This window comes from Salvelinus alpinus, chromosome 12 (genome assembly GCF_045679555.1).
Source record: "Salvelinus alpinus chromosome 12, SLU_Salpinus.1, whole genome shotgun sequence".
Lineage (NCBI taxonomy): Eukaryota > Metazoa > Chordata > Actinopteri > Salmoniformes > Salmonidae > Salvelinus > Salvelinus alpinus.
Genome location: NC_092097.1, coordinates 59,570,458 through 59,682,378, shown reverse-complemented (window position 1 = coordinate 59,682,378; position 111,921 = coordinate 59,570,458). Strand labels below are relative to the sequence as shown.

Here is a 111,921-nt window from a genome sequence, read left to right as displayed (position 1 = left end):
TTTGGTTTTACTTGTATTTAAGAGCAGTTGGAGGCCACGGAAGGAGAGTTGTATGGCATTGAAGCTCGCCTGGAGGGTTGTTAACACAGTGTCAAAAGAAGGGCCAGAAGTATACAGAATAGTGTCGTCTGCGTAGAGGTGGATCAGAGAATCACCAGCAGCAAGAGCGACATCATTGATGTAAACAGAGAAGAGAGTCGGTCCAAGAATTGAACCCTGTGGCACCCCCATAGAGACTGCCAGAGGCCCGGACAACAGACCCTCCGATTTGACACACTGAACTCGATCAGAGAAGTAGTTGGTGAACCAGGCGAGGCAATCATTAGAGAAACCAAGGCTGTCGAGTCTGCCAATGAGGATGTGGTGATTGACAGAGTCAAAAGCCTTGGCCAGGTCAATGAATACGGCTGCACAGTATTGTTTCCTATCGATGGCGGTTACGATATCGTTTATGACCTTGAGCGTGGCTGAGGTGCACCCATGACCAGCTCTGAAACCAGATTGCATAGCGGAGAAGGTGTGGTGGGATTCGAAATGGTCGGTAATCTGTTTGTTGACTTGGCTTTCGAAGACCTTAGAAAGGCAGGGTAGGATAGATATAGGTCTGTAGCAGTTAGGGTCAAGGGTGTCCCCCCCTTTGAAGAGGGGGATAACCGCAGCTGCTTTCCAATCTTTGGGGATCTCAGACGACACGAAAGAGAGGTTGAAGAGGCTAGTAATAGGGGTGGCAACAATTTCAGCAGATAGTTTTAGAAAGAAAGGGTCCAGATTATCTAGCCCGGCTGATTTGTAAGGGTCCAGATTTTGCAGCTCATTTAGAACATCAGCTGACTGTATTTGGGAGAAAGAGAAATGGGGAAGGCTTGGGCGAGTAGCAGAGGGGAGGGCAGTGCTGTTGTCCGGGGTAGGGGTAGCCAGGTGGAAAGCATGGCCAGCCGTAGAAAAATGCTTATTGAAATTCTCAATTATAGTGGATTTGTCGGTGGTGACAGTGTTTCCTATCTTCAGAGCGGTTGGAAGCTGGGAGGAGGTGTTCTTATTCTCCATGGACTTTACGGTGTCCCAGAACTTTTTTGAATTTGTGTTGCAGGAAGCAAATTTCTGCTTGAAAAAGCTAGCCTTGGCTGTTCTAACTGCCTGTGTATATTGGTTTCTGGCTTCCCTGAAAAGTTGCATATCACGGGGGCTGTTCGATGCTAATGCAGAACGCCATAGGATGTTTTTCTGTTGGTTAAGGGCAGTCAGGTCAGGAGAGAACCAAGGGCTATATCTGTTCCTGGTTCTAAATTTCTTGAATGGGGCATGCTTATTCAAGATGGTGAGGAAGGCATTTTTAAAAAATGACCAGGCATCCTCTACTGACGGGATGAGATCAATATCCTTCCAGGATACCCCGGCCAGGTCGATTAGAAAGGCCTGCTCGCTGAAGTGTTTCAGGGAGCGTTTGACAGTGATGAGTGGAGGTCGTTTGACCGCTGACCCATTACGGATGCAGGCAATGAGGCAGTGATCGCTGAGATCTTGGTTGAAAACAGCAGAGGTGTATTTGGAGGGCAAGTTTGTTAGGATGATATCTATGAGGGTACCCGTGTTTACGGAATTGGGGTGGTACCTGGTAGGTTCATTGATAATTTGTGTGAGATTGAGGGCATCAAGCTTAGATTGTAGGGTGGCTGGGGTGTTGAGCATGTTCAAATTTAGGTCGCCTAGCAGCATGAGCTCTGAAGATAGATGGGGGGCAATCAGTTCACATATAGTGTCCAGAGCACAGCTGGGGGCAGAGGGTGGTCTATAGCAGGCGGCAACGGTGAGAGACTTGTTTTTAGAGAGGTGGATTTTTAAAAGTAGAAGTTCAAATTGTTTGGGAACAGACCTGGATAGTATAACAGAACTCTGCAGGCAGTCTTTGCAGTAGATTGCAACACCGCCCCCTTTGGCCGTTCTATCTTGTCTGAAAATCTTGTAATTGGGGATGAAAATGTCTGAATTTTTGGTGGTCTTTCTAAGCCAGGATTCAGACACGGCTAAAACATCCGGGTTGGCAGAGTGTGCTAAAGCAGTGAACAAAACAAACTTAGGGAGGAGGCTTCTAATGTTAACATGCATGAAGCCAAGGCTATTACGGTTACAGAAGTCATCAAAAGAGAGCGCCTGGGGAATAGGAGTGGAGCCAGGTACTGCAGGGCCTGGATTCACCTCTACATCACCAGAGGAACAGAGGAGGAGTAGGATAAGGGTACGGCTAAAAGCTATGAGAATTGGTCGCCTAGAGCTACTAGAGCAGAGAGTAAAAGGAAGTTTCTGGGGGCGATAAAATAGTTTAAAGGAATAATGTACAGACAAAGGTATGGTAGGATGTGAATACAGTGGAGGTAAACCTAGGTATTGAGTGATGATGAGAGAGATATTGTCTCTAGAAACATCATTGAAACCAGGTGATGTCATCGCATATGTGGGTGGTGGAACTGAGAGGTTGGATATGGTATAGAGAGCAGGGCTAGAATCTCTACAGTGAAATAAGCCAATAAACACTAACCAGAACAGCAATGGACAAGGCATATTTACATTAAGGAGAGGCATGCTTAATCGAGTGATCAATAAGGGTCCAGTGAGTAGAGGTTGGTTTGGGGTCGTGGCGATCCAGACAGCTGGCCGGGTATATGGCTATCGGTAGCAGCATAGGATGGAGGTCTGTTTGTAGATACCTCGTGCGTTTCCGTCGGTAGGTTAGTGGGGTTCCGTGTAGTGGGGTTCCGTGTGGTAGAGGGGATCAATCCAAATTGGCAAAATAGATATAGTGACCCAAGGAAAAAAATAAAATAAATAAATAATAATAATAATAATAGTTGTCCGATATACTTGTTCAGATAGCAGCCGATAAGACAGCTAACGATTAGCGGGCCTCAGATGAGCGTTCAGGTAACGTCGGGACGGAGGTGCCGGTTGGATAAATCCCTCGGGCAGATAACGTCGGCAGTCAGTCGCGGCAGTCAGTCGTGAAGGCCCGGTGGGGTTCCGTATCTGCAGCAGCAACAAAAGAAACGGGTCCGGATGGTGATGGAACTCCTCAGCTGGCTAGCTCCAGCATGATTTGAGTTTGCTCCGGGGTCGACGTAAGCCAAAAGTTCACACGGTTTGCAGCTAGCTAGCTGCGAAATCAAGGTGCAAGTGTCCAGAGCCTGCGGCTGGAATCCGGGGAAACTGAGAGAAAAAAAGTCCCGGAATGCTCCGGTCCGAGTCGCGTTGCACAAAAGTGCCGGTAGATTATCGAGCTAAAGGAATAGCTGATGACCACAAAACGTGGGCAGCTGAAACACCAACGCTAGCCAGCAAACCGGCTAATTTCGGGGCAGCTACAGATTAGCTTCTGGCTAGCTATCGGAGTAGCTTCTGGTTAGCTTTCAGGCTAGCTTCTGAATTAGCCCCTGGCTAGCTTCCACGATGGATTTTCAGATTGAGGTAAATAATACTTTTTGTAATTGGTGAAGCGGGTTGCAGGAAAGCTTTTGCAGGAAAGCTTTTGTAGTTGAGTTCTTGGATAATAAAATAAATAAAAGATATGTGAAGAAAGGTGTAAATATATATATATACAGGACACGACAATACGGAACAGAAAAAGACGTCTGAACTGCTAAGCCACCTTGGACTGTATACTAATACTGTATAGATGAAAGGTTTAGACACTCTACAGCCCCACAGGTACACTACACCTGTCACTAATACTGTATAGATGAAAGGCTCAGACACTCTACAGCCCCACAGGTACACTACACCTGTCACTAATACTGTATAGATGAAAGGTTTAGACACTCTACAGCCCCACAGGTACACTACACCTGTCACTAATACTGTATAGATGAAAGGTTCAGACACTCTACAGCCCCACAGGTACACTACACCTGTCACTAATACTGTATAGATGAAAGGTTTAGACACTCTACAGCCCCACAGGTACACTACACCTGTCACTAATACTGTATAGATGAAAGGTTTAGACACTCTACAGCCCCACAGGTACACTACACCTGTCACTAATACTGTATAGATGAAAGGTTTAGACACTCTACAGCCCCACAGGTACACTACACCTGTCACTAATACTGTATAGATGAAAGGTTTAGACACTCTACAGCCCCACAGGTACACTACACCTGTCACTAATACTGTATAGATGAAAGGTTTAGACACTCTACAGCCCCACAGGTACACTACACCTGTCACTAATACTGTATAGATGAAAGGTTTAGACACTCTACAGCCCCACAGGTACACTACACCTGTCACTAATACTGTATAGATGAAAGGTTCAGACACTCTACAGCCGCACAGGTACACTACACCTGTCACTAATACTGTATAGATGAAAGGCTCAGACACTCTACAGCCCCACAGGTACACTACACCTGTCACTAATACTGTATAGATGAAAGGTTCAGACACTCTACAGCCGCACAGGTACACTACACCTGTCACTAATACTGTATAGATGAAAGGTTTAGACACTCTACAGCCCCACAGGTACACTACACCTGTCACTAATACTGTATAGATGAAAGGCTCAGACACTCTACAGCCCCACAGGTACACTACACCTGTCACTAATACTGTATAGATGAAAGGTTTAGACACTCTACAGCCCAACAGGTACACTACACCTGTCACTAATACTGTATAGATGAAAGGCTCAGACACTCTACAGCCCCACAGGTACACTACACCTGTCACTAATACTGTATAGATGAAAGGTTTAGACACTCTACAGCCCCACAGGTACACTACACCTGTCACTAATACTGTATAGATGAAAGGTTTAGACACTCTACAGCCCCACAGGTACACTACACCTGTCACTAATACTGTATAGATGAAAGGCTCAGACACTCTACAGCCCCACAGGTACACTACACCTGTCACTAATACTGTATAGATGAAAGGTTTAGACACTCTACAGCCCCACAGGTACACTACACCTGTCACTAATACTGTATAGATGAAAGGTTTAGACACTCTACAGCCCCACAGGTACACTACACCTGTCACTAATACTGTATAGATGAAAGGTTTAGACACTCTACAGCCCCACAGGTACACTACACCTGTCACTAATACTGTATAGATGAAAGGCTCAGACACTCTACAGCCCCACAGGTACACTACACCTGTCACTAATACTGTATAGATGAAAGGTTTAGACACTCTACAGCCCCACAGGTACACTACACCTGTCACTAATACTGTATAGATGAAAGGTTTAGACACTCTACAGCCCCACAGGTACACTACACCTGTCACTAATACTGTATAGATGAAAGGTTTAGACACTCTACAGCCCCACAGGTACACTACACCTGTCACTAATACTGTATAGATGAAAGGTTTAGACACTCTACAGCCCCACAGGTACACTACACCTGTCACTAATACTGTATAGATGAAAGGTTCAGACACTCTACAGCCCCACAGGTACACTACACCTGTCACTAATACTGTATAGATGAAAGGTTTAGACACTCTACAGCCCCACAGGTACACTACACCTGTCACTAATACTGTATAGATGAAAGGTTTAGACACTCTACAGCCCCACAGGTACACTACACCTGTCACTAATACTGTATAGATGAAAGGTTTAGACACTCTACAGCCCCACAGGTACACTACACCTGTCACTAATACTGTATAGATGAAAGGTTCAGACACTCTACAGCCCCACAGGTACACTACACCTGTCACTAATACTGTATAGATGAAAGGTTCAGACACTCTACAGCCCCACAGGTACACTACACCTGTCACTAATACTGTATAGATGAAAGGCTCAGACACTCTACAGCCCCACAGGTACACTACACCTGTCACTAATACTGTATAGATGAAAGGTTCAGACACTCTACAGCCCCACAGGTACACTACACCTGTCACTAATACTGTATAGATGAAAGGTTTAGACACTCTACAGCCCCACAGGTACACTACACCTGTCACTAATACTGTATAGATGAAAGGTTCAGACACTCTACAGCCCCACAGGTACACTACACCTGTCACTAATACTGTATAGATGAAAGGTTTAGACACTCTACAGCCCCACAGGTACACTACACCTGTCACTAATACTGTATAGAGGAAAGGCTCAGACACTCTACAGCCCCACAGGTACACTACACCTGTCACTAATACTGTATAGATGAAAGGTTTAGACACTCTACAGCCCCACAGGTACACTACACCTGTCACTAATACTGTATAGAGGAAAGGTTTAGACACTCTACAGCCCCACAGGTACACTACACCTGTCACTAATACTGTATAGATGAAAGGTTTAGACACTCCACAGCCCCACAGGTACACTACACCTGTCACTAATACTGTATAGATGAAAGGTTCAGACACTCTACAGCCCCACAGGTACACTACACCTGTCACTAATACTGTATAGATGAAAGGTTTAGACACTCTACAGCCCCACAGGTACACTACACCTGTCACTAATACTGTATAGATGAAAGGTTCAGACACTCTACAGCCCCACAGGTACACTACACCTGTCACTAATACTGTATAGATGAAAGGTTCAGACACTCTACAGCCCCACAGGTACACTACACCTGTCACTAATACTGTATAGATGAAAGGCTCAGACACCCTACAGCCCCACAGGTACACTACACCTGTCACTAATACTGTATAGAGGAAAGGCTCAGACACTCTACAGCCCCACAGGTACACTACACCTGTCACTAATACTGTATAGATGAAAGGTTTAGACACTCTACAGCCCCACAGGTACACTACACCTGTCACTAATACTGTATAGATGAAAGGTTCAGACACTCTACAGCCCCACAGGTACACTACACCTGTCACTAATACTGTATAGATGAAAGGTTTAGACACTCTACAGCCCCACAGGTACACTACACCTGTCACTAATACTGTATAGATGAAAGGCTCAGACACTCTACAGCCCCACAGGTACACTACACCTGTCACTAATACTGTATAGATGAAAGGTTCAGACACTCTACAGCCCCACAGGTACACTACACCTGTCACTAATACTGTATAGATGAAAGGCTCAGACACTCTACAGCCCCACAGGTACACTACACCTGTCACTAATACTGTATAGATGAAAGGTTCAGACACTCTACAGCCCCACAGGTACACTACACCTGTCACTAATACTGTATAGATGAAAGGTTTAGACACTCTACAGCCCCACAGGTACACTACACCTGTCACTAATACTGTATAGATGAAAGGTTTAGACACTCTACAGCCCCACAGGTACACTACACCTGTCACTAATACTGTATAGATGAAAGGTTTAGACACTCTACAGCCCCACAGGTACACTACACCTGTCACTAATACTGTATAGATGAAAGGTTCAGACACTCTACAGCCCCACAGGTACACTACACCTGTCACTAATACTGTATAGATGAAAGGTTTAGACACTCTACAGCCCCACAGGTACACTACACCTGTCACTAATACTGTATAGAGGAAAGGCTCAGACACTCTACAGCCCCACAGGTACACTACACTAGCAGTGATACTAGACAGAGCAGTGATACTATCCAGTAGTGATACTATCCAGAGCAGTGATACTATCCAGAGCAGTGATACTATCCAGAGCAGTGATACTATCAGAGCAGTGACACTATCCAGATCAGTGATACTATCCAGAGCAGTGATACTATCCAGAGCAGTGATACTATCCAGAGCAGTGTAACTATCCAGAGCAGTGATACTATCCAGAGCAGTGATACTATCCAGAGCAGTGATACTATGCAGAGCAGTGATACTATCCAGATCAGTGATACTATCCAGATCAGTGATACTATCCAGATCAGTGATACTATCCAGAGCAGTGATACTATCCAGAGCAGTGATACTATCCAGAGCAGTGATACTATCAGAGCAGTGACACTATCCAGATCAGTGATACTATCCAGAGCAGTGATACTATCCAGAGCAGTGATACTATCCAGAGCAGTGATACTATCCAGAGCAGTGATACTATCCAGAGCAGTGATACTATCCAGAGCAGTGTAACTATCCAGAGCAGTGATACTATCCAGAGCAGTGATACTATCCAGAGCAGTGATACTATCCAGAGCAGTGATACTATCCAGAGCAGTGATACTATCCAGAGCAGTGTAACTATCCAGAGCAGTGATACTATCCAGAGCAGTGTAACTATCCAGAGCAGTGATACTATCAAGAGCAGTGATACTATCAAGAGCAGTGATACTATCCAGATCAGTGATACTATCAAGAGCAGTGATACTATCAGAGTAGTGATATTATCAGAGTAGTGATATTATCAGAGTAGTGATTTTATCCAGAGCAGTGATACTATCAAGAGCAGTGATACTATCCAGATCAGTGATACTATCCAGATCAGTGATACTATCAAGAGCAGTGATACTATCAGAGTAGTGATATTATCAGAGTAGTGATATTATCAGAGTAGTGATTTTATCCAGAGCAGTGATACTATCAAGAGCAGTGATACTATCCAGAGCAGTGATACTATCCAGAGCAGTGATACTATCCAGAGCAGTGATACTATCCAGAGTAGTGATACCTTCCAGAGCAGTGATACTATCCAGAGCAGTGATACTATCCAGAGCAGTGATACTATCCAGAGCAGTGATACTATCCAGAGCAGTGATACTATCCAGAGTAGTGTAACTATCCAGAGCAGTGATACCAGACAGAGCAGTGATACTATCCAGAGCAGTGATACTATCCAGAGCAGTGATGCTATCCAGAGCAGTGATGCTATCCAGAGCAGTGATACTATCCAGAGCAGTGTAACTATCCAGAGCAGTGATACTATCCAGAGCAGTGTAACTATCAGAGCAGTGATGCTATCAAGAGCAGTGATGCTATCAAGAGCAGTGATGCTATCAAGAGCAGTGATACTATCCAGAGCAGTGATACTATCCAGAGCAGTGATACTATCCAGAGTAGTGATACCTTCCAGAGCAGTGATACTAACCAGAGCAGTGATACTATCCAGAGCAGTGATACTATCCAGAGCAGTGTAACTATCCAGAGTAGTGATACTATCCAGAGCAGTGATACTATCCAGAGCAGTGTAACTATCCAGAGTAGTGATACTATCCAGAGCAGTGATACCAGACAGAGCAGTGATACCATGCAGAGCAGTGATGCTATCCAGAGCAGTGATACTATCCAGAGCAGTGATACTATCCAGAGCAGTGATACTATCCAGAGCAGTGATACTATCAGAGCAGTGATACTATCCAGAGTAGTGATACTATCCAGAGTAGTGATACTATCAGAGCAGTGATACTATCAGAGCAGTGATACTATCAGAGCAGTGATACCAGACAGAGCAGTGATACTATCCAGAGCAGTGATGCTATCAGAGCAGTGATACTATCCAGAGCAGTGATACTATCCAGAGCAGTGATACAATCCAGAGCAGTGATACTATCCAGAGTAGTGATACTATCAGAGCAGTGATACTATCAGAGCAGTGATACTATCAGAGCAGTGATACTATCCAGAGCAGTGATACTATCAGAGCAGTGATTTTATCCAGAGCAGTGATACTATCAAGAGCAGTGCTACTATCCAGATCAGTGATACTATCCAGAGCAGTGCTACTATCCAGAGCAGTGATGCTATCCAGAGCAGTGATGCTATCAAGAGCAGTGATGCTATCAAGAGCAGTGATACTATCCAGAGCAGTGATACAATCCAGAGCAGTGATACTATCCAGAGCAGTGATACTATCCAGAGCAGTGATACTATCCAGAGCAGTGATACTATCCAGAGCAGTGATACTATCCAGAGCAGTGTAACTATCCAGAGCAGTGATACTATCCAGAGCAGTGATACTGTCCAGAGCAGTGATTTTATCCAGAGCAGTGATTTTATCCAGAGCAGTGCTACTATCCAGATCAGTGATACTATCAAGAGCAGTGCTGCTTTCCAGAGCAGTGATACAATCCAGAGCAGTGATACTATCCAGAGCAGTGATACTATCCAGAGCAGTGATACTATCCAGAGCAGTGATACTATCCAGCGCAGTGATACTATCCAGAGCAGTGATACTATCCAGAGCAGTGATACTGTCCAGAGCAGTGATTTTATCCAGAGCAGTGATTTTATCCAGAGCAGTGCTACTATCCAGATCAGTGATACTATCAAGAGCAGTGCTGCTATCCAGAGCAGTGATGCTATCCAGAGCAGTGATGATATCAAGAGCAGTGATGCTATCAAGAGCAGTGATACTATCCAGAGCAGTGATACAATCCAGAGCAGTGATACTATCCAGAGCAGTGATGCTATCCAGAGCAGAGATACTATCAGAGCAGAGATACCATCAGAGCAGTGATACTATCCAGAGCAGTGATACTATCCAGAGCAGTGATACTATCCAGAGCAGTGATACTATCAAGAGCAGTGCTACTATCCAGAGAAGTGATACTATCCAGAGCAGTGATGCTATCCAGAGCAGTGATGATATCAAGAGCAGTGATACAATCCAGAGCAGTGATACTATACAGAGCAGTGATACTATACAGAGCAGTGATACTATCCAGAGCAGTGATGCTATCCAGAGCAGAGATACTATCAGAGCAGTGATACTATCCAGAGCAGTGATACTATCCAGAGCAGTGATACTATCAGAGCAGTGATACTATCAGAGCAGTGATACTATCCAGAGCAGTGATACTATCCAGAGCAGTGATACTATCCAGAGCAGTGTAACTATCCAGAGCAGTGATACTATCCAGAGCAGTGATACTATCTAGAGCAGTGATACTATCCAGAGCAGTGATACTATCCAGAGTAGTGATACTATCAAAGCAGTGATACTATCCAGAGCAGTGATACTATCCAGAGCAGTGATACTATCCAGAGCAGTGATACTATCAGAGCAGTGATACTAACCAGAGCAGTGATACTAGTAATACCAGTGATACTATCAGAGCAGTGTGCCAGTTTCTTATTTTTTCTCATGTTATTTAACTGTTGCCATGCACCTGCAACAAAGGTAGCTCAGATGTGTGAGTGCCTTTTGAATTTTTAAGGTATTTGTTACCAACAGATGCATATCTGTATTCCCAATCCATAGATTAGGGCCAAATATTTTTTTCCAAATGACTGAATTCCTTATAAGAACTGTAGCTCAGTAAAGTCTTTGAAATTGTTTTATGTTTTTGTTCTGTATAGATGCATGTATTGTCTGAACTGTGAAGTGAGTGTTTTTGTGTCTCTGTGGTTGCAGCGCGTGTCGGTCCCTCTGTGCTTCGTCAGGCGAGGCCGGCCAGAGAAGGAGCGCGAGTGGCGTCCATAGAGACCGGACTGGCGGCTGCCGCAGCCAAACTCTCACACCAGGTTAGTTGGGAAGAGTGTTGAAGGGGGGATCTCACCAGGTTAGCTGGGAAGAGTGCTGACGAGGGGAACTCACCAGGTTAGCTGGGAAGAGTGTTGACGGGGGGAACTCACCAGGTTAGCTGGTAAGAGTGTTGACGGGGGGAACTCACCAGGTTAGCTGGGAAGAGTGCTGACGAGGGGAACTCACCAGGTTAGCTGGGAAGAGTGTTGTTGAGGGGGGAACTCACCAGGTTAGCTGGGAAGAGTGTTGTTGAGGGGGAACTCACCAGGTTAGCTGGGAAGAGTGTTGTTGAGGGGGGACTCACCAGGTTAGCTGGGAAGAGTGTTGTTGAGGGGGGACTCACCAGGTTAGCTGGGAAGAGTGTTGTTGAGGGGGGACTCACCAGGTTAGCTGGGAAGAGTGTTGTTGAGGGGGGAACTCACCAGGTTAGCTGGGAAGAGTGTTGTTGAGGGGGGAACTCACCAGGTTAGCTGGGAAGAGTGCTGACGAGGGGAACTCACCAGGTTAGCTGGGAAGAGTGTTGTTGAGGGGGGAACTCACCAGGTTAGCTGGGAAGAGTGTTGTTGAGGGGGGACTCACCAGGTTAGCTGGGAAGAGTGTTGTTGAGGGGGGACTCACCAGGTTAGCTGGGAAGAGTGTTGTTGAGGGGGGAACTCACCAGGTTAGCTGGGAAGAGTGTTGTTGAGGGGGGAACTCACCAGGTTAGCTGGGAAGAGTGCTGACGAGGGGAACTCACCAGGTTAGCTGGGAAGAGTGTTGTTGAGGGGGGAACTCACCAGGTTAGCTGGGAAGAGTGTTGTTGAGGGGGGAACTCACCAGGTTAGCTGGGAAGAGTGTTGTTGAGGGGGGACTCACCAGGTTAGCTGGGAAGAGTGTTGTTGAGGGGGGACTCACCAGGTTAGCTGGGAAGAGTGTTGTTGAGGGGGGACTCACCAGGTTAGCTGGGAAGAGTGTTGTTGAGGGGGGACTCACCAGGTTAGCTGGGAAGAGTGTTGTTGATGGGGGACACACCAGGTTAGCTGGGAAGAGTGTTGTTGAGGGGGGACTCACCAGGTTAGCTGGGAAGAGTGTTGTTGAGGGGGGACTCACCAGGTTATCTCTCCTCTGGGTTATGTCCCTCTAGTTGTCTCTCCTCAGGGTCAGGGTTATGGCTCTCTAGTTGTCTCTCCTCAGGGTCAGGGTTATGTCCCTCTAGTTGTCTCTCCTCAGGGTTATGTCCATCTAGTTGTCTCTCCTCAGGGTTATGTCCCTCTAGTTGTCTCTCCTCAGGGTTATGTCCCTCTAGTTGTTTCTCCTCAGGGTTATGTCCCTCTAGGTGTCTCTCCTCAGGGTTATGTCCCTCTAGTTGTCTCTCCTCAGGGTTATGTCCCTCTAGTTGTCTCTCCTCGGGGTTATGTCCCTCTAGTTGTCTCTCCTCAGGGCTATGTCCCTCTAGTTGTCTCTCCTCAGGGTTATGTCCCTCTAGTTGTCTCTCCTCAGGGTTATGTCCCTCTAGTTGTCTCTCCTCAGGGTTATGTCCCTCTAGTTGTCTCTCCTCAGGGTTATGTCCCTCTAGTTGTCTCTCCTCAGGGTTATGTCCCTCTAGTTGTCTCTCCTCAGGGTTATGTCCCTCTAGTTGTCTCTCCTCAGGGTTATGTTCCTCTAGTTGTCTCTCCTCGGGGTTATGTCCCTCTAGTTGTCTCTCCTCAGGGTCAGGGTTATGTCCCTCTAGTTGTCTCTCCTCAGGGTTATGTCCCTCTAGTTGTCTCTCCTCAGGGTTATGTCCCTCTAGTTGTCTCTCCTCAGGGTTATGTTCCTCTAGTTGTCTCTCCTCGGGGTTATGTCCCTCTAGTTGTCTCTCCTCAGGGTCAGGGTTATGTCCCTCTAGTTGTCTCTCCTCAGGGTTATGTCCCTCTAGTTGTCTGTCCTCAGGGTTATGTCCCTCTAGTTGTCTCTCCTCAGGGTTATGTCCATCTAGTTGTCTCTCCTCAGGGTTATGTCCCTCTAGTTGTCTCTCCTCGGGGTTATGTCCCTCTAGTTGTCTCTCCTCAGGGTTATGTCCCTCTAGTTGTCTCTCCTCAGGGTTATGTCCCTCTAGTTGTCTCTCCTCAGGGTTATGTCCCTCCAGTTGTCTCTCCTCAGGGTTATGTCCCTCTAGTTGTCTCTCCTCAGGGTTATGTCCCTCTAGTTGTCTCTCCTAGGGTTATGTCCCTCTAGTTGTCTCTCCTCGGGGTTATGTCCCTCTAGTTGTCTCTCCTCAGGGTTTTGTGTCTCTAGTTGTTTCTCCTGAGGGTTATGTCCCTCTAGTTGTCTCTCCTCGGGGTTATGTCCCTCTAGTTGTCTCTCCTCAGGGTTATGTCCCTCTAGTTGTCTCTCCTCAGGGTTATGTTCCTCTAGTTGTCACTCCTCAGGGTCAGGGTTATGTTCCTCTAGTTGTCTCTCCTCAGGGTCAGGGTTATGTCCCTCTAGTTGTCTCTCCTCAGGGTTATGTCCCTCTAGTTGTCTCTCCTCAGGGTTATATCCCTCTAGTTGTTTCTCCTCAGGGTTATATCCCTCTAGTTGTCTCTCCTCAGGGTTATGTCCATCTAGTTGTCTCTCCTCAGGGTTATGTCCCTCTAGTTGTCTCTCCTCGGGGTTATGTCCCTCTAGTTGTCTCTCCTCAGGGTTATGTCCCTCTAGTTGTCTCTCCTCAGGGTTATGTCCCTCTAGTTGTCTCTCCTCAGGGTTATGTCCCTCCAGTTGTCTCTCCTCAGGGTTATGTCCCTCTAGTTGTCTCTCCTCAGGGTTATGTCCCTCTAGTTGTCTCTCCTAGGGTTATGTCCCTCTAGTTGTCTCTCCTCGGGGTTATGTCCCTCTAGTTGTCTCTCCTCAGGGTTTTGTGTCTCTAGTTGTTTCTCCTGAGGGTTATGTCCCTCTAGTTGTCTCTCCTCGGGGTTATGTCCCTCTAGTTGTCTCTCCTCAGGGTTATGTCCCTCTAGTTGTCTCTCCTCAGGGTTATGTTCCTCTAGTTGTCACTCCTCAGGGTCAGGGTTATGTTCCTCTAGTTGTCTCTCCTCAGGGTCAGGGTTATGTCCCTCTAGTTGTCTCTCCTCAGGGTTATGTCCCTCTAGTTGTCTCTCCTCAGGGTTATATCCCTCTAGTTGTTTCTCCTCAGGGTTATATCCCTCTAGTTGTCTCTCCTCAGGGTTATGTCCCTCTAGGTGTCTCTCCTCAGGGTTATGTCCCTCTAGTTGTCTCTCCTCAGGGTTATGTCCCTCTAGTTGTTTCTCCTCAGGGTTATGTCCCTCTAGTTGTCTCTCCTCAGGGCTATGTCCCTCTAGTTGTCTCTCCTCAGGGTTATGTCCCTCTAGTTGTCTCTCCTCAGGGTTATGTCCCTCTAGTTGTCTCTCCTCAGGGTTATGTCCCTCTAGTTGTCTCTCCTCAGGGTTATGTTCCTCTAGTTGTCTCTCCTCGGGGTTATGTCCCTCTAGTTGTCTCTCCTCAGGGTTATGTCCCTCTAGTTGTCTCTCCTCAGGGTTATGTCCCTCTAGTTGTCTCTCCTCAGGGTTATGTCCCTCTAGTTGTCTCTCCTCAGGGTTATGTCCCTCTAGTTGTCTCTCCTAGGGTTATGTCCCTCTAGTTGTCTCTCCTCGGGGTTATGTCCCTCTAGTTGTCTCTCCTCAGGGTTTTGTGTCTCTAGTTGTTTCTCCTGAGGGTTATGTCCCTCTAGTTGTCTCTCCTCGGGGTTATGTCCCTCTAGTTGTCTCTCCTCAGGGTTATGTCCCTCTAGTTGTCTCTCCTCAGGGTTATGTCCCTCTAGTTGTCTCTCCTCAGGGTTATGTTCCTCTAGTTGTCACTCCTCAGGGTCAGGGTTATGTTCCTCTAGTTGTCTCTCCTCAGGGTCAGGGTTATGTCCCTCTAGTTGTCTCTCCTCAGGGTTATGTCCCTCTAGTTGTCTCTCCTCAGGGTTATGTCCCTCTAGTTGTCTCTCCTAGGGTTATGTCCCTCTAGTTGTCTCTCCTAGGGTTATGTCCCTCTAGTTGTCTCTCCTCAGGGTTATGTCCCTCTAGTTGTCTCTCCTAAGGGTTATGTCCCTCTAGTTGTCTCTCCTCAGGGTTATGTCCCTCTAGTTGTTTCTCCTCAGGGTTATGTCCCTCTAGTTGTCTCTCCTCAGGGTCAGGGTTATGTCTCTCTAGTTGTCTCTCCTCAGGGTCAGGGTTATGTCCCTCTAGTCTCTCCTCAGGGTTATGTCCCTCTAGTTGTCTCTCCTCAGGGTTATGTCTCTCTAGTTGTCTCTCCTCAGGGTTATGTCCCTTTAGTTGTCTCTCCTCAGGGTTATGTCCCTCTAGTTGTCTCTCCTCAGGGTTATGTCCCTCTAGTTGTCTCTCCTCAGGGTTATGTCCCTCTAGTTGTCTCTCCTCAGGGTTATGTCCCTCTAGTTGTCTCTCCTCAGGGCTATGTCCCTCTAGTTGTCTCTCCTCAGGGTTATGTCCCTCTAGTTGTCTCTCCTCAGGGTTATGTCCCTCTAGTTGTCTCTCCTCAGGGTTATGTCCCTCTAGTTGTCTCTCCTCAGGGTTATGTCCCTCTAGTTGTCTCTCCTCGGGGTTATGTCCCTCTAGTTGTCTCTCCTCAGGGTCAGGGTTATGGCTCTCTAGTTGTCTCTCCTCAGGGTCAGGGTTATGTCCCTCTAGTTGTCTCTCCTCAGGGTTATGTCCCTCTAGTTGTCTCTCCTCAGGGTTATGTCCCTCTAGTTGTTTCTCCTCAGGGTTATGTCCCTCTAGTTGTCTCTCCTCAGGGTCAGGGTTATGTCTCTCTAGTTGTCTCTCCTCAGGGTCAGGGTTATGTCCCTCTAGTCTCTCCTCAGGGTTATGTCCCTCTAGTTGTCTCTCCTCAGGGTTATGTCTCTCTAGTTGTTTCTCCTCAGGGTTATGTCCCTCTAGTTGTCTCTCCTCAGGGTTATGTCCCTCTAGTTGTCTCTCCTCAGGGTTATGTCCCTCTAGTTGTCTCTCCTCAGGGTTATGTCCCTCTAGTTGTCTCTCCTCAGGGTTATGTCCCTCTAGTTGTCTCTCCTCAGGGTTATGTCCCTCTAGTTGTCTCTCCTCAGGGTTATGTCCCTCTAGTTGTCTCTCCTCGGGGTTATGTCCCTCTAGTTGTCTCTCCTCGGGGTTATGTCCCTCTAGTTGTCTCTCCTCAGGGTCAGGGTTATGTCTCTATAGTTGTCTCTCCTCAGGGTCAGGGTTATGTCCCTCTAGTTGTCTCTCCTCAGGGTTATGTCCCTCTAGTTGTCTCTCCTCAGGGTTATGTCCCTCTAGTTGTCTCTCCTCAGGGTTATGTCTCTCTAGTTGTCTCTCCTCAGGGTTATGTCCCTCTAGTTGTCTCTCCTCAGGGTTATGTCCCTCTAGTTGTTTCTCCTCAGGGTTATGTCCCTCTAGTTGTCTCTCCTCAGGGTTATGTCCCTCTAGTTGTCTCTCCTCAGGGTTATGTCCCTCTAGTTGTCTCTCCTCAGGGTCAGGGTTATGTTCCTCTAGTTGTCTCTCCTCAGGGTTATGTCCCTCTAGTTGTTTCTCCTCAGGGTTATGTCCCTCTAGTTGTTTCTCCTCAGGGTTATGTCCCTCTAGTTGTCTCTCCTCAGGGTTATGTCCCTCTAGTTGTCTCTCCTCAGGGTTATGTCCCTCTAGTTGTCTCTCCTCAGGGCTATGTCCCTCTAGGTGTCTCTCCTCAGGGTTATGTCCCTCTAGTTGTCTCTCCTCAGGGTCAGGGTTATGTCCCTCTAGTTGTTTCTCCTCAGGGTTATGTCCCTCTAGTTGTTTCTCCTCAGGGTTATGTCCCTCTAGTTGTCTCTCCTCAGGGTTATGTCCCTCTAGTTGTCTCTCCTCAGGGTTATGTCCCTCTAGTTGTCTCTCCTCAGGGTTATGTCCCTCTAGTTGTCTCTCCTCAGGGTTATGTCCCTCTAGTTGTCTCTCCTCAGGGTTATGGCCCTCTAGTTGTCTCCTCAGGGTTATGTCCCTCTAGTTGTCTCTCCTAAGGGTTATGTCCCTCTAGTTGTCTCTCCTCAGGGTTATGTCCCTCTAGTTGTCTCTCCTCAGGGTTATGTCCCTTTAGTTGTCTCTCCTCAGGGTTATGTCCCTCTAGTTGTCTCTCCTCAGGGTTATGTCCCTCTAGTTGTCTCTCCTCAGGGTTATGTCCCTCTAGTTGTCTCTCCTCAGGGTTATGTCCCTCTAGTTGTCTCTCCTCAGGGTTATGTCCCTCTAGTTGTCTCTCCTCAGGGTTATGTCCCTCTAGTTGTCTCTCCTCAGGGTTATGTCCCTCTAGTCGTCTCTCCTCAGGGTCAGGGTTATGTCCCTCTAGTTGTTTCTCCTCAGGGCTATGTCCCTCTAGTTGTCTCTCCTCAGGGTTATGTCCCTCTAGTTGTCTCTCCTCAGGGTTTTGTCCCTCTAGTTGTCTCTCCTCAGGGTTATGTCCCTCTAGTTGTCTCTCCTCAGGGTCAGGGTTATGTTCCTCTAGTTGTCTCTCCTCAGGGTTATGGTCCTCTAGTTGTCTCTCCTCAGGGTTATGTCCCTCTAGTTGTCTCTCCTCAGGGTTATGTCCCTCTAGTTGTCTCTCCTAAGGGTTATGTCCCTCTAGTTGTCTCTCCTCAGGGTTATGTCCCTCTAGTTGTCTCTCCTCAGGGTTATGTCCCTTTAGTTGTCTCTCCTCAGGGTTATGTCCCTCTAGTTGTCTCTCCTCAGGGTTATGTCCCTCTAGTTGTCTCTCCTCAGGGTTATGTCCCTCTAGTTGTCTCTCCTCAGGGTTATGTCCCTCTAGTTGTCTCTCCTCAGGGTTATGTCCCTCTAGTTGTCTCTCCTCAGGGTTATGTCCCTCTAGTTGTCTCTCCTCAGGGTTATGTCCCTCTAGTCGTCTCTCCTCAGGGTCAGGGTTATGTCCCTCTAGTTGTTTCTCCTCAGGGCTATGTCCCTCTAGTTGTCTCTCCTCAGGGTTATGTCCCTCTAGTTGTCTCTCCTCAGGGTTATGTCCCTCTAGTTGTCTCTCCTCAGGGTTATGTCCCTCTAGTTGTCTCTCCTCAGGGTCAGGGTTATGTTCCTCTAGTTGTCTCTCCTCAGGGTTATGGTCCTCTAGTTGTCTCTCCTCAGGGTTATGTCCCTCTAGTTGTCTCTCCTCAGGGTTATGTCCCTCTAGTTGTCTCTCCTCAGGGTTATGTCCCTCTAGTTGTCTCTCCTCAGGGTTATGTCCCTCTAGTTGTCTCTCCTCAGGGTTATGTCCCTCTAGTTGTCTCTCCTCAGGGTTATGTCCCTCTAGTTGTCTCTCCTCAGGGTTATGTCCCTCTAGTTGTCTCTCCTCAGGGTTATGTCCCTCTAGTTGTCTCTCCTCAGGGTTATGTCCCTCTAGTTGTCTCTCCTCAGGGTTATGTCCCTCTAGTTGTCTCTCCTCAGGGTTATGTCCCTCTAGTTGTCTCTCCTCAGGGTTATGTCCCTCTAGTTGTCTCTCCTCAGGGTCAGGGTTATGTCCCTCTAGTTGTCTCTCCTCAGGGTTATGTCCCTCTAGTTGTCTCTCCTCAGGGTTATGTCTCTCTAGTTGTCTCTCCTCGGGGTTATGTCCCTCTAGTTGTCTCTCCTCGGGGTTATGTCCCTCTAGTTGTCTCTCCTCAGGGTCAGGGTTATGTCTCTCTAGTTGTCTCTCCTCAGGGTCAGGGTTATGTCCCTCTAGTTGTCTCTCCTCAGGGTTATGTCCCTCTAGTTGTCTCTCCTCAGGGTTATGTCCCTCTAGTTGTCTCTCCTCAGGGTTATGTCTCTCTAGTTGTTTCTCCTCAGGGTTATGTCCCTCTAGTTGTCTCTCCTCAGGGTTATGTCCCTCTAGTTGTCTCTCCTCAGGGTTATGTCCCTCTAGTTGTCTCTCCTCAGGGCTATGTCCCTCTAGGTGTCTCTCCTCAGGGTTATGTCCCTCTAGTTGTCTCTCCTCAGGGTTATGTCCCTCTAGTTGTCTCTCCTCAGGGTTATGTCCCTCTAGTTGTCTCTCCTCAGGGTTATGTCCCTCTAGTTGTCTCTCCTCAGGGTTATGTCCCTCTAGTTGTCTCTCCTAGGGTTATGTCCCTCTAGTTGTCTCTCCTCAGGGTTATGTCCCTCTAGTTGTCTCTCCTCAGGGTTATGTCCCTCTAGTTGTCTCTCCTCAGGGTTATGTCCCTCTAGTTGTCTCTCCTCAGGGTTATGTCCCTCTAGTTGTCTCTCCTCGGGGTTATGTCCCTCTAGTTGTCTCTCCTCAGGGTCAGGGTTATGGCTCTCTAGTTGTCTCTCCTCAGGGTCAGGGTTATGTCCCTCTAGTTGTCTCTCCTCAGGGTTATGTCCCTCTAGTTGTCTCTCCTCAGGGTTATGTCCCTCTAGTTGTTTCTCCTCAGGGTTATGTCCCTCTAGTTGTCTCTCCTCAGGGTCAGGGTTATGTCTCTCTAGTTGTCTCTCCTCAGGGTCAGGGTTATGTCCCTCTAGTTGTCTCTCCTCAGGGTTATGTCCCTCTAGTTGTCTCTCCTCAGGGTTATGTCTCTCTAGTTGTTTCTCCTCAGGGTTATGTCCCTCTAGTTGTCTCTCCTCAGGGTTATGTCCCTCTAGTTGTTTCTCCTCAGGGTTATGTCCCTCTAGTTGTCTCTCCTCAGGGTTATGTCCCTCTAGTTGTCTCTCCTCAGGGTTATGTCCCTCTAGTTGTCTCTCCTCAGGGTTATGTCCCTCTAGTTGTCTCTCCTCAGGGTTATGTCCCTCTAGTTGTCTCTCCTCGGGGTTATGTCCCTCTAGTTGTCTCTCCTCGGGGTTATGTCCCTCTAGTTGTCTCTCCTCAGGGTCAGGGTTATGTCTCTCTAGTTGTCTCTCCTCAGGGTCAGGGTTATGTCCCTCTAGTTGTCTCTCCTCAGGGTTATGTCCCTCTAGTTGTCTCTCCTCAGGGTTATGTCCCTCTAGTTGTCTCTCCTCAGGGTTATGTCTCTCTAGTTGTCTCTCCTCAGGGTTATGTCCCTCTAGTTGTCTCTCCTCAGGGTTATGTCCCTCTAGTTGTTTCTCCTCAGGGTTATGTCCCTCTAGTTGTCTCTCCTCAGGGTTATGTCCCTCTAGTTGTCTCTCCTCAGGGTTATGTCCCTCTAGTTGTCTCTCCTCAGGGTTATGTCCCTCTAGTTGTTTCTCCTCAGGGCTATGTCCCTCTAGTTGTCTCTCCTCAGGGTTATGTCCCTCTAGTTGTCTCTCCTCAGGGTTATGTCCCTCTAGTTGTCTCTCCTCAGGGTTATGTCCCTCTAGTTGTCTCTCCTCAGGGTCAGGGTTATGTTCCTCTAGTTGTCTCTCCTCAGGGTTATGGTCCTCTAGTTGTCTCTCCTCAGGGTTATGTCCCTCTAGTTGTCTCTCCTCAGGGTTATGTCCCTCTAGTTGTCTCTCCTCAGGGTTATGTCCCTCTAGTTGTCTCTCCTCAGGGTTATGTCCCTCTAGTTGTCTCTCCTCAGGGTTATGTCCCTCTAGTTGTCTCTCCTCAGGGTTATGTCCCTCTAGTTGTCTCTCCTCAGGGTTATGTCCCTCTAGTTGTCTCTCCTCAGGGTTATGTCCCTCTAGTTGTCTCTCCTCAGGGTTATGTCCCTCTAGTTGTCTCTCCTCAGGGTTATGTCCCTCTAGTTGTCTCTCCTCAGGGTTATGTCCCTCTAGTTGTCTCTCCTCAGGGTTATGTCCCTCTAGTTGTCTCTCCTCAGGGTCAGGGTTATGTCCCTCTAGTTGTCTCTCCTCAGGGTTATGTCCCTCTAGTTGTCTCTCCTCAGGGTTATGTCTCTCTAGTTGTCTCTCCTCGGGGTTATGTCCCTCTAGTTGTCTCTCCTCGGGGTTATGTCCCTCTAGTTGTCTCTCCTCAGGGTCAGGGTTATGTCTCTCTAGTTGTCTCTCCTCAGGGTCAGGGTTATGTCCCTCTAGTTGTCTCTCCTCAGGGTTATGTCCCTCTAGTTGTCTCTCCTCAGGGTTATGTCCCTCTAGTTGTCTCTCCTCAGGGTTATGTCTCTCTAGTTGTTTCTCCTCAGGGTTATGTCCCTCTAGTTGTCTCTCCTCAGGGTTATGTCCCTCTAGTTGTCTCTCCTCAGGGTTATGTCCCTCTAGTTGTCTCTCCTCAGGGCTATGTCCCTCTAGGTGTCTCTCCTCAGGGTTATGTCCCTCTAGTTGTCTCTCCTCAGGGTTATGTCCCTCTAGTTGTCTCTCCTCAGGGTTATGTCCCTCTAGTTGTCTCTCCTCAGGGTTATGTCCCTCTAGTTGTCTCTCCTCAGGGTTATGTCCCTCTAGTTGTCTCTCCTAGGGTTATGTCCCTCTAGTTGTCTCTCCTCAGGGTTATGTCCCTCTAGTTGTCTCTCCTCAGGGTTATGTCCCTCTAGTTGTCTCTCCTCAGGGTTATGTCCCTCTAGTTGTCTCTCCTCAGGGTTATGTCCCTCTAGTTGTCTCTCCTCGGGGTTATGTCCCTCTAGTTGTCTCTCCTCAGGGTCAGGGTTATGGCTCTCTAGTTGTCTCTCCTCAGGGTCAGGGTTATGTCCCTCTAGTTGTCTCTCCTCAGGGTTATGTCCCTCTAGTTGTCTCTCCTCAGGGTTATGTCCCTCTAGTTGTTTCTCCTCAGGGTTATGTCCCTCTAGTTGTCTCTCCTCAGGGTCAGGGTTATGTCTCTCTAGTTGTCTCTCCTCAGGGTCAGGGTTATGTCCCTCTAGTTGTCTCTCCTCAGGGTTATGTCCCTCTAGTTGTCTCTCCTCAGGGTTATGTCTCTCTAGTTGTTTCTCCTCAGGGTTATGTCCCTCTAGTTGTCTCTCCTCAGGGTTATGTCCCTCTAGTTGTTTCTCCTCAGGGTTATGTCCCTCTAGTTGTCTCTCCTCAGGGTTATGTCCCTCTAGTTGTCTCTCCTCAGGGTTATGTCCCTCTAGTTGTCTCTCCTCAGGGTTATGTCCCTCTAGTTGTCTCTCCTCAGGGTTATGTCCCTCTAGTTGTCTCTCCTCGGGGTTATGTCCCTCTAGTTGTCTCTCCTCGGGGTTATGTCCCTCTAGTTGTCTCTCCTCAGGGTCAGGGTTATGTCTCTCTAGTTGTCTCTCCTCAGGGTCAGGGTTATGTCCCTCTAGTTGTCTCTCCTCAGGGTTATGTCCCTCTAGTTGTCTCTCCTCAGGGTTATGTCCCTCTAGTTGTCTCTCCTCAGGGTTATGTCTCTCTAGTTGTCTCTCCTCAGGGTTATGTCCCTCTAGTTGTCTCTCCTCAGAGTTATGTCCCTCTAGTTGTTTCTCCTCAGGGTTATGTCCCTCTAGTTGTCTCTCCTCAGGGTTATGTCCCTCTAGTTGTCTCTCCTCAGGGTTATGTCCCTCTAGTTGTCTCTCCTCAGGGTTATGTCCCTCTAGTTGTCTCTCCTCAGGGTTATGTCCCTCTAGTTGTCTCTCCTCAGGGTTATGTCCCTCTAGTTGTCTCTCCTCAGGGTTATGTCCCTCTAGTTGTCTCTCCTCAGGGTTATGTCCCTCTAGTTGTCTCTCCTCAGGGTTATGTCCCTCTAGTTGTCTCTCCTCAGGGTTATGTCCCTCTAGTTGTCTCTCCTCAGGGTTATGTCCCTCTAGTTGTCTCTCCTCAGGGTCAGGGTTATGTCCCTCTAGTTGTCTCTCCTCAGGGTTATGTCCCTCTAGTTGTCTCTCCTCAGGGTTATGTCTCTCTAGTTGTCTCTCCTCGGGGTTATGTCCCTCTAGTTGTCTCTCCTCGGGGTTATGTCCCTCTAGTTGTCTCTCCTCAGGGTCAGGGTTATGTCTCTCTAGTTGTCTCTCCTCAGGGTCAGGGTTATGTCCCTCTAGTTGTCTCTCCTCAGGGTTATGTCCCTCTAGTTGTCTCTCCTCAGGGTTATGTCCCTCTAGTTGTCTCTCCTCAGGGTTATGTCTCTCTAGTTGTTTCTCCTCAGGGTTATGTCCCTCTAGTTGTCTCTCCTCAGGGTTATGTCCCTCTAGTTGTCTCTCCTCAGGGTTATGTCCCTCTAGTTGTCTCTCCTCAGGGCTATGTCCCTCTAGGTGTCTCTCCTCAGGGTTATGTCCCTCTAGTTGTCTCTCCTCAGGGTTATGTCCCTCTAGTTGTCTCTCCTCAGGGTTATGTCCCTCTAGTTGTCTCTCCTCAGGGTTATGTCCCTCTAGTTGTCTCTCCTCAGGGTTATGTCCCTCTAGTTGTCTCTCCTAGGGTTATGTCCCTCTAGTTGTCTCTCCTCAGGGTTATGTCCCTCTAGTTGTCTCTCCTCAGGGTTATGTCCCTCTAGTTGTCTCTCCTCAGGGTTATGTCCCTCTAGTTGTCTCTCCTCAGGGTTATGTCCCTCTAGTTGTCTCTCCTCGGGGTTATGTCCCTCTAGTTGTCTCTCCTCAGGGTCAGGGTTATGGCTCTCTAGTTGTCTCTCCTCAGGGTCAGGGTTATGTCCCTCTAGTTGTCTCTCCTCAGGGTTATGTCCCTCTAGTTGTCTCTCCTCAGGGTTATGTCCCTCTAGTTGTTTCTCCTCAGGGTTATGTCCCTCTAGTTGTCTCTCCTCAGGGTCAGGGTTATGTCTCTCTAGTTGTCTCTCCTCAGGGTCAGGGTTATGTCCCTCTAGTTGTCTCTCCTCAGGGTTATGTCCCTCTAGTTGTCTCTCCTCAGGGTTATGTCTCTCTAGTTGTTTCTCCTCAGGGTTATGTCCCTCTAGTTGTCTCTCCTCAGGGTTATGTCCCTCTAGTTGTTTCTCCTCAGGGTTATGTCCCTCTAGTTGTCTCTCCTCAGGGTTATGTCCCTCTAGTTGTCTCTCCTCAGGGTTATGTCCCTCTAGTTGTCTCTCCTCAGGGTTATGTCCCTCTAGTTGTCTCTCCTCAGGGTTATGTCCCTCTAGTTGTCTCTCCTCGGGGTTATGTCCCTCTAGTTGTCTCTCCTCGGGGTTATGTCCCTCTAGTTGTCTCTCCTCAGGGTCAGGGTTATGTCTCTCTAGTTGTCTCTCCTCAGGGTCAGGGTTATGTCCCTCTAGTTGTCTCTCCTCAGGGTTATGTCCCTCTAGTTGTCTCTCCTCAGGGTTATGTCCCTCTAGTTGTCTCTCCTCAGGGTTATGTCTCTCTAGTTGTCTCTCCTCAGGGTTATGTCCCTCTAGTTGTCTCTCCTCAGGGTTATGTCCCTCTAGTTGTTTCTCCTCAGGGTTATGTCCCTCTAGTTGTCTCTCCTCAGGGTTATGTCCCTCTAGTTGTCTCTCCTCAGGGTTATGTCCCTCTAGTTGTCTCTCCTCAGGGTTATGTCCCTCTAGTTGTTTCTCCTCAGGGCTATGTCCCTCTAGTTGTCTCTCCTCAGGGTTATGTCCCTCTAGTTGTCTCTCCTCAGGGTTATGTCCCTCTAGTTGTCTCTCCTCAGGGTTATGTCCCTCTAGTTGTCTCTCCTCAGGGTCAGGGTTATGTTCCTCTAGTTGTCTCTCCTCAGGGTTATGGTCCTCTAGTTGTCTCTCCTCAGGGTTATGTCCCTCTAGTTGTCTCTCCTCAGGGTTATGTCCCTCTAGTTGTCTCTCCTCAGGGTTATGTCCCTCTAGTTGTCTCTCCTCAGGGTTATGTCCCTCTAGTTGTCTCTCCTCAGGGTTATGTCCCTCTAGTTGTCTCTCCTCAGGGTTATGTCCCTCTAGTTGTCTCTCCTCAGGGTTATGTCCCTCTAGTTGTCTCTCCTCAGGGTTATGTCCCTCTAGTTGTCTCTCCTCAGGGTTATGTCCCTCTAGTTGTCTCTCCTCAGGGTTATGTCCCTCTAGTTGTCTCTCCTCAGGGTTATGTCCCTCTAGTTGTCTCTCCTCAGGGTTATGTCCCTCTAGTTGTCTCTCCTCAGGGTCAGGGTTATGTCCCTCTAGTTGTCTCTCCTCAGGGTTATGTCCCTCTAGTTGTCTCTCCTCAGGGTTATGTCTCTCTAGTTGTCTCTCCTCGGGGTTATGTCCCTCTAGTTGTCTCTCCTCGGGGTTATGTCCCTCTAGTTGTCTCTCCTCAGGGTCAGGGTTATGTCTCTCTAGTTGTCTCTCCTCAGGGTCAGGGTTATGTCCCTCTAGTTGTCTCTCCTCAGGGTTATGTCCCTCTAGTTGTCTCTCCTCAGGGTTATGTCCCTCTAGTTGTCTCTCCTCAGGGTTATGTCTCTCTAGTTGTTTCTCCTCAGGGTTATGTCCCTCTAGTTGTCTCTCCTCAGGGTTATGTCCCTCTAGTTGTCTCTCCTCAGGGTTATGTCCCTCTAGTTGTCTCTCCTCAGGGCTATGTCCCTCTAGGTGTCTCTCCTCAGGGTTATGTCCCTCTAGTTGTCTCTCCTCAGGGTTATGTCCCTCTAGTTGTCTCTCCTCAGGGTTATGTCCCTCTAGTTGTCTCTCCTCAGGGTTATGTCCCTCTAGTTGTCTCTCCTCAGGGTTATGTCCCTCTAGTTGTCTCTCCTAGGGTTATGTCCCTCTAGTTGTCTCTCCTCAGGGTTATGTCCCTCTAGTTGTCTCTCCTCAGGGTTATGTCCCTCTAGTTGTCTCTCCTCAGGGTTATGTCCCTCTAGTTGTCTCTCCTCAGGGTTATGTCCCTCTAGTTGTCTCTCCTCGGGGTTATGTCCCTCTAGTTGTCTCTCCTCAGGGTCAGGGTTATGGCTCTCTAGTTGTCTCTCCTCAGGGTCAGGGTTATGTCCCTCTAGTTGTCTCTCCTCAGGGTTATGTCCCTCTAGTTGTCTCTCCTCAGGGTTATGTCCCTCTAGTTGTTTCTCCTCAGGGTTATGTCCCTCTAGTTGTCTCTCCTCAGGGTCAGGGTTATGTCTCTCTAGTTGTCTCTCCTCAGGGTCAGGGTTATGTCCCTCTAGTTGTCTCTCCTCAGGGTTATGTCCCTCTAGTTGTCTCTCCTCAGGGTTATGTCTCTCTAGTTGTTTCTCCTCAGGGTTATGTCCCTCTAGTTGTCTCTCCTCAGGGTTATGTCCCTCTAGTTGTTTCTCCTCAGGGTTATGTCCCTCTAGTTGTCTCTCCTCAGGGTTATGTCCCTCTAGTTGTCTCTCCTCAGGGTTATGTCCCTCTAGTTGTCTCTCCTCAGGGTTATGTCCCTCTAGTTGTCTCTCCTCAGGGTTATGTCCCTCTAGTTGTCTCTCCTCGGGGTTATGTCCCTCTAGTTGTCTCTCCTCGGGGTTATGTCCCTCTAGTTGTCTCTCCTCAGGGTCAGGGTTATGTCTCTCTAGTTGTCTCTCCTCAGGGTCAGGGTTATGTCCCTCTAGTTGTCTCTCCTCAGGGTTATGTCCCTCTAGTTGTCTCTCCTCAGGGTTATGTCCCTCTAGTTGTCTCTCCTCAGGGTTATGTCTCTCTAGTTGTCTCTCCTCAGGGTTATGTCCCTCTAGTTGTCTCTCCTCAGAGTTATGTCCCTCTAGTTGTTTCTCCTCAGGGTTATGTCCCTCTAGTTGTCTCTCCTCAGGGTTATGTCCCTCTAGTTGTCTCTCCTCAGGGTTATGTCCCTCTAGTTGTCTCTCCTCAGGGTCAGGGTTATGTTCCTCTAGTTGTCTCTCCTCAGGGTTATGTCCCTCTAGTTGTTTCTCCTCAGGGTTATGTCCCTCTAGTTGTTTCTCCTCAGGGTTATGTCCCTCTAGTTGTTTCTCCTCAGGGTTATGTCCCTCTAGTTGTCTCTCCTCAGGGTTATGTCCCTCTAGTTGTCTCTCCTCAGGGTTATGTCCCTCTAGTTGTCTCTCCTCAGGGCTATGTCCCTCTAGGTGTCTCTCCTCAGGGTTATGTCCCTCTAGTTGTCTCTCCTCAGGGTCAGGGTTATGTCCCTCTAATCAAATCAAATCAAATTTTATTAGTCACATACACATGGTTAGCAGATGTTAATGCGAGTGTAGCGAAATGCTTGTGCTTCTAGTTCCGACAATGCAGTAATAACCAACAGTAATCTAACCTAACAATTCCACAACTACTACCTTACACACACACAAGTGTAAAGGGATAAAGAATATGTACATAAAGATATATGAATGAGTGGTGGTACAGAACGGCATGGCAGATGCAGTAGATGGTATAGAGTACGGTATATACATATGAGATGAGTACTGTAGGGTATGTAAACATAAAGTGGCATAGTTTAAAGTGGCTAGTGGTACATGTATTACATAAAGATGGCAAGATGCAGTAGATGATATAGAGTACAGTATATACATATGAGATGGGTAATGTAGGGTATGTAAACATTATATTAAGTGGCATTGTTTAAAGTGGCTAGTGGTACATTTTTACATAATTTCCATCAATTCCCATTTTTAAAGTGGCTGGAGTTGAGTCAGTATGTTGGCAGCGGCCGCTAAATGTTAGTGGTGGCTGTTTAACAGTCTGATGGCCTTGAGATAGAAGCTGTTTTTCAGTCTCTCGGTCCCTGCTTTGATGCACCTGTACTGACCTCGCCTTCTGGATGATAGCGGGGTGAACAGGCAGTGGCTTGGGTGGTTGTTGTCCTTGATGATCTTTATGGCCTTCCTGTGACATCGGGTGGTGTAGGTGTCCTGGAGGGCAGGTAGTTTGCCCCTGGTGATGCGTTCTGCAGACCTCACTACCCTCTGGAGAGCCTTACGGTTGTGGGCGGAGCAGTTGCCGTACCAGGCGGTGATACAGCCCGACAGGATGCTCTCGATTGTGCATCTGTAGAAGTTTGTGAGTGCTTTTGGTGACAAGCCGAATTTCTTCAGCCTCCTGAGGTTGAAGAGGCGCTGCTGCGCCTTCTTCACAACGCTGTCTGTGTGGGTGGACCAATTCAGTTTGTCCGTGATGTGTACACCGAGGAACTTAAAACTTTCCACCTTCTCCACTACTGACCCGTCGATGTGGATAGGGGGGTGCTCCCTCTGCTGTTTCCTGAAGTCCACAATCATCTCCTTTGTTTTGTTGACGTTGAGTGTGAGGTTATTTTCCTGACACCACACTCCGAGGGCCCTCACCTCCTCCCTGTAGGCCGTCTCGTCGTTGTTGGTAATCAAGCCTACCACTGTAGTGTCATCCGCAAACTTGATGATTGAGTTGGAGGCGTGCATGGCCACGCAGTCGTGGGTGAACAGGGAGTACAGGAGAGGGCTCAGAACGCACCCTTGTGGGGCCCCAGTGTTGAGGATCAGCGGGGTGGAGATGTTGTTACCTACCCTCACCACCTGGGGGCGGCCCGTCAGGAAGTCCAGGACCCAGTTGCACAGGGCGGGGTCGAGACCCAGGGTCTCGAGCTTGATGACGAGTTTGGAGGGTACTATGGTGTTAGTTGTTTCTCTCTAGTTGTTTCTCCTCAGGGTTATGTCCCTCTAGTTGTCTCTCCTCAGGGTTATGTCCCTCTAGTTGTCTCTCCTCAGGGTTATGTCCCTCTAGTTGTCTCTCCTCAGGGTTATGTCCCTCTAGTTGTCTCTCCTCAGGGTTATGTCCCTCTAGTTGTCTCTCCTCAGGGTTATGTCCCTCTAGTTGTCTCTCCTCAGGGTTATGTCCCTCTAGTTGTCTCTCCTCAGGGTTATGTCCCTCTAGTTGTCTCTCCTCCGGGTTATGTCCCTCTAGTTGTCTCTCCTCAGGGTTATGTCCCTCTAGTTGTCTCTCCTCAGGGTTATGTCCCTCTAGTTGTTTCTCCTCAGGGTTATGTCCCTCTAGTTGTCTCTCCTCAGGGTTATGTCCCTCTAGTTGTCTCTCCTCAGGGTTATGTCCCTCTAGTTGTCTCTCCTCAGGGTCAGGGTTATGTTCCTCTAGGTGTCTCTCCTCAGGGTTATGTCCCTCTAGTTGTCTCTCCTCAGGGTCAGGGTTATGTCCCTCTAATCAAATCAAATCAAATTTTATTAGTCACATACACATGGTTAGCAGATGTTAATGCGAGTGTAGCGAAATGCTTGTGCTTCTAGTTCCGACAATGCAGTAATAACCAACAGTAATCTAACCTAACAATTCCACAACTACTACCTTACACACACACAAGTGTAAAGGGATAAAGAATATGTACATAAAGATATATGAATGAGTGGTGGTACAGAACGGCATGGCAGATGCAGTAGATGGTATAGAGTACGGTATATACATATGAGATGAGTACTGTAGGGTATGTAAACATAAAGTGGCATAGTTTAAAGTGGCTAGTGGTACATGTATTACATAAAGATGGCAAGATGCAGTAGATGATATAGAGTACAGTATATACATATGAGATGGGTAATGTAGGGTATGTAAACATTATATTAAGTGGCATTGTTTAAAGTGGCTAGTGGTACATTTTTACATAATTTCCATCAATTCCCATTTTTAAAGTGGCTGGAGTTGAGTCAGTATGTTGGCAGCGGCCGCTAAATGTTAGTGGTGGCTGTTTAACAGTCTGATGGCCTTGAGATAGAAGCTGTTTTTCAGTCTCTCGGTCCCTGCTTTGATGCACCTGTACTGACCTCGCCTTCTGGATGATAGCGGGGTGAACAGGCAGTGGCTTGGGTGGTTGTTGTCCTTGATGATCTTTATGGCCTTCCTGTGACATCGGGTGGTGTAGGTGTCCTGGAGGGCAGGTAGTTTGCCCCTGGTGATGCGTTCTGCAGACCTCACTACCCTCTGGAGAGCCTTACGGTTGTGGGCGGAGCAGTTGCCGTACCAGGCGGTGATACAGCCCGACAGGATGCTCTCGATTGTGCATCTGTAGAAGTTTGTGAGTGCTTTTGGTGACAAGCCGAATTTCTTCAGCCTCCTGAGGTTGAAGAGGCGCTGCTGCGCCTTCTTCACAACGCTGTCTGTGTGGGTGGACCAATTCAGTTTGTCCGTGATGTGTACACCGAGGAACTTAAAACTTTCCACCTTCTCCACTACTGACCCGTCGATGTGGATAGGGGGGTGCTCCCTCTGCTGTTTCCTGAAGTCCACAATCATCTCCTTTGTTTTGTTGACGTTGAGTGTGAGGTTATTTTCCTGACACCACACTCCGAGGGCCCTCACCTCCTCCCTGTAGGCCGTCTCGTCGTTGTTGGTAATCAAGCCTACCACTGTAGTGTCATCCGCAAACTTGATGATTGAGTTGGAGGCGTGCATGGCCACGCAGTCGTGGGTGAACAGGGAGTACAGGAGAGGGCTCAGAACGCACCCTTGTGGGGCCCCAGTGTTGAGGATCAGCGGGGTGGAGATGTTGTTACCTACCCTCACCACCTGGGGGCGGCCCGTCAGGAAGTCCAGGACCCAGTTGCACAGGGCGGGGTCGAGACCCAGGGTCTCGAGCTTGATGACGAGTTTGGAGGGTACTATGGTGTTAGTTGTTTCTCTCTAGTTGTTTCTCCTCAGGGTTATGTCCCTCTAGTTGTCTCTCCTCAGGGTTATGTCCCTCTAGTTGTCTCTCCTCAGGGTTATGTCCCTCTAGTTGTCTCTCCTCAGGGTTATGTCCCTCTAGTTGTCTCTCCTCAGGGTTATGTCCCTCTAGTTGTCTCTCCTCAGGGTTATGGCCCTCTAGTTGTCTCCTCAGGGTTATGTCCCTCTAGTTGTCTCTCCTAAGGGTTATGTCCCTCTAGTTGTCTCTCCTCAGGGTTATGTCCCTCTAGTTGTCTCTCCTCAGGGTTATGTCCCTCTAGTTGTCTCTCCTCAGGGTTATGTCCCTCTAGTTGTCTCTCCTCAGGGTTATGTCCCTCTAGTTGTCTCTCCTCAGGGTTATGTCCCTCTAGTTGTCTCTCCTCAGGGTTATGTCCCTCTAGTTGTCTCTCCTCCGGGTTATGTCCCTCTAGTTGTCTCTCCTCAGGGTTATGTCCCTCTAGTTGTCTCTCCTCAGGGTTATGTCCCTCTAGTTGTCTCTCCTCAGGGTTATGTCCCTCTAGTTGTCTCTCCTCAGGGTTATGTCTCTCTAGTTGTCTCTCCTCGGGGTTATGTCCCTCTAGTTGTCTCTCCTCAGGGTTATGTCCCTCTAGTTGTCTCTCCTCAGGGTCAGGGTTATGTTCCTCTAGTTGTCTCTCCTCAGGGTTATGGTCCTCTAGTTGTCTCTCCTCAGGGTTATGTCCCTCTAGTTGTCTCTCCTCAGGGTTATGTCCCTCTAGTTGTCTCTCCTAAGGGTTATGTCCCTCTAGTTGTCTCTCCTCAGGGTTATGTCCCTCTAGTTGTCTCTCCTCAGGGTTATGTCCCTTTAGTTGTCTCTCCTCAGGGTTATGTCCCTCTAGTTGTCTCTCCTCAGGGTTATGTCCCTCTAGTTGTCTCTCCTCAGGGTTATGTCCCTCTAGTTGTCTCTCCTCAGGGTTATGTCCCTCTAGTTGTCTCTCCTCAGGGTTATGTCCCTCTAGTTGTCTCTCCTCAGGGTTATGTCCCTCTAGTTGTCTCTCCTCAGGGTTATGTCCCTCTAGTCGTCTCTCCTCAGGGTCAGGGTTATGTCCCTCTAGTTGTTTCTCCTCAGGGCTATGTCCCTCTAGTTGTCTCTCCTCAGGGTTATGTCCCTCTAGTTGTCTCTCCTCAGGGTTATGTCCCTCTAGTTGTCTCTCCTCAGGGTTATGTCCCTCTAGTTGTCTCTCCTCAGGGTCAGGGTTATGTTCCTCTAGTTGTCTCTCCTCAGGGTTATGGTCCTCTAGTTGTCTCTCCTCAGGGTTATGTCCCTCTAGTTGTCTCTCCTCAGGGTTATGTCCCTCTAGTTGTCTCTCCTCAGGGTTATGTCCCTCTAGTTGTCTCTCCTCAGGGTTATGTCCCTCTAGTTGTCTCTCCTCAGGGTTATGTCCCTCTAGTTGTCTCTCCTCAGGGTTATGTCCCTCTAGTTGTCTCTCCTCAGGGTTATGTCCCTCTAGTTGTCTCTCCTCAGGGTTATGTCCCTCTAGTTGTCTCTCCTCAGGGTTATGTCCCTCTAGTTGTCTCTCCTCAGGGTTATGTCCCTCTAGTTGTCTCTCCTCAGGGTTATGTCCCTCTAGTTGTCTCTCCTCAGGGTTATGTCCCTCTAGTTGTCTCTCCTCAGGGTTATGTCCCTCTAGTTGTCTCTCCTCAGGGTTATGTCTCTCTAGTTGTCTCTCCTCGGGGTTATGTCCCTCTAGTTGTCTCTCCTCGGGGTTATGTCCCTCTAGTTGTCTCTCCTCAGGGTCAGGGTTATGTCTCTCTAGTTGTCTCTCCTCAGGGTCAGGGTTATGTCCCTCTAGTTGTCTCTCCTCAGGGTTATGTCCCTCTAGTTGTCTCTCCTCAGGGTTATGTCCCTCTAGTTGTCTCTCCTCAGGGTTATGTCTCTCTAGTTGTTTCTCCTCAGGGTTATGTCCCTCTAGTTGTCTCTCCTCAGGGTTATGTCCCTCTAGTTGTCTCTCCTCAGGGTTATGTCCCTCTAGTTGTCTCTCCTCAGGGCTATGTCCCTCTAGGTGTCTCTCCTCAGGGTTATGTCCCTCTAGTTGTCTCTCCTCAGGGTTATGTCCCTCTAGTTGTCTCTCCTCAGGGTTATGTCCCTCTAGTTGTCTCTCCTCAGGGTTATGTCCCTCTAGTTGTCTCTCCTCAGGGTTATGTCCCTCTAGTTGTCTCTCCTAGGGTTATGTCCCTCTAGTTGTCTCTCCTCAGGGTTATGTCTCTCTAGTTGTCTCTCCTCGGGGTTATGTCCCTCTAGTTGTCTCTCCTCGGGGTTATGTCCCTCTAGTTGTCTCTCCTCAGGGTCAGGGTTATGTCTCTCTAGTTGTCTCTCCTCAGGGTCAGGGTTATGTCCCTCTAGTTGTCTCTCCTCAGGGTTATGTCCCTCTAGTTGTCTCTCCTCAGGGTTATGTCCCTCTAGTTGTCTCTCCTCAGGGTTATGTCTCTCTAGTTGTTTCTCCTCAGGGTTATGTCCCTCTAGTTGTCTCTCCTCAGGGTTATGTCCCTCTAGTTGTCTCTCCTCAGGGTTATGTCCCTCTAGTTGTCTCTCCTCAGGGCTATGTCCCTCTAGGTGTCTCTCCTCAGGGTTATGTCCCTCTAGTTGTCTCTCCTCAGGGTTATGTCCCTCTAGTTGTCTCTCCTCAGGGTTATGTCCCTCTAGTTGTCTCTCCTCAGGGTTATGTCCCTCTAGTTGTCTCTCCTCAGGGTTATGTCCCTCTAGTTGTCTCTCCTAGGGTTATGTCCCTCTAGTTGTCTCTCCTCAGGGTTATGTCCCTCTAGTTGTCTCTCCTCAGGGTTATGTCCCTCTAGTTGTCTCTCCTCAGGGTTATGTCCCTCTAGTTGTCTCTCCTCAGGGTTATGTCCCTCTAGTTGTCTCTCCTCAGGGTTATGTCCCTTTAGTTGTCTCTCCTCAGGGTTATGTCCCTCTAGTTGTCTCTCCTCAGGGTTATGTCCCTCTAGTTGTCTCTCCTCAGGGTTATGTCCCTCTAGTTGTCTCTCCTCAGGGTTATGTCCCTCTAGTTGTCTCTCCTCAGGGCTATGTCCCTCTAGTTGTCTCTCCTCAGGGTTATGTCCCTCTAGTTGTCTCTCCTCAGGGTTATGTCCCTCTAGTTGTCTCTCCTCAGGGTTATGTCCCTCTAGTTGTCTCTCCTCAGGGTTATGTCCCTCTAGTTGTCTCTCCTCGGGGTTATGTCCCTCTAGTTGTCTCTCCTCAGGGTCAGGGTTATGGCTCTCTAGTTGTCTCTCCTCAGGGTCAGGGTTATGTCCCTCTAGTTGTCTCTCCTCAGGGTTATGTCCCTCTAGTTGTCTCTCCTCAGGGTTATGTCCCTCTAGTTGTTTCTCCTCAGGGTTATGTCCCTCTAGTTGTCTCTCCTCAGGGTTATGTCTCTCTAGTTGTTTCTCCTCAGGGTTATGTCCCTCTAGTTGTCTCTCCTCAGGGTTATGTCCCTCTAGTTGTTTCTCCTCAGGGTTATGTCCCTCTAGTTGTCTCTCCTCAGGGTTATGTCCCTCTAGTTGTTTCTCCTCAGGGTTATGTCCCTCTAGTTGTCTCTCCTCAGGGTTATGTCCCTCTAGTTGTCTCTCCTCAGGGTTATGTCCCTCTAGTTGTCTCTCCTCGGGGTTATGTCCCTCTAGTTGTCTCTCCTCAGGGTTATGTCCCTCTAGTTGTCTCTCCTCAGGGTCAGGGTTATGTCTCTCTAGTTGTCTCTCCTCAGGGTCAGGGTTATGTCCCTCTAGTTGTCTCTCCTCAGGGTTATGTCCCTCTAGTTGTCTCTCCTCAGGGTTATGTCCCTCTAGTTGTCTCTCCTCAGGGTTATGTCTCTCTAGTTGTCTCTCCTCAGGGTTATGTCCCTCTAGTTGTCTCTCCTCAGGGTTATGTCCCTCTAGTTGTTTCTCCTCAGGGTTATGTCCCTCTAGTTGTTTCTCCTCAGGGTTATGTCCCTCTAGTTGTCTCTCCTCAGGGTTATGTCCCTCTAGTTGTCTCTCCTCAGGGTTATGTCCCTCTAGTTGTCTCTCCTCAGGGTCAGGGTTATGTTCCTCTAGTTGTCTCTCCTCAGGGTTATGTCCCTCTAGTTGTTTCTCCTCAGGGTTATGTCCCTCTAGTTGTTTCTCCTCAGGGTTATGTCCCTCTAGTTGTTTCTCCTCAGGGTTATGTCCCTCTAGTTGTCTCTCCTCGGGGTTATGTCCCTTTAGTTGTCTCTCCTCAGGGTTATGTCCCTCTAGTTGTCTCTCCTCAGGGTTATGTCCCTCTAGTTGTCTCTCCTCAGGGTTATGTCCCTCTAGTTGTCTCTCCTCAGGGTTATGTCCCTCTAGTTGTCTCTCCTAGGGTTATGTCCCTCTAGTTGTCTCTCCTCAGGGTTATGTCCCTCTAGTTGTCTCTCCTCAGGGTTATGTCCCTCTAGTTGTCTCTCCTCGGGGTCAGGGTTATGTTCCTCTAGTTGTCTCTCCTCAGGGCTATGTCCCTCTAGTTGTCTCTCCTCAGGGTTATGTCCCTCTAGTTGTCTCTCCTCAGGGTTATGTCCCTCTAGTTGTCTCTCCTCAGGGTTATGTCCCTCTAGTTGTCTCTCCTCGGGGTTATGTCCCTCTAGTTGTCTCTCCTCAGGGTCAGGGTTATGGCTCTCTAGTTGTCTCTCCTCAGGGTCAGGGTTATGTCCCTCTAGTTGTCTCTCCTCAGGGTTATGTCCCTCTAGTTGTCTCTCCTCAGGGTTATGTCCCTCTAGTTGTTTCTCCTCAGGGTTATGTCCCTCTAGTTGTCTCTCCTCAGGGTCAGGGTTATGTCTCTCTAGTTGTCTCTCCTCAGGGTCAGGGTTATGTCCCTCTAGTCTCTCCTCAGGGTTATGTCCCTCTAGTTGTCTCTCCTCAGGGTTATGTCTCTCTAGTTGTCTCTCCTCACGGTTATGTCCCTTTAGTTGTCTCTCCTCAGGGTTATGTCCCTCTAGTTGTCTCTCCTCAGGGTTATGTCCCTCTAGTTGTCTCTCCTCAGGGTTATGTCCCTCTAGTTGTCTCTCCTCAGGGTTATGTCCCTCTAGTTGTCTCTCCTCAGGGTTATGTCCCTCTAGTTGTCTCTCCTCAGGGTTATGTCCCTCTAGTTGTCTCTCCTCAGGGTTATGTCCCTCTAGTTGTCTCTCCTCAGGGTTATGTCCCTCTAGTTGTCTCTCCTCAGGGTTATGTCCCTCTAGTTGTCTCTCCTCGGGGTTATGTCCCTCTAGTTGTCTCTCCTCAGGGTCAGGGTTATGGCTCTCTAGTTGTCTCTCCTCAGGGTCAGGGTTATGTCCCTCTAGTTGTCTCTCCTCAGGGTTATGTCCCTCTAGTTGTCTCTCCTCAGGGTTATGTCCCTCTAGTTGTTTCTCCTCAGGGTTATGTCCCTCTAGTTGTCTCTCCTCAGGGTCAGGGTTATGTCTCTCTAGTTGTCTCTCCTCAGGGTCAGGGTTATGTCCCTCTAGTTGTCTCTCCTCAGGGTTATGTCCCTCTAGTTGTCTCTCCTCAGGGTTATGTCTCTCTAGTTGTTTCTCCTCAGGGTTATGTCCCTCTAGTTGTCTCTCCTCAGGGTTATGTCCCTCTAGTTGTTTCTCCTCAGGGTTATGTCCCTCTAGTTGTCTCTCCTCAGGGTTATGTCCCTCTAGTTGTCTCTCCTCAGGGTTATGTCCCTCTAGTTGTCTCTCCTCAGGGTTATGTCCCTCTAGTTGTCTCTCCTCAGGGTTATGTCCCTCTAGTTGTCTCTCCTCGGGGTTATGTCCCTCTAGTTGTCTCTCCTCGGGGTTATGTCCCTCTAGTTGTCTCTCCTCAGGGTCAGGGTTATGTCTCTCTAGTTGTCTCTCCTCAGGGTCAGGGTTATGTCCCTCTAGTTGTCTCTCCTCAGGGTTATGTCCCTCTAGTTGTCTCTCCTCAGGGTTATGTCCCTCTAGTTGTCTCTCCTCAGGGTTATGTCTCTCTAGTTGTCTCTCCTCAGGGTTATGTCCCTCTAGTTGTCTCTCCTCAGGGTTATGTCCCTCTAGTTGTTTCTCCTCAGGGTTATGTCCCTCTAGTTGTCTCTCCTCAGGGTTATGTCCCTCTAGTTGTCTCTCCTCAGGGTTATGTCCCTCTAGTTGTCTCTCCTCAGGGTTATGTCCCTCTAGTTGTTTCTCCTCAGGGTTATGTCCCTCTAGTTGTCTCTCCTCAGGGTCAGGGTTATGTCTCTCTAGTTGTCTCTCCTCAGGGTCAGGGTTATGTCCCTCTAGTTGTCTCTCCTCAGGGTTATGTCCCTCTAGTTGTCTCTCCTCAGGGTTATGTCTCTCTAGTTGTTTCTCCTCAGGGTTATGTCCCTCTAGTTGTCTCTCCTCAGGGTTATGTCCCTCTAGTTGTTTCTCCTCAGGGTTATGTCCCTCTAGTTGTCTCTCCTCAGGGTTATGTCCCTCTAGTTGTCTCTCCTCAGGGTTATGTCCCTCTAGTTGTCTCTCCTCAGGGTTATGTCCCTCTAGTTGTCTCTCCTCAGGGTTATGTCCCTCTAGTTGTCTCTCCTCGGGGTTATGTCCCTCTAGTTGTCTCTCCTCGGGGTTATGTCCCTCTAGTTGTCTCTCCTCAGGGTCAGGGTTATGTCTCTCTAGTTGTCTCTCCTCAGGGTCAGGGTTATGTCCCTCTAGTTGTCTCTCCTCAGGGTTATGTCCCTCTAGTTGTCTCTCCTCAGGGTTATGTCCCTCTAGTTGTCTCTCCTCAGGGTTATGTCTCTCTAGTTGTCTCTCCTCAGGGTTATGTCCCTCTAGTTGTCTCTCCTCAGGGTTATGTCCCTCTAGTTGTTTCTCCTCAGGGTTATGTCCCTCTAGTTGTCTCTCCTCAGGGTTATGTCCCTCTAGTTGTCTCTCCTCAGGGTTATGTCCCTCTAGTTGTCTCTCCTCAGGGTTATGTCCCTCTAGTTGTCTCTCCTCAGGGTTATGTCCCTCTAGTTGTCTCTCCTCGGGGTTATGTCCCTCTAGTTGTCTCTCCTCAGGGTTATGTCCCTCTAGTTGTCTCTCCTCAGGGTCAGGGTTATGTCTCTCTAGTTGTCTCTCCTCAGGGTCAGGGTTATGTCCCTCTAGTTGTCTCTCCTCAGGGTTATGTCCCTCTAGTTGTCTCTCCTCAGGGTTATGTCCCTCTAGTTGTCTCTCCTCAGGGTTATGTCTCTCTAGTTGTCTCTCCTCAGGGTTATGTCCCTCTAGTTGTCTCTCCTCAGGGTTATGTCCCTCTAGTTGTTTCTCCTCAGGGTTATGTCCCTCTAGTTGTCTCTCCTCAGGGTTATGTCCCTCTAGTTGTCTCTCCTCAGGGTTATGTCCCTCTAGTTGTCTCTCCTCAGGGTCAGGGTTATGTTCCTCTAGTTGTCTCTCCTCAGGGTTATGTCCCTCTAGTTGTTTCTCCTCAGGGTTATGTCCCTCTAGTTGTTTCTCCTCAGGGTTATGTCCCTCTAGTTGTTTCTCCTCAGGGTTATGTCCCTCTAGTTGTCTCTCCTCGGGGTTATGTCCCTTTAGTTGTCTCTCCTCAGGGTTATGTCCCTCTAGTTGTCTCTCCTCAGGGTTATGTCCCTCTAGTTGTCTCTCCTCAGGGTTATGTCCCTCTAGTTGTCTCTCCTCAGGGTTATGTCCCTCTAGTTGTCTCTCCTAGGGTTATGTCCCTCTAGTTGTCTCTCCTCAGGGTTATGTCCCTCTAGTTGTCTCTCCTCAGGGTTATGTCCCTCTAGTTGTCTCTCCTCGGGGTCAGGGTTATGTTCCTCTAGTTGTCTCTCCTCAGGGCTATGTCCCTCTAGTTGTCTCTCCTCAGGGTTATGTCCCTCTAGTTGTCTCTCCTCAGGGTTATGTCCCTCTAGTTGTCTCTCCTCAGGGTTATGTCCCTCTAGTTGTCTCTCCTCGGGGTTATGTCCCTCTAGTTGTCTCTCCTCAGGGTCAGGGTTATGGCTCTCTAGTTGTCTCTCCTCAGGGTCAGGGTTATGTCCCTCTAGTTGTCTCTCCTCAGGGTTATGTCCCTCTAGTTGTCTCTCCTCAGGGTTATGTCCCTCTAGTTGTTTCTCCTCAGGGTTATGTCCCTCTAGTTGTCTCTCCTCAGGGTCAGGGTTATGTCTCTCTAGTTGTCTCTCCTCAGGGTCAGGGTTATGTCCCTCTAGTCTCTCCTCAGGGTTATGTCCCTCTAGTTGTCTCTCCTCAGGGTTATGTCTCTCTAGTTGTCTCTCCTCAGGGTTATGTCCCTTTAGTTGTCTCTCCTCAGGGTTATGTCCCTCTAGTTGTCTCTCCTCAGGGTTATGTCCCTCTAGTTGTCTCTCCTCAGGGTTATGTCCCTCTAGTTGTCTCTCCTCAGGGTTATGTCCCTCTAGTTGTCTCTCCTCAGGGCTATGTCCCTCTAGTTGTTTCTCCTCAGGGTTATGTCCCTCTAGTTGTTTCTCCTCAGGGTTATGTCCCTCTAGTTGTTTCTCCTCAGGGTTATGTCCCTCTAGTTGTCTCTCCTCGGGGTTATGTCCCTTTAGTTGTCTCTCCTCAGGGTTATGTCCCTCTAGTTGTCTCTCCTCAGGGTTATGTCCCTCTAGTTGTCTCTCCTCAGGGTTATGTCCCTCTAGTTGTCTCTCCTCAGGGTTATGTCCCTCTAGTTGTCTCTCCTAGGGTTATGTCCCTCTAGTTGTCTCTCCTCAGGGTTATGTCCCTCTAGTTGTCTCTCCTCAGGGTTATGTCCCTCTAGTTGTCTCTCCTCGGGGTCAGGGTTATGTTCCTCTAGTTGTCTCTCCTCAGGGCTATGTCCCTCTAGTTGTCTCTCCTCAGGGTTATGTCCCTCTAGTTGTCTCTCCTCAGGGTTATGTCCCTCTAGTTGTCTCTCCTCAGGGTTATGTCCCTCTAGTTGTCTCTCCTCGGGGTTATGTCCCTCTAGTTGTCTCTCCTCAGGGTCAGGGTTATGGCTCTCTAGTTGTCTCTCCTCAGGGTCAGGGTTATGTCCCTCTAGTTGTCTCTCCTCAGGGTTATGTCCCTCTAGTTGTCTCTCCTCAGGGTTATGTCCCTCTAGTTGTTTCTCCTCAGGGTTATGTCCCTCTAGTTGTCTCTCCTCAGGGTCAGGGTTATGTCTCTCTAGTTGTCTCTCCTCAGGGTCAGGGTTATGTCCCTCTAGTCTCTCCTCAGGGTTATGTCCCTCTAGTTGTCTCTCCTCAGGGTTATGTCTCTCTAGTTGTCTCTCCTCAGGGTTATGTCCCTTTAGTTGTCTCTCCTCAGGGTTATGTCCCTCTAGTTGTCTCTCCTCAGGGTTATGTCCCTCTAGTTGTCTCTCCTCAGGGTTATGTCCCTCTAGTTGTCTCTCCTCAGGGTTATGTCCCTCTAGTTGTCTCTCCTCAGGGCTATGTCCCTCTAGTTGTCTCTCCTCAGGGTTATGTCCCTCTAGTTGTCTCTCCTCAGGGTTATGTCCCTCTAGTTGTCTCTCCTCAGGGTTATGTCCCTCTAGTTGTCTCTCCTCAGGGTTATGTCCCTCTAGTTGTCTCTCCTCGGGGTTATGTCCCTCTAGTTGTCTCTCCTCAGGGTCAGGGTTATGGCTCTCTAGTTGTCTCTCCTCAGGGTCAGGGTTATGGCTCTCTAGTTGTCTCTCCTCAGGGTCAGGGTTATGTCCCTCTAGTTGTCTCTCCTCAGGGTTATGTCCCTCTAGTTGTTTCTCCTCAGGGTTATGTCCCTCTAGTTGTCTCTCCTCAGGGTCAGGGTTATGTCTCTCTAGTTGTCTCTCCTCAGGGTCAGGGTTATGTCCCTCTAGTTGTCTCTCCTCAGGGTTATGTCCCTCTAGTTGTCTCTCCTCAGGGTTATGTCTCTCTAGTTGTTTCTCCTCAGGGTTATGTCCCTCTAGTTGTCTCTCCTCAGGGTTATGTCCCTCTAGTTGTTTCTCCTCAGGGTTATGTCCCTCTAGTTGTCTCTCCTCAGGGTTATGTCCCTCTAGTTGTCTCTCCTCAGGGTTATGTCCCTCTAGTTGTCTCTCCTCAGGGTTATGTCCCTCTAGTTGTCTCTCCTCAGGGTTATGTCCCTCTAGTTGTCTCTCCTCGGGGTTATGTCCCTCTAGTTGTCTCTCCTCGGGGTTATGTCCCTCTAGTTGTCTCTCCTCAGGGTCAGGGTTATGTCTCTCTAGTTGTCTCTCCTCAGGGTCAGGGTTATGTCCCTCTAGTTGTCTCTCCTCAGGGTTATGTCCCTCTAGTTGTCTCTCCTCAGGGTTATGTCCCTCTAGTTGTCTCTCCTCAGGGTTATGTCTCTCTAGTTGTCTCTCCTCAGGGTTATGTCCCTCTAGTTGTCTCTCCTCAGGGTTATGTCCCTCTAGTTGTTTCTCCTCAGGGTTATGTCCCTCTAGTTGTCTCTCCTCAGGGTTATGTCCCTCTAGTTGTCTCTCCTCAGGGTTATGTCCCTCTAGTTGTCTCTCCTCAGGGTCAGGGTTATGTTCCTCTAGTTGTCTCTCCTCAGGGTTATGTCCCTCTAGTTGTTTCTCCTCAGGGTTATGTCCCTCTAGTTGTTTCTCCTCAGGGTTATGTCCCTCTAGTTGTTTCTCCTCAGGGTTATGTCCCTCTAGTTGTCTCTCCTCAGGGTTATGTCCCTCTAGTTGTCTCTCCTCAGGGTTATGTCCCTCTAGTTGTCTCTCCTCAGGGCTATGTCCCTCTAGGTGTCTCTCCTCAGGGTTATGTCCCTCTAGTTGTCTCTCCTCAGGGTCAGGGTTATGTCCCTCTAATCAAATCAAATCAAATTTTATTAGTCACATACACATGGTTAGCAGATGTTAATGCGAGTGTAGCGAAATGCTTGTGCTTCTAGTTCCGACAATGCAGTAATAACCAACAGTAATCTAACCTAACAATTCCACAACTACTACCTTACACACACACAAGTGTAAAGGGATAAAGAATATGTACATAAAGATATATGAATGAGTGGTGGTACAGAACGGCATGGCAGATGCAGTAGATGGTATAGAGTACGGTATATACATATGAGATGAGTACTGTAGGGTATGTAAACATAAAGTGGCATAGTTTAAAGTGGCTAGTGGTACATGTATTACATAAAGATGGCAAGATGCAGTAGATGATATAGAGTACAGTATATACATATGAGATGGGTAATGTAGGGTATGTAAACATTATATTAAGTGGCATTGTTTAAAGTGGCTAGTGGTACATTTTTACATAATTTCCATCAATTCCCATTTTTAAAGTGGCTGGAGTTGAGTCAGTATGTTGGCAGCGGCCGCTAAATGTTAGTGGTGGCTGTTTAACAGTCTGATGGCCTTGAGATAGAAGCTGTTTTTCAGTCTCTCGGTCCCTGCTTTGATGCACCTGTACTGACCTCGCCTTCTGGATGATAGCGGGGTGAACAGGCAGTGGCTTGGGTGGTTGTTGTCCTTGATGATCTTTATGGCCTTCCTGTGACATCGGGTGGTGTAGGTGTCCTGGAGGGCAGGTAGTTTGCCCCTGGTGATGCGTTCTGCAGACCTCACTACCCTCTGGAGAGCCTTACGGTTGTGGGCGGAGCAGTTGCCGTACCAGGCGGTGATACAGCCCGACAGGATGCTCTCGATTGTGCATCTGTAGAAGTTTGTGAGTGCTTTTGGTGACAAGCCGAATTTCTTCAGCCTCCTGAGGTTGAAGAGGCGCTGCTGCGCCTTCTTCACAACGCTGTCTGTGTGGGTGGACCAATTCAGTTTGTCCGTGATGTGTACACCGAGGAACTTAAAACTTTCCACCTTCTCCACTACTGACCCGTCGATGTGGATAGGGGGGTGCTCCCTCTGCTGTTTCCTGAAGTCCACAATCATCTCCTTTGTTTTGTTGACGTTGAGTGTGAGGTTATTTTCCTGACACCACACTCCGAGGGCCCTCACCTCCTCCCTGTAGGCCGTCTCGTCGTTGTTGGTAATCAAGCCTACCACTGTAGTGTCATCCGCAAACTTGATGATTGAGTTGGAGGCGTGCATGGCCACGCAGTCGTGGGTGAACAGGGAGTACAGGAGAGGGCTCAGAACGCACCCTTGTGGGGCCCCAGTGTTGAGGATCAGCGGGGTGGAGATGTTGTTACCTACCCTCACCACCTGGGGGCGGCCCGTCAGGAAGTCCAGGACCCAGTTGCACAGGGCGGGGTCGAGACCCAGGGTCTCGAGCTTGATGACGAGTTTGGAGGGTACTATGGTGTTAGTTGTTTCTCTCTAGTTGTTTCTCCTCAGGGTTATGTCCCTCTAGTTGTCTCTCCTCAGGGTTATGTCCCTCTAGTTGTCTCTCCTCAGGGTTATGTCCCTCTAGTTGTCTCTCCTCAGGGTTATGTCCCTCTAGTTGTCTCTCCTCAGGGTTATGTCCCTCTAGTTGTCTCTCCTCAGGGTTATGTCCCTCTAGTTGTCTCTCCTCAGGGTTATGTCCCTCTAGTTGTCTCTCCTCAGGGTTATGTCCCTCTAGTTGTCTCTCCTCAGGGTTATGTCCCTCTAGTTGTCTCTCCTCCGGGTTATGTCCCTCTAGTTGTCTCTCCTCAGGGTTATGTCCCTCTAGTTGTCTCTCCTCAGGGTTATGTCCCTCTAGTTGTTTCTCCTCAGGGTTATGTCCCTCTAGTTGTCTCTCCTCAGGGTTATGTCCCTCTAGTTGTCTCTCCTCAGGGTTATGTCCCTCTAGTTGTCTCTCCTCAGGGTCAGGGTTATGTTCCTCTAGGTGTCTCTCCTCAGGGTTATGTCCCTCTAGTTGTCTCTCCTCAGGGTCAGGGTTATGTCCCTCTAATCAAATCAAATCAAATTTTATTAGTCACATACACATGGTTAGCAGATGTTAATGCGAGTGTAGCGAAATGCTTGTGCTTCTAGTTCCGACAATGCAGTAATAACCAACAGTAATCTAACCTAACAATTCCACAACTACTACCTTACACACACACAAGTGTAAAGGGATAAAGAATATGTACATAAAGATATATGAATGAGTGGTGGTACAGAACGGCATGGCAGATGCAGTAGATGGTATAGAGTACGGTATATACATATGAGATGAGTACTGTAGGGTATGTAAACATAAAGTGGCATAGTTTAAAGTGGCTAGTGGTACATGTATTACATAAAGATGGCAAGATGCAGTAGATGATATAGAGTACAGTATATACATATGAGATGGGTAATGTAGGGTATGTAAACATTATATTAAGTGGCATTGTTTAAAGTGGCTAGTGGTACATTTTTACATAATTTCCATCAATTCCCATTTTTAAAGTGGCTGGAGTTGAGTCAGTATGTTGGCAGCGGCCGCTAAATGTTAGTGGTGGCTGTTTAACAGTCTGATGGCCTTGAGATAGAAGCTGTTTTTCAGTCTCTCGGTCCCTGCTTTGATGCACCTGTACTGACCTCGCCTTCTGGATGATAGCGGGGTGAACAGGCAGTGGCTTGGGTGGTTGTTGTCCTTGATGATCTTTATGGCCTTCCTGTGACATCGGGTGGTGTAGGTGTCCTGGAGGGCAGGTAGTTTGCCCCTGGTGATGCGTTCTGCAGACCTCACTACCCTCTGGAGAGCCTTACGGTTGTGGGCGGAGCAGTTGCCGTACCAGGCGGTGATACAGCCCGACAGGATGCTCTCGATTGTGCATCTGTAGAAGTTTGTGAGTGCTTTTGGTGACAAGCCGAATTTCTTCAGCCTCCTGAGGTTGAAGAGGCGCTGCTGCGCCTTCTTCACAACGCTGTCTGTGTGGGTGGACCAATTCAGTTTGTCCGTGATGTGTACACCGAGGAACTTAAAACTTTCCACCTTCTCCACTACTGACCCGTCGATGTGGATAGGGGGGTGCTCCCTCTGCTGTTTCCTGAAGTCCACAATCATCTCCTTTGTTTTGTTGACGTTGAGTGTGAGGTTATTTTCCTGACACCACACTCCGAGGGCCCTCACCTCCTCCCTGTAGGCCGTCTCGTCGTTGTTGGTAATCAAGCCTACCACTGTAGTGTCATCCGCAAACTTGATGATTGAGTTGGAGGCGTGCATGGCCACGCAGTCGTGGGTGAACAGGGAGTACAGGAGAGGGCTCAGAACGCACCCTTGTGGGGCCCCAGTGTTGAGGATCAGCGGGGTGGAGATGTTGTTACCTACCCTCACCACCTGGGGGCGGCCCGTCAGGAAGTCCAGGACCCAGTTGCACAGGGCGGGGTCGAGACCCAGGGTCTCGAGCTTGATGACGAGTTTGGAGGGTACTATGGTGTTAGTTGTTTCTCTCTAGTTGTTTCTCCTCAGGGTTATGTCCCTCTAGTTGTCTCTCCTCAGGGTTATGTCCCTCTAGTTGTCTCTCCTCAGGGTTATGTCCCTCTAGTTGTCTCTCCTCAGGGTTATGTCCCTCTAGTTGTCTCTCCTCAGGGTTATGTCCCTCTAGTTGTCTCTCCTCAGGGTTATGGCCCTCTAGTTGTCTCCTCAGGGTTATGTCCCTCTAGTTGTCTCTCCTAAGGGTTATGTCCCTCTAGTTGTCTCTCCTCAGGGTTATGTCCCTCTAGTTGTCTCTCCTCAGGGTTATGTCCCTCTAGTTGTCTCTCCTCAGGGTTATGTCCCTCTAGTTGTCTCTCCTCAGGGTTATGTCCCTCTAGTTGTCTCTCCTCAGGGTTATGTCCCTCTAGTTGTCTCTCCTCAGGGTTATGTCCCTCTAGTTGTCTCTCCTCCGGGTTATGTCCCTCTAGTTGTCTCTCCTCAGGGTTATGTCCCTCTAGTTGTCTCTCCTCAGGGTTATGTCCCTCTAGTTGTCTCTCCTCAGGGTTATGTCCCTCTAGTTGTCTCTCCTCAGGGTTATGTCTCTCTAGTTGTCTCTCCTCGGGGTTATGTCCCTCTAGTTGTCTCTCCTCGGGGTTATGTCCCTCTAGTTGTCTCTCCTCAGGGTCAGGGTTATGTCTCTCTAGTTGTCTCTCCTCAGGGTCAGGGTTATGTCCCTCTAGTTGTCTCTCCTCAGGGTTATGTCCCTCTAGCTGTCTCTCCTCAGGGTTATGTCCCTCTAGTTGTCTCTCCTCAGGGTCATGTCCCTCTAGTTGTCTCTCCTCAGGGCTATGTCCCTCTAGTTGTCTCTCCTCAGGGTTATGTCCCTCTAGTTGTCTCTCCTCAGGGTTATGTCCCTCTAGTTGTCTCTCCTCAGGGTTATGTCCCTCTAGTTGTCTCTCCTCAGGGTCAGGGTTATGTCCCTCTAGTTGTCTCTCCTCAGGGTTATGTCCCTCTAGTTGTCTCTCCTCAGGGTTATGTCCCTCTAGTTGTCTCTCCTCAGGGTTATGTCCCTCTAGTTGTCTCTCCTCAGGGTTATGTCCCTCTAGTTGTCTCTTCTCAGGGTTATGTTCCTCTAGTTGTCTCTCCTCAGGGTTATGTCCCTCTAGTTGTCTCTCCTCAGGGTCAGGGTTATGTTCCTCTAGTTGTCTCTCCTCAGGGTTATGTCCCTCTAGTTGTCTCTCCTCAGGGTTATGTCCCTCTAGTTGTCTCTCCTCAGGGTTATGTCCCTCTAGTTGTCTCTCCTCAGGGTTATGTCCCTCTAGTTGTCTCTCCTCAGGGTTATGTCCATCTAGTTGTCTCTCCTCAGGGTTATGTCCCTCTAGTTGTCTCTCCTCAGGGTTATGTCCCTCTAGTTGTCTCTCCTCAGGGTTATGTCCCTCTAGTTGTTTCTCCTCAGGGTTATGTCCCTCTAGTTGTCTCTCCTCAGGGTCAGGGTTATGTCCCTCAAGTTGTCTCTCCTCAGGGTTATGTTCCTCTAGTTGTCTCTCCTCAGGGTTATGTCCATCTAGTTGTCTCTCCTCAGGGTTATGTCCCTCTAGTTGTCTCTCCTCAGGGTCAGGGTTATGTCCCTCTAGTTGTCTCTCCTCAGGGTTATGTCCCTCTAGTTGTCTCTCCTCAGGGTTATATCCCTCTAGTTGTCTCTCCTCAGGGTTATGTCCCTCTAGTTGTCTCTCCTCAGGGTTATGTCCCTCTAGTTGTCTCTCCTCAGGGTTATGTCCCTCTAGTTGTCTCTCCTCAGGGTTATGTCCCTCTAGTTGTCTGTCCTCAGGGTTATGGTCCTCTAGTTGTCTCTCCTCAGGGTTATGTTCCTCTAGTTGTCTCTCCTCAGGGTTATGTCCCTCTAGTTGTCTCTCCTCTGGGTTATGTCCCTCTAGTTGTCTCTCCTCGGGGTTATGTTCCTCTAGTTGTCTCTCCTCAGGGTTATGTCCCTCTAGTTGTCTCTCCTCAGGGTTATGTCCCTCTAGTTGTCTCTCCTCAGGGTCATGTCCCTCTAGTTGTCTCTCCTCAGGGCTATGTCCCTCTAGTTGTCTCTCCTCAGGGTTATGTCCCTCTAGTTGTCTCTCCTCAGGGTTATGTCCCTCTAGTTGTCTCTCCTCAGGGTTATGTCCCTCTAGTTGTCTCTCCTCAGGGTCAGGGTTATGTTCCTCTAGTTGTCTCTCCTCAGGGTTATGTCCCTCTAGTTGTTTCTCCTCAGGGTTATGTCCCTCTAGTTGTTTCTCCTCAGGGTTATGTCCCTCTAGTTGTCTCTCCTCAGGGTTATGTCCCTCTAGTTGTCTCTCCTCAGGGTTATGTCCCTCTAGTTGTCTCTCCTCAGGGCTATGTCCCTCTAGGTGTCTCTCCTCAGGGTTATGTCCCTCTAGTTGTCTCTCCTCAGGGTCAGGGTTATGTCCCTCTAGTTGTTTCTCCTCAGGGTTATGTCCCTCTAGTTGTCTCTCCTCAGGGTTATGTCCCTCTAGTTGTCTCTCCTCAGGGTTATGTCCCTCTAGTTGTCTCTCCTCAGGGTTATGTCCCTCTAGTTGTCTCTCCTCAGGGTTATGGCCCTCTAGTTGTCTCTCCTCAGGGTTATGGCCCTCTAGTTGTCTCCTCAGGGTTATGTCCCTCTAGTTGTCTCTCCTAAGGGTTATGTCCCTCTAGTTGTCTCTCCTCAGGGTTATGTCCCTCTAGTTGTCTCTCCTCAGGGTTATGTCCCTCTAGTTGTCTCTCCTCAGGGTTATGTCCCTCTAGTTGTCTCTCCTCAGGGTTATGTCCCTCTAGTTGTCTCTCCTCAGGGTTATGTCCCTCTAGTTGTCTCTCCTCAGGGTTATGTCCCTCTAGTTGTCTCTCCTCATGGTTATGTCCCTCTAGTTGTCTCTCCTCAGGGTTATGTCCCTCTAGTTGTCTCTCCTCAGGGTTATGTCCCTCTAGTTGTCTCTCCTCAGGGTTATGTCCCTCTAGTTGTTTCTCCTCAAGGTTATGTCCCTCTAGTTGTCTCTCCTCAGGGTTATGTCCCTCTAGTTGTCTCTCCTCAGGGTTATGTCCCTCTAGTTGTCTCTCCTCAGGGTTATGTCCCTCTAGTTGTCTCTCCTCAGGGTTATGTCCCTCTAGTTGTCTCTCCTCAGGGTTATGTCCCTCTAGTTGTCTCTCCTCAGGGTTATGTCCCTCTAGTTGTCTCTCCTCAGGGTTATGTCCCTCTAGTTGTCTCTCCTCAGGGTTATGTCCCTCTAGTTGTCTCTCCTCAGGGTCAGGGTTATGTTCCTCTAGTTGTTTCTCCTCAGGGTTATGTCCCTCTAGTTGTCTCTCCTCAGGGTTATGTTCCTCTAGTTGTCTCTCCTCAGGGTTATGTCCCTCTAGTTGTCTCTCCTCAGGGTTATGTCCCTCTAGTTGTCTCTCCTCAGGGTTATGTCCCTCTAGTTGTCTCTCCTCAGGGTTATGTCCCTCTAGTTGTCTCTCCTCAGGGTTATGTCCCTCTAGTTGTCTCTCCTCAGGGTTATGTCCATCTAGTTGTCTCTCCTCAGGGTTATGTCCCTCTAGTTGTCTCTCCTCAGGGTTATGTCCCTCTAGTTGTCTCTCCTCAGGGTTATGTCCCTCTAGTTGTTTCTCCTCAGGGTTATGTCCCTCTAGTTGTCTCTCCTCAGGGTTATGTCCCTCAAGTTGTCTCTCCTCAGGGTTATGTCCCTCTAGTTGTCTCTCCTCAGGGCTATGTCCCTCTAGTTGTCTCTCGTCAGGGTTATGTTCCTCTAGTTGTCTCTCCTCAGGGTTATGTCCCTCTAGTTGTCTCTCCTCAGGGTCAGGGTTATGTTCCTCTAGTTGTCTCTCCTCAGGGTTATGTCCCTCTAGTTGTCTCTCCTCAGGGTTATGTCCCTCTAGTTGTCTCTCCTCAGGGTTATGTCCCTCAAGTTGTCTCTCCTCAGGGTTATGTCCCTCTAGTTGTCTCTCCTCAGGGTTATGTCCCTCTAGTTGTCTCTCCTCAGGGCTATGTCCCTCTAGTTGTCACTCCTCAGGGTTATGTCCCTCTAGTTGTCTCTCCTCAGGGTTATGTCCCTCTAGTTGTCTCTCCTCAGGGTTATGTCCCTCTAGTTGTTTCTCCTCAGGGTTATGTCCCTCTAGTTGTCTCTCCTCAGGGTTATGTCCCTCTAGTTGTCTCTCCTCAGGGTTATGTCCCTCTAGTTGTCTCTCCTCAGGGTTATGTCCCTCTAGTTGTCTCTCCTCAGGGTTATGTCCCTCTAGTTGTCTCTCCTCAGGGTTATGTCCCTCTAGTTGTCTCTCCTCAGGGTTATGTCCCTCTAGTTGTTTCTCCTCAGGGTTATGTCCCTCTAGTTGTCTCTCCTCAGGGTTATGTCCCTCTAGTTGTCTCTCCTCAGGGTTATGTCCCTCTAGTTGTCTCTCCTCAGGGTCAGGGTTATGTCCCTCTAGTTGTCTCTCCTCAGGGTTATGTCCCTCTAGTTGTCTCTCCTCAGGGTTATGTTCCTCTAGTTGTCTCTCCTCAGGGTTATGTCCCTCTAGTTGTCTCTCCTCAGGGTTATGTCCCTCTAGTTGTCTCACCTCAGGGTTCGGGGGTTCTGTGTTAATATTTGTTTCTCCCAGAAGGAGCAGCAGAAGACCAACAAAAAGCAGAAGAGCACAAAAAAGAAGCCTCCTGCTGCCGTGAGGGAGGAGGAGGAAGAGGAGGAGCCAGTGAGGAAGCTGAGCAGGGACAGCAGTACTCCAGAACCAGACGCGGGCCGGGACTCCGAGCCAGGTCAGACCGACCATGAATACTCCTCTGGGGCAGGAGGGAAGCATGCTGGGGGGCCCCAACCCATGGCCCCTGGAGTCTTCCTTACACAGAGACGACCCTCCACATTTTCATCATCTCACAACAATAACAACAACAACACGGCCAAGGGGGAGCGAGGGGCCGGAGCAGGAGGAGCAGCAGGCGGAGCAGGAGGAGCAGGCGGAGCAGGAAAGGGTGACGCAAAGGGCGAAGGTAAGTGATTTCATCCACAGGGAAATACCACACATGCATTCTGTTGGTTGGTAAAGTTCAGTTAAGAGCCTTTCAAGTAATTTACGCCTCACCGCTAACAAGACTAACTGTTGCTTTCAATTGATACCAAATGGTCCTTCTAGCCGGATAGACCGGGGACGATTCACCTATATACACTGGTGCACCTACTATATACACTGGTGCCTCTACAATATACACTGGTGCCCCTACTATATACACTGGTGCCCCTACTATATACACTGGTGCCCCTACTATATACACTGGTGCCCCTACTATATACACTAGTGCCCCTACTATATACACTGGTGCACCTACTATATACACTGGTGCCTCTACAATATACACTGGTGCCCCTACTATATACACTGGTGCCCCTACTATATACACTGGTGCCCCTACTATATACACTGGTGCCCCTACTATATACACTAGTGCCCCTACTATATACACTAGTGCCCCTACTATATACACTAGTGCCCCTATTATATACACTGGTGCCCCTTTTACATACACTGGTGCCCCTATTATATACACTGGCGCCCCTATTATATATCCTGGTGCCCCTATTACATACACAGGTGCCCCTAATACGTACAATGGTGCCCCTATTATATACACTGGTGCCCCTACTATATACACTAGTGCCCCTATTACATACACTGGTGCCCCTATTATATATCCTGGTGCCCCTATTATATACACTGGTGCCCCTATTATATACACTGGTGCCCCTACTATATACACTGGTGCCCCTATTATATACACTGGTGCCCCTATTATATACACTGGCGCCCCTATTATATATCCTGGTGCCCCTATTACATACATAGGTGCCCCTAATACGTACAATGGTGCCCCTATTATATACACTGGTGCCCCTACTATATACACTAGTGCCCCTATTACATACACTGGTGCCCCTATTATATATCCTGGTGCCCCTATTATATACACTGGTGCCCCTTTTACATACACTGGTGCCCCTATTATATACACTGGTGCCCCTATTATATACACTGGTGCCTCTACAATATACACTGGTGCCCCTATTATATACACTGGTGCCCCTATTATATACACTGGTGCCCCTACTATATACACTAGTGCCCCTATTATATACACTGGTGCCCCTATTATATACACTGGTGCCCCTTACTATATTTATACTTGTGCCCTCATTTTTCACATCCACATTGTACTAATCAATCTAAGAGATAGTCACTGCTGAATTCCTGATTTATTTTTCAAAGATTTCTGCTTTTTGCCTCTTTGTGCCCCTCAGCGAAGCGGCTCAAGAAAGGCATGGCGACGGCCAAACAGAGACTAGGAAAGATCCTCAAGATCCACCGCAACGGGAAGCTCCTCCTGTAACAGGAAGTGACTCGCTGAGGAGCATTGCCATTGGCTCCTGCAGTACTCTTAGCCTATGAACTGGCCCCTGTCTCCATCTCCTTTCCTTTGATTGGTGCTGGGCTAACAGACAGACTGAAACAGTCAACATTGGTTTTGCCTTTTACTTAAAAGTGTACAGAATAATTGCTAGAAATATTTTTTAAGAAAAATATGTCATTTTACTACAGTCAGTTTGCGTTAAACTAGGGCTTGCAGCCTAAACGACAACCTATTCCCTTTGTAGTGCCCTGGTCACCAATAAGGCCCTGGTCAAAAGTAGTGCGCTATAAACGGAACAGGCTGACGTTTGGGACGCCGCCAGGAAGTACATTGGGACGCAGCCAGGAAGTACATTGCAGTCCAGGACCCTGAAAGTATCCCCTACATGTATTCAGGTGGATGACACTTATGGGGGGGGGGGGGGGGTTAAAAGGTAGTTTATAGACAATTCATTCCTACTATTTGGATGTGGCTTATCATTAACCTTCCAATATTGTTTAAGAATTTAGGGAATAATTGTTGCTTTCTGTCCTCCCCAGACCAGACTTAGCCTGAAATACAGTCTGTTTGTGCTAACATTCCACCCCCAGACATGTTAGGAGTAGTAGTGACAAGGAGTGGAATGTTAGCACCAACACACTGTATTTCTCCACGCTAGAGACCCAGACCTTCACTAGATACATTCACCTCCACGCTATTCCTTTGTTTGCTAAGCACTATCAGTTCCGATATATTTATTGTTCTAATATACTGTTTCATGTCATAGACGGGGAGCGGAAACGCCAAAAAGGCACTTAATAAAACAACGAAGGGATTTTCAGAGTCAATATGATGATGGTTCCAGTGTTCAACCGGATGTCTCTGGTAGTTTGAACGGTTTGTTAAAAAAGAAACACAACCAGGAAATGGGGTCTTTCTTGGGACGAATGTTTTCACACCCAAACAAACATATCAACGTTATTTCACAATGTGCCATTACTTCCGTTTGAAGATTATCTTAAGATAGATATTGTGATTATAGAGCGTATGAATTAGCTACTTAAAGACTGTCAACAAATAACCAAATGTGTATTATTGTTCTAAATTAGCACATACAGTATATTACCACAGCTGACAGTCACAGTAAATTATCCTTAAAGGGATATAATGTGGTATTATTGTCATGCATTATTTAATAAGGGTTTATTTGGTATTTCAATATCAATATTCCATAATCTAACAATGACTGTATTGCTACTCAATTGAAACTCTCTATCCCAAATGGTACCCTATATAGTGCACTACTTTAGACCAGGGCCCTATTCCCTATGTAGTGGCCAACGTTTGACCAGGGCCCTATTCCCTATATAGTGCACTACTTTAGACCAGGGCCCTATTCCCTATATAGTGCATTACTTTAGACCAGAGCCCTATTCCCTATGTAGTGGCCAACGTTTGACCAGGGCCCTATTCCCTATATAGTGCACTACTTTAGACCAGGGCCCTATTCCCTATATAGTGCACTACTTTAGACCAGGGCCCTATTCCCTATATAGTGCACTACTTTAGACCAGGGCCCTATTCCCTATGTAGTGGCCAACGTTTGACCAGGGCCCTATTCCCTATATAGTGCACTACTTTAGACCAGGGCCCTATTCCCTATATAGTGCACTACTTTACACCAGGGCCCTATTCCCTATGTAGTGGCCAACGTTTGACCAGGGCCCTATTCCCTATATAGTGCACTACTTTAGACCAGGGCCCTATTCCCTATATAGTGCACTACTTTACACCAGGGCCCTATTCCCTATATAGTGACCAACGTTTGACCAGGGCCCTTATCTAACTCACTAAAGGAGGATATTGAAACACTAATCATGGGCTCTTGAAGATGCTGTAAATCCCACGTGTTCTATAATGATAGGCCTCATCCAGCTCTCTCACTGTGGCTACATGGGGATACTTTCACTTCTCTGTTGGCTTTAAGGCAGCAGCCTTCATCACTGAAATATGCATCGTTCCTATGGCTTGTTATTCACAGTACAGTATGTAGAATGTAGCTTGTACATAGCCTTTTACAGGAATACTTTTTGTATCCTTTTCCTTAATACTTCATTATTATACATTTCTACTAGTTTTTTATTATAAACAAAATATATGTGAATATATAGACGTTAGTCTTTTTGATTTGATTAGACACATGTTCGTTTTCTGTTTGTTTTTAACCATTGTTTACTTGTTATTAGACTGTGTTGCCTGGAAAACAACTGAAGAACAAAATAACATGAATTGTCGTATGGCCTTACATTTCTACATACACACAGCTACATTACATTACTACATACACACAGCTACATTACATTACTACATACACACAGCTACATTACATTACTACACACAGCTACATTACATTTCTACATACACACAGCTACATTACATTACTACATACACACAGCTACATTACATTACTACATACACACAGCTACATTACATTACTACATACACACAGCTACATTACATTACTACACACAGCTACATTACATTTCTACATACACACAGCTACATTACATTACTACATACACACAGCTACATTACATTACTACATACACACAGCTACATTACATTACTACATACACACAGCTACATTACATTACTACACACAGCTACATTACATTTCTACATACACACAACTACATTACATTACTACATACACACAGCTACATTACATTACTACACACAGCTACATTACATTTCTACATACACACAGCTACATTACATTACTACATACACACAGCTACATTACATTACTACATACACACAGCTACATTACATTACTACATACACACAGCTACATTACATTACTACATACACACAGCTACATTACATTACTACATACACACAGCTACATTACATTACTACACACAGCTACATTACATTTCTACATACACACAGCTACATTACATTACTACATACACACAGCTACATTACATTACTACACACAGCTACATTACATTACTACATACACACAGCTACATTACATTACTACATACACACAGCTACATTACATTACTACATACATACAGCTACATTACATTACTACATACACACAGCTACATTACATTACTACACACAGCTACATTACATTTCTACATACACACAGCTACATTACATTACTACATACACACAGCTACATTACATTACTACACACACACAGCTACATTACATTACTACATACACACAGCTACATTACATTACTACATACACACAGCTACATTACATTACTACATACACACAGCTACATTACATTACTACACACACACAGCTACATTACATTACTACATACACACAGCTACATTACATTTCTACATACACACAGCTACATTACATTACTACATACACACAGCTACATTACATTACTACATACACACAGCTACATTACATTACTACATACATACAGCTACATTACATTACTACATACACACAGCTACATTACATTACTACACACAGCTACATTACATTACTACATACACACAGCTACATTACATTACTACACACAGCTACATTACATTACTACATACACACAGCTACATTACATTACTACATACACACAGCTACATTACATTACTACACACACACAGCTACATTACATTACTACACACAGCTACATTACATTACTACATACACACAGCTACATTACATTACTACATACACACAGCTACATTACATTACTACACACAGCTACATTACATTACTACACACAGCTACATTACATTACTACATACACACAGCTACATTACATTACTACATACACACAGCTACATTACATTACTACACACACACAGCTACATTACATTACTACACACAGCTACATTACATTACTACATACACACAGCTACATTACATTACTACATACACACAGCTACATTACATTACTACACACACACAGCTACATTACATTACTACACACACACAGCTACATTACATTACTACATACACACAGCTACATTACATTACTACATACACACAGCTACATTACATTACTACACACAGCTACATTACATTACTACATACACACAGCTACATTACATTACTACATACACACAGCTACATTACATTACTACACACACACAGCTACATTACATTACTACACACAGCTACATTACATTACTACATACACACAGCTACATTACATTACTACACACACACAGCTACATTACATTACTACACACAGCTACATTACATTACTACATACACACAGCTACATTACATTACTACATACACACAGCTACATTACATTACTACATACACACAGCTACATTACATTACTACATACACACAGCTACATTACATTACTACATACACACAGCTACATTACATTACTACATACACACAGCTACATTACATTACTACATACACACAGCTACATTACATTACTACACACAGCTACATTACATTACTACACACACACAGCTACATTACATTACTACACACAGCTACATTACATTACTACATACACACAGCTACATTACATTACTACATACACACAGCTACATTACATTACTACACACAGCTACATTACATTACTACATACACACAGCTACATTACATTTCTACATACACACAGCTACATTACATTACTACATACACACAGCTACATTACATTACTACACACAGCTACATTACATTACTACACACAGCTACATTACATTACTACATACACACAGCTACATTACATTACTACATACACACAGCTACATTACATTACTACATACACACAGCTACATTACATTACTACATACACACAGCTACATTACATTACTACATACACACAGCTACATTACATTACTACATACACACAGCTACATTACATTACTACATACACACAGCTACATTACATTACTACATACACACAGCTACATTACATTACTACATACACACAGCTACATTACATTACTACACACAGCTACATTACATTTCTACATACACACAGCTACATTACATTACTACACACAGCTACATTACATTTCTACATACACACAGCTACATTACATTACTACATACACACAGCTACATTACATTACTACACACAGCTACATTACATTACTACATACACACAGCTACATTACATTACTACATACATACAGCTACATTACATTACTACATACATACAGCTACATTACATTACTACACACAGCTACATTACATTACTACATACACACAGCTACATTACATTACTACACACAGCTACATTACATTACTACACACACACAGCTACATTACATTACTACACACAGCTACATTACATTACTACACACAGCTACATTACATTACTACATACACACAGCTACATTACATTACTACATACACACAGCTACATTACATTACTACATACACACAGCTACATTATATTTCTACATACACACAGCTACATTACATTACTACACACAGCTACATTACATTTCTACATACACACAGCTACATTACATTACTACATACACACAGCTACATTACATTACTACACACAGCTACATTACATTTCTACATACACACAGCTACATTACATTACTACACACAGCTACATTACATTTCTACATACACACAGCTACATTACATTACTACATACACACAGCTACATTACATTACTACACACAGCTACATTACATTACTACATACACACAGCTACATTACATTTCTACATACACACAGCTACATTACATTACTACATACACACAGCTACATTACATTACTACATACACACAGCTACATTACATTACTACATACACACAGCTACATTACATTACTACATACACACAGCTACATTACATTACTACATACACACAGCTACATTACATTACTACATACACACAGCTACATTACATTACTACACACAGCTACATTACATTTCTACATACACACAGCTACATTACATTACTACACACAGCTACATTACATTACTACATACACACAGCTACATTACATTACTACATACACACAGCTACATTACATTACTACATACACACAGCTACATTACATTACTACATACACACAGCTACATTACATTACTACATACACACAGCTACATTACATTACTACATACACACAGCTACATTACATTTCTACATACACACAGCTACATTACATTTCTACATACACACAGCTACATTACATTTCTACATACACACAGCTACATTACATTACTACACACAGCTACATTACATTACTACACACAGCTACATTACATTACTACATACACACAGCTACATTACATTGCTACATACACACAGCTACATTACATTTCTACATACACACAGCTACATTACATTACTACATACACACAGCTACATTACATTACTACATACACACAGCTACATTACATTACTACATACACACAGCTACATTACATTACTACATACACACAGCTACATTACATTACTACATACATACAGCTACATTACATTACTACACACACACAGCTACATTACATTACTACACACACACAGCTACATTACATTACTACACACAGCTACATTACATTACTACATACAGCTACATTACATTTCTACATACACACAGCTACATTACATTACTACATACACACAGCTACATTACATTACTACACACAGCTACATTACATTACTACACACAGCTACATTACATTACTACACACAGCTACATTACATTACTACACACAGCTACATTACATTACTACATACACACATCTACATTACATTACTACACACAGCTACATTACATTACTACACACACACAGCTACATTACATTACTACACACAGCTACATTACATTACTACACACAGCTACATTACATTACTACACACAGCTACATTACAGTTCTACATACACACAGCTACATTACATTACTACATACACACAGCTACATTACATTACTACACACAGCTACATTACATTACTACATACACACAGCTACATTACATTACTACATACACACAGCTACATTACATTACTACACACAGCTACATTACATTACTACATACACACAGCTACATTACATTACTACATACATACAGCTACATTACATTACTACATACAGCTACATTACATTACTACATACACACAGCTACATTACATTACTACATACACACAGCTACATTACATTACTACATACACACAGCTACATTACATTACTACACACACACAGCTACATTACATTACTACACACAGCTACATTACATTACTACACACAGCTACATTACATTACTACATACAGCTACATTACATTACTACATACACACAGCTACATTACATTACTACATACACACAGCTACGTTACATTACTACACACAGCTACATTACATTACTACACACAGCTACATTACATTACTACACACAGCTACATTACATTACTACACACAGCTACATTACATTACTACACACAGCTACATTACATTACTACACACAGCTACATTACATTACTACACACAGCTACATTACATTACTACATACACACAGCTACATTACATTACTACATACACACAGCTACATTACATTACTACATACACACAGCTACATTACATTACTACACACACACAGCTACATTACATTACTACATACACACAGCTACATTACATTACTACACACAGCTACATTACATTACTACACACAGCTACATTACATTACTACATACACACAGCTACATTACATTACTACACACAGCTACATTACATTACTACATACACACAGCTACATTACATTACTACACACAGCTACATTACATTACTACATACACACAGCTACATTACATTACTACACACAGCTACATTACATTACTACACACACACAGCTACATTACATTACTACATACACACAGCTACATTACATTACTACATACACACAGCTACATTACATTACTACACACAGCTACATTACATTACTACATACAGCTACATTACATTACTACACACAGCTACATTACATTACTACACACAGCTACATTACATTACTACATACACACAGCTACATTACATTACTACACACAGCTACATTACATTACTACATACACACAGCTACATTACATTACTACATACACACAGCTACATTACATTACTACACACAGCTACATTACATTACTACACACAGCTACATTACATTACTACATACACACAGCTACATTACATTACTACATACACACAGCTACATTACATTACTACACACAGCTACATTACATTACTACATACACACAGCTACATTACATTACTACACACAGCTACATTACATTACTACATACACACAGCTACATTACATTACTACATACACACAGCTACATTACATTACTACACACAGCTACATTACATTACTACACACAGCTACATTACATTACTACACACAGCTACATTACATTACTACATACACACAGCTACATTACATTACTACATACACACAGCTACATTACATTACTACACACAGCTACATTACATTACTACATACACACAGCTACATTACATTACTACATACAGCTACATTACATTACTACACAAAAAATATGAAAAAACAAAGTTTCAAGGACCAACCTCTTTTTATGTTCTAATACCGGTTCCAGACGGTTCCAGATTATTATGTTCTAATACCGGTTCCAGACGGTTCCAGATTATTTTAGTAGCACCTTGTGAAGGGGTTCTCCGTGTCCGTAATGTAATTTATTCATGTGTTTCGCTATTTTATACTTGTACAATTCTTACGAGTTTTGTTTTTTTGATATTTTGTCAGCCTGTGAATTAAATACCCCCTACTACTTAGCGAGTTAGTTCCACTACGTTGTTTAGGACGTCACTGAGTTTTCAGGCACTGTGCCTTCAGTAAAATAATGTATTATCATTTTTCATATTGTTTTCACTCTGTCATCATGTTACATATTAATATTATTATCATCAATGTTGAAAAAACCATCATGCAATTGATTTGATTTTGGTATAAAACATTATTAAAAACATTTTTACGGTTTGTTAATGTGCTGTGTTTTAGTCTATCAGATGTAAATCTTGTATCCACAAGAAGAACAACGGAAGTCTTTCAGGTTTTATTTGTACATGAATACAGTACATGTATTGCTTTGTTGTGGTTTATTTTTGTATGTAATGTATTGTATCCAACCTATTAAATGGGTACACTGGTAGACCTGTTGGAGCGCCTGTCTTCCCTTCACAAAGTACATATTACACAGCGGCAATACACGACATACTGTAGTAATGTATACTGTTGGGATGGTTCACCTCTATAGAACATACTGTAGTAATGTATCCTGTTGGGATGGTTCACCTCTATAGAACATACTGTAGTAATGTAGTAATGTATCCTGTTGGGATGGTTCACCTCTATAGAACATACTGTAGTAATGTAGTAATGTATCCTGTTGGGATGGTACACCTCTATAGAACATACTGTAGTAATGTAGTAATGTATCCTGTTGGGATGGTTCACCTCTATAGAACATACTGTAGTAATGTAGTAATGTATCCTGGTGGGATGGTTCACCTCTATAGAACATACTGTAGTAATGTATCCTGTTGGGATGGTTCACCTCTATAGAACATACTGTAGTAATGTAGTAATGTATCCTGTTGGGATGGTTCACCTCTATAGAACATACTGTAGTAATGTAGTAATGTATCCTGTTGGGATGGTACACCTCTATAGAACATACTGTAGTAATGTAGTAATGTATCCTGTTGGGATGGTTCACCTCTATAGAACATACTGTAGTAATGTAGCAATGTATCCTGTTGGGACGGTACACCTCTATAGAACATACTGTAGTAATGTATCCTGTTGGGATGGTACACCTCTATAGAACATACTGTAGTAATGTAGCAATGTATCCTGTTGGGACGGTACACCTCTATAGAACATACTGTAGTAATGTATCCTGTTGGGATGGTTCACCTCTATAGAACATACTGTAGTAATGTAGTAATGTATCCTGTTGGGACGGTACACCTCTATAGAACATACTGTAGTAATGTAGTAATGTATCCTGTTGGGATGGTTCACCTCTATAGAACATACTGTAGTAATGTGTCCTGTTGGGATGGTACACCTCTATAGAACATAATGTAGTAATGTATCCTGTTGGGATGGTACACCTCTATAGAACATACTGTAGTAATGTAGTAATGTATCCTGTTGGGATGGTACACCTCTATAGAACATACTGTAGTAATGTAGTAATGTATCCTGTTGGGATGGTTCACCTCTATAGAACATACTGTAGTAATGTAGTAATGTATCCTGTTGGGATGGTTCACCTCTATAGAACATACTGTAGTAATGTAGCAATGTATCCTGTTGGGACGGTACACCTCTATAGAACATACTGTAGTAATGTATCCTGTTGGGATGGTTCACCTCTATAGAACATACTGTAGTAATGTAGTAATGTATCCTGTTGGGACGGTACACCTCTATAGAACATACTGTAGTAATGTATCCTGTTGGATGGTTCACCTCTATAGAACATACTGTAGTAATGTAGTAATGTATCCTGTTGGGATGGTACACCTCTATAGAACATACTGTAGTAATGTAGTAATGTATCCTGTTGGGATGGTACACCTCTATAGAACATACTGTAGTAATGTAGTAATGTATCCTGTTGGGATGGTACACCTCTATAGAACATACTGTAGTAATGTGTCCTGTTGGGATGGTACACCTCTATAGAACATACTGTAGTAATGTAGTAATGTATCCTGTTGGGATGGTTCACCTCTATAGAACATACTGTAGTAATGTATCCTGTTGGGATGGTACACCTCTATAGAACATACTGTAGTAATGTAGTAATGTATCCTGTTGGGATGGTACACCTCTATAGAACATACTGTAGTAATGTAGTAATGTATCCTGTTGGGATGGTACACCTCTATAGAACATACTGTAGTAATGTATCCTGGTGGGATGGTTCACCTCTATAGAACATACTGTAGTAATGTAGTAATGTATCCTGTTGGGATGGTACACCTCTATAGAACATACTGTAGTAATGTAGTAATGTATCCTGTTGGGATGGTTCACCTCTATAGAACATACTGTAGTAATGTATCCTGTTGGGATGGTTCACCTCTATAGAACATACTGTAGTAATGTATCCTGTTGGGATGGTTCACCTCTATAGAACATACTGTAGTAATGTATCCTGTTGGGATGGTACACCTCTATAGAACATACTGTAGTAATGTAGTAATGTATCCTGTTGGGATGGTTCACCTCTATAGAACATAATGTAGTAATGTATCCTGTTGGGATGGTACACCTCTATAGAACATACTGTAGTAATGTATCCTGTTGGATGGTTCACCTCTATAGAACATACTGTAGTAATGTAGTAATGTATCCTGTTGGGATGGTACACCTCTATAGAACATACTGTAGTAATGTATCCTGTTGGATGGTACACCTCTATAGAACATACTGTAGTAATGTAGTAATGTATCCTGTTGGGATGGTTCACCTCTATAGAACGTAATGTAGTAATGTATCCTGTTGGGATGGTACACCTCTATAGAACATACTGTAGTAATGTATCCTGTTGGGATGGTTCACCTCTATAGAACATACTGTAGTAATGTATCCTGCTGGGATGGTTCACCTCTATAGAACATACTGTAGTAATGTATCCTGTTGGGATGGTACACCTCTATAGAACTTACTGTAGTAATGTAGTAATGTATCCTGTTGGGATGGTACACCTCTATATAACATACTGTAGTAATGTATCCTGTTGGGATGGTACACCTCTATAGAACATACTGTAGTAATGTAGTAATGTATCCTGTTGGGATGGTTAACCTCTATAGAACATACTGTAGTAATGTATCCTGTTGGGATGGTACACCTCTATAGAACATACTGTAGTAATGTAGTAATGTATCCTGTTGGGATGGTTCACCTCTATAGAACATACTGTAGTAATGTAGTAATGTATCCTGTTGGGATGGTTCACCTCTATAGAACATACTGTAGTAATGTATCCTGTTGGGATGGTTCACCTCTATAGAACATACTGTAGTAATGTAGTAATGTATCCTGTTGGGATGGTTCACCTCTATAGAACATACTGTAGTAATGTATCCTGTTGGGATGGTTCACCTCTATAGAACATACTGTAGTAATGTATCCTGTTGGGATGGTTCACCTCTATAGAACATACTGTAGTAATGTATCCTGTTGGGATGTTACACCTCTATAGAACATACTGTAGTAATGTAGTAATGTATCCTGTTGGGATGGTTCACCTCTATAGAACATAATGTAGTAATGTATCCTGTTGGGATGGTACACCTCTATAGAACATACTGTAGTAATGTATCCTGTTGGATTGTTCACCTCTATAGAACATACTGTAGTAATGTAGTAATGTATCCTGTTGGGATGGTACACCTCTATAGAACATACTGTAGTAATGTATCCTGTTGGATGGTACACCTCTATAGAACATACTGTAGTAATGTAGTAATGTATCCTGTTGGGATGGTTCACCTCTATAGAACGTAATGTAGTAATGTATCCTGTTGGGATGGTACACCTCTATAGAACATACTGTAGTAATGTATCCTGTTGGGATGGTTCACCTCTATAGAACATACTGTAGTAATGTATCCTGCTGGGATGGTTCACCTCTATAGAACATACTGTAGTAATGTATCCTGTTGGGATGGTACACCTCTATAGAACTTACTGTAGTAATGTAGTAATGTATCCTGTTGGGATGGTACACCTCTATATAACATACTGTAGTAATGTATCCTGTTGGGATGGTACACCTCTATAGAACATACTGTAGTAATGTAGTAATGTATCCTGTTGGGATGGTTCACCTCTATAGAACATACTGTAGTAATGTATCCTGTTGGGATGGTACACCTCTATAGAACATACTGTAGTAATGTAGTAATGTATCCTGTTGGGATGGTTCACCTCTATAGAACATACTGTAGTAATGTAGTAATGTATCCTGTTGGGATGGTTCACCTCTATAGAACATACTGTAGTAATGTATCCTGTTGGGATGGTTCACCTCTATAGAACATACTGTAGTAATGTAGTAATGTATCCTGTTGGGATGGTTCACCTCTATAGAACATACTGTAGTAATGTATCCTGTTGGGATGGTTCACCTCTATAGAACATACTGTAGTAATGTATCCTGCTGGGATGGTTCACCTCTATAGAACATACTGTAGTAATGTATCCTGTTGGGATGGTACACCTCTATAGAACTTACTGTAGTAATGTAGTAATGTATCCTGTTGGGATGGTACACCTCTATATAACATACTGTAGTAATGTATCCTGTTGGGATGGTACACCTCTATAGAACATACTGTAGTAATGTAGTAATGTATCCTGTTGGGATGGTTCACCTCTATAGAACATACTGTAGTAATGTATCCTGTTGGGATGGTACACCTCTATAGAACATACTGTAGTAATGTAGTAATGTATCCTGTTGGGATGGTTCACCTCTATAGAACATACTGTAGTAATGTAGTAATGTATCCTGTTGGGATGGTTCACCTCTATAGAACATACTGTAGTAATGTAGTAATGTATCCTGTTGGGATGGTTCACCTCTATAGAACATACTGTAGTAATGTAGTAATGTATCCTGTTGGGATGGTTCACCTCTATAGAACATACTGTAGTAATGTATCCTGTTGGGATGGTTCACCTCTATAGAACATACTGTAGTAATGTAGTAATGTATCCTGTTGGGATGGTTCACCTCTATAGAACATACTGTAGTAATGTATCCTGTTGGGATGGTTCACCTCTATAGAACATACTGTAGTAATGTATCCTGTTGGGATGGTTCACCTCTATAGAACATACTGTAGTAATGTATCCTGTTGGGATGGTACACCTCTATAGAACATACTGTAGTAATGTAGTAATGTATCCTGTTGGGATGGTTCACCTCTATAGAACATAATGTAGTAATGTATCCTGTTGGGATGGTACACCTCTATAGAACATACTGTAGTAATGTATCCTGTTGGATGGTTCACCTCTATAGAACATACTGTAGTAATGTATCCTGTTGGGATGGTACACCTCTATAGAACATACTGTAGTAATGTATCCTGTTGGATGGTACACCTCTATAGAACATACTGTAGTAATGTAGTAATGTATCCTGTTGGGATGGTTCACCTCTATAGAACATACTGTAGTAATGTAGTAATGTATCCTGTTGGGATGGTACACCTCTATAGAACATAATGTAGTAATGTAGTAATGTATCCTGTTGGGATGGTTCACCTCTATAGAACATACTGTAGTAATGTAGTAATGTATCCTGTTGGGATGGTTCACCTCTATAGAACATACTGTAGTAATGTATCCTGTTGGGATGGTTCACCTCTATAGAACATACTGTAGTAATGTATCCTGCTGGGATGGTTCACCTCTATAGAACATACTGTAGTAATGTATCCTGTTGGGATGGTACACCTCTATAGAACTTACTGTAGTAATGTAGTAATGTATCCTGTTGGGATGGTACACCTCTATATAACATACTGTAGTAATGTATCCTGTTGGGATGGTACACCTCTATAGAACATACTGTAGTAATGTAGTAATGTATCCTGTTGGGATGGTTCACCTCTATAGAACATACTGTAGTAATGTATCCTGTTGGGATGGTACACCTCTATAGAACATACTGTAGTAATGTAGTAATGTATCCTGTTGGGATGGTTCACCTCTATAGAACATACTGTAGTAATGTAGTAATGTATCCTGTTGGGATGGTTCACCTCTATAGAACATACTGTAGTAATGTAGTAATGTATCCTGTTGGGATGGTTCACCTCTATAGAACATACTGTAGTAATGTAGTAATGTATCCTGTTGGGATGGTTCACCTCTATAGAACATACTGTAGTAATGTATCCTGTTGGGATGGTTCACCTCTATAGAACATACTGTAGTAATGTATCCTGTTGGGATGGTTCACCTCTATAGAACATACTGTAGTAATGTAGTAATGTATCCTGTTGGGATGGTTCACCTCTATAGAACATACTGTAGTAATGTAGTAATGTATCCTGTTGGGATGGTTCACCTCTATAGAACATACTGTAGTAATGTATCCTGTTGGGATGGTTCACCTCTATAGAACATACTGTAGTAAATTATCCTGTTGGGATGGTTCACCTCTATAGAACATACTGTAGTAATGTATCCTGCTGGGATGGTTCACCTTTATAGAACATACTGTAGTAATGTAGTAATGTATCCTGTTGGGATGGTACACCTCTATAGAACATACTGTAGTAATGTATCTTGTTGGGATGGTACACCTCTATAGAACATACTGTAGTAATGTAGTAATGTATCCTGTTGGGATGGTACACCTCTATAGAACATACTGTAGTAATGTATCCTGTTGGGATGGTACATCTCTATAGAACATACTGTAGTAATGTATCCTGTAGGGATGGTTCACCTCTAAAGAACATACTGTAGTAATGTAGTAATGTATCCTGTTGGGATGGTACACCTCTATAGAACATACTGTAGTAATGTATCCTGTTGGGATGGTTCACCTCTATAGAACATACTGTAGTAATGTAGTAATGTATCCTGTTGGGATGGTACACCTCTATAGAACATACTGTAGTAATGTATCCTGTTGGGATGGTTCACCTCTATAGAACATACTGTAGTAATGTATCCTGTTGGGATGGTTCACCTCTATAGAACATACTGTAGTAATGTAGTAATGTATCCTGTTGGGATGGTTCACCTCTATAGAACATACTGTAGTAATGTGTCCTGTTGGGATGGTTCACCTCTATAGAACATACTGTAGTAATGTAGTAATGTATCCTGTTGGGATGGTTCACCTCTATAGAACATACTGTAGTAATGTAGTAATGTATCCTGTTGGGATGGTACACCTCTATAGAACATACTGTAGTAATGTATCCTGTTGGGGTGGTACACCTCTATAGAACATACTGTAGTAATGTAGTAATGTATCCTGTTGGGATGGTACACCTCTATAGAACATACTGTAGTTATGTAGTAATGTATCCTGTTGGGATGGTTCACCTCTATAGAACATACTGTAGTAATGTATCCTGTTGGGATGGTACACCTCTATAGAACATACTGTAGTAATGTAGTAATGTATCCTGTTGGGATGGTACACCTCTATAGAACATACTGTAGTAATGTATCCTGTTGGGATGGTACACCTCTATAGAACATACTGTAGTAATGTAGTAATGTATCCTGTTGGGATGGTACACCTCTATAGAACATACTGTAGTAATGTATCCTGTTGGGATGGTACACCTCTATAGAACATACTGTAGTAATGTAGTAATGTATCCTGTTGGGATGGTACACCTCTATAGAACATACTGTAGTAATGTATCCTGTTGGGATGGTACACCTCTATAGAACATACTGTAGTAATGTAGTAATGTATCCTGTTGGGATGGTTCACCTCTATAGAACATACTGTAGTAATGTAGTAATGTATCCTGTTGGGATGGTACACCTCTATAGAACATACTGTAGTAATGTATCATGTTGGGATGGTTCACCTCTATAGAACATACTGTAGTAATGTATCCTGTTGGGATGGTACACCTCTATAGAACATACTGTAGTAATGTAGTAATGTGTCCTGTTGGGATGGTTCACCTCTATAGAACATACTGTAGTAATGTATTCTGTTGGGATGGTTCACCTCTATAGAACATACTGTAGTAATGTAGTAATGTATCCTGTTGGGATGGTTCACCTCTATAGAACATACTGTAGTAATGTAGTAATGTATCCTGTTGGGATGGTTCACCTCTATAGAACATAATGTAGTAATGTAGTATTGTGTCCTGTTGGGATGGTGCACCTCTATAGAACATACTGTAGTAATGTAGTAATGTATCCTGTTGGGATGGTTCACCTCTATAGAACATACTGTAGTAATGTGTCCTGTTGGGATGGTTCACCTCTATAGAACATACTGTAGTAATGTAGTAATGTATCCTGTTGGGATGGTACACCTCTATAGAACATACTGTAGTAATGTATCCTGTTGGGATGGTTCACCTCTATCGAACATACTGTAGCAATGTAGTAATGTATCCTGTTGGGATGGTTCACCTCTATAGAACATACTGTAGTAATGTAGTAATGTATCCTGTTGGGATGGTACACCTCTATAGAACATACTGTAGTAATGTAGTAATGTATCCTGTTGGGATGGTTCACCTCTATAGAACATACTGTAGTAATGTATCCTGTTGGGATGGTACACCTCTATAGAACATACTGTAGTAATGTAGTAATGTATCCTGTTGGGATGGTTCACCTCTATAGAACATACTGTAGTAATGTATCCTGTTGGGATGGTACACCTCTATAGAACATACTGTAGTAATGTAGTAATGTATCCTGTTGGGATGGTTCACCTCTATAGAACATACTGTAGTAATGTATCCTGTTGGGATGGTTCACCTCTATAGAACATACTGTAGTAATGGCGCGTGTGTGTGTGTCATGGATCCTCCTGGAGGGGAGGGTACTGTCATGGTTCCTCCTGGAGGGGGGGTACATTTACATTACATTTAAGTCATTTAGCAGACGCTCTTATCCAGAGCGACTTACAAATTGGTGCATTCACCTTATGATATCCAGTGGAACAACCACTTTACAATAGTGCATCTAACTCTTTTAAGGGGGGGGGGGTTAGAAGGATTACTTTATCCTATCCTAGGTATTCCTTAAAGAGGTGGGGTTTCAGGTGTCTCCGGAAGGTGGTGATTGACTCCGCTGACCTGGCGTCGTGAGGGAGTTTGTTCCACCATTGGGGTGCCAGAGCAGCGAACAGTTTTGACTGGGCTGAGCGGGAACTGTACTTCCTCAGAGGTAGGGAGGCGAGCAGGCCAGAGGTGGATGAACGCAGTGCCCTTGTTTGGGTGTAGGGCCTGATCAGAGCCTGAAGGTACGGAGGTGCCGTTCCCCTCGCAGCTCCGTAGGCAAGCACCATGGTCTTGTAGCGGATGCGAGCTTCAACTGGAAGCCAGTGGAGAGAGCGGAGGAGCGGGGTGACGTGAGAGAACTTGGGAAGGTTGAACACCAGACGGGCTGCGGCGTTCTGGATGAGTTGTAGGGGTTTAATGGTACAGGCAGGGAGCCCAGCCAACAGCGAGTTGCAGTAATCCAGACGGGAGATGACAAGTGCCTGGATTAGGACCTGCGCCGCTTCCTGTGTGAGGCAGGGTCGTACTCTGCGAATGTTGTAGAGCATGAACCTACAGGAACGGGTCACCGCCTTGATGTTAGTTGAGAACGACAGGGTGTTGTCCAGGATCACGCCAATGTTCTTAGCACTCTGGGTGGAGGACACAATGGAGTTGTCAACCGTGATGGCGAGATCATGGAACGGGCAGTCCTTCCCCGGGAGGAAGAGCAGCTCCGTCTTGCCGAGGTTCAGCTTGAGGTGGTGATCCGTCATCCACACTGATATGTCTGCCAGACATGCAGAGATGCGATTCGCCACCTGGTTATAAGAAGGGGGAAAGGAGAAGATTAATTGTGTGTCGTCTGCATAGCAATGATAGGAGAGACCATGTGAGGATATGACAGAGCCAAGTGACTTGGTGTATAGCGAGAATAGGAGAGGGCCTAGAACAGAGCCCTGGGGGACACCAGTGGTGAGAGCACGTGGTGCGGAGACAGATTCTCGCCACGCCACCTGGTAGGAGCGACCTGTCAGGTAGGACGCAATCCAAGCGTGGGCCGCGCCGGAGATGCCCAACTCGGAGAGGGTGGAGAGGAGGATCTGATGGTTCACAGTATCAAAGGCAGCCGATAGGTCTAGAAGGATGAGAGCAGAGGAGAGAGAGTTAGCTTTAGCAGTGCGGAGCGCCTCCGTGACACAGAGAAGAGCAGTCTCAGTTGAATGACTAGTCTTGAAACCTGACTGATTTGGATCAAGAAGGTAATTCTGAGAGAGATAGCAGGAGAGCTGGCCAAGGACGGCACGTTCAAGAGTTTTGGAGAGAAAAGAAAGAAGGGATACTGGTCTGTAGTTGTTGACATCGGAGGGATCGAGTGTAGGTTTTTTCAGAAGGGGTGCAACTCTCGCTCTCTTGAAGACGGAAGGGACGTAGCCAGCGGTCAAGGATGAGCGAGGTGAGGTAAGGGAGAAGGTCTCCGGAAATGGTCTGGAGAAGAGAGGAGGGGATAGGGTCAAGCGGGAAGGTTGTTGGGCGGCCAGCCGTCACAAGACGCGAGATTTCATCTGGAGAGAGAGGGGAGAAAGGTCAAAGCACAGGGTAGGGCAGTGTGAGCAGAACCAGCAGTGTCGTTTGACTTAGCAAACGAGGATCGGATGTCGTCGACCTTCTTTCCAAAATGGTTGACGAAGTCATCCGCAGAGAGGGAGGAGGGGGGGGAGGGGGAGGAGGATTCAGGAGGGAGGAGAAGGTGGCAAAGAGCTTCCTAGGGTTAGAGGCAGATGCTTGGAATTTAGAGTGGTAGAAAGTGGCTTTAGCAGCAGAGACAGAAGAGGAGAATGCGAGTTTTCCTCCATTTCCGCTCGGTTGCCCGGAGCCTTGTTCTGTGAGCTCGCAATGAGTCGTCGAGCCACGGAGCAGGTGGGGAGGACCGAGCCAGCCTGGAGGATAGGGGACATAGAGAGTCAAAGGATGCAGAAAGGGAGGAGAGGAGGGTTGAGGAGGCAGAATCAGGAAATAGGTTGGAGAAGGTTTGAGCAGAGGGAAGAGATGATAGGATGGAAGAGGAGAGAGTAGCGGGGGAGAGAGAGCGAAGGTTGGGACGGCGCGATACCATCCGAGTATGGGCAGTGTTGGATGAGAGCGAGAGGGAAAAGGATACAAGGTAGTGGTCGGAGACTTGGAGGGGAGTTGCAATGAGATTAGTGGAAGAACAGCATCTAGTAAAGATGAGGTCAAGCGTATTGCCTGCCTTGTGAGTAGGGGGGAAGGTGAGGTCAAAAGAGGAGAGGAGTGGAAAGGAGGCGGCAGAGAGGAATGAGTCAAAGGTAGACGTGGGGAGGTTAAAGTCACCCAGAACTGTGAGAGGTGAGCCATCCTCAGGAAAGGAACTTATCAAGACGTCAAGCTCATTGATGAACTCTCCAAGGGAACCTGGAGGGCGATAAATGATAAGGATGTTAAGCTTGAAAGGGCTGGTAACTGTGACAGCATGGAATTCAAAGGAGGCGATAGACAGATGGGTCAGGGGAGAAAGAGAGAATGTCCACTTGGGAGAGATGAGGATCCCAGTGCCACCACCCCGCTGACCAGAAGCTCTCGGGGTGTGCGAGAACACGTGGGCAGACGAGGCGAGAGCAGTAGGAGTAGCAGTGTTATCAGTGGTAATCCATGTTTCCGTCAGTGCCAAGAAGTCGAGGGACTGGAGGGACGCATAGGCTGAGATGAACTCTGCCTTGTTGGCCGCAGATCGGCAGTTCCAGAGGCTGCCGGAGACCTGGAACTCCACGTGGGTCGTGCGCGCTGGGACCACCAGGTTAGAGTGGCAGCGGCCACGCGGTGTGAAGCGTTTGTATGGTCTGTGCAGAGAGGAGAGAAGAGGGATAGACAGACACATAGTTGACAGGCTACAGAAGAGGCTACGCTAATGCAAAGGAGATTGGAATGACAAGTGGACTACACGTCTCGAATGTTCAGCAAGTTAAGCTTACGTTGCAAAAAATCTTATTGACTAAAATGATACAGTACTGCTGGCTGGTGAAGTAGGCTAGCTAGCAGTGTTGACTACGTTAGAAGGACGAAAATAGCTGGCTAGCTAACCTCGATAATTACTCTAAACTACACAATTATCTTTGATACAAAGACGGCTATGTAGCTAGCTAAGAAAAAATTGCTAAGATCAAACAAATCAAACCGTTGTACTGTAATGAAATGAAATGTAATACTACCTGTGGAGCGAAGCGAAATGTGACTACTCGCTCCAACCCGGAAGTACCAACCATGGTTCCTCCTGGAAGGGGGGGTTCTGTCATGGATCCTCCTGGAAGGGGGGGGGGGGTTACTGTCATGGTTCCTCCTGGAGGGGGGTACTGTCATGGTTTCTCATGGAGGGGGGGGGGGGGTGGTCCTGTCATGGTTCCTCCTGGAGGGGAGGGTACTGTCATGGTCCTCCTGGAGGGGAGGGTACTGTCATGGGTCCTCCTGGAGGGGAGGGTACTGTCATGGTCCTCCTGGAGGGGAGGGTACTGTCATGGTTCCTCCTGGAAGGGGGGGTACTGTCATGGTTCCTCCTGGAGGGGAGGGTACTGTCATGCTTCCTCCTGGAGGGGGGGGTACTGTCATGGTTCCTCCTGGAAGGGGGGTACTGTCATGGTCCTCCTGGAGGGGAGGGTACTGTCATGGTCCTCCTGGAAGGGAGGGTACTGTCATGGTTCCTCCTGGAAGGGGGGTACTGTCATGGTCCTCCTGGAGGGGAAGGTACTGTCATGGTTCCTCCTGGAAGGGGGGGTACTGTCATGGTCCTCCTGGAGGGGAGGGTACTGTCATGGTTCCTCCTGGGAGGGGGGGTACTGTCATGGTTCCTCCTGGAAGGGGGGGTACTGTCATGGTTCCTTTTGGAAGGGGGGGGGTACTGTCATGGATCCTCCTGGAGGGGGGTACTGTCATGGTTTCTCATGGAGGGGGGGGGGGGTGGTACTGTCATGGTTCCTCCTGGAAGGGGGGGTACTGTCATGGTTCCTTTTGGAAGGGGGTGGTACTGTCATGGATCCTCCTGGAGGGGGGGGTACCGTCAGGGTTCCTCCTGGGGGGGGGGGGGGTACTGTCATGGTTCCTTTTGGAAGGGGGGAGTACTGTCATGGTTTCTCCTGGAGGGGGGGTGCTGTCATGGGTCCTGCTGGAGGGGAGGGTACTGTCATGGTTCCTCCTGGGAGGGGGGTACTGTCATGGTCCTCCTGGAGGGGAGGGGGGGGTACGGTCATGGTTCCTCCTGGAGGGGGGGGGGGGGGGGGGTACTGTCATGGTTCTTGCTGGAGGTGAGGGTACTGTAATGTAATGATTCCTCCTAGGAGGGGGTACCGTCATGGTTCTTGCTGGAGGTGAGGGTACTGTAATGTAATGATTCCTCCTGGAAGGGGGGTACCGTCATGGATCCTCCTGGAAAGGGGGCACTGCCATGGTTCCTCCACCAGAGGGTGGCAGAGACTTTTATTGGACTCAGGTGGTTCTTATTTCCTGATTATTTCCGCTCTTCCTCCCGAATTATTCAACCTCCAGGAGGCCTTCAGTAAGAGGCAGGCCTTCACCCTACCTCCTCATTGTGCCATAGAACTCCTCCCTGGGTCGTCTGTACTCCCTCTGGACCCCTGAGGCAGCAGTCATGGACAATTACATCCGGGAGTCACTGGAGACAGACTTCATTCGCCCCTCTACATCCCCTGCTGGAGACAGGCTTCATTCGCCCCTCTACATCCCTTCCTGGAGACAGACTTCATTCGCCCCTCTACATCCCCTGCTGGAGACAGGCTTCATTCGCCCCTCTACATCCCCCGCTGGAGACAGGCTTCATTCGCCCCTCTACATCCCCCGCTGGAGACAGGCTTCATTCGCCCCTCTACATCCCCTGATGGAGACAGGCTTCATTCGCCCCTCTACATCCCCTGATGGAGACAGGCTTCATTCGCCCCTCTACATCCCCTGCTGGAGACAGGCTTCATTCGCCCCTCTACATCCCCTGCTGGAGACAGGCTTCATTCGCCCCTCTACATCCCCTGCTGGAGACAGGCTTCATTCGCCCCTCTACATCCCCTGCTGGAGACAGGCTTCATTCGCCCCTCTACATCCCCCGCTGGAGACAGGCTTCATTCGCCCCTCTACATCCCCCGCTGGTGACAGGCTTCATTCGCCCCTCTACATCCCCCGCTGGAGACAGGCTTCATTCGCCCCTCTACATCCCCTGCTGGTGCAGGCTTCATCTTCGTGGGTAAGAAGGATGGAGGCCCGCATCGACTACAGAGGGCTGAACCAGATTACAATCAAGAATCATTACCCCCCTACCCCTGATGTCCTCTGCATTTAAGTTGGTCTAAGGAGCCCAATTCTTCCCCAAACTGGACCTCCGCAACGCTTAAAATCTGGTGAGAATCAGAGAGGGAGATGAGTGGAAGACTGCCTTTAACACCCCTAGTGGCCACTATGAGTATTTCGTCATGCCTTTCGGATTATCGAACTCACTGGCAGTCTTTCAAGCATTGGTCATTGACATTCTGAGGGATATATTGAATCGGTTCGTCTTTGTTTACCTTGACGACATCTTGATCTTCTTCAAGAGTCTTCCGGGACACATGCTGCACGTCCGCCAAGTCCTGAGATGCCTCCTGCAGAGTCAACTATATGTCAAGATTGAGAAGTGTGAGTTCCATGTATCCCAGGTCTCCTTCCTGGGTCACATTATCTCTACCAAAGGCATCCAAATGGACCGCGTAAAGATTGAGGCGGTTGCCGACTGGCCCAGTCCCACCTCACTCAAGCAGGTCCAGTGGTTCCTCGGGTTTGTCAATTTTTACAGGCGTTTTATACGCAACTTGGGTGCGGTGGCAGCGCCTCTCACGGTCCTAACCCGCAAGTCCCAGACCTGTTTTTTGCTGGACCTCGAGGCTGACAGGGCATTCATGGAGCCCATGGGACGTTTCACCTCTGGACCCATCCTCTTTCATCCTGATCCGACTTGTCCCTTTGTGGTGGAGGTGGACGCCTCGGACACTGGAGCAGGGGCGGTCCTTTCACAGCAGAACGAGGAGGTCAAGAAACTGCACCCATGCGCCTTTCTCTTCAAGCGGTTCTCGACAGTGGAACACAACTACGATGTAAGCAACCGGGAGCTATTGGCAGTTAAGTGGGCCCTTGAGGGGTGTAGACACTGGTTGGAGGGGGCACCTCATCCTTTCGTGATCTAGACGGACCATAAGAACTTGGTCTCCATTCAAGAAGCCAAGAGGTTGAACACTCGCCGGGCTAGGTGGGCTCTGTTTTTTAACAGGTTCGATTTCACACAAGCCTATTGCCCGGGATCCAAACGCACTGTCCCGCCAACACGATGTCTCTAACGAGGAGAGGGACCCCGAGCCCATCATCATCAGCTCACGCATTGTGGCCCCTTTGATATGGAGTATTGAAACCACGGTCCGACAAGCCCAGACACAACAACCTGACCCTGGAGGGGAACCCACTAACAGACTTAATGTTCCGCGATCAGCCCGTTCCTGGGGTCTACAATGGGGACACTCCTCTAAATGAACTGGGCATCCAGGGGTTAATCAGACAGTGGAGTTCCTGAGGCGGAAATTCTGGTGACCCAAAATGATGGAGGATGTGAGATCCTTTGTTGCGGACTGTTCCACCTGTGCCCAAAAAAAGTCTTCACGTCAGCGACCGGCCGGGTTGCTCCAACCTCTGCCCATCCCCAGCTGGCCCTGGTCTCATCTGTATGTAGACTTTATCACAGGGTTACGTCCATCCCAAGGGCTTACCACTGTCCTGGTGGTCGTCAATCGGTTCTCCAAGGCAGCACATTTCATTGCATTAACCAAGTTTCCTTCAGCGAAGGAGACTGCTGATCTCATGATTATACATGTCTTTCGACTACACGGACTTCCCAGGACATTGTCACAGATCATGGGCCCCAGTTCGTTGCACGGCATTGGAAGGCCTTCTGTTCCCTGTTGGGGGCATCGGTGAGTCTCCTCGGGGTTCCACCCTCAGTCGAATGGACAAACTGAGCTGGTCAACCAGGAGCTGGAGAAGTTCCTCGTCTGGGCAGAGTATGGTCATAACACACTGCTGAACTCGTCCACTAGACTGTCACCGTTTGAATGTCAGTTCGGGTTCGCCATCAGAGGCAGAACAAGAGGCTGAAGCAGCTGAGACGTTCATTTGATGATGTTGACGCACCTGGATCAGAGCGTGAACCTCCTTGCTCTGCTCCTCTGCCCGACAACAACATCAGGCAAACCAGCACAGAAGACCTCTTCGGGTCTGCCGACCTGGTCAACGGGTGTGGCTGTCCACCCGTGATCTTCCCTGAAAGGTGGACTCGTTGGAAGCTCACTCCTTGCTACATAGGACCATTCAAGATCCTGAGTCGCATCAACCCGGTCACCTATCATCTCCAGCTACCTAGGTCCATGAGGGTCTGTCCTTTCATGTCTCCTGTCTCAAGCTGATAAGGACCAGTCCTTTCCATCCCCCCACACCTGCTCCTCCGCTCCCTCAACTTGTGGATGGCCGCCCGACCTACACGGTCCGGCGTCTGTTGTCTCATAGTCTCAAAGCTTAAAAATCCTTCTTTAACCTGTCTCCTCCCCTTCATCTACCCTGATTGAAGTGGATTTAATAAGGCATCATAGTTTTCACCTGGATTCACCTTTTCTCAGTGACATGTATTCATGGATGGCAAGGGAAGGAAGGCTTCCCCCAAAAATACCAACATAAATGACACGGTAAGGTCTAAACCTGTTTTATTCATGTAACAAATAAAATGTGATTTGATTTTGATTTGTTTCATAATTTTCCTTCAAGAGGCTGAACGTATCTCACCAGAGAAAACAAGGGGCTGTACGTATCTCATCAGAGAAACCAAGAGGATGAACGTATCTCACCAGAGAAACCAAGAGGCTGAACGTATCTCACCAGAGAAACCAAGAGGCTGAACGTATCTCACCAGAGAAACCAAGAGGCTGAACGTATCTCACCAGAGAAACCAAGAGGCTGAACGTATCTCACCAGAGAAAGCAAGAGGCTGAACGTATCTCACCAGAGAAAGCAAGAGGCTGAACGCATCTCACCAGAGAAAGCAAGAGGCTGAACGCATCTCACCAGAGAAAGCAAGAGGCTGAACGCATCTCACCAGAGAAAGCAAGAGGCTGAACGCATCTCACCAGAGAAAGCAAGAGGCTGAACGTATCTCACCAGAGAAAGCAAGAGGCTGAACGTATCTCACCAGAGAAAGCAAGAGGCTGAACGTATCTCACCAGAGAAAGCAAGAGGCTGAACGTATCTCACCAGAGAAAGCAAGAGGCTGAACGTATCTCACCAGAGAAAGCAAGAGGCTGAACGTATCTCACCAGAGAAACCAAGAGGCTGAACGTATCTCACCAGAGAAAGCAAGAGGCTGAACGTATCTCACCAGAGAAAGCAAGAGGCTGAACGTATCTCACCAGAGAAAGCAAGAGGCTGAACGTATCTCACCAGAGAAACCAAGAGGCTGAACGTATCTCACCAGAGAAAGCGAAACAGGCTCTGTATGTGTAGCCCATCTATCTGATGCTGTGGTCAAAAAGAGTATGATATTGTTGCCACCCGTATCAATGAATGCAAGAGAAGCCAGCGAGCATTTGGCCTCCCTCCCTTGATAAAAAAAAAAGTATAAAATAATAGCCAATCAGCGTTGAGCTAAAGTGAGCTCAACTGTGAATGGTCCTGGCGCACTGAAAAAAGTGTCAAGGGAATCCAGTTTGGATTTGGCTTCAGACCAATTACATCAAAAGCCAAATATTTTTAATTGTTGCATCTCGTTGTGTTTTTGTCCTCCGGTGGCTAGCTAGCTACCTAAAACGGGCCATTTCTTAAATTAGCCATGGACGGAGATAGGGATTTGGACATGTGGTTTTACTTAATTCTCTGTACTGGCCAATCATTATAACGGCGATTCGGATTCAACCATTAATTCCTATATTGTGCCTCTGGCCTGAGACGATGGCAGTTCAATATGTAGCTAGATGTACTTGGCTAACGTTAACTAGCTAATGTTGTGCATGAAAGGAAGTTGGACTAGCGAGCAAGCATTTCATCCCCAGGTAGGCTAGGACAACAAAAACTAAAAGTGTGTACTGTATGACAGTCATAGACCGTTTTGACAACATGAAAGAGAGAAGGATGGCATTGGTGTTTCTCTACAAGGAGGGTGAGTCAACATGTTTTTCTACTCACACACACACACATAGAAATCAGTACCACGGACAGCCACATCATATTTAGCTTAGGTTGATTGGACAAAACAAATGGGTATCTTTTGGTTGACGTTACACTGCTGGAATAGAGGAGGCAGACGTTACACTGCCGGAATAGAGGAGGCAGACGTTACACTGCCGGAATAGAGGAGGCAGACGTTACACTGCCGGAATAGAGGAGGCAGACGTTACACTGCCGGAATAGAGGAGGCAGACGTTACACTGCCGGAATAGAGGAGGCAGACGTTACACTGCCGGAATAGAGGAGGCAGACGTTACACTGCCGGAATAGAGGAGGCAGACGTTACACTGCCGGAATAGAGGAGGCAGACGTTACACTGCCGGAATAGAGGAGGCAGACGTTACACTGCCGGAATAGAGGAGGCAGACGTTACACTGCCGGAATAGAGGAGGCAGACGTTACACTGCCGGAATAGAGGAGGCAGACGTTACACTGCCGGAATAGAGGAGGCAGACGTTACACTGCCGGAATAGAGGAGGCAGACGTTACACTGCCGGAATAGTGGAGGCAGACGTTACACTGCCGGAATAGTGGAGGCAGACGTTACACTGCCGGAATAGAGGAGGCAGACGTTACACTGCCGGAATAGTGGAGGCAGACGTTACACTGCCGGAATAGAGGAGGCAGACGTTACACTGCCGGAATAGAGGAGGCAGACGTTACACTGCCGGAATAGAGGAGGCAGACGTTACACTGCCGGAATAGAGGAGGCAGACGTTACACTGCCGGAATAGAGGAGGCAGACGTTACACTGCCGGAATAGAGGAGGCAGACGTTACACTGCCGGAATAGAGGAGGCAGACGTTACACTGCCGGAATAGAGGAGGCAGACGTTACACTGCCGGAATAGAGGAGGCAGACGTTACACTGCCGGAATAGAGGAGGCAGACGTTACACTGCCGGAATAGAGGAGGCAGACGTTACACTGCCGGAATAGAGGAGGCAGACGTTACACTGCCGGAATAGAGGAGGCAGACGTTACACTGCCGGAATAGAGGCTGGAATAGAGGAGGCAGACGTTACACTGCTGGAATAGTGGAGGCAGACGTTACACTGCTGGAATAGTGGAGGCAGACGTTACACTGCCGGAATAGAGGAGGCAGACGTTACACTGCCGGAATAGAGGAGGCAGACGTTACACTGCCGGAATAGAGGAGGCAGACGTTACACTGCCGGAATAGAGGAGGCAGACGTTACACTGCCGGAATAGAGGAGGCAGACGTTACACTGCCGGAATAGAGGAGGCAGACGTTACACTGCCGGAATAGAGGAGGCAGACGTTACACTGCCGGAATAGAGGAGGCAGACGTTACACTGCCGGAATAGAGGAGGCAGACGTTACACTGCCGGAATAGAGGAGGCAGACGTTACACTGCCGGAATAGAGGAGGCAGACGTTACACTGCCGGAATAGAGGAGGCAGACGTTACACTGCCGGAATAGAGGAGGCAGACGTTACACTGCCGGAATAGAGGAGGCAGACGTTACACTGCCGGAATAGAGGAGGCAGACGTTACACTGCCGGAATAGAGGAGGCAGACGTTACACTGCCGGAATAGAGGAGGCAGACGTTACACTGCCGGAATAGAGGAGGCAGACGTTACACTGCCGGAATAGAGGAGGCAGACGTTACACTGCCGGAATAGAGGAGGCAGACGTTACACTGCCGGAATAGAGGAGGCAGACGTTACACTGCCGGAATAGAGGAGGCAGACGTTACACTGCCGGAATAGAGGAGGCAGACGTTACACTGCCGGAATAGAGGAGGCAGACGTTACACTGCCGGAATAGAGGAGGCAGACGTTACACTGCCGGAATAGAGGAGGCAGACGTTACACTGCCGGAATAGTGGAGGCAGACGTTACACTGCCGGAATAGAGGAGGGAGACGTTACACTGCCGGAATAGAGGAGGCAGACGTTACACTGCCGGAATAGAGGAGGGAGACGTTACACTGCCGGAATAGAGGAGGCAGACGTTACACTGCTGGAATAGAGGAGGCAGACGTTACAGAGTAGTGGAGGCAGCTCCTGTTTTCATTACGACTTGCGGTTCCTCTCCAGTGTTTCTAAATCAATAACTGTTTAGTGGTCTGAAAATGTCAGAAACATTACCTTGATTGACCATGCTGTAGGTCATGTAATTGTTTGTTACGTCCAATATGCTTTGTGGACTTCACCGGACAGAGGTTGCTCTCTGGTTTGGTGATGAAACGAATGTGTGGTTGAATTTATTCTTCTTATTGTCTCGGCCTTAGGCCTATACAGTATATCACAGTGGCAAGGCATATGAACTAACAGGTTATCGAACAAACAACGCAATTATCACAACACACAGGTTGTAATGTGTATTTTTTTCAGGCTTGGCTTCCCCAGCGGTTTTACCCACACACCACTACTGCCTGGTCAGTCTGTCGTGGAAAGAGCAGGTGTCCTTAATGTTTTGTACACTCATTGTATACTATGTCATGATGATTTTTATGTACCATTTTTGCCTTTGGCTCTATTAGACCCTATTTATCATGCAGACTTCAACCTATAAATGGAATAGGGTATTATTTAGGTGCTAGAGGCATCACTACAGACCCTGGTTCGATCCCGGGCTGTATCACAACCGGCCGTGATCGGAAGTCCCATAGGGCGGTGCATAATTGGCCCAGCGTCGTCCGGGTTAGGGGAGGGTTTGGCCTGGGTAGGCCGTCATTGTAAAATAAGAATTTGTTCTTAACTGACTTGCCTAGTTAAATAAAGGTTACATAAACAATACAATACCAAATCTGTCGGTGGAGACCTGATGTGCAGTAGCATGGGTGCACCACTAGGTGGTGATAACACCAGAGCCAGAGTCTCGCCACAGTGTAGTGAGTGCCTTCAGAAAGTATTCATACCCGTTGACTTTCTCCCAATTTTTTGCCGCTGGCCTACACACAATAACCCATAATGTCAAAGTGGAATTATGTTTGTAGAAATGTTTACAAATGAATTAAAAATGAAAAGCTGAAATGTCTTGTGTCAATAACTATTCAACCCCTTTGTTATGGCAAGCCTACATAAGTTCAGGAGTAAAAATGTGCTTAACAAGTTACATAATAAGTTGCATGGACTTATTGTGTGTTTTTATTACATCCTCATCTCTGTACCCCACAATTATCTGTAAGATTCCTCAGTCAAGAAGTGGATTTAAAACACAGATTCATCCAGAAAGACCAGGGAGGTTTTCCAATGCCTCACAAAGGTAAACACAAAAGGAGGAATTAATTATCCCTTTGAGCATGGTGAAGTTATTAATTACACTTTGGATGGTGTATCAATACACCCAGTCACTACAAAGATACAGGCGTCCTCCCTAACTCAGTTGCTGGAGAGGAAGGAAACAGCTCAAGGATTTCGACATGAGGCCAATGGTGACTTTAAAACAGTTACAGTGTTTAATGGCTGTGATAGGAGAAAACTGAGGATGGATCAAGACATTGTAGTTGCTCCACAATACCAACATAAACGACAGAGTGAAAAGAAGGAAGCTTGTACAGGATACAAATATTCAAAAACATTCATCCTGTTTGCAATAAAGCACTAAAGTAAAACTGCTATAATTGTGGCAAAGAAACAAACTTTATGTCCTGAATACAAAGTGTTATGTTTGTGCCAAATCCAACACAACACATCCCTGAGTACCAGTTTTCATATTTTCAAGCATGGTGGTGGCTGCATCATGTTATGGGTATGCTTGTAATCGTTAAAGACTGGGGAGTTTTTCAGGATAAAAATAAACGGAATAGAGCTAAGCACAGGCAAAATCCTTGTTCAGTCTTTTTTCCAACAGACACTGGGAGACAAATCCATCTTTCAGCAGAACAATAACCTAAAACACAGGCCAAATATACACTGAAGTTGCTTACCAAGACATTGTTGAATGTTCCTGAGTGGCCGAGTTACAGTTTTGACTTAAATCGGCTTGAAAATCTATGGCAAGACTTGAAAATGGCTGTCTGGCCCTCCGAGTGGCGCAGTGGTCCGTGCTAGCTGTGCCACCAGAGATCCTGGTTCGAATCCAGGCTCTGTCGCACCCGGCCGTGACCGGGAGACCATTCGGGCGGCGCACAATTGGCCCAGCGTTGTCCAGGTTAGGAGAGGGTTTTGCCGGCAGGGATGTCCTTGTCCCATCACGCTCTAGCGACTCCTGTGGCGGGCCAGACGCATGCACGCTGACACTGTCGCCAGGTGTACGGTGTTTCCTCCGACCCAGTGGTGTGGCTGGTTTCTGGGTTAAGCGTGCATTGTGTCAAGAAGCAGTGAGGCTTGGTTGGGTTGTGTTTCGGAGGACGCACAGCTCTTGACCTTCGCTTCTCCCGAGTCCGTACGGCAGTTGTAGCGATGAGACAAGACTGTAATTACCAATTGGATACCACGAAATTGGGGGGAAAACGGGTTAAAAAAATCTATTTTTTAAAGACATGAAAAAAAATGAAAATGGCTTGCTAGCAATGATCAACAACCAACTTGACAGAGTTGGCCTGAATTTTATTTTTTTTAAACGTGCAAATATCGCACTATCCAGGTGTGCAAAGCTCTTAGACTTACCCAGAAAGACTCACAGCTGTAATCGCTGCCAATGGTGATTCTAACATGTATTGACTCAGATATTTCTATATATTAACATTTTCAATACATTTGCTAAATGTCTAAAAACATATTTTCACTATGTTGTCATTATGGGGTATTGTGAGTACATGGGTGAGGAAAATTTATTTTTTAGTCCAGTTTCAATTCAGGATATAACAACCAAATGTGTTTCAATTCAGGATAAAACAACCAAATGTGTTTCAATTCAGGATAAAACAACCAAATGTGTTTCAATTCAGGATAAAACAACCAAATGTGTTTCAATTCAGGATAAAACAACCAAATGTGTTTCAATTCAGGATATAACAACCAAATGTGTTTCAATTCAGGATATAACAACCAAATGTGTTTCAATTCAGGATATAACAACCAAATGTGTTTCAATTCAGGATAAAACAACCAAATGTGTTTCAATTCAGGATAAAACAACCAAATGTGTTTCAATTCAGGATAAAACAACCAAATGTGTTTCAATTCAGGATAAAACAACCAAATGTGTTTCAATTCAGGATAAAACAACCAAATGTGTTTCAATTCAGGATATAACAACCAAATGTGTTTCAATTCAGGATATAACAACCAAATGTGTTAAAGGATGTGAATACTTTCTGAAGTGAGTGAGAGCGAGAGACTGGTTCATATGGAGTCATTCAAGTTTTATTCTCCAAGGTCCCAAGGTGTTTCGTCTGGTCTCGTGCTCCAAGGTGTTTCATCTGGTCTCGTGCTCCAAGGTGTTTCATCTGGTCTCGTGCTCCAAGGTGTTTCATCTGGTCTCGTGCTCCAAGGTGGTTCATCTGGTCTCGTGCTCCAAGGTGGTTCATCTGGTCTCGTGCTCCAAGGTGTTTCATCTGGTCTCGTGCTCCAAGGTGTTTCATCTGGTCTCGTGCTCCAAGGTGTTTCATCTGGTCTCGTGCTCCAAGGTGGTTCATCTGGTCTCGTGCTCCAAGGTGTTTCATCTGGTCTCGTGCTCCAAGGTGTTTCATCTGGTCTCGTGCTCCAAGGTGTTTCATCTGGTCTCGTGCTCCAAGGTGGTTCATCTGGTCTCGTGCTCCAAGGTGGTTCATCTGGTCTCGTGCTCCAAGGTGGTTCATCTGGTCTCGTGCTCCAAGGTGGTTCATCTGGTCTCATGGACTAAAAAGGTCCCAAGGTTTTTCTAATATCATTTGATCTGACAAAGTATTTTTCTTATAATAATCATAATAATGATTATTATAATTATGACTTGCATTATTATTATCATCATTATCATCACCACCACAATCATCTTCATCATCATCATTATTATTAGCATTACCGTTATTATTATCATTACCGTTATTATTATCAGCATAATTATTATTATCATTACCGTTATTATTATCAGCATAATTATCATTACCGTTATTAGTATCATTATTATCATTACCGTTATTAATATTGTTATTCTCATTACCATTATTATTATCATTATTATCATTACCGTTATTATCATCATTAGTATTATCATAATCATTATTATCATTACTGTTATTATTGTCATTATTATCATTACCGTTATCATTATTATCGTCATAATTATTATTATCATTACCATTATTATTATCATTATTATCATTACCGTTCTCATTACCGTTATTATTATCATTACCGTTATTATTATTATCATTGTTATCATTACCGTTATTATTATCACTATTATTATCATTACCGTTATTATTATCATTAGTATCATCATAATCATTATTATCATTACTGTTATTATTGTCATTATTATCATTACCGTTATCATTATTATCGTCATAATTATTATTATCATTGCCGTTATTATTATCATTATTATCATTAGTATTATCATTATTGGCAGTATTATCAGCATGATCATTTCTATCATTATTATTATCATCATCATTATTGTTATTATTATTAGTAGTATAATTATCATCATTATTATTATACTTATAGAAATTCTTATTATTTTTCCTGATCCCTGAAATACAATAAGATTGAAAATCATTAAATAAGTATTTATTGAAATGGATGGTTTAATCCAATGAATGTACACAGTGGAATTCATCGTTGTTGTTCCAGGTAAAAGAGTATGATACCAGAAACAGATGAAAAATAAGTAAAAAAAAAAAAAAAGACGAACGTGAGAACATAATGACTACATTAGGTCGGCCATTTCTGTTTGTAGATTTTTCTGATCCCACCGTTGCTCTGTGACTTGATCCCCATTTGACCAGATAATGAACATCCCAAATAATTTCACATTAAACAACCTTTAGTAATATATTCGTTATAAAAAATATAATATATATATATAAAATGGACTATGTGGAAGAAAGCAACTGTGACATGAAGAACGTGTTCATGTTCTAAACTAAATGTTTTTTTATTTCTTTAAGTTAAGTGGAATACAGAGTTCTTGTTCCATCTAACGCACTCTGAATAATGTCCATAGCAGATGAACGTGAGATTATAATGACAGGAAACATGGTTTCAGGTCATGTGTGTTTTGTGTTTCCCAGCGTGATCCCCATGTGGTATGATGACTAACATTCAAAATAATTTCACATGAAACAACCTTAAGTAATTTATAACGTGGAATACAGTCTTCCTGTCCCAGCTAAAAGAAATATGTTTACTAGTTAACCATCTGCTTGATAGTTTATATAAATGCCATTAACTTTAGCTAGATAGGTAGCTACATTTAAACTGCTGGGGGAAAGGTAGCTAGCTAATTTACACCTTCACTGCAGTGTAGCTAACCTTAGCTAGGTTTCCAGAAAATAAAAACTATTAACTATAGCTGTATTTGCTATGTTCTTTACCTCATCCTCTCTTGCTCATGTGGGTAGCTACTGTACTTCCTGATATTTGATTGATGGAACAATCAATCCAATGGTTTGGCGGCTGTGGTTTTGGCAGAGGGAACCGATTGGTCAGGAGTAAAAGGTCCTGCCCCCAGAGCGCAAATCACGGTTTTACTTGCAAATCTCTTCCTACAAATTTAGGAAGTGACAGAACAAAATCTGCAAGGGTTTTTGATTCAAAGCAGAATATTCATACTCGTAAATGGACTTGCAATAATTCTGAAAATCAATTACGCTTGCAAATCTTATTGAATGTATTCAAATCGCAAGTTACAAGTTTTCGACTGTTAAATCTTTCATACGTCATGATACAGGCTTGCGAAATGAAATTACACATTTGCGAATCGTCCTTGCAACTACGAATCCGAATGTGAGACCACGAAATTCTAAATACAAAACTGACGTAGTTCTGTCATCATTATAATGCCATCAGAAGTACTTAGCTGTGCATTACTGATGTTTATCAGTGAGGTTTTCCCTGAGAGGGATTTCACAAGAAGCCTATAGATCAGATGGGAGTTGTTTTAGCACGGCTCGTTTGCCTCCGCAGAACACTGTTTAATAAACAGTTGTTTTAGCACTTAGTTAATGTCACAAATTATCCTCTGTTTTACTTAGAATGGGAATGATGGATCTGGAGGCGAAACCTTCTGAGAGTGTAGGCATGGGAATGCATGTGTTCTGTTGATCAGGTTTTGTGTTTCTTACTCAAGAGTGTATTATATATTCTTACTCGGTGGTTGCAAAAGCCGGTTTCCCTACATACCCTGCGTAATGTCTTTGCTGATGATAGCTACTGTTTTGAGGAAAAATGTATTTGCTATGACTGAGATATGTGGTTGTCCCACCTAGCTCTTCTTAAGTTGATTGCACTAACTGGAAGTCGCTCTGGATTAGAACGTCTGCTCAATGACTCAAATGTAAAAAGGGCAAATTTACAGGCTTAGTTCAGTAATGTTAACCAAACGTTATTTGGTCAAAAATATATAATATCATATATTGGGATTGAGATGTATACTCATTGCAGTATCCTCATTGCAGTAGCATCATTACAGTATCAATATTACAGTATCCTCATTACGGTATCCTCATTACAGTATCCTCATTACGGTATCCTCATTGCAGTATCCTCATTACAGTATCCGCATTATAGTATCCTCATTGCAGTATGCTCATTACGGTATCCTCGTTACAGTATCATTACAGTATCCTCATTGCAGTATCCTCATTACAGTATCCGCATTATAGTATCCTCATTGCAGTATGCTCATTACGGTATCCTCGTTACAGTATCATTACAGTATCCTCATTGCAGTATCATCATTACAGTATCCTCATTACGGTATCCTCATTACGGTATCCTCATTACTGTATCATTATTACAGTATCCTTGTTACGGTATCCTCATTACGGTATCCTCATTACGGTATCCTCATTACGGTATCCTCATTACGGTATCCTCATTACAGTATCCTCATTACAGTTTCCTCATTACGGTTTCCTCATTACGGTATCCTCATTACGGTATCCTCATTACGGTATCATTATTGCGGTATCCTCATTACGGTATCCACTTGTTCTATATCTAGCTGCCAGTGTACTGCAGTATCATCATTACAGTATCCTCATTACAGTATTGTCTTGTTCTATATCTGCCTGTGTACTGCAGTATCCTCATTACAGTATCCTCATTACAGTAACGTGTTGTTCTTTATCTAGCTGCCAATGTACTGCAGTATCATCATTACAGTATCCTCATTACAGTATCGTCTTGTTCTATATCTGCCTGTGTACTGCAGTATCCTCATTACAGTATCCTCAGTACAGTAACGTGTTGTTCTTTATCTAGCTGCCAATGTACTGCAGTATCATCATTACAGTATCCTCATTACAGTATCCTCATTACAGTATTGTCTTGTTCTATAACTGCCTGTGTACTGCAGTATCCTCTTTTTTTGTATTATAAGATCACTCTTAGTTTTTAGGGTGAAAACAAAATTAAATACATGCTCATGATTATTTTAAGAATATAGTTTTTGAAAAAACCCTTGATTTCTGTGATTAACAATCCCCATTTAATCCCCAATCCTCATTTGAAGACCAGAAGATGATTCCTTTTTCGTGCCGTCATTTAGTTTGTTTCCTCAGCTCTATGATGTCTCCATTTCTCTTCTCTGTCAGTTGTTTGTGGCTCTAAATATTGGTTCCCTTGAAAGGGCAAGTGGGATCACAATTTAACCATCACTGCTCTGAACACTGTGTATGCTGAGTGTTAGACTTAAACGGCATTCATGGTCATTGTGTGTTGAATAGTGATTCCAGATGTGAGTGGCCAGCAGCAGGCCTCTATGTCTGTGGCCCAAATGGAACATTATTCCCTACATAGGGCACTACTATTGACCTGAGCCCGCTGGGCACTGAATACTACCCTTTAGGGCACCGGTCAAAAGTAGTGCACTACATAGGGAATAGCGTTGAATTTGGGAGGTGTTCTCTAGCAGTGATCTGTTGGCCCTCTGGTGCTCCTAGCTGGTCCCTGATCTGGAGGAGAGATGTCTGACCTGTGTGGTTGACCTGCTGTGTGTGTGTGTGTGTGTGTGTGTGTGTGTGTGTGTGTGTGTGTGTGTGTGTGTGTGTGTGTGTGTGTGTGTGTGTGTGTGTGTGTGTGTGTGTGTGTGTGTGTGTGTGTGTGTGTGTGTGTGTGTGCACGCTCTGCACTGCCTGTTATTTCTTCCATTCTACAGGTTCAAGGCTGTACCATCTGATTCCACTGAAGAGTGATTGGTAAAGAGTTAGTCCGTTCACTTTCTAGTTACCTGTTTCTGTTGGTGACGAAAACATTCCCACTCAGTCTTGTGTTCCTACAGAGGATCAGGGATCTTCCACTCTTTTCTCTTCTTTACCCTCTACCCCCTCTTTCCTTTCTTCCCTCTTCTTCTCCTCTGTCTCTTCCACACAGATTAGGAACCCAGTCAGCCCGAAGGAACCCAGTCAGCCCGAAGGAACCCAGTCAGCCCGAAGGAACCCAGTCAGCCCGAAGGAACCCAGTCAGCCCGAAGGAACCCAGTCAGCCCGAAGGAATCCAGTCAGCCCGAAGGAATCCAGTCAGCCCGAAGGAATCCAGTCAGCCAGAAGGAACCCCGTCAGCCAGAAGGAACCCCGTCAGCCAGAAGGAACCCCGTCAGCCAGAAGGAACCCCGTCAGCCAGAAGGAACCCCGTCAGCCAGAAGGAACCCCGTCAGCCAGAAGGAACCCCGTCAGCCAGAAGGAACCCCGTCAGCCAGAAGGAACCCCGTCAGCCAGAAGGAACCCCGTCAGCCAGAAGGAACCCCGTCAGCCAGAAGGAACCCCGTCAGCCAGAAGGAACCCCGTCAGCCAGAAGGAACCCCGTCAGCCAGAAGGAACCCCGTCAGCCAGAAGGAACCCCGTCAGCCAGAAGGAACCCCGTCAGCCAGCCAGAAGGAACCCCGTCAGCCAGCCAGAAGGAACCCCGTCAGCCAGCCAGAAGGAACCCCGTCAGCCAGCCAGAAGGAACCCCGTCAGCCAGCCAGAAGGAACCCCGTCAGCCAGCCAGAAGGAACCCCGTCAGCCAGAAGGAACCCCGTCAGCCAGAAGGAACCCCGTCAGCAAAATGGTAACATTCTCAGAACATTAGCAACGATTCACATTAAGTTCTAGTTAGGGTTTTTATCTAACAGTAGGATGAAAACAGAGAAAATTAAGATGCATTCCATAGCAGCTATTTTACAGGCTCCTGACCAATTCTGATATTTGTTTTTTTGTACATAATGTACATAATACATTACGCCATCGTTTTCTTTGAACGAAAAGAGATTCTGGACATCCGAACAGCGATCGCTAACCTCCATTTGGATGAAGATTTCTACTTCGACGAGTCGGAGGCGCAGGACGTACTGCTCACCTCGGACAAGGCCCTAATCCCAGAGACCCGAAAAAGGCAACGTAAGAGAGAGGCCGACGTGAGGTCACCCTGACGGAACTACATCAGCGAGTACATAAACCGCCTCTGCCATCCGTTGTATTGGCAAACGTACAATCACTGGAGAATAAACTGGACGAGCTCCGTTCGAGACTATCCTATCAACGGGACCTGAAGAACTGAACTGTAATATCATATGTTTCACGGAGTCGTGGCTGAACAAGGACATGGATGAAATACATCTAGCAGCGTGTATCTCTTTGTCAACAACAGTTGGTGAACGATCTCTAATATTAAGGAAGTCTCGAGTTAGAATACCTCAGCTGTCTATTTACCACCACAGACCGATGCTGGCACTAAGACCGCACTCAACCAGCTGTATAAGGCCATAAGCAAACAAGACAATGCTCATCCAGAAGCGGCGCTCCTAGTGGCCGGGGACCTTAATGCAGGGAAACTTAAATCAATTTTCCCTCATTTCTACCAGTCTGTCACATGTGCAACCAGAGGAATAAAAACTCTAGACCACCTCTACTCCACACACAGAGACGCGTACAAGCTCTCCCTCGCCCTCCATTTGGCAAATCTGACCATAATTCTATCCTCCTGATTCCTGCTTACAAGCAAAAACTAAAGCAGGAAGTAGCAGTGACTCGCTCAATAGAAAGTGGTGAGATGATGTGGAAGCCACAGGACTGTTTTGTTATCACAGACTGGAATATGTTCCGAGATTCATCCAATGACATTGAGGAGTACACCACCTCAGTCACCGGCTTCATCAATAAGTGCATCGACGACGTCGTCCCTACAGTGACTGTACGTACATACCCCAACCAGAAGCCATGGATTACAGTCAACATCCGCACTGAGCTAAAGGCTAGAGCTGCCGCTTTCAAGGAGCGGGACACTAATCCAGACGCTTATAAGAAATCCCGCTACGCCCTCAGAAGCACCATCAAACAGGCAACGCATCAATACAGGATTAAGATTGAATCCTACTACATCGGCTCTGACGCTCATCGGATGTGGCAGGGGTTGAAAACTGTTACGGACTATAAAGGGAAACCCCGGCCATGAGCTGCCCAGTGACGCGAGCCTACCAGACGAGCTAAATGCCTTTTATGCTCGCTTCAAGGCAAGCAACACTGAAGCATGCATGAGATGACCAGTTGTTCCGGATGACTGTGTGATAACGCTCTCGATAGCCGGTGTGAGCAAGACCTTTGAACAGGTCAACATACACAAGGCTGCAGGGCCAGACCGATTACTAGGGCGTGTACTCCGAGCATGCGCTGTACAACTGGCAGGTGTCTTCACTGATGTTTTCAACCTGGCCATGACCGAGTCTGTAATACCAACATGTTTCAAGCAGACCACCATAGTCCCTGTGCCTAAGGACATGAAGGTAACCTGCCTAAATGACTACCGACCTGTAGCACTCAAGTTGGTAGCCATGAAGTGCTTTGAAGGGCTGGTCATGGCTCACATCAACACCATCATCCCAGAAACTCTAGACCCACTTCATTTTGCATACCGCCCCAACAGATCCACAGATGACGCAATCTCAATCACACTCCACACTGCCCTTTCCCACCTGGACAAAAGGAACACCTATCTGAGAATGCTGTTCATTGCCTGCAGCTCAGCGTTCAACACCATAGTGCCCACAAAGCTCATCACTAAGCTAAGGGCCCTGGGATTAAACACCTCCCTCTGCAACTGGATCCTGGACTTTCTGACGGGCCGCCCCCTGGTGGTAAGGGTAGGTAACAACACATCCGCCACGCTGATCCTCAACACTGGGGCTCCTCAGTGGTGCGTGCTCAGTCCCCTCCTGTACTCCCTGTTCACCCATGACTGTGTGGCCAAACACGACTCCAACACCATCATTAAGTTTGCTGACGACACAAAGGTGGTCGCCTGATCACCGACAACAATGAAACAACCTGGTGTCAGGACAACAACCTCTCCCTCAACGTGACCAAGACAAAGGAGCTGATTTGTGGACTACAGGAAAAGGCGGGCCAAACAGGCCCCCATTAACATCGATGGGGCTGTAGTGGAGCGGGTCAAGAATTTCAAGTTCCACATCACCAAAAAACTGTCATGGTCCAAACACACCAAGACAGTTGTGAAGAGGGACAACACCTTTTCCCACTCAGGAAGATTTGGCATGGGTCCCCAGATCCCAAAAAATGTCTACAGCTGCACCATCGAGAGCATCCTCACTGGTTGCATCACCACCTGGTATGGCAACAGCTCGGGCATCTGACCGCAAGGCACTACAGAGGGTACTGTGTATGTCCCAGTACATCACTGGGGCCAAGCTTCCTGCCATCCAGGACCTATTTACTAGGCGGTGTCAGAGGAAGGACCAAAAAAATGGTCAAAGTCTCCAGTCACCCAATTTCATAGACTGTTCTCTCTGCTACCCCACGGCAAGCGGTGCCGGAGCGCCAAGTCTAGGACCAAAAGGCTCATTAACAGCTTCTACCCCCATAAGACGGATGAATAACTAATCAAAAGCCCACCCGGACTGTTTACATTCACACTACCCCCCCCCCCACCCCCCATTTGTTTTTACACCGCTGCTACACGCTGTCTACTATCTGTGCACAGTCACTTTACCCCTACATGTAGAAATTACCTTGACTAACCTGTACCTTCGCACCTTATCTCTTTCTTGAACTGCATTGTTGTTTAAGTGCTTGTAAGTCAGCATTTCACGGTAAGGTCTACACCTGTTGTATTCGGTGCATGTGACAAATAACATTTGATTTGATTTGAGTCAGGTCTAGTGTGATTGAGGCAAAAAATAATAGCTAAAGTTAGTGCGCTAGTTAGCTAGCTAATGTTAGGCAACTTTTGGCTCTGATGATACATCAACTAGCCAATTGAATTGACTTCTGTTGAAACAGGACAAACAGGCTACCAAACATGTCTATACACGCAACAGCTGTTAGATACCTGACAGATTGCTGGAGGCTAGAGCTGAACTGGCTGTGCTAGCTATTAGCTAGCTAGCTAGCTCATTCACTGTAGACAGAACATCAGTCGAGAGGGGATGAAACATGCATTAGCTAATGTTGCATGTCAAGTTACACTACTGACTGAGCTGACTGGGAATAACAACGTTTTTCTGTTAAGTCAAACAGCAGCTACCTTGTCAGCCAAATAAAGAGAAAAAGCACAACACACAGACAACAGCTGCCTCATGCTTTGTGGTGTCTGCGGCGGTGTTAAATACAGATGGCTTACCTCCAAAAACAGCCTTCCGCTCAGAGGCATCCACATGGTCCTAAAGCACACCAATACGGCTTTTTGTATCACAGTGCAATGCTAAAACTGGGGGGGGGACAAAAAATACAATTTCAGAATGCTGGGGGGGGGGGGGGGGGTGTTATGTCTCACCCGTGCCCAGTGAAAGTTGAGCCCCTGACCACGAGTAACCACGGTAGCCCAGGAGCTCCTTATCCGGCTTCTTCACCTGCAGGACCGTCTGAGACCAGCCACCCGGACAGCCGATGAAAATGTGGGTTTTGCACAACCGAAGAATTTCTGCACAAACTGTCAGAAACCGTCTCAGGGAAGCTCATCATTCTCACCAGGGTCTTGACCTGACTCCAATTCGGCGTCGTAACCAACTTCAATGGGCAAATTCTCAACTTCAATGGTCACTGGCATGCTGGAGAAGTGTGCTCTTCAGGGATGAATCCCGGTTTCAACCGCAGATGACAGACAGTTTGTATGGCGTCGTGTGGGCGAGTGGTTTGCTGATGTCAACATTGTGAACAGAGTGCCCCATGGTGGGGTTATGGTATGGGCAGGCATAAGCTTCAGACAACGAACACAATTGCATTTTATCGATGGTAATTTGAATGCACAGAGATATCAGGGACAGGTGTCTTTTATACAGGTAACGAGTTCAAACAGGTGCAGTTAATACAGGTAATGAGTGGAGAACAGGAGGGCTTCTTAAAGAAAAACTAACAGGTCTGTGAGAGACGGAATTCTTACTGGTTGGTAGGTGATCAAATACTTATGTCATGCAATAAAATGCAAATTAATTACTTAAAAATCATACAATGTGATTTTCTGGATTTTTGTTTTAGATTCCGTCTCTCACAGTTGAAGTGTACCTATGATCAAAATTACAGACCTCTACATGCTTTGTAAGTAGGAAAACCTGCAAAATCGGCAGTGTATCAAATACTTGTTCTCCCCACTGTATGTATGTATATATATGCAGTGTGTATGTATGTATGTATGTATGTATGTATGTATGTATGTATGTATGTATGTATGTATGTATGTATATGCAGTGTGTATGTATGTATGTATGTATGTATGTATGTATGTATGTATGTATGTATGTATGTATGTATGTATGTATTGATGTATGTATGTATTGATGTATGTATGTATGTATGTATATATATGCAGTGTGTATGTATGTATGTATGTATGTATGTATGTATGTATGTATGTATGTATGTATGTATGTATGTATGTATGTATGTATATATAGGCAGTGTGTATGTATGTACACTACAGTTCAAAAGTTTGGGGGAGAAATGTCCTTGTTTTGAAAGAAAAGCTATTTTTTGTCCATTAAAATATCTGTTGGTCACAGATACCATTAAAAACAAAATGTAGGTGTGTGGATCAGAAAACCAGTCAGTATCTGCTGTGACCACCATTTGCCTCCTGCAGCGTGACACATCTCCTTCACATAGAGTTGATCAGGCTGTTGATTGTGGCCTGTGGAATGTTGTCCCACTCCTCTTCAATGGCTGTGTGAAGTTGCTGGATATTGGTGGGAACTGGACCATGCTGTCGTACACGTTGATCCAGAGCATCCCAAACATGCTCAACGGGTGACATGTCTGGTGAGTATGCAGGTCATGGAAGAACTGGGACATTTTCAGCTTCCAGGAATTGTGTACAGATCCTTGCGACATGGGGCCGTGCATTATCATGCTGAAACATGAGGTGATGGCGGTGGATGAACGGCACGACAATGGGTCTCAGGATCTCATCACGATATCTCTGTACATTCAAATTACCATCGATAAAATGCAATTGTGTTCGTTGTCTGAAGCTTATGCCTGCCCATACCATAACCCCACCATGGGGCACTCTGTTCACAATGTTGACATCAGCAAACCACTCGCCCACACGACGCCATACAAACTGTCTGTCATCTGCGGTTGAAACCGGGATTCATCCCTGAAGAGCACACTTCTCCAGCATGCCAGTGACCATTGAAGTTGAGAATTTGCCCATTGAAGTTGGTTACGACGCCGAATTGGAGTCAGGTCAAGACCCTGGTGAGAATGATGAGCTTGATGATGAGCTCCCCACTGTACATACATACATACATACATACATACATACATACATACATACATACATACATACATACATACACACTGCATATACATACATACATACATACATACATACATACATACATACATACATACATACATACATACATACACACTGCATATACATACATACATACATACATACATACATACATACATACATACATACATACACACTGCATATATATACATACATACATACATACATACATACATACATACATACACACTGCATATACAGTGGGGAGAACAAGTATTTGATACACTGACGATTTTGCAGGTTTTCCTACTTACAAAGCATGTAGAGGTCTGTAATTTTTATCATAGGTACACTTCAACTGTGAGATACGGAATCTAAAACAAAAATCCAGAAAATCACATTGTATGATTTTTAAGTAATTAATTTGCATTTTATTGCATGACATAAGTATTTGATCACCTACCAACCAGTAAGAATTCCGGCTCTCACAGACCTGTTAGTTTTTCTTTAAGAAGCCCTCCTGTTCTCCACTCATTACCTGTATTAACTGCACCTGTTTGAACTCGTTACCTGTATAAAAGACACCTGTCCACACACTCAATCAAACAGACTCCAACCTCTCCACAATGGCCAAGACCAGAGAGCTGTGTAAGGACATCAGGGATAAATTGTAGACCTGTACAAGGCTGGGATGGGCTACAGGACAATAGGCAAGCAGCTTGGTGAGAAGGCAACAACTGTTGGCACAATTATTAGAAAATGGAAGAAGTTCAAGATGACGGCCAATCACCCTCGGTCTGGGGCTCCATGCAAGATCTCACCTCGTGGGGCATCAATGATCATGAGGAATGTGAGGGATCAGCCCAGAACTACACGGCAGGACCTGGTCAATGACCTGAAGAGAGCTGGGACCACAGTCTCAAAGAAAACCATTAGTAACACACTACGCCGTCATGGATTAAAATCCTGCAGCGCACGCAAGGTCCCCCTGCTCAAGCCAGCGCATGTCCAGGCCCGTCTGAAGTTTGCCAATGACCATCTGGATGATCCAGAGGAGGAATGGGAGAAGGTCATGTGGTCTGATGAGACAAAAATAGAGCTTTTTGCTCTAAACTCCACTCGCCGTGTTTGGAGGAATAGAAGGATGAGTACAACCCCAAGAACACCATCCCAACCGTGAAGCATGGAGGTGGAAACATCATTCTTTGGGGATGCTTTTCTGCAAAGGGGACAGGACGACTGCACCGTATTGAGGGGAGGATGGATGGGGCCATGTATCACGAGATCTTGGCCAACAACCTCCTTCCCTCAGTAAGAGCATTGAAGATGGGTCGTGGCTGGGTCTTCCAGCATGACAACGACCCGAAACACACAGCCAGGGCAACTAAGGAGTGGCTCCGTAAGAAGCATCTCAAGGTCCTGGAGTGGCCTAGCCAGTCTCCAGACCTGAACCCAATAGAAAATCTTTGGAGGGAGCTGAAAGTCCGTATTGCCCAGCGACAGCCCCGAAACCTGAAGGATCTGGAGAAGGTCTGTATGGAGGATTGGGCCAAAATCCCTGCTGCAGTGTGTGCAAACCTGGTCAAGAACTACAGGAAACGTATGATCTCTGTAATTGCAAACAAAGGTTTCTGTAGCAAATATTAAGTTCTGGTTTTCTGATGTATCAAATACTTATGTCATGCAATAAAATGCAAATTAATTACTTAAAAATCATACAATGTGATTTTCTGGATTTTTGTTTTAGATTCCGTCTCTCACAGTTGAAGTGTACCTATGATAAAAATGACAGACCTCTACATGCTTTGTAAGTAGGAAAACCTGCAAAATCGGCAGTGTATCAAATACTTGTTCTCCCCACTGTATATACATACATACATACATACATACATACATACATACATACATACATACATACATACATACATACATACATACATACATACATACACACTGCATATATATACATACATACATACATACATACATACATACATACATACATACATACATACATACATACATACATACATACACACTGCATATATATACATACATACATACATACATACATACATACATACATACATACATACATACATACATACATACATGTTGTGGGTATATTACAAGCGATATGTTTCCAAGAAACAACATTTGCTCAGTTGTGATGACATTTATAAATGTTTAGGTAAGGTTGCGTACGACATTCCCTTAATGTTGTAAGAATTAAATAAGTCCGTTTTTATAACGTTCAGAATATTTGTTTCAGGTTGAACAAAAATTCCATTGATTTTCAAGCAATAGACATTTTACATTGTCTTGGAGGTCTTCAGAACATTTGGAAAATGTTATATTTAAGTTTGACCTAACATCACCACAACATTCACAAATTGCAAATTTGTATCTCCTTAACCCTCCTGTTGTGCTAATTAATTCTGTGTTCCCGGTCCAAAATGACCGCTCCATTATAGCTGATTTATAAATCCATAATAACACATATATTATCACATAATGTTGTTTTAGATCTTTTTATCAAATTAAGTTATTGTGAACAGTTTTGAACCTCTATTTGCTATTTATGACCTGTAGGCCTCATTGACTTGAGCGCATGCAACTCGCCTTTGACTGAAAAAAAGCATAATATATGGATTATTTTTACTCTAACAAATACTACATATTGTGATATTCATCACAGGACTACTTTGTGTCAAAGTTTAACAAGGACTCTCTCCTCCTCACCAGTGTCATGATCAAAGATATGATCAAGAGCCTCACATACAGTATATCGTTTGGTCATTGTGCTGCTACAGAATGAATTGTGAAGAAGGCCTCAGAAAAGCTTTATATACCAGAGCTGTGAGAAAAGTTCTATATATTATTGAAACAATGTTGCAATTGTTTGTGGGAATGCCAACAGGTCTGGTTCCCGTGGAGGTTGCCATGGAAGCCGTGTGAGGTGTGTGTATGTGTGCTCAAACACGCATGCACGTGGGGGTCTGGGAGAGGAAGTGTGTCCATCTGATGAATGGGCATGTGCCTGAACTCAATTTAATACACTAATTGTACTCTCACCCATTAATTTCTAATGACAGGTCATTTTTGACCGGTGAACACCACAGGTGTACAAAAGTTAAATAAAACACCCAAAATGTAATGAAAATCATCAAAATGTATTTTGTGTGTTCAGATACCCTGTGTGGACAAGGTCATGACAATCAGATAAAATGTACCATCAATTTGACCGGAACACAGCAGGAGGGTTACAGCAGATTGGTAGACATCCCCATTGTGTTTCTCTCCAGATTTAGGGTTAGGGTTAGGCAATTCACATTTGAGGACTGTACCGTAGGTGATATAAACACATGCCATTTTAATTTCATTCATAGAAAATTATCAAATAGTGTTAAAGGTACATATCATATGAAGAGGATGGGAACATTTTAATATATCATGAATTGTTCTGGCAACATTCTTGCAACATCAAGAGAACGTTACGTCTGAATGATATGAATGTCAGCAGAAGTGGACAGTTTTAGTGTTTTGGGAACCTAACTCTTGTCATAACCCCACAATGTTCCAGACAACCTCAAGAAATGTTTTAGGAACTTTTAAAGAACAGATGAAATGTGGGAATGTTCTTGCAACATCAGGTGAATGCTTTTTTTTACACCTTAAGAGAAACATTGCAGAATAAGTCTCTGGAGCAGTAGTCATGGTGATGGAGGAAACTACAGGTTAGTCTCTGGAGCAGTAGTCATGGTGATGGAGGAAACTACAGGTTAGTCTCTGGAGCAGTAGTCATGGTGATGGAGGAAACTACAGGTTAGTCTCTGGAGCAGTAGTCATGGTGATGGAGGAAACTACAGGTTAGTCTCTGGAGCAGTAGTCATGGTGTTGGAGGAAACTACAGGTTAGTCTCTGGAGCAGTAGTCATGGTGATGGAGGAAACTACAGGTTAGTCTCTGGAGCAGTAGTCATGGTGATGGAGGAAACTACAGGTTAGTCTCTGGAGCAGTAGTCATGGTGTTGGAGGAAACTACAGGTTAGTCTCTGGAGCAGTAGTCATGGTGTTGGAGGAAACTACAGGTTAGTCTCTGGAGCAGTAGTCATGGTGTTGGAGGAAACTACAGGTTAGTCTCTGGAGCAGTAGTCATGGTGTTGGAGGAAACTACAGGTTAGTCTCTGGAGCAGTAGTCATGGTGTTGGAGGAAACTACAGGTTAGTCTCTGGAGCAGTAGTCATGGTGTTGGAGGAAACTACAGGTTAGTCTCTGGAGCAGTAGTCATGGTGTTGGAGGAAACTACAGGTTAGTCTCTGGAGCAGTAGTCATGGTGTTGGAGGAAACTACAGGTTAGTCTCTGGAGCAGTAGTCATGGTGATGGAGGAAACTACAGGTTAGTCTCTGGAGCAGTAGTCATGGTGTTGGAGGAAACTACAGGTTAGTCTCTGGAGCAGTAGTCATGGTGTTGGAGGAAACTACAGGTTAGTCTCTGGAGCAGTAGTCATGGTGTTGGAGGAAACTACAGGTTAGTCTCTGGAGCAGTAGTCATGGTGTTGGAGGAAACTACAGGTTAGTCTCTGGAGCAGTAGTCATGGTGATGGAGGAAACTACAGGTTAGTTTCTGGAGCAGTAGTCATGGTGTTGGAGGAAACTACAGGTTAGTCTCTGGAGCAGTAGTCATGGTGTTGGAGGAAACTACAGGTTAGGCTCTGGAGCAGTAGTCATGGTGTTGGAGGAAACTACAGGTTAGTTTCTGGAGCAGTAGTCATGGTGATGGAGGAAACTACAGGTTAGTTTCTGGAGCAGTAGTCATGGTGATGGAGGAAACTATAGGTTAGCATCTGGAGCAGTAGTCATGGTGATGGAGGAAACTACAGGTTAGTTTCTGGAGCAGTAGTCATGGTGTTGGAGGAAACTACAGGTTAGTCTCTGGAGCAGTAGTCATGGTGATGGAGGAAACTACAGGTTAGTCTCTGGAGCAGTAGTCATGGTGTTGGAGGAAACTACAGGTTAGTTTCTGGAGCAGTAGTCATGGTGTTGGAGGAAACTACAGGTTAGTCTCTGGAGCAGTAGTCATGGTGTTGGAGGAAACTACAGGTTAGTCTCTGGAGCAGTAGTCATGGTGATGGAGGAAACTACAGGTTAGTTTATGGAGCAGTAGTCATGGTGATGGAGGAAACTACAGGTTAGTCTCTGGAGCAGTAGTCATGGTGATGGAGGAAACTACAGGTTAGTTTCTGGAGCAGTAGTCATGGTGTTGGAGGAAACTACAGGTTAGTCTCTGGAGCAGTAGTCATGGTGATGGAGGAAACTACAGGTTAGTCTCTGGAGCAGTAGTCATGGTGATGGAGGAAACTACAGGTTAGTTTCTGGAGCAGTAGTCATGGTGTTGGAGGAAACTACAGGTTCGTTTCTGTCCCGAACATGTTTTCATGGTGAGTTGATGGGCATTTCTTTAATCTTTGACAGGTCTGAAAAACTAAACTGGGAAACACAACTCATCCTTAATTCTTTACACACTTCAAGGAGAGGCCTGTCATGACAGCGAAGGGCGAGCCCACCCATCAAGGACAGGCCTCGCTGTCATGACTATCCTTGATGGGTGGGCTCGCCCTCCGTTGTCATGACAGCGAAGGGCGAGCCCCATAAGGACAGTCCTGTTGAACCCTCAGTGGCCTGGGTATATTACTGACTACACACACCCACCCACCCACACACACACACACACACAAAAGAACAGGCATTGTTTAGATGAGAGGTTGAAAGTATAAACAAATAGAAATCGATTTATCATACAAAATATATTTAAAAAAAGGGAAATACTTACATTTTCCCCAAAACTGTCCAATAGCAGAAATACACAAACTGTCCCCCAAAAAAATGTATATATACAAATTGTCCAAAAATATACTGAACAGCTGGGCTGGACACAGGGCTACACAGAACACTGTGACAGCTGCTTAACAGAAGTCAGCCAAGCCTTGATCAGCCCCCTGACTGACTGATGCTTAAGATATTCCTATAATTCACTCTCTATAATTCACTCTCTATAATTCACTCTCTATAATTCCCTTTCTATAATTCCCTTTCTATAATTCACTCTCTATAATTCACTTTCTATAATTCACTCTCTATAATTCCCTTTCTATAATTCCCTTTCTATAATTCACTCTCTATACCTTCCTCTCTATAGTTCCCTTTCTATAGTTCCCTTTCTATAATTCACTTTCTATAATTCACTTTCTATAATTCCCTTTCTATAATTCACTTTCTATAATTCACTCTCTATACTTCCCTCTCTATACTTCCCTTTCTATAATTCCCTCTCTATAATTCCCTCTCTATACTTCACTCTCTATAGTTCCCTTTCTATAATTCCCTCTCTATAATTCCCTCTCTATACTTCACTCTCTATAGTTCCCTTTCTATAATTCCCTCTCTATAATTCCCTCTCTATAATTCCCTCTCTATACTTCACTCTCTATAGTTCCCTTTCTATAATTCACTCTGAAAACTGACCCAGTGATGCAACAACAACCGTGACCATAATCATTAAACTACCTCAGCAACAGATCGGTAAGAACAGAACCTGTCTACGTCCATAAGAAGGAAACAATATTGAATTAAGTAAAACCCAATCAGCTAGAAAAGGGTTTCTCATTTTATTGTGACATCATAATAAAAGGGCGTCAAGCGTTTCACTCAGTACAGGAACCACCAACCCCGAGGACGTAGTAAAACACCTTTAACTGTGTGATGAGGCCTGTAAACACTCAGCCACACCCATCTGTGATGAGGCCTGTAAACACTCAGCCACACCCATCTGTGATGAGGCCTGTAAACACTCAGACACACCCATCTGTGATGAGGCCTGTAAACACTCAGCCACACCCATCTGTGATGAGGCCTGTAAACACTCAGAACACTAAGAATCTCAGATGACACACTGTTCCCTACAGTGGTCAAAAGTAGTGCACTATATAGGGAATAGGGCCCTGGTCAAAAGTAGTGCACTATATAGGGAATAGGGCCATGGTCTAAAGTAGTGCACTATATAGGGAATAGGGCCCTGGTCTAAAGTAGTGCACTATATAGGGAATAGGGCCCTGGTCTAAAGTAGTGCACTATATAGGGAATAGGGCCCTGGTCAAAAGTAGTGCACTATATAGGGAATAGGGCCCTGGTCTAAAGTAGTGCACTATATAGGGAATAGGGCCCTGGTCAAAAGTAGTGCACTATATAGGGAATAGGGCCCTGATCTAAAGTAGTGCACTATATAGGGAATAGGGCCCATTTGGGATGTATGCTGAGGCCAGCGACACATTGAGGCTGGAAACACAGACACACCCGTCAATGTTTTTGTTTTAACTTTACAGGACATAAATTAACGTTATTATTAGTATAATTATTGTTTTAATTGATTTGAATTTATTTCTGCTTTTATTTCTATTCATTAAAATAAAGATACATCAAATATAGATACAGATATATATAGATATATAGATACAGATATATAGATATATAGATACAGATATATAGATATATAGATACAGATATATAGATATATAGATACAGATATATATAGATATATAGATACAGATATATATAGATATATAGATATAGATATATAGATACAGATATATAGATACAGATATATAGATATATAGATACAGATATATATAGATATATAGATACAGATATATATAGATATATAGATACAGATATATATTCAAATATAGATACAGATATGTAGATATATAGATATAGATATATAGATACAGATATATAGATACAGATATATATTAAAATATAGATACAGTTATGTAGATATATAGATACAGATATATATTCATATATAGATATGGCGCCGACATAGATGGTCGCCTCACTTCACGTCCTGAGGAAACTGCAGTAATTTGTTTTATTATGTATTATTTCTTACATTGTTACAACAGAAAATCTTAAGTCTTATAACATACAGCCGGGAAGAACTATTGGATATAAGAATGACGTCAACTTACCAACATTATGACCAGGAATACGACTTTCCCGAAGTGAATCCTTCGTTCGGACCTCCACCGTGGACATCGGTTCTAATCCCAGAGGCCGACCCAAAACAACGTCATCGCCACAGGAGAGGCAGACGGAGCGGCCTCCTGGTCAGACTTAGAAGGAGAGCACAACATCCACCGCTCCCGAGCATACCACTCGGCAATGTCCAGTCTCTAGACAACAAGGTGGACGAAATCAGGGCACGAGTTGCCTTCCAGAGATTGTAACATTCTCTGTTTCATGGAAACATGGCTCACTCTGGATATGTTGTCAGAGTCGGTACAGCCACCCGGTTTCTTCATGCATCGCGCAGACAGAAACAAACATCTCTGGTAAGAAGAAGGGTGGGGGTTTATGCCTTATGATTAACGACTCATGGTGTAATCATAACAACAAACAGGAACTTAAGTCCTTTTGTTCACCTGACCTAGAATTCCTTGCAATAAAATGCCGACCGCATTATCTACCAAGAGAATTCTCTTTGATTATAGTCACAGCCGTGTATATCCCACCCCCAAGTAGATACCTCGACAGCCCTGAAAGAACTTCACTGGACTCTATGCAAACTGGAAACCATATATCCTGAGGCGGCATTTATTGTAGCTGGGGATTTTAACAAAGCTAATTTGAGAACAAGGCTACCTAAATTCTACCAGCACATTGATTGTAGTACTCACTCGAGCAAAACACTGGACCACTGCTACTCTAACTTCCGCAATGCATACAAGGCCCTCCCCCGCCCTCCCTTCGGCAAATCTGACCACGACTCCATCTTGTTGCTCCCATCCTATAGGCAGAAACTGAAACAGATCGCGCCCGTGCTTAGGGCTATCCAACACTGGTCTGACCAATTGGATTCCACGCTTAAAAAGTGCTTAGATCATGTGGACTGGGATATGTTCCGGGTAGCCTCAGACAATAACATCAACATATACGCTGACTCGGTGAGTGAGTTCATTAGGAAGTGCATTGGAGATGTTGTATCCACTGTGACCATTAAAACCTACCCAAACCAGAAACCATGGACTGATGGCAGCATTCGCGCAAAACTGAAAGCATGAACCACCGCATTTAATTATGGCAAGGCGACTGCAAACATGACCGATAACAAACAGTGATCTACAGACAATCACTGATTACAAAAAGAAAACCAGCCCTGTCGCGCACATCGATGTCTCACTTCCAGGCAAATTAAACAACTTCTTTGCGCGCTTTAAAGACAATACAGTGCCACCGACACGGCCGCTACCAAAGACTGTGGGCTCTCCTTCAACGTGGCCAACGTGAGTAAAACATTTAAACGTGTTAACCCTCGCAAGGCCACCGGCCCAGATGGCATCACTAGCCGCGTCCTCAGAGCGGAGACCAGCTGGAGAGCCTGCTGCCAACATACAGACGCAAATCACTGGACACTTTAATAAATGGATTTAATAATGGTGTCACTAGTCACTTTAATTAAATCCCTTTACTAATGTTTGCATATCCTTCCTCTGTCACGCCCTGACCATAGTTTGTTTTGTATGTTTTTGTTTGGTCAGGGTGTGATCTGTGTGGGCATTCTATGTTGTATGTCTGGTTTGTCTATTTCTATGTGTTTGGCCTGATATGGTTCTCAATCAGAGGCAGGTGTTTTGTGTTGTCTCTGATTGGGAACCATATTTAGGTAGCCTGTTTTGTATTGTGGGTTGTGGGTTATTGTCTATACGTTGGTTGCTTGTGTTTGCACTTTCGTTATATAGCGTCACGTTCGTTTTGTTGCTTTGTAAGTTTGTTTAGTGTTTTTTGTCTTCGTTAAATAAATCCAGTATGTATTCATCAAACCACGCTGCGCTTTGGTCCGATCCTTACTCCTCCTCAGACGAGGAGGATTACGACGTTCGTGACAGAATAACTCACCAACCAAGGTCCAAGCAGAGTGTAACAGGCAGGAGCAGGAGAGGCAGCGATGTCAGGATTTCTGGACATGGGAGCAGAATCTGGACTATACAACTTGGGAAGAGATAGACAGGTGGGCGGTCGACCCAGGGAGAGTGCCGGAGCCCGCCTGGGATTCGCTGGAGCAGTGCGAGGAGGGATACATGAGAATGGAGTTGGTGAAACGAGCACGGCGGCGCGGTAGGAAGCCCGAGAGGCAGCCCCAAAAAATGTATTGGGGGAGCCGTCCGTCAGTCAGGAGCCGCCAGAGCCGCCCGCCAGTCAGGAGCCGCCAGAGCCGCCCGCCAGTCAGGAGCCGCCAGAGCCGCCCGCCAGTCAGGAGCCGCAAGAGCCGCCCGCCAGTCAGGAGCCGCCAGAGCCGCCCGCCAGTCAGGAGCCGCCAGAGCCGCCCGCCAGTCAGGAGCCGCCAGGGCCGCCCGCCAGTCAGGAGCCGCCAGAGCCGACCGCCAGTCATAAGCTACCCCTCAGTCATGAGCTACCCGTTCCTTACTTAGATTTGTATGTATTAGGTATTTGTTGTGGAATTGTTAGATATTGCTGCACTGTCATAACTAGAAGCACGAGCGTTTTTCTACACTCGCAATAACATCTGCTAACCATGTGTGTGGCCAATACAATTGGATTTGATTTACATTGTATCATAATAGTGAAGACATCAAAACTATGAAATAACATATATGGAATCATGTAGCAACCAAAAAAGTGTTAAACAAATACATTTTGTATTTGAAATTCTTCATAGAAGCTACCCTTTGCCTTGATGACAGCTTTGCACACTCTTGGCATTCTCTCAACCAGCTTCATGAGGAATGCTTTTCCAACAGTCTTGAAGGAGTTCCCACATATGCTGAGCACTTGTTGGCTGCATTTCCTTCACTCTGCAGTCCAACTCATCCCAAACCATCTCAATTGAGTTGAGGTCGGGTGATTGTGGAGGCCAGGCCATCTGATGCAGCACTCCATCACTCTCCTTCAAATAGCCCTTACACAGCCTGTAGGTGTGTTGGGTCATTGTCCTGTTGAAAAACAAATGATAGTCCCACTAAGCGCAAACCAGATGGGATGGCATATCACTGCAGAATTCTGTGGTAGTCATGCTGGTCAAGTGTGCCTTGAATACTAAATAAATCACTGACAGTGTCACCAGCAAAGCACCTCCACACTATCACACCTCCTCCTCCATGCTTCACGGTGGGAACCACACATGCTGAGATCATCCGTTCACCTACTCTGCATCTCACAAAGAAACGGCGGTTGGAAACAAAAATCTAAAATTGGACTCATCAGACCAAAGGGCAGATTTCCACCAGTCTAATGTCCGTTGCTCGTGTTTCTTGGCCCAAGCAAGTCTCTTTTTCTTATTGGTGTCCTTTAGTAGTGGTTTCTTTGCAGGAATTCAACCTGAAAAGTTGATTTTGAGATGTGTCTGTTACTTGAACTCTGTGAAGCATTTATTTGGGAGAGCCAGTTTCATCACAGCGCTTGATGATTTTTGCAACTGAAATGTTTCGGAATGACTGACATTCATGTCTTAAAGTAATGATGGACTGTCATTTCTCTTTGCTTATTTGAGCTGTTCTTGCCATAATATGGACTTGGTCTTTTACCAAATAGGGCTATCTTCTGTATACCACCCCTACCTTGTCACAACACAACTGATTGGCTCAAATGCATTAAGAAGAAAATAAATTCCACAAATGTACTTTTAACAAGGCGCACCTGTTAATTGAAATGCATTCCAGATGACTACCTCATGGAAGCTGGTTGAGAGAATGCCAATAGTGTGCAAAGCTGTCATCAAGGCAAAGGGTGGCTATTTTTGAGGAATCTCAATCTAAAATATATTTAAAAATTTTTGGTTAATACATGATTCCATATGTGTTATTTCATAGTTGTGATGTCTTCACTACCATTCTACAATGAAGAAAATAGCAAAAATAAAGGAAAACCCTTGAATGAGTAGGTGTGTCCTAACTTTTGACTGGTACTGTATATGTGAGGTGTATAATTGTGTTCAGCTGGAGCTGGGAGTCTCCCAAGGACAATTACTCTGTTTACATGCTGTAGGAGGGGAGGGAGGTTGCTTTTGAAAGCTCTCTTTAAAGTCAGTGCTTTGTTTCCCAGCGTAAGCCCAATGTTTACCGGAGCATTTAAGGGAAATTCTACACCACACCATGCATCAACAAGTGTCTTAAACGGTGGGACAAAGGGATAATTTCTTATAGAACTGAAAACGAAAAGACCCGGAAAGAGAGACACACACTCGCTTGCCTGCACGCACATACACCGTCCTACGGACACACAGAATGAAGGATTTAAACTTAAATGATGAACTTAAACACCAAATAAATATAAAAACAACTAACCATCTTACAAACACTATTATCTTTATAAGATATTTAAGGCTCCCGAGTGGCGCAGCGGTCTAAGGCACTGCATCTCAGTGATAGAGGCGTTACTACAGACCCTGGTTCGATTCCAGGCTGTATCACAGCGGTCTAAGGCACTGCATCTCAGTGCTAGAGGAGTCACTACAGACCCTGGTTCCATTCCAGGCTGTATCACAGCGGTCTAAGGCACTGCATCTCAGTGCTAGAGGCGTCACTACAGACCCTGGTTCCATTCCAGGCTGTATCACAGCGGTCTAAGGCACTGCATCTCAGTGCTAGAGGCGTCACTACAGACCCTGGTTCCATTCCAGGCTGTATCACAGCGGTCTAAGGCACTGCATCTCAGTGCTAGAGGCGTCACTACAGACCCTGGTTCCATTCCAGGCTGTATCACAGCGGTCTAAGGCACTGCATCTCAGTGCTAGAGGCGTCACTACAGACCCTGGTTCCATTCCAGGCTGTATCACAACTGGCTGTGATTGGGAGTCCCATAGGGCGGCGCACAATTGGCCCAGCGTCGTTAGGGTTTGACTGGGGTAGGCTGTCATTATAAATAAGAATTTGTTCTTAACTGACATGCCTAGTGTAAATAAAAGTTAAATAAATATAATATATTTATTTAATGGACTAGACTACAAAAACTATTACCTGTCATCATGAAGTGCTTTGAGGTACTGCTCTGTTTCAGCTGTTATGGTCAGTCTAGCTGTATGGAGAAGGTACTGCTCTGTTTCAGCTGGTATGGTCAGTCTAGCTGTATGGAGAAGGTACTGCTCTGTTTCAGCTGTTATGGTCAGTCTAGCTGTATGGAGAAGGTACTGCTCTGTTTCAGATGGTATGGTCAGTCTAGCTGTATGGAGAAGGTACTGCTCTGTTTCAGCTGTTATGGTCAGTCTAGCTGTATGGAGAAGAAGGTACTGCTCTGTTTCAGCTGTTATGGTCAGTCTAGCTGTATGGAGAAGGTACTGCTCTGTTTCAGCTGTTATGGTCAGTCTAGCTGTATGGAGAAGGTACTGCTCTGTTTCAGATGGTATGGTCAGTCTAGCTGTATGGAGAAGGTACTGCTCTGTTTCAGCTGTTATGGTCAGTCTAGCTGTATGGAGAAGAAGGTACTGCTCTGTTTCAGCTGGTATGGTCAGTCTAGCTGTATGGAGAAGGTACTGCTCTGTTTCAGCTGTTATGGTCAGTCTAGCTGTATGGAGAAGGTACTGCTCTGTTTCAGCTGGTATGGTCAGTCTAGCTGTATGGAGAAGGTACTGCTCTGTTTCAGCTGGTATGGTCAGTCTAGCTGTATGGAGAAGGTACTGCTCTGTTTCAGCTGGTATGGTCAGGCTAGCTGTATGGAGAAGAAGGTACTGCTCTGTTTCAGCTGTTATGGTCAGTCTAGCTGTATGGAGAAGGTACTGCTCTGTTTCAGCTGGTATGGTCAGTCTAGCTGTATGGAGAAGGTACTGCTCTGTTTCAGCTGGTATGGTCAGTCTAGCTGTATGGAGAAGAATGTACTGCTCTGTTTCAGCTGGTCTGGTCAGTCTAGCTGTATGGAGAAGGTACTGCTCTGTTTCAGCTGTTATGGTCAGTCTAGCTGTATGGAGAAGAAGGTACTGCTCTGTTTCAGCTGGTATGGTCAGTCTAGCTGTATGGAGAAGGTACTGCTCTGTTTCAGCTGTTATGGTCAGTCTAGCTGTATGGAGAAGGTACTGCTCTGTTTCAGCTGGTATGGTCAGTCTAGCTGTATGGAGAAGGTACTGCTCTGTTTCAGCTGGTATGGTCAGTCTAGCTGTATGGAGAAGAATGTACTGCTCTGTTTCAGCTGGTCTGGTCAGTCTAGCTGTATGGAGAAGGTACTGCTCTGTTTCAGCTGTTATGGTCAGTCTAGCTGTATGGAGAAGGTACTGATCTGTTTCAGCTGGTCTGGTCAGTCTAGCTGTATGGAGAAGGTACTGCTCTGTTTCAGCTGTTATGGTCAGTCTAGCTGTATGGAGAAGGTACTGCTCTGTTTCAGCTGGTATGGTCAGTCTAGCTGTATGGAGAAGAAGGTACTGCTCTGTTTCAGCTGTTATGGTCAGTCTAGCTGTATGGAGAAGGTACTGCTCTGTTTCAGCTGTTATGGTCAGTCTAGCTGTATGGAGAAGGTACTGCTCTGTTTCAGCTGTTATGGTCAGTCTAGCTGTATGGAGAAGAAGGTACTGCTCTGTTTCAGCTGTTATGGTCAGTCTAGCTGTATGGAGAAGGTACTGCTCTGTTTCAGCTGTTATGGTCAGTCTAGCTGTATGGAGAAGAAGGTACTGCTCTGTTTCAGCTGTTATGGTCAGTCTAGCTGTATGGAGAAGAAGGTACTGCTCTGTTTCAGCTGTTATGGTCAGTCTAGCTGTATGGAGAAGGTACTGCTCTGTTTCAGCTGGTCTGGTCAGTCTAGCTGTATGGAGAAGGTACTGCTCTGTTTCAGCTGTTATGGTCAGTCTAGCTGTATGGAGAAGGTACTGCTCTGTTTCAGCTGGTATGGTCAGTCTAGCTGTATGGAGAAGGTACTGCTCTGTTTCAGCTGGTATGGTCAGTCTAGCTGTATGGAGAAGAAGGTACTGCTCTGTTTCAGCTGTTATGGTCAGTCTAGCTGTATGGAGAAGGTACTGCTCTGTTTCAGCTGGTATGGTCAGTCTAGCTGTATGGAGAAGGTACTGCTCTGTTTCAGCTGTTATGGTCAGTCTAGCTGTATGGAGGAGAAGGTACTGCTATGTTTCAGCTGTTATGGTCAGTCTAGCTGTATGGAGGAGAAGGTACTGCTCTGTTTCAGCTGGTATGGTCAGTCTAGCTGTATGGAGAAGGTACTGCTCTGTTTCAGCTGGTATGGTCAGTCTAGCTGTATGGAGAAGGTACTGCTCTGTTTCAGCTGGTATGGTCAGTCTAGCTGTATGGAGAAGGTACTGCTCTGTTTCAGCTGTTATGGTCAGTCTAGCTGTATGGAGGAGAAGGTACTGCTCTGTTTCAGCTGGTATGGTCAGTTTAGCTGTATGGAGAAGGTACTGCTCTGTTTCAGCTGTTATGGTCAGTCTAGCTGTATGGAGGAGAAGGTACTGCTCTGTTTCAGCTGTTATGGTCAGTCTAGCTGTATGGAGAAGAAGGTACTGCTCTGTTTCAGCTGGTATGGTCAGTCTAGCTGTATGGAGAAGGTACTGCTCTGTTTCAGCTGTTATGGTCAGTCTAGCTGTATGGAGAAGAAGGTACTGCTCTGTTTCAGCTGTTATGGTCAGTATAGCTGTATGGAGAAGGTACTGCTCTGTTTCAGCTGGTCTGGTCAGTCTAGCTGTATGGAGAAGGTACTGCTCTGTTTCAGCTGTTATGGTCAGTCTAGCTGTATGGAGAAGGTACTGCTCTGTTTCAGCTGGTATGGTCAGTCTAGCTGTATGGAGAAGGTACTGCTCTGTTTCAGCTGGTATGGTCAGTCTAGCTGTATGGAGAAGAAGGTACTGCTCTGTTTCAGCTGTTATGGTCAGTCTAGCTGTATGGAGGAGAAGGTACTGCTCTGTTTCAGCTGGTCTGGTCAGTCTAGCTGTATGGAGAAGGTACTGCTCTGTTTCAGCTGTTATGGTCAGTCTAGCTGTATGGAGAAGAAGGTACTGCTCTGTTTCAGCTGTTATGGTCAGTCTAGCTGTATGGAGAAGAAGGTACTGCTCTGTTTCAGCTGTTATGGTCAGTCTAGCTGTATGGAGAAGGTACTGCTCTGTTTCAGCTGGTCTGGTCAGTCTAGCTGTATGGAGAAGGTACTGCTCTGTTTCAGCTGGTATGGTCAGTCTAGCTGTATGGAGAAGGTACTGCTCTGTTTCAGCTGGTATGGTCAGTCTAGCTGTATGGAGAAGAAGGTACTGCTCTGTTTCAGCTGTTATGGTCAGTCTAGCTGTATGGAGGAGAAGGTACTGCTCTGTTTCAGCTGGTCTGGTCAGTCTAGCTGTATGGAGAAGGTACTGCTCTGTTTCAGCTGTTATGGTCAGTCTAGCTGTATGGAGAAGAAGGTACTGCTCTGTTTCAGCTGTTATGGTCAGTCTAGCTGTATGGAGAAGGTACTGCTCTGTTTCAGCTGGTCTGGTCAGTCTAGCTGTATGGAGAAGGTACTGCTCTGTTTCAGCTGTTATGGTCAGTCTAGCTGTATGGAGAAGAAGGTACTGCTCTGTTTCAGCTGTTATGGTCAGTCTAGCTGTATGGAGAAGGTACTGCTCTGTTTCAGCTGGTCTGGTCAGTCTAGCTGTATGGAGAAGGTACTGCTCTGTTTCAGCTGTTATGGTCAGTCTAGCTGTATGGAGAAGGTACTGCTCTGTTTCAGCTGGTATGGTCAGTCTAGCTGTATGGAGAAGGTACTGCTCTGTTTCAGCTGGTATGGTCAGTCTAGCTGTATGGAGAAGAAGGTACTGCTCTGTTTCAGCTGTTATGGTCAGTCTAGCTGTATGGAGAAGGTACTGCTCTGTTTCAGCTGGTATGGTCAGTCTAGCTGTATGGAGAAGGTACTGCTCTGTTTCAGCTGTTATGGTCAGTCTAGCTGTATGGAGGAGAAGGTACTGCTCTGTTTCAGCTGTTATGGTCAGTCTAGCTGTATGGAGGAGAAGGTACT

General features: G+C 45.6%; 1 protein-coding gene across 1 annotated transcript; it reads left to right on the top strand.

The window, feature by feature from the left end:
* Window positions 1-10,331: 10,331 nt before the first annotated feature.
* Window positions 10,332-53,412, top strand: LOC139535322 (lysine-specific demethylase phf2-like). Its single transcript, XM_071334626.1, has 4 exons — window positions 10,332-10,524; window positions 11,282-11,391; window positions 49,344-49,728; window positions 51,032-53,412. The coding sequence occupies exons 1-4, from the start codon at window positions 10,332-10,334 to the stop codon at window positions 51,118-51,120; spliced, it is 777 nt and encodes a 258-aa protein (XP_071190727.1). The 3' UTR covers window positions 51,121-53,412.
* Window positions 53,413-111,921: the final 58,509 nt, after the last annotated feature.

Coding starts and splice junctions, on each gene's coding strand:
- LOC139535322 (XM_071334626.1), top strand. CDS start 10,332: ATGCTATCCAGAGCAGAGATACTATCAGAGCAGAGATACCATCAGAGC. Junction 11,392..49,343: donor CAGCCAAACTCTCACACCAG/GTTAGTTGGGAA, acceptor TGTTTCTCCCAG/AAGGAGCAGCAGAAGACCAA. Junction 49,729..51,031: donor GGGTGACGCAAAGGGCGAAG/GTAAGTGATTTC, acceptor TGTGCCCCTCAG/CGAAGCGGCTCAAGAAAGGC.